Here is a 115,000-nt window from a genome sequence, read left to right as displayed (position 1 = left end):
AGGACTGGGATGTGGCTCAGTGGTAAAGCACCTCCGGGTTCAATCCCCACCATCAAATAATGATAATTTAAAATTACATGGTTTTACTTAACTTCTTTGATTCTTACAATTGGTCTCTTTTTTCATATTTTGGAAATCTTAATTCTTAAAATAGTTGGTCCTCTGTATCTGCAGCTTCCACATCCTCAGATTCAACCAACAAAGAATCATAAATATTTGGAGAAAAGATTATAGCATATTGAACAGGCACAGAATTTCCTCCAATCATTATAACAGTTATTCGTAGTATTTACATTGTGTTAGGCATTATGAATAATCTAGAGATGACTTAAAGTATATGGGGGAAAGTGTGTATGCAAATATTTTGGTATCTTTGGGGTGGGAGTGATGGTGTCCTGGAACCAGTTCCCCAGATAATGATGGACAGCTGCCATGGGCATGATTATGTATTTATTTTATGCTGAAATATATGTAAAATTCAGTTGTGAAATTAAAAATTACATTGTCACTAATAAAACTACTTAGTGATTTTTTTGAGAAAAAAAGGAATATAATTTCAGCACTGTATTTAATCCTTCTGAAGTATTGTGTCAGTGCAACTCAGATTAACAGCTGGGCATGGCGGGGGAACTATATTAAAATATCACATGCTGACCCTGATGTCAGACCTCCTCAAACAGAGTTCTAAAACCTCGTGTGGCTGTAACTCAGAACGATCACAAACATCTATTGCATTAGGTCTGACTTTCCCTATTTCAAAACAACGTAACTGGAGGAGAAGAGGGTGGTGTGATGATACCTTGGCTGGTGCAGCTGGAACTGGTCTGGGCATAGCACACTCAGTAGACCCTGCGGGTGTGGCCGGCAGACTGCCTCACCAAGATGCTCTTGACTCTGGTAAACGATGGCTGACCTTGTTTAATGGGTCCACTCTTCCGAACATGGACGTGGATGCTGGTGTTCGCATGTTGTTTAACTGGACTGTCTGCTCCCTAAGAAAATGTGTCTACTTTAACACAGAAAGAAAATGTACATGACGGTTACCTGCTGGGCATGACGTCACTTTTAGGAAGTCATCTGCCGCTTGTGTTACTAGAACCCCTGGATGGCTTCACAGCCATCTCATATACAATGCTCCGGTTCATGTTGAGCTGGGACTCCACAGCATCATGAAACCCGCCAACACGTGTCCCGGGCCGTTCCCATGTTGGACCTGTGGACCACGCTCTCATGTTGGGCCTGTGGACCACGCTCCCGTGTTGGACCTGTGGACCACGCTCCCGTGTTGGACCTGTCGACCATGCTCCCGTGTTGCTTTGCCTCGTCTCGCTGGTACTCACGTGGACGGAACGATGTGGCTAACTCCCCATCTGAATGTGTTATTTGTGGTCAAGGAGGAGCGTGTGGCTGGCTGAGGGGGCCGTGGAGCCCTGTCTGTCTGTCTGTCCCTCTGATCATGGGGCCGCACTCCGTCCAGTGCTTGACTGCTGTGCTCTGTGAAGCGACTGCTCAACAAGTCTGCTCAGGGACTGATGATGAGGGCGACCGAAACTTGCTCCTTTGGCTGGGTGCTCCAAACACCTCGGGGTCCTCCACTGGCAGGGAGACACCTCTTACCTTTCTCCTGACAGGCAGATGATGTTACTTTAACATGGGCCCTAAACCATGACCTTTACCCAGGGGTAAGTAGTGATCTGTACCCACAAATCCAGGGACGCTGGGCCTCTTCCAGCCCAGGAAGCCAGGGCTCCAGCTGGACTTTCAATCTCTAGTGATGTGATTTTTTATTAATTAAAAAACAAAACCAAAAATCACCAAAACTTCTCCAAAAAAGAAAGTCTTTTACTCAATCTTATTACTACAGTGGAGAGGAGTCTGGATTCTCTGATTGGACATTTTCTGTTTAGTGACAGGGAAAGCACACTGGGACGCTGGCATTAAAAGCCCCAGGTGTGGAATTTAAGTCCGTAAAAATAAGTCCATCAGAAATGAAAACGGCCCAGCAGGACCTGCAGCCTGGCCAGCCCTGGGGGCAGGACAGCCAGGGGTGAGGCAGGAAGGAGGAAGGACAGCCCCCGGCCAGCGGCTCAGGGAGTGCCTGGCCTGGGCTCTTCTGTGAGGAAAGGAGAAAAGGAAGGAGCCGAGGGCGGGTGGCTCTGAGGGGGAGCGCCGCAGGGTCTGAGGCCGTCTTCCATCTTCTGCTCAGGTCACCCCACGGCCACTCTGACAGCCTGACCTGAACCCCTTCAACACTTCATTATCATACGAAGAAAGGAAACTGCTTCCGGCCGTTGGAATCCTGGAAGGATCTGGTTGGTCAAAAACTAGACAACCACAAGGACCCTGCCCTGGCGACCCCTGGCAGCGGCCTAACCACAAAAACTGCCCCACCCTCACGCCTGGCGACCTGGGTTTCTGGCCAGTGGTGGCCGGGAGGTTCCTTGCCAACACACCAGCCGTCCCTTGTGGCTGCCTCTTCCTCAGCCCGCCAGGGAGCGTCTCCCAGGGCGGGTGCTGGCACGGGCTCCACCGGGCACGGCGTCCCGCTCGTTTGCTGCCCCCTGCTGGCTGGAGGCAAGGAGCCCGTCCCTCGGGTTCACAGCAGGGCCCCCAGGAGGGCGCACAAACCCGCTGTCCTCCACACACTCCAGGGCCTCTGCCTGGCACACGGGAGGCCTCCCCTCGCCCGTCAGACCCCTGCAGACTCTGCCGCTGCCCAGGCTCACAACCCAGCCGGGTCCTGCTGATAGGGAGGAGGCAGGACCTGGGACTGGACCCAAGGTGGTCTGTGCTAGTGACGCTCGGTGGGACCTGGTGCCTCCTGACTGCAGTGAGTGGGCTTCCTGAGGCACCCTGAATCGCCACGCTTGGCCACCGGGGCCAAAGCCACCTCTGGGTGGCAGCTGAGCCTCAGCAGGAGGGCAGCCTGGGTCAGCAAGGCTGTCCTGGCACACTGGTGCCTTCTCCCCAGGTGTGGCGGGCAGGTGCGCTCCCTGCCTGCGGGAGCCACTGTGACAGGTGGGGTGGGCAGATGGGGTGGGCCTGCTCCCTACCTCCACAGGGCTTCCTGCTGCAGAAGGAAATGGGGGAGGGGAAGGGCCCCCTGCTGTGGACAGGTGCCTCCTTGTTGACACTGGCCAGGCCTCAGGCACTGCTCCACCTCGCCATGGCCTGATGGATGCAAGGCCTGCCCTCCAGAGACGCCAGCTCCCGTCCTTTGAAGGGCTCCCCAGGGCCACTATGCTCCCCTTGGGACCCCCCTCACTTGGCTGGGTGGGGAGCCTTCTCCCCACTTCTGGAGTGAGTGTGAAATGCACAGCTGCCTGCCCTGTGCTGGGTGGGACCCCTGGATCTCACTTCCTCTTCTGCACCCTTGCCCCTACGGCTTGGGCACACTGACCACAGGACTTTGCCAGCCCATGTCAAGGCCCCGGGCGCTGGCCGCCCACCCCAGGACTGTCCTATGGGACAGATCACTGCTTCCCTCGTCCCACCTCTCCATGAAGGATGGGTCCTGGATGGAGCCAAGCCTGGGGGGAGGGAAATGGTGGATCTGTGTGTCACATGGCTGGGTCACGGTGCCCAGGCACAGGGTCACATTTCTCCCTGATGCAGGACACACATGTCCTCATTGGAGAGGGGTTGGAGGGGAGGGGAGGGCTGAGGGTCCTGGACCTGGTTGTAGGTCTGACAAGACGTCAGGATGGTGACAGCCAGACAGGGCCAGGGCCAGCTGGGCTGCCGCAGCACACAGTTCTCAGTGTCCAGCGCCTGCGCAGGCATGAGGTGGACCTGGCCCAATCCCCCAGGGCTTGGTTGGGGCACACAGATGTTGGGGAGAAAATGAGCCAGGGAGCCCTACTGGGCTTGGAGAGGGTGGTCCCAACCCTGGGGGGAGGGCGGGAAGGACTGGCTGGGCCCAACCTGCTACCAAAGGTGACAGTGGCCAGGCTGTTTCTAGAACAGAGGAGAAAATGTGGCAGTTCTCAGAAACCAGAGGCCTAAGGGCATCTTCCAGCCCTGAAGGGAAAGATCGTGAGTCCGGAATTTCAGTGCCAGGAAAACCCCCTGGCGTTGAAGGGGAGGAAGGAAAGAAGGACTGGCTGGCAGCAGGCGCACCCCGAGAACTCGGCTGCCAGGGCTCCTTCACGGTGCTGCAGCCCGCCAGCCCAGCTGAGGCCACCCAGGCCACCGAGCCACTGAGAGGGACCCGCCTCAAAGGAGATGAAAAGCAAAAACAAAACAATGTGCGTGCGCACACCCAAACACACACACACACTCACACACTCACACACTCAAACACACACACACACACACACTCACACACACACCCAAACACACATACCCACACACACATACATGCACCCATACACACACCCACACACACACACACATACACACACACACTCACACACTCAAACACACACACACACTCACACACTCAAACACACACACACACACCCAAACACACACACATACATGCACACACACACTCACACACACACACAAACTCACATACCCAAACACACACACATACATGCACCCATACACATACCCAAACACACACACACCCAAACACACACATTCACACACACTCAAACACACACACACAAACTCACACACACTCACTGACACTCAAACCCACACACACACCCAAACACACACACATACACACTCAAACACACACATACACACTCAAACACACACACACCCAAACACACACACTCACACACACTCAAACCCACACACACCCAAACACACACACACCCAAACACACACACACTTACACACACTCAAACCCACACACACCCACACACACTCACACACTCAAACCCACACACACCCAAACACACACACACAAACACACATTCACACACACTCAAACCCACACACACACACTCAAACACACACACAAACACACATACCCACACACACATACATGCACACATACACACACCCAAACACACACACACTCAAACCCACACACACCCAAACCCACATACACTCACACACACTCAAACCCACACACACCCAAACATACACACACTCACAGACACTCAAACCCACACACACACCCAAACACATACACATACACACAAACACACACACACATGCACACATACACACACCCAAACACACACACACTCAAACCCACACACACCCAAACCCACACACACTCACACACACTCAAACCCACACACACCCAAACATACACACACTCACAGACACTCAAACCCACACACACACCCAAACACATGCACATACATACAAACACACACACATACATGCACACATACACACACACCCAAATACACACACACACACACACAGGCGTGTGGCTTAGTGGTGATGTCTGGCTCAGCATTTGTAGACCCTGAGTTGTTTTTCTCACAAGTAGTGTTTAAAATCACCCATTTTAACATCTCAAAAAAAGTTGAATTTATTATTTTACAAAAAAATCACAGAAGTTAAAATAAAGAGAACGGTCCAGTTGTTTTGTGGCTGGAGGTGACTTATCGATTCCCTTCATCAGGCGGCCACGGCATCCACGGGGCGAGTCAGCGGGCGCTGAAGTCCAGGGGAAGACCGTCCCTCTGCCGAGTGTCCGCAGCACTGACAGAAACATCCTTCAGACAGCTGAGCTCGCTCTCGCGCCCGGGGCATCCACAGGAGGCAGCACGCCCGGGCCGCTCACGCTCACAGTCAGGGCGTGCGCCCTCGCCAAGGGGAAGCGCTGAAGGGGCTGCATTGCCTGTTCCCCCACTGCAGCTCAGCCCTCAGCTCCGGTCACTCACACGCATGCTCCTTTACCACTGTGCAAGGCCCCGGGTCCCTCCTTCCGCGTTCACAGAACTGGCGTGAGCGCCAGGCTGGGCACGCTGCTTGCCACAGAGGAGATGGCAAGGCGGCCGCTGGAACCTGCCGGCCGGGTTCTCAGAATGACCATCCGATGCTTGCAGGACTGGTGGATGTGGGACCCGACTCGCGTGGGTGGGAAGCGCTTTCCCTGCAGCTCCGCGCACATCTGGAGCAGCACATTGGCGCTGCAGGGTCATTTGTGTTTTAAATCAGAAAAACACTTAGTATAGAATCCACGATCCACCTTTCTGAGGCCCCTACCATTAGCTCTCAGCAAAGACCATTTACTGGGGGCAGCCCCGTCCCATCCTGGGCGTGGCGCTGTCAGGAGCTTTGCCCCGTTTAGCCCCTGGCTGTCCATCAGCGTGGGCTCGGGGCCTTGGAGGAGGTTTTCTGTCTCTGGGTTGTGATCCTCAGAGACCACGTGACTCCTACAGAAGTGGGGACATCTTTGCGGTGGCACTTCTCTGGGACTCTCCTCTTGATTCACAGGAGACACGTTCTCCTTCACGAATTTCCACACCAGCAGATGGTCTCTAAGTCCAGGACTGGGAGCCACGTGGTCCCCTTCCTGTCTCTGGCCTCGACTCCGTGTGCACATTCTGGCAAGTCACCTGATGCCTCAGCACCAGGATCGATTCTCCTTCCAGAGGAGTCTGAGTCGTGAGGAGGAGTAAACTCCTCCTTTTTCTTTCTAGGACCCTCCTTCAGATCTTCTCGGTGTGGTATGGCTCTTAATGTGGCCGTGGATTATGAAGAAGGTCCACCGAGAGTTAGAAAGAAAAGCGCCTCCGCTGTGCTGATGGACACTCAGAGGACGTGCTATCAGCTGGAGGTGACGCTGGGCCCAGAGGGCAAGGGCACCTCTCCTGATCCCTGGCCCAGTGACTGGGTGGTGCCTTCGTGGCCAAGCGTGGCCACCAGCAGGTCCCAGCCGGCTTTCAGCTCTTTCTCATCCAGCACCGGGAAGGAGGAAAACACGTCACCTCGGAAAAACATCCCCCCAAACCCAAAGCAAGACGCTGCCCTGGCCCGGCTGCCCAGGCCTAGCTGGGTGGTGGCCGAGTGGCAGAGGGGCTACACTAGCCCCCCCACTCAGCACCTGCTGCACCCTTCGGGGGCTCTGCTGAGAGGGCTGGGCCCCTGGGTTTTAAACCCCACTGTCATAAAACCAGAACAACGGAAAACAGCACGGAAATGCCCAGGAAGGAATCTTGCAAAATGAGGACGAAAACCAACAGAAACAGAAAAAAAAAAAAAAAAGTGAATAAGGGTGAACATTCAGACTGCTCTTCCTGCTGGTGTCCGAGTGTCAGTCGGCAGCCGTTATGGTTCAGGTGTGAGTGGCCCCGAGCTCATGTGGGGGTCAGTGCAAGAACAGCTGGTGGTGCATCTGTCCTCCCAGAGACTCGGAGGCTGAGGTAGGAGGATCGCAAGTCCAAGGCCAGCCTCAGAAACAGCGAGGCCCTGAGCAACTTAGCAAGACCCTTTTTATGAAAGATAAAAAGGACTGGGATGTGGCTTAGTGGTTAAGCGCCCCTGGCTTCAATCCCCAGATTCCCCCCCACCACCAAAATTATAAGGAAAAAAAAGAAGGTTAGAGGTAAAATGATTGGGTTATGAGGGTCTTAACCTAATTATCACATCGTCCCCCTGAAGGGATTAACTGGTAGTGACTGTGGGAGGGGTGTGGCCGGAGGAGGTGGGCCACTGCGGGGTGCCCCTGGGGTTTCTATTTGTCCCTGGGGAGGAGAGTTGCTTCTCTCTGCTTCTTGACTGTCAGGTCCTGGCTGCTTTCCTCCACTTGGCCCTTCTACCATGAAGCCCTGCCGACTTTGGGCCCAGAGCTACGGAGCTGGCCGGGCGTGGACCGAGACCTCTGAAACTGTGAGCCCCCAAGAACCTTTTTGTTGGCTAAAAGTGCTCTTGTCAAGTCTTTTGGTTACAGCATCAAAAAGCTGACTGAGTCAGCAGGTGAAGCAAAGCTGCCTGTGTCTCCCGACACGACTCTCTCTCTCGGCAGAGGAAACCTAGCGACCGTTATCATAAACGGGGACCAGATCAAGGTTTCTGACCCACTCAAACTGGTCGAATGTGGACCCGGACACAGGGGTGGGTCATGGAAGAGCAGGGTTTTGGAACCTGCTGAAAGGACCCAAGGACCCCAACAACTCTGGGCAAGGCTGGAAGGGTGGAGACCCGGGGCCCTTGGAGGTGGGCTGGACGCACCCTGTGTCCCTACGGACCCGAGACTTGGGACAGAATGTGATGTGTGGACAAGTGTCCCCAGAGGCCCAGTGTTGACGGTGCGGTTGGCAGCTCGTCGCTACTGCAGGTGGTGGAGCCTTTGAGGGGGCCTGGTGGGGGGTCGTCTGGTCCGGCTGCCGCTCAGACCCTGGGAAACAGATTTGGGGTCCCGGCCGTTGGGAGAAGACGTGAGGTGCCGGTGGGATAGCAGACATGCTGTGTTCAGAGGCGGTGCCGTCCCACCTCCAGCCCCCAGCCCAGGGGCGCTGCCATAGACCTGTTTTCTACGCAGGCCGGACGAAGAAGGCACAGCACCCACAGGTGCGTCAGTGGGCACCTGCTCACAGCAGATGTTCATGACCTGAGTACGTTCGCTGAATCAGGGTGTCTGTGACTTGGCTCCATACCGGGATCATAGCCCACCGGAACCCCGGGTGCAGGAACCTGACTGTGGCCATCTTGGGCCTGCCCTGCACCTGGTGTGCGCTGTGCCCTCAAGGGGATGGCGGGATCTGGAGCCTTCTTCCCGTTCTCTTCCCGGCCACGAGGTCCATGGTCTTGCTCTGACGCATGCCCTCACCACAGGGCACTCCATCCCCAAGTGCCCCAAAGCAAAGGGGCCGTCGATCATGACTGGAAGCTGCAAAACTGTGAGCCCAAATACACTTTTCTCCTAATCAGTTGCTCTGTCTCAGGAGTTTGACCCAGTGGTGAGGGCCACACGTACACCCAGGGAGAAGAACTGCAGGCCCGGGCCCTCTCCACCCGCAAAGAACAAGCCTGTCGTTCTAAGCCACCGAAACTGCGCTTCAGGCTACAGCGTCGGCAGAGAGCTGAGCCAGTGTCTCCGCGAGCTTAGCATCCCTGAAGAAATTGGTGTGGCCTTGTTTATGGAAAGCCTGGTGGGGGACAGAGAAAGAACGAAAACAGCCGGCCTCTTCTGGGGTGACCACACACTGGCACAAACAGCGAGACCCACCCTGTTTTGGGAATGCCAGGTGCTACCAAACCAGAAAAGGCCATAAAACGGCTTCCAAATGAATCACTGGCTTTTCACGGATGTCTCTGTCCACGGGGACTCTGCACACACAGGCTGCTGGGAGTGGGGGAGTGTCTGGGAAACGTCCACTCCCATAGGAACGTGCAAGATCTCTACAAAGCTTCTTACCCAGGAGGCACAGAGGACAGACAATAAATGGAGACGCGGGGTGTTCTGGACCATGAAGGCGATCCTGCAGAAACGCCACGTCCTCACAGTCAACCCACAGACCAGAGCCCTCACACGCCCTTGTCTTCTGGGTACACGTGACTGCGTGACTTGATAAACTCTTAAAATCCACGTGAATTGTGCTATTGGTTTGAAACGTATCTAAGTTAGAGCACACACTTACAGTTGGGTGACGCGGATGGGAACTGTTTCGAGAATGGCTGATTTCGTTGTGTGGAGCCCACAGAGTGTTCTTAACTGAACCTGGGGACGCAGCTGCTCCACACCTGGGCTGCAGCGCAGTCTTATGTTGTATATGTCATTGACCCAAATTGCATGATTTGTCACGTGACTGTCCACAAGGGACAGGGACTGGCTCCACCCGTGGCAGGATTTCTCACAATGCCCGTGCAAGGTGACTGTGACCTTGACCCCCGACAGGAGCGTATGGCTGCAGCACAGTCCAGTCTCCACCTGCACTCCGAGGAGGCGTGGCAGGCGGGGGATGTTCTTGCAGGAGTGGACACAGAGGCTCCCGACCTCACGCCACTCAGAAAGCCGAGTTGTACTGGATGGAGGCCAGCCTGCACATAGGTGGCCTCGGCCTCTCCTGGAAAGCTCAGCTCCCTCCCGCTCAGGTCTTTGAGTCCACCCATCACTGGAAGGATCAGCTGCCTGCGGCTCAGGCACCGACACTCAGACAGCTTCCTGGAGCTGCCATGGCCGTCCTCATGGCCACTGGCCAGCTGACCCTGCCCTCTGCCCCAAAGCCCAGGCCTGCGCTCTCCATGTTCTCCGTCTATTTGGCATTTCCTGCAAAGAAGGCTTCCTGGTGGTGCTTAGTGTGGATTCTAAGGCCCAAGGCCCTGCTGCTGGCTCAGGCCTGGGATCCATCAGGACGGCCCTCAGGGAAGCTGCTGGAATGAGCCTGACCACACTTCCCTTCCCGTTCTCACCCTTTCTGGAAACTTCCAAGGCTCCAGTGGTTTTCAGCCACCATCTAGCCCCTGCAGCCCACTCCCTCTCCCCGGTGCCTGCTTCCTTATCCTGCCCTGAGCCCCAGGCCAGTCTGCGAGGTTGGAGCTAAAGATCTGAGCCCCAGCCTCAGCTGCAGAGCACTGTGGCCACTGCAGGCAGGAGCCCTTGAGTCCCTTCAGATCTCCCCGGGGTTAGAGGCCCTCCCCTGGGAGCACTGTGACCTGGGGAAGGGCTGCCTGAGGATCAGGCTCCCTGGGCCCCCCTGCAGCGGGCGTCACCTGGGCCTGGGGGCGCTCCAGCATCTGAGCTCATACCTTACAGAGGTGGTGGAGCACCCGGGCCCTGCTCTTCCACAGAATTCAGAAGGAGGGCAGGGGAGCTGGGAGGGTGCTGAGGATCAGACGCAGCCGGCCCCCGTCACCTAAAGTGAGGAAATCAGAGGGTGTCTCCCAAGGGCAGGATTGACATTTTACCCCAGGAGTGCCACGAGAAGAACAAGCAGCAAACCAACATCCCGCTGTCTCCCGAGCCCAGGGGGAGAGGCTGCCCAGCTCAGCACACCTGAGGCAGGTGGGACGGACCCCTTCCCTGGGGCGTGCTGCTGGCAGACCTCAGACCCCCCAAGGCCCCACTGAGCCATGTGGCTGTTTGAGAAAATGATTTACAACCCCGTAAGTGGGCCTGTGACCTGTGGGACAGACACCCGAGGGGACAAGTGTGTGGCATACCGGTTAGCGGGAGCAGGCTGTCAGTCCTTGACTTGGGTGACTCCAGCGGCCCACAGGTCCCAGTTCTCCTGGTTACCACAGCACTGGGTGTCCCCAGAAACCCCTCAGGCCCTGCAACAGGACCTGTGTGCAGTCCCTCCCCAGGACAGGTCCAGACAGAGGCCCCAAAGACACAGGACACAAAGCTCCCGGCCTCAGTCCTTACTGCCTCCTCAATAAGGGACGTCAAGTCCAGCTTTTCCTCGAGGGCCGATGGGTCTAGACCGTGGTGGAACATGCCTGACAGATGACGGGTGTCTTGACGTTTTTGAGTGTGCAGCTCAGTGATTCTCGGTGTGGTCATGCCGTTGGGCAGCCTTCACCACTGTCCCTCCAGAACGCTTCCACCTTCCCACAGAGAAGCTCTGTCCCCGTGAAACCGGGACCCCGGCCTCCTGTCTCCGGATTTGACTCCTCGGGGACCTCAGGAGTGGAGCAGGTGTTTGCCCATGAGGGCGCCTTTCCCTGGCAGTGTCCTCGGGGCGTTCTGCGCTGCTGCAGGGGGGACCCTTCTCCTTGAAGCTGAAGGCTCTTCACGGCCACCTGCCTTGTGTGCGCCCATCCACCCACCCGTCCATGCCCACCTGGGTGGCTCCGGTCCCCAGGCTGCTGTGGACGAAGCTGCCCCCAGCACAGTGCACCTCTCCCTGAGACCTGCTCTTCCTCCTGGGGGATGAGCCCAGAGGCAGGATGGCCGGGGCAGGACTATGCACATCCCAGGGAACGGGAAGGGCCTAGTTGCTTTCTCCACACCCACCCCCTGCCACCTGCCCACCAGCGATGCGTGAGAGCTCCCGCTGCTCCATGTCCTTGGTGGCCATCCTAAAGGTCTTGAGTAGCAGCTTTTGTGGTTTGGGTTTGCACTTGCCTAGTGACACAATCTCAGCTGTCTTCTTACGCGCTTGTTGACGTTTATTTGTGTTATCTGTTATTTTTTGGTGGGGAAGTACCGGGGATTCAACTCAGGGGCACTCAGCCACTGAACCACATCCCCCTACTTCCTATTTTATTTAGAGACAGGGTCTCACTGAGTTGCTTAGCGCCTCCCCGTTTGAACTTACGATCCTCCTGCCTCAGCCCCCCAAGACTCTGGGATTACAGGCACCACTACGCCCGGCTCATTTGTGTTATCCTTGGGGACATGTCTATAAAAGTCCTCTGGCTTTGGTCTCGGGCAGCTGTTGAACAGTGGGGGTCCCTTCTGTGTTCAGGTGTGGGCCCTTCACTGGGTGTGACTTCAAGTGTCTTCTGGGGGCTGCCTGTCCCTGGTGTACCTTTTTTCTTCTGTAGCCTGCGCTTTTGGTGTCACAGTCAACGTCGTGAGGATTTCCCCTTACACTACTTTGTTATATGGACTTTGGGGGACAGGTCTCACTTCTAGGCCTTCGATCTCTTTTGTGACATGCAGCTTACCCAGTGCCATTGGTTGGAGTCTGACCCTTCCCTACCCAACGTTCTTGGCTCCAAGGTCTTCATGTTTTAGGAACTTCTAAACATTCCATTAGCACATGGGTGTGTGTGTGTGTGTGTGTGTGTGTGTGCGCGTGCACGCATGCGCATGTTGATTATTCAGCCACAGAGAAGAATGTCGCTCTGACACAGGCTGTGACCTGGACAACCCTCGAGAGCATGATGCTCAGGGAGGAGCTGGATGGGAAGGGCAGCGGGCGCACGATCCCGTTGGCACAGGTGTCCAGGACAGGTGCGGCCAGCGGGAGAGGAGGCTGGTCAGTGGCCAGCTGTGGCCGAGGGGGTGGGGAGTCACAGTTTCACGGGGTCAGACATTCTTTTTGGGGGTGATGTGAATGCTTTGGAACCTGGTGGTGTCAAGTGTCTGAAGCGGTCGGTTTTATATTGTGTGAGTTTCGCCTCAATGCAGATATCCCCATTTCAAAGAGTTCTCTTTCTTGGAGCTGCTGGGCAGCACACTGTGTCCACCGTGGTGCTGAAGTCCTGGGTGGCCTGGGTCCCCGTGGACACCTGGGGAGAGACCTCTGGTTCCTGGTCTCTGGGGCCCCCCTGCTGGAGGAGCCTGGTGCACCCCCCCCCCCCGGGTGTGGTGGTCAGTGGCCTTGGGCAGGGCCCTGTGGGTCTCACCGCGGTGTTAGCTTCCTCTTCTGGGAGTATGACAGCCTCATTGCAGTCACAGCTGTCATCTTCCCCAGAGGCCCTGACCACACATTTCCCTAAAAATTGCAGGCAGCCTCCCTGGCTCCCCCTGTATGCGGGTTCTCCACGCTCTCCAGCGGGGAGTGGGGCTTTTCATACACCCCAACTCCAGACCCACAGAGCAGGACCCTTGCGGAGCTCTCTGGGCACCCTTCAGGGAACCCCAACCGCAGGGTCTCTCTGCGTTCTTTTACCAAAACTGGCCTTGGCAGAGACGTCCTGGGTCCTTGAACTACAGCCCCTAGGGGAGACTTCCCGCCAGGCCTCAGCACCTCTGGACACTGGGGGACACCTGGGAAGCCTCCTGTACTGGCGGGAAACCAGGTTCCCAGCCGGGCTCCTGCACAGCCCTCCAGTGAAGGTGCCTCGCAGCGGTTAACGGCCCAGGACCTCACCCTTCCCTGGGTGTTCCCTGTGGGGTGCTGAGCAAGGGACATCAAGCAAGGGGAGGTGAGGGTCAGAGGCAGGAGGGTGGGGAGGGAGGTCCCACAGAGCCGCAGTCCGGCTGCAGCAAAATAACCGGGGGGTGACGAGCAACTTGTGTAGATAGATACAGCAGGAGTGGGAGCCGTTTACTGTAGGACAGGAGGGGTGTATATACATTCCACACAGCTTATCTAATTCACATAAACTGGATACAGCAGTCAGCCAATCAGGAATCTCCACACTTAATGGCTCACTGGCGTTACTTCACAAACCACTCCCCCTGGCAAAATGCCAGGCGCCATCCTGACTTGTTTACAGACCCTAACACCACAACAGGGAATGAGGGTCCATGACAGATGGACAAAGAATCATGGAGACGTGGACGAGGCAAGGCACGAAGGGGACAAGCCACATCTCAAGGAGGGAAAGGCCCATCCAGAAGCCACAGGCCAAGGTGGAGCTACTGCGGACAGCATGTGGCTGAGCACGGAAGCGGGGCGCTCCCATGGGCTGGCGGGGAGAAGAGCCTGCCCGCGATACGCTGTCCCTGGGCGCAGGAGCAGGCCGCACTGACTGGGCTGCAGTCACAAGTCCCATGGGTCCTCCTCAGGCTGTTGATGACCCTACTCAGGCCCAGGTACAAAGCCACCCAGGACCCACACCCAGGGCACTTGCTCACAGTGTCACCTACTGGTATTGGGCTGCAGAATTCCAAGGATCCCTGGTGCTGGTAGAAATGGCACGCCTGGTCCCTGGTTGAAGGGCACTCTGCCTCCACTTCCTGCTCTGCAGTCCAGGAAGAGGGGTCAGCTCCAGGGAAGCACCATCCTGAATCATGTATGTGGACCTGCATTGTCACTTGAAATGGGAACACAGCGTGGCCCCTGTGCAGAGCTCAGGCAGCCACAGCAGGCGCACCGACACCTCGTCCAGTGCCACAGATGGAATGACCCTGCGGTCAGGCATCAGACTAGGATGCGGGCTCAGGAGGTGGCACGCCAGCATCCTGGGGTCACAGTCCCAAACGGCCCCAAGGCCTCTACCAAAGGCCACCCTGACTATCCACCCATCACTGCCTGACAAGGGGTGCCCTCTCAGGCACCGCTGGCTTTACGGCCTGTGGACACTCCTAGCCCCTTCCGTCAGCTGGCGACAGTTAATCAACACGCTCACTTGCTCTGAAAGAGCTCCTAGTGAGTTTGGACTCAGCACGGAGCCCGGTTTCTCCTCCTAATTGAGACGAGGCTTTGCGGCTTACAAAGAGATGACAGTGGCTTCTTCCCTGGGCTGCTCAGCTTTACCCTCGCACATGGAGTTCAGTGCCTTACACACATGCAGCTGTTCAACCTCACACCTGGTGTTGCTCTGCCGGGAGGTGATGACTGACTTCTGTGACAGAAAAGTGCAGCCCCAGCTCTCTGCAGGGGATAATGGGAAGGACCTCTGCAGATGTCTTAGAACTCAAGTTTATTTTTTTTTCCTTTTAGTTAAAAATATTTTTAGTTGTAGGTGGGCACAATACCCTTATTTTACTTATTATTTTTATGTGGTGCTGAGGATCGAACCCAGGGCCTCCCGTGTGCTAGGCAAGGGCTCGGAGCCCCAGCCCAGCCCAGAACTTCCGCTTTTAAAGAGAAATGGGATCACAGGGAATTTGAATGTGGACTGGATGTTAGCGGGCGCTTTCCGGGATGCCCAGGAGGGGCATGCTGCAGGTTAGGGGGGCAGTGTGGTCTCCCCTTGGGCTGACGTGCTCCTACGGGCTCTTGAGGTGACGGACGGAGCCATCTTCCACCCTGAGCAGCAGAGACCCGCGCACCCACTGCTCTGTTCTCTGACTGTCCAACAAGTTTGTAAACTTTCCCATCAAAGAGTTCCTTGGCGGGGCCTCTGTTTTCTCCCACTTTTTCATGGCTGAACAGCATACGTCCCTGTAGCTTCCATAGTGTGGATCTGGACAGTCCCCCAGAAACTCCTGTGTTGAAGGCCTGGTCCCCAGTGCAGCAGGGCTCTGAGGCCATGACCCGGTCACCAGGGCTCCGACCTCCTCAGTGGATTAATCCATGTGATCCATTAATCCATCGACAGCCGGTGGACCCGGGGGGTGGTGGCCCAGCTGGAGGAAGCAGGTCACAAGATGCATGTCCCGGAGGCTGGATCTTCTCCTGGTCCCCTCCCTTCCCCACTTCTTGGCTCTGGGAGCTGACAACTGTCTTGCCACACCCTCTGCCATGATGTTCCTACTCACCCGAGTCCCAGAGCAATGGAGTCAGCTGACCATGAGCTGAGACTTCTAAAACCATGAGTCAAAATGAACTTTTCCTCTCCTCTGATGTTCCGTCGGGTATTCTGGTCATAGAGACCCAAAGCTGACTGACAGTGTGTGCCAGCTGCCCGAGCCTGGCCGGGTCCAAGGCTTTCCTCCCACAACCCAGAGAGAGGCCAGGAGGGCTGGACTCACAGGGCAGGGCCGTGCCTGACCTCGCTGCTCCTCACAGCCCCGTCCATGAGCTTGACTCTGGAGGGGTCTCCTGGCTCCCTCTTGGGGTGCGTGGAGGGCAACTGAGGCTGGCGGCCTCCCCATTCGGGGTCTCACTGTGACCAGTGTGGTGCCACAAACCTGGAGGCACTCTGGGACGCGGAACCTGTGGCTCCTCTATGGATGGGGATGTGGTGCGGTGGCTTAGATGGTTTCCTGGGGGAGGGGGAGGGGCCAACCACATCCAGACGTAGCAGGATCGAAAGGAGAGAGGTCAGTGGCCAGCGCCTGCGCCGGACACTGTGGACACTGCTGAAAGGCTCGCGCTCTGAGGACATGGAGCGCACCCTCTGTTCGTGACCCTCGGACCGGCCGCCGCTGCGAGGGCAGGACCCCCAGTGCTGACCTGCAGATCCCAGTGGCCCCAGTGGCTTCCTGGTAGGAGGGCAGGCTGAGTCTAGAGCGTGTGTGAAGTTGTGGGGTCGCTGGGGCCGCCTTGAAAAAGAGCAGAGCCGGGCTTCAGAACCTGCCCAAGGAACCCAGCCCCCTCAAAATGAATCAGAGTGGGGGGGACCGCTCACTAATTTTGTGTTTTTTTGAGAAAAAGAGGGAAATAAAGGGAAAGTAGAAGAAACACCAGTTACCACAGAGAGGAAAGGCTAGACGATGGCATCAGGGCTGCCTGGCACAGCACGGTGCTCAAGCAGCAGAGACATGGCTGGCCAGGGACCCTAGCTCCTGGCTCACAGTGGGCGGTGGCCCCAGCAGAGCCGTGGCCCTGGGGGCCCTGGGGTTAGGGTCCCCTTGTTGATTGAACCCCTGTGTCAAGTCCAGGGACAACACACAGCCCTGCAGCCAGACAGCCCCTGACCAGTAGGACATACTCAGCCTGTGGGTTCACCTACTCCAGGTGTCCCATCTCGGGCTGTAGGGGCCGGAGTTGGCTCCTGGGTCCCCCCGATATGCTAAGCTCTGCAAGGGTCCTTCTTTCCGCTGTCACCCTGTGGGTGCCTGGACGTGTTCCACCCTAGACCTCAAGTCAGCCACTTCTCCAGGGAGCCTTGTTCTTCCCGGTAGGAAACAGTATCGAGAGGCCATACTCCGGAGGCTGGATCTGGGCTTTTAGGTGTTTCCCACATTTTCTGTTGGTGGATCGTACTTGAACCTGTGATGGGGGTTGTCATGCTCGGGGGGCTCCTCCTCGCCTCGGGGGTGCGAGTGGGGCTGGGATCACTGCTCTGCAGGCTCACCTGCTGCCCTCGGGGTCACCTCCTGGGAATGGCCAAGGCCTTTCTCTGCACGCACATGGGGCTGGAGATGCAGGCCAGGGCTCTGGTGCTCTCGGAAGCCCTCACCCAGCCATGTCCTCCGCCCCTGGACGGCTGCCTCCAGGCCTTTCTTGTAGAAGGTTTTCCTGGGCATGGGTCTCACCTCTCAGCCTTCCTTGGGCCTCCTCGGTGTGTGGCTCCCTCTGCAGCTTGGGAGAGCTGAGGTGGCCCCGGGCATCTCCTTCCGCATCAGTAGGTCCAGGTTCACGTTGCTTGTTGGAGAAATGAACACGGGACACATGAGACTTGTGGACATCACTGCTGGGGACAAGGCTGAAGTGCTCTGGGGTAGCTGCTGCCCGCCTGGCTAGTCGCTGGGTTGGTTCCTCTGCCTCTGGCCGGCCTGCTCTGGGCCCTGCCCCTTAGCCACTTCCTGAGAGGTGACCCCTGGACCAGAGTACTTCTTTACCGGCCCTGGTGCCCACACATTTGGAGCAGTCCCTGCCCTCTGTTCTGGTGGCTGGGGAGGCCCCAGGCATCCCTGTGTGCAGCACTGGACAGATGCCACCTGGCTGGTCACACTGACCTAGCAGTTCACGGCTTCTCCCCATGCGTGGTCTGCCGGGGCCCTTCCTCGTCCAAGAGGATCAACTTGTTGCCCCCTTCCTAGGGAGTGGGAGGGGCACCCCGACCTTCACTCCTCTCCAGGTGCGCCCCAAGTTCAGCCCTGGAGAGGGCACTGCTCCCCCAGTCCTACCCAGCAGGTGCAAAGGAAGCATCCTCTGGCGTCTTCCTCATCCCCAGGCCAGCACAAAGTCACTAGCAGGTGCAGGGGACCTGCTTCAGCTCAGGGGGCCCATCAGCAACCCTGCCCTGTCCCTCCTCTCCCCATTCCTGCAGTATGCTCTGGGCTGCAGGCCGGGCAGCGTGCAGGGTGGGGGTGGAGGTGGAGGGAGGGGCGGGCGGGTGCTGATAGGGCCGTGGAGTTCAGGAACGGGTCCTCCTTCCTCGTGTTGACATGAAACACCCGAGAAATGCCGAGGCAAGCGTAGAAAGCAAGCTTTTATTTAAGAAAAGACACAGGGACAGCAGGACTTCTCCAGAGAGAAGGGGGCCCAGAGCAGGGTTCCCCGGGGTGGGGGGTGCGAGCAGGAACAGGCGGGAGTGAGGTCCTGGAGGTCAGCTGTTAGCCACCCCTTGTCTTCACTGACTGCCAGGCCTTCTGCCCCCTGCCTCAGTTTGTTGGAAGGTGACATCTCCTGTCCCCTCTGCAGGCAGGTTGGTGTGGGGGCCAGTCCAGTGGGCTCATTTGATAAGATTATTCTCTTAGTCTCGTGTTCCCACCTTCTGTCCCCTTACAGTGGGGGCCTGAGTCACACCCCAGGGTCCTGGGCCTCTGCCCGCTCAGGCTGGGGTGTCTGCGCAGCCCCTTCTAGCCCTAGCTGCCAAGGCAGGCGTGGGCAGAGAGGGCTGGTCACTCAGGAAGGGAGTGGAGCTCGGCCTGGACACCCGGGTCGTTTCCACTGGTGCAGGTTGGTCCCCGTGCAGCTGGAGGCACTCACAGCCACCTGGGAGCCCTTCCTGATGACCCCGGCCAGGTGCGGATTTTACTGTTGCGCTTTTCCCTGGAGAAACTGACTTCACATTGGTCTTTAAAACCACAGGACAGATGCCACCTGGCTGGTCACACTGCTTTCCGTGAAAACCCCCTGAGACCCCAATACTAAGACAGCAGCTCGACCCACATCTTGGAAACCCTGTGGGGGCCAGTTCCTGAGAGGTACCGTGCCAGCTCTGGGTCCAAAGTGAGATTGCGGCCACCTCTGCCCTCACGCACTTGGTCCTACGACACACAGGAACTGGCCTGTCACCCAGTGTTCTCTTGATGCACTGGCCTGTTCCGGGGCCTGTCAGCAGCGGAGTGGCTGCGTCTCTCTGTGGTCTCACCACCATCGTGGGCGGTAAACCCCAAATCTTCACCAATTCTTTGTGGTTGGACCCCACGGTGCCTGAATCCCGCTTTGATGTATGATTATAATGCGCTAATTAAAAAAATAATAAAAGGGAGGCCAGTGGAGGAGGAAGGGGTGAGGGAGGAGGAGGGAAGGAGACTGGTCACGCTGTGGCATGCACGTGCAACTCCTCACAGTGCGTCCACTGTTCTCTGTGAGGCACCAATGAGAGCCATGAGAGAATAAGGCCCAAGTAGAGACCCCTTGGGTGCAGGCCCCATGACTGTCAGTGGGTCCAGGGTGCAGGAGGCATGGCGAGGGGGTCAGGTCTTGTCTGCACAGGGAACAGGGGTCCAGGGCAGAACCCTCCCACCAGAGGCACCTGCCTGAGCTCCTGTCTGTGGCTATGCGTGGGGGTTCCAGAGCAGGGGCACCGTCCTCTGGGGGCTCCTGGGGAGGCAGCGGTGGCTGCTTCTCCCTTGCCCCGGCTCTCTCCTGGGACACCGGGACTAAGGTAGAGAGGCACCTTAGGTCCCCTCTCACGGTGCTGTGCTGGGAGCCATCAGCCAAGTAGGTATGACAATCTCCTTGCCAGCTTACTCCCATGCTGTCTAGTGGAAGGACTTCTGAAAGGTGACCTTGCTCAAGGACCAGGGCGGTTTAGCATAATAGGAGATTAGGGTGTTCCCCCTTTAGAATAGGGCGTATCCTGCTGCTGAGTTCCTCTTGAGTTCTTAGGGTCAGACAGTATATTTTGGGAGACAGAAGCCCAGGAGTAGTGGAATTTGGGCAGAGTGTGGATTAGAGGAGTATGGATTTGGGCAGAGAACGTGGATTCCCCCAGAGCGTGTTTGTAGAAGGCCGGTGTGAGATCGGGAATAAAGAATTGCTGTTTGAATCTACAAGCTGTGTGGAGACTCGTGATTTGTGCCCAGCCAGAGACTGCGGCAGTGCTGCCCACGACCTTCAGCCCTCCGGTCTCTTGGGACCTCTGTGCGCAGCCCTTCCCTGGAGGTGCCGTGGGGTCAGGGTCGGGGCCCATTCTCTTTCAGGGCCCTCCAGCACAGGGCGGCCCCGCATCTCTGCCTTGGTGGTTAAGGACAGGGACGGTTGAACCAGAGCAGGGCAGGGGTCAGCGGTCAGCAGCCTGGCCAGGGCTCCCCTTTGTGAGGCCCCAGGGCCCAAGCCCCACCAATGTCCCCTCCCTCATCTGCCCAGTCCTGGGCCTCCCTGAGTCCCCTCCTGTACCCTCAGTAGGCTCATTGGGTGGGTGCAGGACCCGGCCACCTCACCTGAATCCCTCCCTGTGATGTGAGCTCTGCACCCCACCCCAGAGAGCCCCACGCTGGTTCTGAATCTCTTCCCAGAGGACCCCCTCACTTCCTGAAGCCCCCCAAGAAGAGAACCCGCAACATGTGTTCCATTTATTTCAAGGCATGGAGCATAGACAGGTCCCCGACCTGGGGAGAGGGGAAGAGACAAGAACGTGGTACAAAACTTGGACATGAAGGGTCAGCTACAGCTGAGATGGCACCCACAGAGTAGTTTAAGGCTCCAGATGTAAATATGTGCAGATGCTCACATACGCACACACACACGCACACGCGCGCACGCACACAGAGCGCCATTGACACGGGAACTGGGGCCAGACGTCACAGGCTCACCGCTGCGCGGTCGCCTGACATATTGCAGTTACACATTATTAAAAACGTGTGAAGGAAGGAAGACTGTGTGGGCCCGGCAGCCTGGCGCAGAGCCTCCCTGGCCTCCGGCTCCCTCCTGCTCACCCGCACCGCCCGCGGGCAGCTGGCTCCAGTGGGCTCATCTGGCTGTCGGTGGGGAGGGTCCAGTACCTACCTGTCCTGGGCTTCCACCAAACAGCACAGTGGCAGAACAACTGCTCCAAGTGTCCTTGCCCGGGGAGCCCCAGCCTGTCCCAGAGCCTCCTGGGGTCCCTCGGGGCAACCCAGCAACAAGAGCAGAGTCTCTGGAAGTGCGTCGGGCCGATGCGCCAGGGACTCCTGGGTCTCCCCACTTTCTCCTTGAAACCTCACTCACTGCTGCCAGCGGGTAGCTGTCCACAGCCGGGGCAGGCCCTCCCGCCCCGAATCCACTGGTGCCCTGTGGCAAGTGGGGCCTGGACTGGGAATGACGAGGTGCGTGTCACACAATGGAAGCTGCATTTGGCTTTAGCGTTAAGGCCGCCCTGGGCGGAGGGCCCTGCACACCTGGGCCACAGCCCCTGCTCCCTCCCTCCTCCTGCCGTGGGCCTCTGCCACAGTGGCGAGCTGGCCAGGCCTTTCTGCCTCCGCGGGGCTGGCGTAAAGTGCTGGGTGCCTGGGAGGGAGGCTCAGGCTCGGGGGTCTGCAGGGAAGCCGGCTGCCCCAGGGGCCCTTATTTGAGGATGTAGTTGATGAAGAGCTGACAAGCCAGGAAGACGCAGAGCAGGAACCAGGTGCGGGGGCTCTGCAGGAGGCCGGGGGCCGGCTGCCCAGCCTGCACCACGGAGCTCAGCATGGCCGACAGGTGCCTGCAACACAGGGCGGGAGGTGGGCTGGGGCCAGCATGGCCGCCCTGCCTTACAGTTCCAGGGCCTCTAGCCTGCAAGACCTCACGGTCTCCCCGGACAGCACCCTGGCCCGGGTCTGTGTCGGGCCCTGTTGGTCCCATCTCTCTGACAACACAGGAGCTGACGCCCTGGCGGACAGGCCTTACTCACGGCCCTGGGACACTCGCTGTCCCATGTCCCACTCCTGGAACATTTCTGCCCTACTGTGTCCTGTCCCTGGTAGGCCTCAGGAGCCAGAGAGGAGCCACAAGGACAGCAGAGCCCAAACGCTCTGGGTGCCTGAGGGGCCCAGCCTCCTGCCTTACCCACTGCTCCAGGTGTTTTGCCATCAACTCCATTTTATAGAGGTGGGGGCTGAGGTGTGACAGCGCAGGGCCCCAGCCAGGGAGTCCCTCAACCCAGACCGGAGCCCGGCATGAGCTGGACACTGTTCTGCTCCACCTGTGGTGGCCCAGATGGTGCCCACCCACCAGGGTCACAGAGTGTGGCTCTTGGGCCCTCCTTGCCTGCTCACCTGCCCAGCTGCACCTGAGGGTGCCAAGGAGGGGTACTACCTATACTCCCTCCTCTGAGCTGCCATCTGCCTCCACAAACCTTGGGGTCCACCCTGGGGCTATTCAGATTTAGACCTGGGCCCTCAAAATCTCTGGCCTGGTTTCTGTTAAACTGTGAACTCATCCCGTTCAGACCCACTGTCTGCAGGGCCCTCTCACTGGCTCCCAAGCCCAGCTCCTGCATGGAGCCATGTGCCTCCGGCCTGCACAGCTGGCCTCCCCCCACTTGCTCTGGCTGGGGGCCGGCCGCCTGGCCTACCTGTGCAGCTCCTCCTGGGCCTCCCGGATGGACAGCACAGCCTCCCGCAGTGCCTGCAGCTGCTGCGACTCTCTCCTGCACCGAGGACATGGGCTGTCATCAGCTGCACACCCCAGGCACAGGCAGACAAGGAAGGAAGGGGAGAAGCAGGTGAGCTGGGATGCCACGCCAGCCGGCTCTGGCCCTGCCCACAGTTGGAAAACCAGCAGGAGCAGGCAGGCAGGGGCTGGAGGGTGTTGGAGAACTCCTCAGGCTCAGCTGGCCTCTAACAAGCCTGGGAGACAAGTGGCCCAGGGCACAGCGGCAGGGACAAAGTTGGGGACACATAGCTCACCCGGTGACAGCCAGTGACCAGAGCCTGACGGGGCAGGGCGGGGCAGGGCCAGAACACTGCCTGGCCTCCCCTTCATCGCCCTGGCCCCGGCCTGCTGCCCCTCCTTCCCTCAGTCCTGGCTACACTCCTCATCAGCCCCTGGGCTGCCCAGCCCTCGGACTCGGAGAGGGCAGAGTCTGCTGGGAGGGCTGCCAGGTAGGCACCGGCTTCCTGCTGGGGTTGGCCACACTCAGGGAAGGTTCTTCTCTGGCCTTTGCCATGGAGCAGGGGAACTGAGCTGGGGTCAGTCCTCCTCTCCTGCCCTCCCGGCCAGCTCAGACCCTGAGGGGCCGGGCCACGGCTGGCTCACCGGGAGCAGAGTCGCAGTCCTCATCCGAGATCTCTGGGTAGGACTCGGGCGTGGAGCCGCTGCTCTCCGTCACCTGGCTGTGGCCAGACGGCTGGTCACTGGCCTTGCGGAGTCTCCGGTCTGGGCCAGACCTCTGCAGGAAGATGGAGCCCATGCAGCTGGGAGCCACCTACCCCACTCACACTGATCCCTCGAGGAGCCGTGGCCCGTGTGTGCCAGGGCCGTGCTGGAGGAGGTGGCACACAGAGAGCCAATCCCATGGCTTTGGGAGTCGGACAGAGTGCTTCGGACCTTGCCACCATGACTGGGCAGCCACGGCCTCTCCCCTCTCAATGGTAACACAGAGCAGCTGACCCCTCCGCAGGGTCACTAGCCGGTCAGCTGGCTCTGCACATGCTGGGCACATGGTGCACGTGGACCAGGCGCCACGGCAGAGGCATCCAGGTGGACTCCAGGTGTCCCCAAGACATGTTTGTGCCAGGGCCCTGCTGCCTTCCCTCCCGTCCTTCCAGCCCCCAGATGTGCCCAGACGCCGGCTCCTCCTCCTGCCTGGGCAGTCCCTGGGCTGCCCTGAGCCTTTCCCTGGAACATGGAACGTGACAACATGCTTCCTAACGTGGTGTGGACTTGGGTTGGGATGGGGCGGGAGCGGTAGCCCTGCACAGTCCCTGCAGATCCAGTCACCTGGGGTCCCACACTGGGCGGGGCAGGAGTCTAGGGTCCAGGTCGGTGGGCCCACTGTGCAGCGGTCCGTGGGAAGGGGGTGGGAGGTGGCCGAGGGAGCAGGCCCCGGGGGGAGGTGTGGGCAGCTGCACAGGCACCTGAGGATGCGCCTGCACCGGGCCCTGGGGATGCCAACCTCACGCCCTGACTCCGGGCTGCCCAGGAAGGTGGTCTTGTGAGCTACGGTCTCCCGTTGCAGGGTGTGCAGAACCCCGTCCTGCTCAAACTGGGTGACGTCCTTCAGGGGATTCCAGGGGCTGTGGCTGGGGGGCCAGAGGACATCTGTTGGCAGAGGCCCTCTGGGAGAGGGTTCTGTCCTGGCCCAGCCCTCAGCCTCCCCAGGGTGGACAGAGCCCCCAGAGGGCCGGTGGGCCCTGTGTGGCCCTCCCCCCCGTCACTTGCCCCTCCAGGGGGAGGGCTGTCGGAGGGGGAGGAGCCAGGAGCCCCTGTGGCCTGGCACCAGGGTGAGGGTGGTCGGCTGGGTCAGCCCCGTGGCCAGGCCCCAGGCCCCGCGCCCCGCCTGCTGTGCTCACTTCTCGTATCGGTAGCGCCACTCGTGGGTGAGCGGGTCCAGGTGGAACAGCTGTGGTGTCCAGGGCGTGAGGCCCTGCTGGTGCTCGCGGGTGCGCTGCCGCTGGGCCTCCTCCAGCACACACTTCTCCTGGGTGGCCCTGTGCTGGTCTCCCTCGTGGATGGCCCTAGTGACGTGCTGCCAGAGCCTGTGGGGAGGGACCCGCCCTGAGCTGGGGGCCTGGGCAGCCCTGTCCCCTCAGCAGCGTGGGCGCAGGCCCTCTGTGCTGGGCGGAGCTCAGGGCGGCCTCTGACTGCTCTGATGACAGGGGCTGCTGCCCACAGGAGCCTGCACTGCATCTCTCTGTGAGAAGCTTCTCCCAAGCTTGGCTCCACCTCCCACCTGCAGGGGCCTCCCTGTGGAGCTGACGGTCACCTGACGGTCACCTGCCAGCCGTGATGGGGACCCCTCCCTCCAGCTGTCCCTGCCAGGACACATGGTCTGCCACAAGGGGTCTGCTCTGGGGTCTGCCTCCCTGCCAGGCCTCGGGGGACACGTGAGCCTGCCTGCCTGGCCACGCGAGGCTTTGGTCCGTGGGGTCCTGTGGGGCCAGGCGGGTCTCACCTCTCAGACTCCATCTCCATCTGCTCCTCAAACAGCACCGTGTGGCGCTTCAGGCTCTGCCTGCGGACCTCCCTGCTGGGGGTCCAGAAGAGCTCCGGGCTCCCGCTGCCCTCCTCCTGGATGAACACGTCTCGGTCCTGCCCCAGGTAGCCAGGCAGGGTCAGCGCTGCGGCCTGGGCCGTGACCACCCCGAGACCCGGCCAGGCTTGCCCTGAGGGGCGTCCCCTCACCCAGCGTCCAGTGAGATGTGCCAGGACATTCTCTCCCGACGTGATCTTCCCCGAGATTTGGTTGATGCTGGTGCTGCCCCCAAAGAAAGGCTGCAGAGGCACAAGGGTCAGGGGACACCTGGTGAGCAAGGGGCCAGGCCAGAGGCACATCCTCCTGGGGCACAGAGCAGTCACCTGTGATCATGGCTAAGCCAAGGCCCAGGGCTGGAGGCCACGCTGGCCTGTGTCTCAGCCTGAGCCCCAGGACGCAGGGTCTATCCTGGCTTACTGGCTCTGCTGTGTGGTCTGCAGCGGGTCCCTTCCCCTCTCTGGGTCCTGTCTGTCCTGTGGTGTATAAAGAGCCGCTCCCCCCCCCCCCCGTTCTCTTTTTGGAAAGCTGTCCCTGGGTGCAAGGAGGGGCTCCCCAAAGCCTTACTCCCTTCACGGCCCCAGCTCTGGGCCATGACTCCCAAAGGCTTTGCCCTCTACCTTGAGCTTGAAGTCCAGCTCGGCTTGGAGGTGGTTCTTCTCACACGCGATGGTCACTGACCCTCCCAGCTCCAGGGTCATGGTACCGTATAGGATGCCTGAAAGGTAGCGGGTGTCAGGGGGCCGACCAGCAGCACTGAGTCCCAGAAGGCCAGTGTTGGACCCCAGGAGGCCGAGAAGGGAGGATGGGTGGGCAGGGCCATCTGGGGGAGGCGCGCCTGTCTCTCAGGAACTGTCCTCAAGGAAGGCGACCCAAGACAGCTGTCTCGGACTCTGCACCAACGCGGGTCCCTGAGGACAGGCATTTCCTGGCTCACAGCTGTGTCCCTGGACAGCACCTGGTGTGTTAAAACAATCAGCACATCTTTTTTGGAAGAAGGAGTCTTCCATTTCTGGCCATATGGAGAACTTGCACCTAATTAAAGAAGTGCCACTACTGCCGCTAAAAAAAAAAAAAAAAAAAGGTTTTTTATCCCCCTCCCCCCAACAAAAACACTCAGAAATGTGTGATAAAATACGTTTTACAAATGAAAACCAAATTGAGACCAGACCATTCGCAGCCAGGCACAGTGGCCACCTGTCAACCCAGCCACTCGGGAGGCTGAGGCAGGTAGGTCTCAAGTTCAAGGTCATTATGAGCAACTTAATGAGAACCTGTCTCAGAACAAAAATAAGAAGGTCTCGGGGTGCAGCATTCAATCCTCTGGACCACAAAACAACGAGCAGAAATAGACCCCCATGTTGGCTTGTTGGAAAGCCCAGAGATGATGGCCTAGCCACTCACATGAAAAAGAGGTGGGCGTGGACGGTGACAGTGGGACAGCACCATGGAGCCAGTAATGCCACCGGTCGGGGCACCTAAAATGACTAAGGAAGTGTTTTACATTGTATGCATTTCGCTAAAATAAAAAAACTTAAAATCCAGACCTGACCTCCAGAGTGTGGTCTCTAGATGTCACTTCCTACTGGGAGGAACGGGCTCCTCGGAGAGTTGGCCCATGTGAGTTCTAGGGGGGACACGTCCAGGTACCCATGGGAGGAGGAAAGGGCCCTTGCAGGACTCTAGCGTAGTGGGGGACCCGGGAGCCCACTCGGCCCCCTGCGGCCCGGGATGGGGCCACGGAAGCACAAGAGGCGAAGCAGCGGGGTGTCCTGAAATGACCACCTCCGGGGGTGCTCCCCAAAGGGCACTTATTCTGAAAAGAGGAAAACCTGGCATTATCCCAAAGCACAACTGACCCTCTGGCTGACGCCCCGCAGCCCGGGGCCGTTTCTCTAGGGAGCCCTGCCGTGACCAAGTGAAGGGTGACAGGCATGGCCTCCCGCACAGCCTTGTGGAGGAGCGGATCCACCAGGCGAATGGCAGACAGAGCCACCAGACACTGTGCCCGCCACGTAGAGTCCCCGCTAGGGCCTTACTGGACAGGCTGCTGAGTGGGCGCATCTACAGCGCCCGGGTGCCCAGGTCCTAGGAAGTGCTCGGAGCAGGACAGCGAGACGCCCAGGCTGCCCGTTCTGCCCGAGAACCACCCGGCCCCTTCCACAGAGGCCTCGCCCACGGGGCGGGGGGGGGGGTAGGTGGGGAGACAGGAGGCAGGCCCCAGGGAGCACAGAGCTGAGCTGAAGTGCCCTGGCCTACAACACCTGGTGTGTGCACATGTGTGTTCACCAACACTCCTGCATGGCGATGTGTGTGCACACAGAACTCACGTATCTGACGGCGGGGAGCCTCGGCACCCATGTGGGTGAGGGAGGGACCTGGTTTGTGTTGTTTTGAGGTGATGATGGTTAGAGGGGACTCTCATCTTAGAGGCACCGATTACATGATGTGAGGATTGGGGTGCCCTCAGATCAGCCGGGGAGGGGGTGTGCAGATTTCAAGGACGTGAGGTTGGTGGCCTGCTGGGCTGTGGGGCCCCTGGACTTTCATATATGTTTGAGTTTCCATAAGGAAAAGTAGGGAAGGGGAGGGCAGGGCAGGAGGAGGAGGGGGGGAGGGGCGGAGAGGGAAGAGGAGGGGGAGGGGGAGAGGGAGGAGGAGGGGGAGAGGGAGGAGGAGGAGAAGGAAGGAGGGAGAGGAGGGAGGAGGAGAAAGAGGAGGAGGGGGAGGATGAGCGGAGGGGGATGGGGAGGAGGAGGAGAGGAAGAGGGGGAGGGGAGGGGGAGGAAGAAAAGGAGAGGAAGGAGGAGGAGGGGGAGGAGGGGGAGGAGAGGGTGGAGGAGGGGGAGGAGGGGAAGGAGAGGGTGGAGGAGGGGGAGGAGAAGGAGGAGGAGGAGGGGAAGGGGGGGGAAGAGGGGGAGGAGGAGGAAAGGAGGAGGGGGAGGGGAGGGGGAGGAGGAAAAGGAGAGAGAGGAGGAGGAGGAGGAGGGGGAGGAGGGGAAGGAGAGGGCGGAGGAGGGGGAGGAGAAGGAGGAGGAGGAGGGGAGGAGGGGGAGGGGGAGGGGAGGAGGGAGAGGAAGAGGAGGAGGAGGAAGAGGAGGAGGGGAGGGGGAGGGGGAGCAGCAGCAGCAGCACTGCCGGCCTGGACTTGGGTCCCAGCTTCTGTGTGGACAGTGGGCAGCGCCTGGCCAGAGCAGCAGGCAGAGTTGGCTCCCAGGCATTTCCACACAGCGGGCTCCCTCATAGGCGGCCCTCAGCAAAAGGGGCGCGTGGAAGCCCCCCCAGGCCCAGGAGGGTCAAGAATCTGCCTGGGCCTGGGCTCTAGGGGTTACAAGCAAACACAAAGCCCTGTGGGCTTGGAGGGTGAGCCTGGGCTTCTGAGCACGCTCCCTGTGGCCCGGACAACCTACCAGGGCCAGCCAGGGGGACTCCCACCTGGGCCAGCGGGAGCCAGCAGGAGCACGGGGTTCCCACCCTGGGCCTCGCTCCCCGAGGGCTGACCAGTCAGGGTTGACTGAGCACCCTCAGGGCACCACTGGGGCAAACCCCCAGAACGCCAGGGTTTCAGACAGACAGACAGACAGACAGCCGGTCCCAGCGCTGGAGGACCCACAAGAGGACAAGGCCCACGGGAGAGGAAGGAAGAACAGGCAGGTCAGAGGGAGCCAGGAGACGTCAGCAGACAGAAGCACGAGGAGATGCAGAGCCAGAGATGAAGGACGTCAGGAAGAGGGACCTCCAGGGGCACCCAGGCGGGACGCCGCAGAGACCCAGGGACACGGGGCACAGCCAGGGACGGCGTGACTCCAGAAGGAGAGGGGACAGCTCAGACGTGTGGCAGGCTAGAAGAGCAATGGCTGAATGTCCAGGCTTGCCCAACGCCCACACAGACCAAGCCCTCGGCTGCAGACACAGAGCCACAGGCCACGAGGCCCCGGGAGGAAAGGCCGGCACGCGGCCTGGAGGAGCAAGCTGGCCCAGAAGCCCGCGAGCTGAGGGGTGGCACCGCATGTCACTAGGGAAAGGGGAGGCGGGGCGTGAGGTCGGTGGCAGGTGCATCGCGTCCGGGGAGGTGGCTGTGGTGAGGGCTGCTGTCACCGTAGCACCATGTGGACCAAGACCCACGATGTGCTCTGCAGAGAGACCCTCGCGGACACCGTGGACGCTGGTGAAGACGATGTGTCCCTATTGGCTGGTCAACTGCCACGGACCTCCCACACGAAGGCCGGGGGTTAATGCGGGGACCCCTGTATCCGGGTGTGGGTCTGTCCCTGCCCTCTGCCTGGATTCCCCGTGAACCTGAACCACTGCTAAACACCATCCATTAAGTAAAAAAGGGAACAGACCTCGGCAGCAGGGCGACGGCGGAGACCAGAGAGCCAGAGAGTGAAGCAGATGGGAGGGGGACAGGCCCAGCACCCCGCAGGGCGACCAGAGGCCAAGGGGAGAGGCCAGCGCTCCCCAAGTCACGGCCCGTGCCTGCCAGCAATCACTGGGGTGGGGGACAGGAATGTCTTTAGCCAAATGGAAGGGCCCAGCACGGTGCTGTCCTGGGGGCCAGGCTGGGACATCGGAGACTGGCACAGCCTCTTACCTCTGCAGTGGGCATAGGGCATGGTGAGGGTGTAGTCCTCTGCTCGGTCCAGGAAGGTGAGCGTGGCCTTGCCGTCCAGCAGAGCCGACAGTGAGTTCCCTGCAGAGACAGGGCAGGGGGACCCGTGAGTGCAGACACTCCTGTGGCTCTGAGCTCCCTTTCAAAGGGTCCGAGAGTTCCCAGGCCCTCCAGCTGTGTGACTGTGGGTGAGTCGCTTAGCCTCTCTGATCCTCAGGTCCTGTAAAAGCCCTATTCAGGTCACACCCCCTGCCTGTCCTGAGAAGCCACTCAACTTGCTGCTTGTGAACAGTTTTCTTCAGCCATGGAACCAGCGGTTCTTGGGGAGGCTGTGGACCTGGGATTCTAGACACCCAGGAGAAAGGGCGCCCCCCGCTCTGGGCCGATAGCTGCGGCCACTGCTGAGCCAGGGGCCCAGGGTGGAAAAGGGAGAAGTGCAGTCTGCGGACAGGGGACCCTGGTGAATGGGGTGCCAGTGGGTCAGCACAGGGCAGTGCTGCCCATGCACTGTGCCACCAGGTCCAGAGCAGCAGAGCCACAGATTGGCAGGATCTGGGGACACTGGTCTCAGGTGGTGGCCCACTCATTTAAATGTATCTATTCACCCACGAGATCGACCTCTTCTATTTCCAATTTGTTCTGACTAGTGCGCGTGACAGTAGCGTGCACGGGACACACTGTACACTAACGGAGTGCCACTTCCCCGTCCTCTGGCTGTGCGTGGTGCCGTCACAGCAGTTGTGTGGTCACACAAGTATACGGGGTGACAATGTCTGTCTCCACTGTCTTCCCATCCCCCAGCCCCTGCCCTCCCACCCCCTGCACAATCCCCAGCGCCTTCGTCCTTCCCTGCCCACCCCACATGGCAGCATCTGGTCATCAGGGAGAACCTCCGGCCTTTGGTCTGGGGACTGGCCTACTCCACCTACATGACTGTCTATTCCATCTTACTTGTGCAGTGCTGGGAATGGCGCACGGCCTGGTGCGTGCCAGGCAAGTGCTACCCCGAGTCACACCTCCAGCCCCCGTTTTACTCAAGTTGCTTGGCCACGTGTGGCCAGTGGCTCCGGGGCTGGGCGCTCAGCCCTGGGCCTCGCCATCCATGCGGCTTCTCCCCTCGCCCTCGTGGCTTCCCTGCAAGAGTCGCCCCGTCTCAGCTGGGGGCGGGCTCCTGGCCAGGTCTCAGCCCTTTTGCCACATGTGGTCCCTGACCATGAGGGTGTGCACGGCCACCATGTGAGACCTGGTCCTGCCCCATGTCCCTCGGGCCCAGGAGCCCCCGGGGGCCCCACTCACCGTAGAACTTGGACCTGGCGACGATGCTGCCGCTGATGCAGAACCCGTCCTTCCTGTTGCTGACGTGGAAGGCCGTCACGGGCGGGTGGTGGGACACCTGCAGGCAGAGGCCGCTCTGGACCGGCCCTGGCGGGGGTCCAGGGCAGCCCGGGGCTTTCTCGGGGTCCCGGGGAGGGGGCGTGAGTCACAGGGCCTAGGAGCAGACTCAGATCCCTGAGTCACCCCGAGTGTCCCACGGGACCAGGACGCTCTGTCCCCGGCTCCCCAGGAGACACTTTGCTGTCACAGGCGCGGGGCTCTGTCTGCACCTTCTCCAACAAACCGTGGGCAGCATCCGGCTGCAGAGCCCTTGGGATGGGTAGGAGGGGGGACACCGGGAACCGCACACAGGTCCACCCTGCGCCCCCCAGCGCCCAGGCTCCCTGCCCGGAGGGGGCCTTGCCTGCTCCGCTATGTAGAAGGTGCAGCTGCGCGTCTGTGGGTGGACCCAGCGGCAGCGGAACATCTCGCCCAGCACGGGGTTGTAGGGCTTCCTGATTCCCTGCGGGACGAGGCCGTGTCGGGAGGAGGCGGGAGGGCTCCGCGCAGGGCTGGCCACGCGGACCGGGGGGGACGGTGTGGGGGCTGCCCACGACTCTCAAAGGGGCCTGGCCTGCCGCCAGCAATGGGGAACAGCACCCCCTGGTGCTGGGGGACACTCCTTCCTGTGCTGTGCATTCTGGGGGGACAGCCTTGGGGTGTCCTCAGGACCCCGAATGAGTCACTCCGCCTGGACCTGGGTCAGAGCCTGAGTAGCCCACTCAAAGCTGAGCGTGGGGGGCACGAGGGGCAGGGAGTCCAGCTCCAAGCCGGCCTGCCGTGGGGGTCCAAGTTGGTCCCTTCCCCTCTCGGGCCTCAGGGTCTCCATCTGTGCAATGAAAAGTGGAGCTAGAGTCTCAGTGTCCAGCATGTGACCTGTGGAGCCTGGGGTGGCAGAGCTGCGCCCTGCCCGGCCCTCCCTGCACCAGGCAGCTCGGCCGGTCCTGGCCGCAGTTCTGAGATGATCCCGTGGCTAGAACTTCTGGGCACACTGGGTCTGCTGGTACCAGTGCCTGGTGGCACCTCCAGCACCCGAGGCTAGCTCCCTGGGATGGGAGGGGTCCAGTGTGGGCCCTTCAGGGGATGGGCACCGGCTTGGGACTTGGTCTGAGCAGCACAGGGGGCTCTCTGTGGGGACTCAGGCCCCGTCCTCCAACTCGAACCTCAGCCACGGGGGGCAGCCAGGACGTCCAGGCTGGGGGACGCGGGACTCGGCGAGGCTCACCTTGGGCTTCTTGTAGAAGCCTGACAGGTACCAGCGCAGCACCAGCTTCATGCGGCTGTAGGCGTCGTCTTCCTGGGCAGCCCTGCCATGGGGAGGAGGGGCTCTGAGTCTGCCCAGGGTCCCTGGCCACCCTCTCCCCTGACCACACACTGGACCATCCCAACTCCGCCCACTGAGCTACCGCAGCCACCTGCAGGCCACCTGGACCCTGATGCGCTGGACCCGCCACCATGCCAGGCAGCCCTGACCCGGGGAATCCCCCCTGGAAGTGCTCAGAAGCTCCGGCTCCACCCCACGCTGGGCCTCAGAGAGAACTGCTGGCCCTGGCAGCGTCCAGGGTGCCCTGGGTGCTCCTGCCCTCCTGCGCCCTATGGGCCCCTCCCGCCCCCTGGGCCACTCCCCTGCCGCAGCGCACCTGGAGAGCAGGTCGGCGTGGCAGTAGTGGTCCGAGAGTTTGCTGAGGAAGGAGCGGGGCTCCAGCACGAAGGTGGGCAGCACCACGCGGGACAGGTCCATGCCCGGCCGCAACTGCCGCAGCAGCACCCATATGAGGCCCTTGTTCTCCTCTGACACCGTCTCCACCTGGGGCTCCTCATCCAGCTGCAGCAAAGGGCCTGGGGTCAGCTCTGTGCGCTCAGGGAGGGAGGGCGCGGGGTGGTGGGAGACACCGTCCCCGGCTGAGTAGGTGTGGGGGCTGCACCTGTCCACCACTGGTGTGGACGCCCGGCCTGGCCCTGCAGCCTCCAGAGCCCAGCCCTGCAGCCCTGACCCTTCCCCTTCCCGACATGGCCACCCGGCCTGGAGGGTACAGCTGCCCGTGAAGGCTGCTCTCGTCCCTCACTGCTGGGCTGCTGCTCCACCTGGCAGACCTGGGCCCTCCCCTGAGTCCAGGTGGGGCCTGGCCAGACGGGGCTGTTGGAACTTCAGTGACCGTCCCACACGAGGGAGGAGCTCACGGTCCAGCAGGGAGGCTCTGGCCCCTCGGCCCCTCGGCTGCCCTGTGAGGCAGCTGCTCCTCCACTTACAAAAAGTATCTTGAAGTCACTGTAAAGTTTGGCCCCTTACTGAGGACGGCTGGCCCCGCGCAGAGCTGCGGTGCTCAGCGGGCTCTCGCCACGGAGCCCGGACTCGCGAGGCAGCGCCTCCTGGGACCCAGTCGTCACAGGCCACACATCCGTCCACGCCCTATCCCGCCCACTGTTTCTCCCAGTGCCCGCCTCACAGTGGCACCCCGTCCAGCTGGGGCCTGCCCAGTCCACTCTGGGGGGGCGGAGCGGCTCCCTTCCCTGCCCCCATCCCGGCCAGCTCCCCAGGGCTCCTCCCTGCAGGCCCCCTCCCCACTTGGCCGTGGGTGCTTCCCCGACACCCTCCTGCTCCCGGGCACAGGCAGGTGCCCAGCCGCGCACCCCCATAGGAAGGCCATGGCGAACGCGATTCCACAGGACACTACGCCAGACAAGGCCGCTCTGTCCACAGTGGAGCAAGACCAGAAGGAGACTGCTCTGTCTGCATGTGGAGTGCCCCTGAGACCCGGGTCAAGCATGGGGTCCACCAAGGCAGCAGGTCCCTGGAAGGGGCGACACTGGCCTTGCACTTAGCGGTTCCTGAGAGGGTCTGGGGGGACAAGCAAGCCTGGCCCCTCCCTGCTCTCTCTCTTCCTGTCTCTGCATGTGACCTCTCCCTCTCACTCATGCTCCCCCATGAGGCCATCCACCAGGTGACACCATCACAGGGGCCCTCGGCAAAGGCCAAATCAGGGCTGCCCAATTCCAGATTGCCAGTCTCCAAACTGTGAACTAAATAAAGTTCTTTTCTCTCTAAAGCACCCAACCTCAGGTGTTTTGTTATAGCAACAGGAAATGGCCAATCAGAGACACTGTCCTAAACAGCAATGAGGACCCCGATCCCTTTGCCTGCTACGCCAGGGGCTGTGCTACCTACCACAGCCTCAGCCTTGCTACCTTCTTTCCACCTGGACGGGAATGGTTGTAGAGGTCCAGTCCTGACAGACCGATCCTCAGCAAAGCTGGGCTTCTTCAACCCACCCCATTGCCCATTCCAGGCCTGGATCCTGTGCGTCCTTCCTCTGGGCTCCCACTTACTGAGGCACACCACCTGCCCACGGCATCTCGCTGTGGCAATTCAAGCAGTCCACTCTGCCCTCCATAGGAGCACTCCTGTGGGTGCTGACAGTGCTCCTGCTTGGGCTCCTGCACTCATGGCCCCTGTGCCTGGGATGCCACTCTCCCTCTTGTTATTCAGGTCTTCAAAGAAACCCCATGACCACCCAACCTCCAAGGCACTCTCATACCCCATTATAAGCCTTGTTCCCATTTACTCTCCTTAGTCCTCTGTGGGTGTGTTAGTCAGTTTCCTGTTACTATGACAAATACCTAGGATAATCAGCTTATAAAGAAATCAGGTTTATTTGGGTTCACAGTTTGGGAGATTTTGCCCTTGTTGGCCTTGCTGCTTTTGGACCTGTGACGAGGGGGTACATCATGGCAGAAGTGCGTGGTTGATCCAGCTCTCACAGGAAGCAAAAGAGAAAGAGATGGATCCCACAATCCCCTTTGGGGACACGTCCCCGAGTGACCTGAAGTCCTCCCCTGGGCCCCACTTGATAGGGATTCTCCCACCTGCAAAAAGCACCAAGCCGGGGACCAAGCCTCCGGCACCTGGGCTTTGGGGACGCTGCAGTCCTAACCACAGCAGTGGGTCTGCGGCCTGTTTCCGGCTGCCATGAACCTGGGCTAGGGGGCAGCCCAGGGCCACCTGGCCCATGACCGTCTCCCCAGGGCAGGGAAGTGGCCGGAGTGGCAGCGTCCAGGCACACACAGAGCCCTCATCCTGCTCATCACCCAGCGAGCCCCTGCCCTCTCACACGGTGCCGCCCGGGGCTGCCTCTTGGGGGCAGGAAACTCTGCCGCGTGCTATGTCCACACACCAGCAGGGCCGGCCAGGAGGGAGGGCCTCTCAGGAGAGGGAGTGTCCCCAGGGAAGGAGCACGGTGGACCCTCCTGGACCCTGCGGTTCTCTCCACCCACCCACCTGGCACTGCCCCCTGCCGCAGGGAGGACAGCAGCTCTCACCTCCCCAGGATCCTCCGGGGCCTGCTCCACGTAGGTGGTCCCCCTGCGGGGCCCCCCGGGGCTCTCAGACTGGTCGCTGCCACTCCCGGGGGTCTTGCGGCTGTGGTCCTGGGTCTCTGCCCCCGAGTCCTCGGCGTTCTCTGACTTGTCCGAGAAGGCATCCTGCTCCAGGGGGCTCCCCAGGGACGAGCCACTCAGCCTGGATGGGGTGCAGGGTGGCACCTGGTCACAGGCGAGCCCCAGCCCGCACACCCCTCCGCGTGCGGCCCTCAAGCAGACTGCTGCGACGGCCTCCACCCCGCTCCCCGCCGGACCCCGGAGCCCCCATCCCACAGTGAAGGGGCTGAGCCTCCGGGGACCAGCAGGGACAGGGCCTCCTCCTCTGTGGACTCCATGTGCCATTGGAGGTCTGCTTCCTCCCCTGCCCCCACCTAGGGGACCCCGCCAACCCTTGCCCGCCCCACCCTGCTCACGGGAACAGGTCCTGGTCTGGGTGGACAGCGGCTGAGCCTGGCAGTCCGGACAGCGAGGATGGCGACGCGTCGGGCGAGGACCCCGGCTCGCTGCTGCGGCCCTGCTTGCAGGCGCTCAGCCGCAGCAGGCTGGAACAGCGCAGGGCCAGCTCCAGGGCGTCCAGCCAGCAGCGCCCTGGGGACACAGTGAGCCGCTGCCCTCACCAAGGGGTCCAGCCTGCTCCCCTCTTGGAACCTCCCGTGGCCCGCCCGACCCCCACCAGGAGACCACCTTCCTCCCATCCCTCTGTTCTGCCTCCCACAGGGACCTCGGTCTGGGGCCTGTGGTGGGGGACGGAGGGGACGGACACCAGGAGTCCGTGTGGCCCTGGGCCTTCTGAGCAGGCCTCAAGGACTCTCGGAGAGCCTCCACGGCTGTGCCCTTCCGTGCACTCGTGTCGCAGGCAGGGGCTAAGGCCAGGAAGTGAGGGGCCCAGGTGACGGCCCAGAGCTGGCCTTGTGCCCAGAGGGTCCATCTGCAGGTGGGCCCAGGTGTGGTGGGATGAGGGTTCCCGCCAGGAGCTGCAGGTCCGGGTGCCCTGGGGCTCCTGCTGGCTGGGAACATGGGCAGGAGGGTGGAGGTGGGCAGGGCCTTGCTGTGGAGGACACTGCCCCGGCCACAGGGACGAAGCTGTGGACAGCAGAGGGTGGGAGGGGGCTCCTGCTCCTTGTCTGCTGCCTTCCTGGCAGAGGGTGGCCTCAGATCCCCAAGTGTTAACAGCTATGGGACATGCGTCCACCCAGGTGGCACCCGGAGTCCTGGTGTGAACCTGAGAGCGGCCCTTCCGCTCACAAGAGCATCTTGGGGTGGCTGATAAATGACGGCTCAAAGCACCGTGACACTCGGGGGCCCGTGGGACCAGGCGGGGTGGGGAGTGGTCACTCTGGAGGGACCTGGCATTGCTCTTGGAGACTCGTTCCCTGACTGATGCTCATGGACCCTGCTCGGGCCGGGCATCCCTGGGGCCAGTCTGGGAAGCTCAGGGGAGGGACCCACCAGGATGGTGGCTCCTGGTTCTCTGGAGCTGCTCTTCTTGCCAGGGGACATCTGGGGTGCTTCTGGGGTTCACTGCAGGCTGGTTGGAACAGAGCCCCCCAGCCTGGTGAGCAATCATGGAGCAGGCCTGGGGTGGGGGGAGGGGGTGGCGCATTGGACAAGAGCGGGGGAGGTCCCGGCCGCCGACCTGGGGTGGGGCCTGAACACGCATTCAGGGCTGCCCCTGGGGACTCCATACCCCAGACGCGATGCCCACACAAGGCCTCCTCCGGCTCCTCCAGAAGGCCACCTTAACACCCACAGGGGCTGGGGACACTCCTCCTCCCCATCGTGGCCCCTCTGCCAATCAGGGACTTGGCACCGTCTTCCCTGGTCTCCTGGTCTCCTTGTCTCACTGCCCACCTCCCCCTCAGAGCTGCAGGGGCATGAGGCACAGGCTACTCTGTCCACCCCAGGGCCCAGGTGGGATCCCACAATGATCTAATACTGAAGGGACTGGGGACAGCTGGGGAGCGTAGATGTGGCACTGACCACCAGGGGGCGATGTGGCACTGGCGTGGGGGACACTGCCCACAGTCAAGACGGAGGGGCTGGACCCAGAGGGCTATGGCTTCTAGGCTGGGCCCTGCCTTCTGTGAGCGTGTGGCCGCAGGGGCCAGCCCTGAGGGCGAAGATGGGTGGCCACCCCCATCAGAGGTGGTCACTGCAGGAAATAATCACTAGTTCCAGGGACAGCTGTGGCTGCAGCGGTGAGGGCTGCCGTCGGGGCACCTGAAGGAGACGGTGTAGAGTAGGGAGCTCACACGCCTGTCTGGGTCAGGCGCTGTCTTGCCAGGGGCTGCCTATGCCGTTTCCTCATCTGTCGGACGTGCAAGATGACAGTAGGACCTACCGGTCTATGGTGCCCTCAGGGTGTGGAGCTCAGTGACTGCCATGTGCTCTAATGAGGTCCCTGGAGTCTCATAACATCGAGGTGACAAGTAGTAGTCACACTGTGCCCATGGGGGCACTGAGGCTCGGAGAGGTACCATGTGAGCCAGGCCTGTCTGTGCCAAGCCTGGGCCTGCCCCATGACTCCGCCTCTTACCGTGTTCACCTACATCTGGCTTACACCCGACAAGGGCCCCTCCTCGGGCAGGTACCCAGGAGACAGGCAGAGGGGACTCACCGTCCGACTCCGAGGCGGCCCTGAAGATCAGGTAGCTGCTGGGGAGGGGCTGTGTGATGGAGCCCACACTCTCACCTTTGGGGCCCTGGAGAGGCAGAGACCTGCAGGGTCAGGCACCTGGCCAGGAAGACCTGGCAGGCAGCGGGAGAGACGGATGGGCGGGGATTCTCGCCCTCGCTCTCCAGCTGTGAGCTTCCTGAGTTAGGGTCAGGATCCTGCAAGACCAGGATGCCCAGCTGAATCCGAATCCCAGAGAAATAATGAAGAGCTTTGAAGAGCTCTGTAGGGTAAGTCCAGCCCACGGAACACGTGGGATATACTTATGAAGACGGTTTCAATGTACGATACTTTGACTTTATGGTAGCGGGCAAGCACGCTCATATAGCCACTGTGTCCCACGCTCAGAACGGTAGTCAACCCACGGGACACTCAGCAGGCTGGGTGCTGGGGTGTCTCCCCCAACTGTAGGCTGCTGCGTGTTCTGAGCGCAGGCAGGTGAGCTGAGCCATGGTGACCGGGAGTCCGCTGTGTTAAGCACAGCGTGAACCTGCGGTATTTCCAACTTACGACGGGTCATCTGGGTGTGACCTGAAAACTGGTTCCTCCAAAATTCAAACGCTCCTGGGCGTTCTGGGTTTCCCCAGGCAGCCTGGCCCTGCTGGTCCTGGGTTGGGCAGCCCCGTTAGGAGGCTGAGGTCTGGGCTAGAGGGGCCTCTGGTCTTCACGCTGCTCTGTTACCACTCCCTGAGGCCACCAAGGGTTCTGCGGGGAGGGCCAGGGCCATATCTGGTCCCCGGCCCTGCAGAGACCTGCTGGAGGCCTCTGTAGCTGGCCCCAGGAGGAGCCTCCTGACCCTATGGGGCCACTCTCCCCTGCCCAGGGTGTCCCCTCCCGCCCAGCAGTACCTTCACGGCCCAGACTGACTGGTCCAGTGGGTGGAAGAGCTTGAAGCAGAAGCCGTCCTTCTTGGAGGGACGCTCGATGAGCTCACAGCAGTGCAGCAGCACGGTGCCCACCCACTGGCCCACCTTGGGCGTCTTGTAGATGAGCAGCACCCCAGGCTTCAGCACGCACCACAGCTTGGTCCAGCTCTTCAGGGTCCCACGGATCTGCAAGGAGGGGCACTATGGTCACTCCTGCCCACTAAGGCTGCCCCCCCTGGGCATCTCGATGGCTTTATGGGGGCTGTCTGCATGTTCTGAGCGCAGGGAGGGTCCCCACTCCTGGGGGTGCCCATCGCGTGCCCTGGCAGGGCTGGGGCAGCACGGCTGAAGCTGGGCACGAAGCTGCCGGAGCCCTGGGGTGGGGCAGGGTCCCCTCCGGTTTCTCAGAGGGGAACTTAAGTGATGGCAGACTCAAAAGAAATCTAGAGAAACCAGGGGCCGATTTGCTGGTGAGGTTCATGGAGGTCAAGTTCAAGGACAAGGAGGTCCCAGGGCCTTGGGGGAACTAGCAGAGTGGTGACTTGGAATTCTGAGCTGGGTAACCCAGTTGTCATCTCTTTTCTCTTTCTAACTCGGTCTTCGCACCACACCTCCTGGAGAGCGGTGATTTGGATCACGTCTGACTCTCGTGGCCACGTAGCCCTGGGAACTGCCTGTGCAGGGGTGCGGGTCACGATGGCTCAGTTGCTAGGGTGACGCCGGCCTAAGGACACTCTGTGCAAAGGCTCAGAGTGATCAGTCGAGGCCTTGAGTTTAGACACCAACCCCCAGGAACAGAGGATTCTGAGTCTAACAAGATGACCCTAATGTCCGCCTGTCCTGCGTCCTTCAGTCGGCCTGCTTGGCTGAAACCTTCCCACAACCTTCGATGAGCTGGCTTGGGGTCAGTCAGACTCGGTCAGAGCCTGGCCGCCACCTGGCCCCGCTGTCCCCTCTATGCGTGTCTGTCTTCTCTTCAGCCCGTCGCCCCTGATTTCTGAATCAACGGCTGGTCGGGGCAGTACCTAGCTTCCCTCCTGCCTGTGGGTGGGCGCGGCACGCCTGTCTCCCTTGCTCCCAGGGGCTGCATGGGGTCTCTGACCCTCATTGTGTGCAGAGGGAAGTGCAGGCTCAGGGCTGAGTGCCCTGGGAGGTCTGAGCCCAACCTCCTGACCCTGAGCCCGGGCACTCTCCTGGGGGCCAGGGTGATGGTCGCTCCCCAGGACTCTGAGGCCTCGGCAGCAGACCAGGGCCCCCCTCTGCCGGGTGCCATTGAGAGCGTGCGGATGGAGCAGGCTGGAGTAGGGGCCTGGCCCAGGGACTGGTGTCCTCCCAGGCAGACACAGAGGGTTGGCCTGTGGACACGGAGGCAGGGAGTAGGCTGATGTGGTCACAAATCGAGGACACTTGGAGCTAGAAGGAGCAGGAAGGACCCTCCCCCAGGACCTAGAGGGCCTGGCGGGCACCTTGACTTTGGACTTTTTCTTTCAGAACTATGAGGAAATAGATTTCTATTGCTTTAAGCCACATATGGCAGCCCCAGGACACCACCCATGCTGACGGTCTCCCGAGTGGCCACAGCCTTCCCACCACCCCCGGGAGCTCCCGCTGGGCCGCCCACCTTGAGGCTGTCGGCCATGATGACCACGCTGGGGTCTGTGAGGGCACTGAACAGCTGCTTCGTCGCCCGCTTCTTCTCCTTTCGGTAGGTCTCCTTCTGCGCCTGAGCCGGGAGCACCAGTGGGCGGTCACGGGGGATGGTCCCCTGCTGCCCAGTTCCTCCCACTGTCCAGTCTGGGGCCAGGAGAAGGCCACGCAGGAAAAGGAGAGCAGGTGGGGGCATGGGTGGCAGACGGGGAGCCTCTCCCAGCCTCGGGGGCCTCCCTTTGAAGTGCCAGCTGAGAGGCCTCGCCCCTCCCAGGGCCCGGGCCCACCTTGAGGGTCTCTTTCCTGGAGGCCCTGGATGTCGGGGACACACACTCCTTGTCAGATCCATTGCACAGTCTGTTCTCTGCCTGCAAGAGAGACACTTGGGAGTGGGGGGCTTTGGGGTGCAGTTGTGGAGGGCTGGGGTGGGCAGGGGCAGGACACAGAGGGTTAGGGAAAAGTGCTTCCTGCCCCCACGGCCCAGCACCCTCCATCTGGCCTGCCAGCACTTCTGGGGGTCCGTGGGAGGTAGAACAAGCTGACCCTGGTGAGCCCTTCCCGGGCACCTGCGCTGAATTCACGGCAAGGAGGAGATGGGATCCACCACCTGAGCACACGCAGGGACATGGGGCCAGTCAGAGGCTGAAGAAAACACCAGGGCCATCAGGGGTCAGGCTTGGGCTTTGATGGGTCTGACCTACCCCTGAGGGGCAGGTTTTGGGGAAGGGGCAGCCAGGAGACCCCTGAGCCAGGTGGCCAGGCGCCAAGGGTGGGGTTTGCAGAGGGGAGTGTGGCGGCAGCTGTGAGCTGGGGGACAAGCTCTTGGGCTCATCCATCCACAGGAAGAGCAGCCCCCTTTCCTGTCCTCGGCCATTGCCGTGGCCCTTCCTCTGGTCAGGGCTGACATGTGCAGGGCGGCCATGCACTGGGGATGCCCCATTCTCTGGAAGCTGCTGTGTGGAGGGTCAACGCCCAGGTCTTGCCCATGGCCACAGGCGGGGCCCAGCCCAGGCCGCAGCTGGCTTGCTGGCCGAGAGCCGCCATCCCGGATCTTGGGGCTGGAAGGGGCCATAGTCCCTCTGCAGATAGGGAAGCTGAGGTCTGGTAGGGAAGGTGGACGCAGGGTTGGGAAAGGCTGACTCCTACCTGTCACCTGCCACTGTGCACCTGCAAGCCAAGAACAGGTTCCACAATTGCAAGTGGTTAAGAAAAAAACCAAATGAATATTATTTTGAGAGACATGAAAGTTCCCTGAAATTCAAACATGTCCGCAGTTTTCCTGGCACACAGCCAGGTCACGCATCTGCACGCCCGCGGCAGCCTCCTGGGACAGCAGCGTGGAGTGCTGCAGTAGGACCCCAAGCAGGGAAGCCCGAGAGCCCCGCTGTCCATCTTTCTAGGAGAACCTGCTGCCCTGCTCTGCTCTCTCTGCTGGGTGCCTGGGGGTGCTAGGGAGCACCCTCTGGAGCTTCTAGGGCAAGGGAATCGTCCACTGTGGAGAGGGTCTCCATTCAGGCAGGAAGGGTGGGACCTTGCCCTGGCCTGCTCAGAACAGCAGGGAGATGGAGCAGGTCACAGGGTACAGAGTGGAGGCTTTGTCCACTCAGACATGCCCGGCCCCATTCCGATGCTCTGTCTGTGCTATTGTCTCCCTTGTCTGTGATGGGTATGTCCAAATGTCCCCAGCAGATGCTGAAACTGGATAGTAACAAAGACTGCATGTGCTGTGTTTCCCTCTACGTCTGTACCCATGATAATGTTTAACTTAGGAGTTAGGCACAGTAAGAGATTAACAATCACTAAAAATAAGTCAGAACCCTTATAATAACATACTGGAATGAAAGTTATGTGAATGTGGCCTCTCTGTGTCAGATAACAGCTACTAAGTGACTAACGGGCAGGTAGTGTATACAGCATGGATACACTGGCCGAAGAATGATTTACATGCCAGGCAGGATGGAGCAGGATGGTGGGAGATTTTGTCACTGTACTCAGAAGACTGTGAAGTTAAAACAAATGAATTGTTTATTTCTAGAACTTTCCATTTAGTATTTTTAGATTATAGTTGATCATGGGTAACTGAAAACATGGAAAACAAACTAATCTCCAAACCTAATCTCCATCGACCCACGAGGCAGGACCCATTTTATCCCACTTGGTGGACAGAAGCCAAGAAGGGAGAGGTGAGGCAGCAACCAAGCCTGGAGGGCCAGTAAGGGACGGAGTAGACTTGAATCGTCCAGTGGACACCTGGACAGCACTGTGCCAGGCTTGCCTTAGGCACTGGGTTTAGGAACCATACGATTGTTTGGCTCTTTGAGAGAGGGGCAGCCACCCACAAGTGGACGAGGCGGCCAGGGCAAGCGGTGGAGAGGGGTGGAGTGCCCGGCTTTGTGACCATGAGTGTTAAATACAGCAGCTCTGTGTTCTGCAGAGGAGGAGACTGGCACAGAGAGATTCAGAAACCTGCCCACGGTCACAGTTGAGAAGGGCCCAGCAGAGATGGAACCCCAGCAGTCTTACTCCAGGGCTGCACCCACTTAGCCAAAAGAACCTTCCAGATCATGGGAGAAATGGAGGCAGGAGGGGTTCCTGGGGGCTCTGCCCTGGACGCAGCGTTTGAGTTAAGGATGTATGCAGACCTTGGCCCGGTGACAGACCTCTGGAGGGCCCAGGTTGATGGCCGAGAGCCTGTTTCTGCTCTGAGGAGTCTTCTGAGCCAGGTCTGGGCGCGGCGCCCTCGGCTGACTTAGCACATGTTGTTCCCCACCTGGGGATGCCCTTCCCTGTTGCTGGGCAGCCCCTGCCCTGAGTCACCTGCACACAGGACCTCAGCTCTGAGTGACCTGCTGGCATCAGCTCCTGGTGACACATAGTGCCCCAAACCTGCCCAAGGTGTTGGCAGCTTCATCACATGGCCATTTCTGTGGTCAGTTGTCTTTGTCCAGAGTGCCCACCTTGGGGACAGCTGCATCTCTCAGTGGCTCAGCACTGGCAGCTGGGGGCTCAGCAAGTTCCCCACATAAAGGAATGAACTAATTGGTTTAAATTAGAACCGATGATCTACGACCTGCTGGCACTCCCCTGCCACCCAGCTTTCTACCCCTGGACTGAAGGCAGCTGCGCTCGGTTTAGGCAATGGGAAGGGGGCGGGCAGGGGTGGCTCTTCCCCACCTCCCTGCTGGGCAAAGGGACTCAGGCTGTGCTGCAGCTCCTGCTGAGCTCTGCAGAGAGGGCTGTCCACTCCTCCTTATTATGGGCTGTGCTGGGCACCCTGACCTCAGGCCCGGGCCCTTTGGTCACTCTGTGTGCCACTGAGAGTCAGGCCTGGTGCAATAACAGGGCACCCTGAGAAACGAGAAATGCTGCTCAGAACCAGGAAGCTCATAGTCCGGATGGAACCTTGCAACCTACAAAAGCGACTTACATTACAATTCAGAACAACGTACGGCGTGGGGCCTCAGGTCAGAATGCATCGAAAGCTCTGCCCTACAGCCAAGAGACGAACAACCCGGTCAAAAGACAGGCAGAGGACTTGCAGCGACCTTTCTCCAAAGAGCAGACGCAAGCTGGTCAATGAGCTCAGAGACACCGGGCATCGGGACGCCCCAGGGAACGCAACCCGGACACAACGAGACACCACTGGGCAGAATAGAAAATCTGAAGTGTTGGCTGGTGAGGGTGTGAGGGTGGCCCTGCACACTGCTGGAGGGGGCAGTGCACCTGTCCCTCGAAAGTTAAGGCTGGGGTTCTTAGAATTCATACTGCTACAGAGTTCCTCGTGACCCAGCAATTCCACTCTTAGGTTCGCACTCCAAAGCCTTGAGACTGGTACTCCCAGAATACCTGGCCACGTACGTGGCTAGCAGCTCCGCGCATTACGGCTAACAAGAGGAAGCAACCCAGTGCCCATCGCCTGAGGGCAGACAGACGGAGCGCCCATCCTACAGGGCACTTGAAAAGGAAGGGCATCCGGACAGCTGCACCACCTGGGCAGCCTGCAGCATGAGGGAAGCTCCAGCCACAGAGGCCGCACCGCAGGGCCCACTTCCACGAGGCCCAAGGACCGTCCCATCCACCTCAGGGAGAGGGCAGGGGCTGCGGGTGGGACTCAGAATCGAGTGGGCAGAGTCCCAGTTTGGGGAGATGAGCAAGTTCTAGAGGTGGAGTGGTGACGACTGCGCGGCAGGAGAGTGTGCCTGCGCCCCTGGACTGTGCACCGAGACTGGGTTGTGAGGGGAAAGCTTACGCCATGTCTCCTTTGCCACTGATCAAAGTTTTGGATAGCCAAGAAACGCCAGTGAGCGCACGGCCACATGTCAGGGGCGGCAGGCGTGGGCTCAGGGAGAGTGCAGGTCGGCCTGCTGTCCCCAGGCCGACCCAGGGGCCCACCGGGACATCATGAACTGCAGTGTGACAGGCGAGAAGGGGCTCCCAGAGGGGCCAGGCCCTCACTGAAGGCCACACCCCTCCCCGAGGCCAGCACAGGGGAAGGACGGTCTCTGGCTCCATGGCCCAACCCATCGTCAGGACCAAGAACCGCCAGAGCTCCCTTGAGCCCTTTGGGAGAAGGAGGGGTGTGCTGGCGCCCAGTCCCCTCTGCCCCTGGACAGAGGTCCTGCCAGCTAGAGCAGGCAGGGAGCATGCGTGGACGCCTCTGGCACTCATGCCCGCAGAGAGGAGGGCCAGGCTGGGGCCCCGCATGCACCTCACACGCGGCACAGGGGGCTCGGCCACCTCTCATGGGCATTTCTGGAGCCCCGGCAGCTCACATCCCTTCTCAGGCAGCCTGTGTTATGCCAGGAAGGTGGCGTGACCAAGAAGGTGGCGTGACCAAGAAGGTGGCGTGACCAAGAAGGTGGCGTGACCAAGAAGGTGGCGTGACCAAGAAGGAGGCGTGACCAAGAAGGAGGCGTGAACAAGAGCTGTGCAGCCTGGGATTTGCGTCCCATTCCCTGGCCTGGACAGGGGTTGGCAGGCTCAGCCAGCGCCTACTGTCTCCTGAGCAGGTGCCCTGCCCCGGGTCCTCCCACTGCTGGGCTCTTACCGGTGGCGCCTTGGCGGTAGAGCCCAAGGTGGAGGGCTCTTCATCTCTTGGCAGTGGCAGGCCATTGGGCTCCATGTCCTTCCCTGCAAAAGAGCAGAGGGTGAGGGGGAACGGGGGCCAGGTTCCCAGGGGTGCAGCGGGGCCCCGGCTGGGAGGGGCAGGGAGCCAGCTGGGGTAGCGTGGCTACAGGACTCTGCTCCAGGGGTGCAGGGAATCCAGCAGGCGTCCACCCCGGGAGGACCAGGGGTTCTGATCTGGCCTCTGTGACCACAGGGAGGAAGCGGGGAGGGGCTGGCGGAACCCGGGGGCCCTGGGCCTAGTGTGGTGGTGACTTCGGGTCTACGTGGCCCTCAGTCCTCAGAGGAACAGCATGGTATCCAGGCTCACAGGCAGGCTGGGTCCAGGGTGCTGGCCATGTGTCCCTCTGACGGATGCCATTGGCCCCAGTGCTGGAACTGAGGGAGGTGGTGGGACAGCGTCCTGGGTCCCAGCGCAGCTGGGCTGAGGGGGAGGAGGGAGGCCCTTGGGCCTGGGTTGGCCCTGGGGAGGTGGCCCACCCCTGGCTCCCCTGCTCTGACGCTCTTTCTGAGACCACGTTTATGGGCAGGAGGAAGGCGGATGGCTGCAGAGGAGGCCCGAAGCCGGAAGGCCCTGCCCACTCCCGTGGCTGTGAGCCTTGGGGCTGGGTTGCGGCTCCTCCTGCCAAAGGCAGCGAGGAGGGAGTGGGGGGGAGAGGCAGACACCGCAGAACCAGGGAAGCCCAGGGCTCTGCAGACCCCTTCGCTGGGGTCCTGGGAAGGGCAGGGTGGGACTGGGAGCCGTTCTCCAGAAAACAATGACCCGAGGAAGTCACCAACGTCCTGGTGCAGTGCCCACTCAAGGTCGTACAATGTCCCTGTCCCTGAGGACGCCACCCCTGGAGCTTCCGCCCACACAGCACCCATGCCCCGACTGAAGCGGGGTCAGCAGGGGTGCTCTCCACTTTCAGGGTCCCCTCAGCAGATGCTCCGGACTGCTGCCTTGGGCCACCTGCAGTGTGTGCTGTGTCCTGGGCTGGGAGGACGCAGGGGCTCTTGGAGCACCCAAGAGGGGAGTGCCCCCGGCAGGCCAAGGCCGGCCCTGGCTCCTCCTCCCGGCCTGTCCACGTCACTGCCCTGCCCTGCCCCTGGGACCTGTTGTCCCTCTGTTCCTGGGTCCTGCCCTGCCTGGGCCAGTGACTCTGAGGACCAAGTCCAGAGACTGACGGCCAGCCGGGGCCTCCCTCCCCATGCAGGCCAGTGGACATGGCTGCGGTCAGTGCTGGCATCCACCTCCTGGCCTCCCCTGGGGCTTCCTCAAGGCCCCCCTGCTCTGGGCCTTGGCCTCCCCGTCCCCATCTGTCAGCTGAGGGGGACGAGGCAGTCCCCAGCCCCAAGGCTCCACACCTCCTCCCTGCCCAGCCACAGAAGGTGGAGGTGGGGTCCATCTGGAGAGTCCTTCCAGGGCAGGCACAGTCAGCTTCTGGCCCCCGGGGCCCCAGAGGGACGGGCTGGGCTCTCTGGGCTCAGCAGTCACAATGGGGCAGCAGGACTCAGCTGAGACCCCGCTGGGTGGGGCCGAGTGGGGGAGCAGGTGGGGCTGGGCCGTGGGGCTGGCAGCAGCAGAGTGCAGCTCCCTGGTGCGCAGGGCTTCACCCACAAGCCGCACGGCAGCACAGCAGAACTGAATTGTCCCCTGGCCCGCGCACAGGGCCCTGGTCGCTGGGCATGGGCACCAATGTTGTCCCCATTGTACAGATGAACAAACTGAGCTCGAGAGACCCAGTAGCTGGCCTGGGGTCAGCCACCCAGGACAGCAGGGAGGACCCAGGCTGCCTGTCCCTGAAGCCGATGTTTGGGACAAGTGCACCTCCCTGGCTCCAGAAGGCCTCTGGGGACCCTCTCTGTCTTCAGGCCCAAAGGGCTTTGCCTGCCCCCAGAGGTCACACCAGGGAGCCACCTGGCCGGCCAGCTTAATGCGCTACAAACCCTTTGTCTCTGGGGGGGTGTGAGCAGAGCGGGCTGCTGCCCTCGACAGCTGCGAGGACGTGGGGCCTCTGCCACATGCACCCACAGCTGGCACCTACCTGGGCTGACTGGGCTGAGCTCATTCTCACAGCCCAGGAGCAGGGTCCGCGTGAGCTTCCGGGGGTCGGTCTTGTGCGGGGTGGAGGCCGGCGGACACAGTGAGAAGCGGCGCCGGAGAAAGGCCTCCTCCTTCATGGCGTGGGTGCTGGGGGGCTTCTGGAAGGAAGGGGGGGGACACACAGCTGTGACTCGTGCTGATACCAGGGGCAGCGCCAGGGCCGGACGGCCTGGTGCCAGACGCCGTCTCCTCCTGCCGGGGTGGAGCCAAGTGAGGGGGTGACCTTTCACACTCGGGGACCCCAGGGGGCCGCCCTGAGGGGGATGAGGAGGGCTGGAAGGTGGGCAGGGGTGGGCAGCAGGGAAGGCCACGCTCGGGCAGAGGCTCTGTCCAAGGCTGTCTCTTCCAGGGCCACTGCTCGTCCCAGCATGGACAGACATCTTTGAGAACTCCCAAGCCCCTGGTCTGCAGGACCCTGACCACAGCCAAGTGAACCCAGGGGGGCCATGGACACAGGCTGGGCCACCAGACTGGCCCTTTGGTGATGGTACTCTATGGCAGAGAGATGGCAAAACCAGTCACACAGGCCAAGAGCTGGTCTCTCCACAGAGAGGACGAGGAAGGCCAGGCCAGGGCACTGCCGCCGCCTGCAAAGCACCTGAACAGGGAGACGAAGCCCGGGTGTGCTCAGAGGTGGCCTCATGGACTCACAGCAGCCCCGGGGCCACATTCCTGCCTACAGCATGGCCAGAAACAATCCCTGGGTCCCTACAGCAGGAGCATTCGTGGGGTCAGGACACCAGGGGCCTCTGCCTGGGCCTCCCCTGCCCTCCAGCGAGTCGGCACTGGGTCGGTTCAGGAGGGGCTCCGGTCTCGCCTCCTCTGGACCAAGGCCAGCTGTGGGCAAGAGGCAGCGTCCTCCCTGTGCCCTCACAGCCCTGTACCTGAGTAGAGAGAACAACTGGCCAAGGTCATCCCTTCCCAGGCACGTACCGTTGATGGCACCAAACCCACAAGTCTCAGCGCAGTTTACAGATGAGGAAACCTCAGCTCTGCAAGTGGAGTGTCGTCCTGCAGTTCCGCCAGGGGCGGCGTTGGCAGGGCGGACACTCGGGCTCTACTCCTGCGTCTGTTCACTCCCCAGGAACCCCAGCTGACCCTTTCCCTCCCTGCCCAACTGCATGGGAACATGGCCTGCGTTCTCTCTGGCTGGCCACAGGCTCTGCTTTCTCCCACGGGCCTGACCCCAGATGCACAAAGCCCTTCCTATTAGATTTGGGGATCAGGTGGGGCTTCAGGGGTAGGCAGGGTGGCCCAGCATGTCACTGGTGCCAGGGTTTCTGTCACAGCCTGCTGGACTCACAGCAGCCCAGGTGGCCAGAACCTTGTATGGCCCCTACCCAGGGGTCAGAGTGAGGGGCTCTGAGGCAGCACCTTCCTAACCCCATCATGTCACCTGGCACTTGGCATAGCCCCTCACCTTTGCCATTTCAGACAGGGAAACTGACTGCAGCGAGAGTAGGGTTTTGGCCCAGGATCACACAGCTAATAACATCCATTCACCCTCCCATCCATCCATCCATCCATCCACCCATCCATCCACCCTCCCATCCATCCACCCACCCATCTATCCATCCATCTACCCACCCATCCATCTATCCATCCACCTATCCATCCATTCACCCTCCTATCCATCCATCCTCCCTCCCATCTATCCACCCCCCATCCATCCATCCACCCACCCATCTATCCATCCATCCACCCACCCATCCATCTATCCATCCTCTCTCCCATTCACCCACCCATCTATCCACCCTCCCATCCATCCATCCATCCACTCTCCCATCCATTCATCCATCCATCCACTCTCCCATCCATCCATCCATTCTCCCATCCATTCATCCATCCATCCACCCTTACATCCATCCATCCATCCACCTTCCCTCCCATCCCCCCACCCATCCATCCACCTCTCATCCATCCATCCACCCTATCCAACCACTCTCCCATCCACCCATCAATCCATCCACTGTCCCATCCATCCATACATCCACCCACCCATCCATCCATCCACCCACCCACCCATCCACCCTCCCATCCATTCATCCATCCACTCATCCACCCTCCCATCTATCCATCCTTCCAACCATCCATCCATCCATCCATCCATCCATCCATCCATCAATCCACTCACCCTCCCTCCCATCCATCCATCCATCCATCCATGCATGCATCCATCCATCCATCCACCCATCCACCCATCCATCCATCCATCCATCCACCCATCCATCCATCCATGCATCCTTCCCCCTCCCTCCCTGAATCTTCCCATCCAGCCATCTGGCAGCATAGTTCCCCTTCCTTCCCACTTACCCCACAATAGACACAGCAGGTGGAGTTTGAGCGACTGACCTCTGGTATGACCCCCTCCAAAACACTGCAGCTCAGTCGTGCCCCAGGGACTAGCCGCTCTACTGCTGACCCCTGCAGGCAGTGCCAGGGCTCCCAGATCCCCTCTGCCTGCCCAGTCGGGAGGTGGCACTGGGTCATATTCTGGGTCTGTACGACCCTCCAGAAGACCCAGCTCCCAGCCTTCCTCACTCTGCCCTCACAGTGCTGGTGGCCTAAGGCCACTGTCACACACTACTTGGGGGAGGGGTGTTTGTCTCAAGGGCAAGCCCGGGTTACGCAGAACACATGCCGACCCGTGCCCTGACCCAGCTCCCGCGTCTCACCCACTCTGCTCCAGCCACACTGGGGCCCTTGACATGCTAGGAAACACCAAGCCCTTTGCTGCTGAGGCCTCCGCCCTGGCCTCCTGCCCACAGTGCCCCTCGCCCACCTCTCCAGGGCCGGGACTTGCTGATTCTACAGCCGGCGGAGCTCGGCCAGGCCCCGGGCGGCTGCACAGCACATTCTCTGCATGGCCCCGGGGGCTCTGGCCACTCCCTGTCCCTTCTTTACCCATTGTTAAGGCTCGGGTGCCTGTGTGCCCCACCATCTGATGCCAGCCCCTGGGGCAGGAACACAGGCAGCGCCTCCTGAGCCAGGAGCTGGCGGGGGGATGTGGGTGGTGGTCTGCGAGGGCTCCCTGTGAAGGTGCCTTCCACACTCAGTCCTCCCAATCGCCGGCTCAGGAGTGGGTCCTCGAGAGGTGACCAGGGGTGGTCCTGGGGCTGACGTCCACCGTAACCTGGGGAGCTCCCTGCTCGCAGCTGGTGGAAAGAATTAGTGTCTGCAGAGCCCCTGCGGTGGCCCAGAATGAGGTCTTGCCCTCTCAGTGCTGTGTGGAGGCCAGGGTTGACCAGAGGACCTGCAGACCCCGGGGCTGCCAGCCAGGGACTGAGGGGCCAGGCTGAGCCGACCACTGCCCTTCCCACAGAAGTCCCACGGGAGCCCATCCATGTGGGGAGGGAGGAGAAAAGGGTGACAGAAGGGCAGGCGAGGAGGAGGAAGGACGAAGAGCCAATGCCAGGCGTGGCCACAGCAGCCTGGGAGCCCCAAGGCTGGGCAACCACAGAGCTGCGCTGCCCACCCCTATCCAGTACTGCCCACTGAGAAGCCCCCAGGGAGCCCCAGCCCAGGCTCTGGCTGCCAAGGGCTCCAGGAGGTCTCTCTCTGGGCCTGGCTTCTGCCTGTCCAAGACCACCAAGGGCTGATGTGTGAGCGGCCTCCACTGTCCTCTGTGACCACGGCCGGCCTGTGCCCAGGGCCAACAATGCACCACCCAGTGTCCCAGTCACTCCACGCCCTCATGATCCTAAAGTGCAGGTGCAGGAGGGACTCGGCAGGGCCTGAGGGGAAAAGCCCCAGTGCAAGACTCCATGGCTGGACAGCGAGTGGACGTGCCTCACATGCGCAGGCCAGAGGCGGAGGCTGAGGGTGGTGCTGGAATGAAAGACATGTTTCTGCCGGGTGGGGCCTTGCCTAGGCCCCTGAGGAGGGCTTACACGAAGTCTGGGCCAGGAGGCAGCAACCAGGCTGTGGCTAGGGAAGGGGCAGTGGATGGATGGGCCACACTGCCCAGCTCTGGCCCAGGTCCGGGGTGAGGGGGTCTGCAGGCAACTGGGCAGGCCAAGGGCTAGCCTGAAGCCACCTGAGCCCTTCCTTGCTCAGGTCCAAACCAGCCACCTCCAGAGTGTGAGGCCATGACCTCCCCCTGCCAGGCCAGGGCATGGTCAGCTGCTGCCCCTGGAGGCACACACATCCGACCACGGAGACCCCTCCTGTCCCCTCCCTGGGTCCAGGGCTCACTGCCACAGCCATCAGCAAGCAGCACGGGATGCTGGGAACCACCATCCAGCTCCTGCCTCGGAGCACCTGGCTTTATCAGCCTTGGGGAGACCTGGGGGTGGGCGGGTGGCTTCCTGTCCAGTGTGCGCCAGGCCACTTCCTTGGCCTGCAAGACCCCAGGAGCAGGGCTGCCACCTACCCTCATCCCCTGCTGGTCCACAAGGCCTGCCAGCCTGGCCACCCTCTCTGTCTTTATTTGTCCCTAGTTGGACCTGGCTGGAGGGAGGGGCAGGCAGCCTGGAAGAGGTGGCTCTGGGCACAGGCTGAGCCCACGGGCGCTGGGTTTTGACCACTGTGTGGGTCTCTTCCAGAGGTTTACTGGGAAACGGGGTTGCGTGGGGTGCTCCCAAGACCCAGAGGGCAGGGGCCGAGCGTCAGGCAGGGCCGCCTGGGGGCTGGGAGGCCGGGGACATGCTGGGGACCCTGGGACTCAGAGGTGGAGGGTGGGCATGTGGGATTGGAGCCCTGCTAGGAGGGGGAGTGGGAGGAGGGAGGGCCCCAGCAGCCCTTCCTCCAAGGACCCTGCCCCAGGGTACCTCTCCGCCAGGTCCCTGAGCTGTACCCCGGCTCTGCTGGGGCCACCCCTTCCCCAGGCTCCACCCTGGGGGCAGCCTCCTGGTCACCTTTCTTGCCCTGCAGGATCCAGGTGGGCTGGTCTTCCATGGGGGGTGCACTCCCTGCTGATTTGGGCCACTGAAGCCCCTGTGTCCCCAGCAGGCTGGGCCCAGGTGGGGACAGCAGGGCATTCCCAGAGTGGAGCAGCCCACGGCTGGGAGTGGGCCTGGGAGAGGCCGGAGCTGGGCCGGCAGCAGGAGGGCAGAGGTCGGCCCCTCCCTGATCCTCCCCCGCCAGGCAGGGCAGGGACGCCCGCACCTCGGAGCCCCCGCATCCTGCTCCCCGTGGCCCCCAGCCCCTACCAGCTGTCTAGGTGTCCAGGTGGTGTCTGTGTGGGTCTCTTCCAGAGGTTCACTGGGAAACGGGGGTGGCCCTGCCCGGCAGCAGGGGCCTGGATACCCAGACCTGCAGTCCACCCACGCCTGGAGCCACTGCCTGCTGCCCACTGAGGCTCCAGGGCCAGCTGGGGAGCTGTGGGGGGAAGGCGGAGAGCACAGCCGGGTCCTCTGTCTCTGGTCCCCCACCCCCGGGTGGGCAGCAGTGGGCTGCTCAGACTCTCCCACCTGGCAGAGGCCTCTCCACCTCAGGAGGCCATGTGGCCAGCCCAGGGCAGCCAGGGCCAGGTGATGGGGGACAGGACGGTTCTGCCCCGCTCTGGTCAGACCTGTGTCCCTGAGGACAGTGGCCCCTCCGGGAGCTGGGACAGGCTCTGTGCTCCCACGCTGAGCCCAGCTGGTGGGCAGCAAGGTTGGGAAACTGGAACGGAGCCCCCTTCCAGCTGACCACCCCCACTGCCCTCCACGCTTCCAGAGACCCTCCCTGCCCTTCCCAGGCAGACGGCCACCTTCAGGCAGAACCAAGGGACACCGTGACTGGAGGCCAGGCTGGCCAAGCCTCTGTGAGGGCCGACCAGCCCCTGCTCTCTGGGAACCGCAGAGCCCCGGCTCACCTCCATCCCACGGGCACATGCTCAAGGGCAGGGGACCGCTGGAGGCAGACCCCTCCCTGTGGTCCTGCAGAGGCCGGGGACCACCGGCGGGGGCAAGGGCTCAGCCTCATGGCGGTGTGACCTGGGCACACTGTCTCTCGGTCCCCAGGGCCGCTCTCGGCAGGAGATCCATGCCCAGAGCAGCCGGGTGGGGGCTGCCCCAGCACCCACAGCCTGAGGAGTGGCCTGCGCCCCGCTGGCTCGGGGAGGAAAGCAAGGCTCCTGGGGAGGGACGAAGCCCTGGCCCCTGGGACTCTCTACCCACTCGTGGGGCCAGAAAAGCACGCGTTTGCAGGAGGCCTCCATCATGGAGCCTGCCCCAACACTTTTGCCTGAACTCCATGGCAGCAGGAAGGCTGGGGGGGCGGACGGGACACTCTGAGTCACACAGGGTCAGAGTCAGGGATGAAGCAACATGAGCCTACATATTGGCTCTCTCACACCTGATGAAGGTTCCTGGCGAAGGACAGACGCCCTCAGTTAAAGGACAGTAGTCATCAGTTAAAGGAAAGCAGCCACCAGCCAACGGTTAACGGAGAGTAGTCACAACATTCTCACCACACCCAAACCCTGCTGAGGTCCCAAGGCCACGTGGACCCACTGAGGGGATCCCGGTACCTGAACCACCCCAGGGACACCACCACACTCCTTGGCCCAGCAACAGTTGCCCCTCCTGGGAGCAGACACCAACAGGAGGTACACAGGTGCCAGGCCAAGTCCAGGCTGGACTGCCTGCCTGGGGCTCAAACTGGGCCAAGCCAGCCGCCCCGGGGAGCCGCAGCCCCCTCAGAGCACCTTGGTATGCACCCAGATGTGGGGCTGGGCCCCAGGGGGCACCGGCACGGCTCTTCCAGCCCAGATGCTGGGCTGAGAGGCCTGGCACGGCCAGCTGGTCTGGGCAAGGTGGGGGCTCACCGGCACATTTCCCAGAGGCAGGAGCAGAGACCCCCCGAGGGCACCACGGGTCTGCACCCCACGCTCAAGCCCTGCCCGGGCCCTGGAGGGAGTGCACCTTGGAGACAGCCCAGGGCGCTGAGAGGAAGAAGGAGGGTCAAGGGGCCGGAAGTGGCCAGATATGGCCAAGGGGGGCCTGAGTCCTGGGAGGGCAGGAAGTGGCCGGCCTGCTCAGGGAACAGCGTGGGCCACGCCCGGGAGTCCTCCCGCCCGACTCAGGAGAGTCACGTGCCTGGGGGCCTGGCCCTGGCACATGTCCACCCGCCCTCCTGACCAGACCAGCGCACCCTCTTGCAGCTCCTCCGCCCGCCGGGCACACCCAACCCGCTCGCCACTTCCTTGGCAGAAGGAGTCCCAGACAGGAGGCCGGGTGGAGGTGGTCCCCGAGGCAGGCCTGACCTCACCATGTGGCACAGGCCCTGACCACTCCTCCCGGTGGAGACAGAATTCAGATGCCAGCTGCAGCCTGGGGTGGCCCTCCAGGTGTGGAGCTGGCTGGAGGCGACGGGGTGGGCGAGCGAGGTCACCCAGTGCCGCCAGCAGAGGGGCCCCAGGGCCCTGCCACCGCAGCAGATCAACACCTCAGCTGAAGGGGTGCAGACTGGGTGCAGCTGGCCACCGCTTCCAGAGGACAGCCTCCCCACAGCTCGGGCCAGCTCTGCCCCCGAGGCCCCGGGTGTGCCCATGGGCGGGGCCAGGCCCCCGACAAGTCCTGCCCCCGGGAGGCCTGGCTGTTTGGGGGGAAGTCACCACAGAGCCCTCCTGGGCAGTGTCCGGTCCCCTCTCCCCCTACCCGGAAGGTGCTGTCTGGGTGGGCCCCCTGCTGGCCTGTGGCGGTGCTTCTGTGCTGGGTGACAGCCCAGGACACTGTTAAAGGCTCTTCCCCACAGCTCCTGGCAGGCTGCGGGGTGGCCCCTGCTATGGGAGGATCTCACAGGACACTCGTCTCAGTCCTGCCCACGCTGCCCAGCCGGGCAGTGAGCCACCCAGGGCTCCCTCGGCAGGGAGGACTGAGGGCCCCAGAGTGGCCACTGCCTCCCGCAGCCTGGCCGAGGAGGGAGGGTGGTTCTAGGGGAGCCCTCCCCCAGCCTGCTGGGCCAGCTCTGCATCTCGGGAAGGGGCAGGCCGCAGGAGCTGGGGTGGGCCACCTGGGCGCAGGGCCACCCAGGAGGGGACAGTCACTGGGGAGCTTGACCGCAGTGGGCTCAGGTAGGGCGGGGCTTGCAAAGCAGGAGCCAGCGCCCAGCCAGGGAGGCCATCCAGGAAGCGCGGCCCAGGCTCAGTGGCCAGTCCTTTCAGAGGCCCTCAGAGGCCCCGGGCACAGGGAGTCTGAGCTCAGAGGCCCTGGGTATGTGGGGCCTCCAGGGCAGGGCCTGGCCGTGGGCCTCCCTAGTGATGCAGGGGGCACTGAGGGCCAGAGAGGCCAGGACCCTGAGGCGGGGGTAGGGGCTCCCCCGTCCCCTTGAGCCCCCATCAGTCAGGCCGGAGCCCAGAGAGGATACCTACTGCCCACACCTCCCTGGGACCTGGGGCAGCTGGGCAGGCCGGCATGTCCAGGGTCTGGCCACCCTCGGGCTGTGGCCAGGGCAGGCCTGGGGCCGGGTGTCTGTTGGAGACAGACACCCAGAGCCACCTCTTCCCAGCCCCACCCACAGGGTCGGGGTCACACACTGCAGAGCGGAAGACCCGGGGCCTGGCACATGGGGCCCTGGGAGCACTGGGGAGGACTCCTCCCAGGGCCTATAGAGAGGCCCCACGCCGAAAAGTGACAGTGACCACAGAGACCTCAGAGGGTCACTACAGCTTCACACCAGCCCCTCCCAAGCACTGTCCTGTCTAATGGCAGAGGGCACTGAGGCACAGAGAGGGTAAGCAACCCATCCAAGGTAACACAGCTGCCGGGCGGGGGAGGTGGGACTTGTTCATGGTGTCATGTGGTATTATGGTTAATTTTGGGTCAACTTGGCTGGGGCCTGGGATGCCCAGAGAGTTGGTTAAACATTATTTTGGGTGTTTCTGTGAAGGGGTTTTGGAACATATTTAATGTTTAAATCAGTAAATTGAGAAAAGAGGACTGCTCTCCCTGAGGTGGTGGGCCTCGCCCTAATTAGTCGCAGGTCTGCATAGAACAGGCAGGCCAGCCCTGCGAGGGGCAGGGCCTTCCTGTCTGGTGGCCTGGGGCCAGGACACCATCCCTCTTCCTGTCATTGGGTCAGCTCTCAGGCTCCAGCTTGCTCACGGCAGACTGGGGACTCTGAGCCAGTTCCCTACTGTACTCTCTGCCCACCCTGCTGTCCTGTTCTCTGGGGACCTAATACCCTGGCCACTGGGCTGGCCTCCCTGCACGGTGAGTAGGGATGCACATGGGCATAAGCTGAGCTGAACACGTGAGCTCCGACCAAGAGCCAGAGTCCGTAGGAGGAACTTGCAGGCACAGGCCACGCGGCCTGCATCATGGCGCCTGAGCTGGCTGGGGTCAGGGTGGAGTGTCCTCTCTACCCAGCCACCCAATTCCCCTCGCCAGGGAAGAAGGTTCTAGATCTGGGGAGCAGAGGCCCCACCCCACCCTCGATGGCAAAGCGCAGTGGCCCAGGGCTGCCCTGTGCCAAGGCTGGGGGGCAGAGCCGCAGCTGCTGCTGTCTCTCCTGGCCCGGGGGCCGTCTGCTCCCCGAGGCCCACCTGGGTGGCTTGGGGCCAAGCTGCCCTCATGCAAATCCACGTGGAGGAGGATGGGCCCCAGACCCCTTCCTGCCCTGCACGGCCCCCTTGGTGGCACTCAGAATGGGACATCCACAAGGGCCCGGATCATTGTTGGGCAGCACTGGGTGGACACGGGCTGGGGGTGCGGGCTCTGCTGGCCTCGGGCCGAAGCTCTCTCCTTCCTGGCTGTGCCACATCCAGACTCACAAGTCGACAGCTCTCTGCCCGGCACCCAGGCTGTCCCCTGCACGGGTGTCCCCTTGCTGAGGGAGCTGGCAGGTGTGGACAGGCTGAGTGCCCCCTCCTCTTCCTCCCCGCTGTCCAGGGGCTGGGAGGACCCTGAGTCTTGAGAGAAATAAAGACCCCAAGAGCCCAAGTGCCCCACCTTCCTGCGGTCTGTCCACCACAATGCAGTGACCGAGACACCAGGGCTGAGTCACCCGGTCACATGGCGGGTCAGGGAGGGAGGTGGCACTTGGCCCTGGCACCACCCCTCCGTGGAGAGCTGCACGCTGCCACAGGGGCACCAGGCCCGGCACCGCCCAGAGACGCTAGCTGGGCTGTGGGTCCGTCCAGCTGGGAGGCCCCACCTGCTGCCACAGGCCCCCCCACACTGCCTCCACCCCACTCACCACTCAGCGTCCAGCTGAGAGACGGGGAGACTGAGGCACCGGGGGAGAACCACCCCACAGCCCAGGGCCGCAGTGATCACCAGGAGCCGCCGCGTCCCTCGCCCTGGGCTGGCCTGTCTTCCCAGTCACCCACTGTCCTCTTCCTCCAGCAGGTCACATTGTGTGCCCTACCTGAGGCCAGCCAGGACGGCAGCCAAGGTGATTCTGACAGGGCCTGTCCTCCCAGCACAGGCAGGGAGTCCCCACCCCCAGGCGGGGCGGCTCCACCCACACTGAGCACCGTGGAGAGGAGGGGCGCCCCTCACCCGCACCCTGGGCCCCGCGCACAGTGGGTGGACAACCCTTGTCTGTACCTGGGTGCTGCACACAGTGGGTAGATGCCCCTCACCTGCATCCTGGGTCCCATGCACAGTGGGTGGACACCCTTCACCTGCACCCCGAGTCCTGCGCACAGGGAATGGATGCCCCTTGCCTGCACCCTGAGTCCTGTGCACAGTAGGTAGACGTCCCTCACCTGCACCCTGGGTCCCATGCACAGTGGGTGGACGCCCCTCACCTGCACCCTGGGTCCCATGCACAGTGGGTGGACACCCTTCACCTGCACCCCGAGTCCTGCGCACAGGGAATGGATGCCCCTTGCCTGCACCCTGAGTCCTGTGCACAGTAGGTAGACGTCCCTCACCTGCACCCTGGGTCCCATGCACAGTGGGTGGACACCCCTCACCTGCACCCTGGCCCCTGTGCACAGAGGCTCAGCCCTGGGCTTGGCCCGGTGTGAGCAGCACCATGAGTGCCCACTGAGGGCTGTGTGCAGAACTGCCCCCTGGCCAGGTGCTGCCTGGTCCCCATCTCAGCTGCAGAGGAAGGGTCACCTGAACTCTCTCTGAGGGGGCTGACGGGGTCTCAGGGCCCAGGCCCCTCCCGCAGCCTCTGGCACCTGGCCATGCTCACCACTGACCATCCAGGCAGGGACAGCTACTGGGGTTGAGCAGGAGAGAGGGGGAGGTGTGTGCTAGAGCCAAACTCTGGGCCTATCTGGGACGGCCAGCTGTGACAGTCCTGGTGGCCCGCCAGCCTGTGGGAGGCTCAGGGCTGTGGCCTCGGGGGCCCCTCCCCGTGGTGTAGGGAACTGGCTTCGCCAGAAGTCACTGTGCGCCTGGAGTGAAAGCCGCCCTGCCAGGCGGGCCAGGCCAGACCCTGCTGTGCTCTTCTTGCCACCTGCCAGTGGAGCCTGGAGGTGACAGCTCAGGGGGCAGTGACGACACCCAGCCCCCGGCTCACTGCGAGGAGAACCCAGGGGGACGCTGTCTTCATACGAGGTGTCCGAGACTGGCCCTGGGCTGCCTGCAGGGCCCCACACCCAAGCTGGCAGGTTCCCACGGAGCTGGGGTCCCCAGGCTGAGGGCCCGCTGTCCAGAGCCCTGAGGACGCCCCCTTGGAGGGTTTTCTCCTGGCCTCTCCCTGCTGGGCTGAGGCCCTCAGCCTGACCCCAGCCTGACCCAGCTTCCCGGGAGGGGTGCTGGGCTCAGACCTGGAGGTCCCCGAAGGCCTGGGTAGTGGTGGCACTGGTGGGAGGTGGTGCAGCTTGCAGGACGCGGGGCGCCCAGGAGGCCTTCCTGGGGGAGGCTGCTCAGAGCACCAGCTGGAAAGTAGGCTCCAGTGAGGCTGTGGCAGGGCCACCCTCGTGTCACCACGCCTTGGCTCCTCCTGAGGGCACCTGGCACCTCCGCCTTGGTCCCTGGGGTCAGGGTGGCACGGAGGGCACCTGTGTCTCCTGGTGGCTCAGCCTGGGCTCTCCTGCAGCACAGGCCACCTCCTGCCATCTGAGGAGCTGCAGTGACCGCCTTCCTCTTGTCCACAGACCTGCTCCAGCCACCCCGGGCCGTCCTGCCCGGCTGCCTCCTCCTCCTCCCCAGAGGCCCACGGTGCAGGGCCACAGGTTCCCTCCCGGAGAAGCCGCAGGGCTCCAGGGGGCATCCAGAGCCAGGGGCCTCACCCGGGGCAGGCTGTGCTGGCTAGCGGGCACTGCTGAGCAAGCACCAAGTCCCATTGCCCCCTCACGCCCCCCAGGACACACCCCGGGGCCCTTCAGGCCTCCACCATGTGTCCCCAGGGACAGGCCAGGGCCCCCTCCATCGGCTCTCAGGCAGATGCCCTGGAGGGGCTGCAAGGCCTGTGGGATGAGAGCCCCGAGGGACGCGTGGCCCTGGCCAGAGGCTGAGTCATGGACGGAGGTCCAGAGACCCCTCGCCACCCCTGGCCCCTTGGTCCTCCCAGGCCATCAGAGCTGAGAAAGGTCCCTGGGGACAGGTGAGAAGCGGAGCTTGTCCTCCAAGCCTAAAGCGGGTGTGTCGCTGACACGCTGGTCACACTCTGAGATGGTGAGTCAGGCAAGCACGGCCCCACCTCGGGAGCAGCACTGAGATACACAGAGCACCTGGCGGCTGTGGCTGGGGACAGCAAGGGCCCTGGCAGCACCGCGTCCTCTGATCCAGACTGGCCGAAGGACTTGCCATGAGGTCGGTCACGTCGGGCGGTTACCTCTCCTGGCCCCTGACTCTGGGGACACCACCTTGTGCCCCACCCAGGCCCCCAGCCGGCCTCACATGCCTCGCCCACAGGGCAGCAGCTGGAGCGAGACCAGCAGGACGGGGCGTCGTGGGCCGAGCCTGGGGCAGAACCAGGCCTGCTGACCTTCCGAGCAGTCCAGCAAAGGGCGCCTGGGGTTCCATCTGACCCCTGGGCTGTCACAGGGGAAGGACGTGCCACCCCTGGGTGTTCCCCAGGAGGCTGGTGGGCTGAGAGTAAGGGGCGGTGTACATTCACCCTGGGCCGGCGCCAATGCCCTGCAGCCCAGTCGGCAGGGCCGCTCCACCAGCAAGGACAGCGTTCCCTTCAAGGGAACCGCCCACCTGCCCAGCTCAGGCCAAGACCAAGCTAGCGGCCTCGGCCCCCGCAGCCCGGAGAACCCGGCCATTGTGCCTATCCCATGTGCCCACCTCACCAGACACTGGGAGTGAGACCGAGACCCCGTCCCACAGCCCGCAGGGAGCCCCCAGACTGGTGTGGGTGCAGCAGGTCCGGCACCCTGCATGTCACTGCCATCTGCGGTGGTCAGCCCTGTGGGAGAACTTCCTAGTACCTTGGAGGGACAGGGTTTGCTTGGGGAAGGTGGGGGAGAAAGGGGAAAAGAGGGTCTTGCTAGTGGTGTCCTCCGCTGGACATGGGGGACCTCAGAGAGAGCACGCAGGTGGGACTCCTGCCTAAGAGGAAGTGGGGCCTAGGCACAGTGGCCCCTCTGTCCATGGTACAGCTGCTGGACCCAGGATAGTATATTTGGGGACCCGGCTGTCCTTGTCCCTCTTGGCCCTGAGTTCCCACTGCACTTTTAACAGGGCTGGAAGCCGCTCCTGAGGGGCTGGGGAGAGGGCAGCGCTGGGCCGGGGCCTGGGGCGCGAGTGAACCTTGGTAAGGCCTGTTCCAGAAAGTCAGAGAGGCAGAGACCGCAGGCGCCTCGGCGGCCAGGAGCCCCTGCGCAGCGGAGCCTGCACCTCCACCCCACGCCCTCCTGCCACACCCGGCCGATGCATGGGGGACACAGACAGGCGCCTGCTGCGGAGCCACAGCCCCACCCCCAGCCCCCCAGGACTTAGTACAGAGTATCATAAGCCCTAGGCGGCCCCGACTGTGCCCAGGGCCTGCTCACTCACCCCACAGCCCAGCTTCAGTTTTCCCAAAGGCAAACCCAGGGCCTGCATGTGATGAGTTCCATTCTTTGACGTGGCTCCAGAGTGAGCAGATAGGATAGGAGCCCAGGACAGTGGCTTTCACAGGGACCACATGCATGTGTCACCAGCTGTGTGACTCACTCAGTCCTGAGGGGCCAGGCTGGGCAGGGGCCTGGCTGGCCAAGCCTCAGTAGCCTCTGTATGGCTGAGGCTCACTGCGCTGCTGGGGCCTGCGTGGCCTTGTGTGCGACATGCTGAGCTGGACAGGGGTCTCCAGGGCACAGGGAGACCCTGGCAGAAGCCCCAGGGAGAGGTGTCCTTGGATAAGTTCCCCAGAGGGCCTGGCGTGGGGCGGGGCATGGCTCCTGCCCTGCTGGGCAGCCCGACTCAATCCACACAAGTCAGACAGGTGCAGGGCTGGCCGCAGTGATGGGGCAGCTGTGTGCATGGGCAGCCTGGGTGTCATGCTGCATGCACACGGCCCTGAGCTGGCCCAGCCAGGAAGGTGGGTGGCACAGGCCTCGCACGGCCACTGAAGGGTAAGGGGTCTGGGGGCAGGTGGGTGGGCGCCAGTGCGGACCTCGCGGCGCGATATTGATGATACTCGTTCTGCAGGTCATGGCCTCTGTCTCGCCTGGGTCACCTCCACAGGTGTACGTCACTGCTACTGTTGGATGTACCCAGCAGAGCCATTGGCAGGCCCACGTGGGTAAGAGGTGAGGGGACCAGAACTGTGGGGGTGAGAGGAGCCGCGGCCCCTGGGTGCAGCGGGGAGGCAAGGTCCCCCTGCAGGGCCCCTCTGCAGGAGCCAGCCTCCCTTACCCACCCAGGGACTGCAGCCTGTACGCCCACCGTCCCTGCACCTCACCCAGCTGCCCTCAGTTCCCAGGACTGGCCAGTCTCAGGCCAGGGCCACTTCCCAGTGCAGGCCAGGAATGTGGCAGAGCCAGGGTCCCTCAGTGGGGCAGGAGGTGCCCCAGGCCACCCCTCCCTGTCTCAGTCCCCAGCACTCTGCTTAACCCTCCCTGGGCCACAGCACTGCGGCAGCCCTCCCCACACTCCACCCTGAGCAAGGAGCCAGCGGCCCTGCAGGCCCTGGGGACAGGTCACCAGGGAGCAGCTGTCAGCTCCCCTGCCAGGTACTCGCAGTCCCCCAGGCTGTACATGCCCATCTTACAAACCCAGGATGGAGCCCTGTGCTGCCCGGACTGACCACAGGTCCCCAGAGCCCTGGCCCGCTCCAGCAGGGCCCCCATCTGCCCCTCGATGGTCAAAATGACCCCAGGAGCCAGGCAGCCTGGGGCACAAGGGCCAGCTGTGGTGACGGCGATGTGCTTGGTGCACAGAGGCCTGACAGGTGCAGTCCAAGGGCCCTGGGTCCCCTCCTCCCCGACTGCCCACCCTCCCGCACACACACACACCATGCACGTGGACAGAGGACACGCCAGCACACATGTGCCCACACAGAGCCCACACACACACGTGTGCAGGGACACACAGGCTGCAAGTATGCAAACAGATGTACAGACGCAGAACCACCTAAAAACACACGTGCACACACAGACACACGGACACACGGACACAGGTGTACACACGCTCGGCAAGTCACGGGCGCCGCAGGCCTGTCCCTCAGCCCATCTCCCCTTCATGGGCATCTGCCTCTTGAGAGGGCTCTCCCTGGGCCTTGGGACTGCAGGCGGCTCCCGGCAGCACTGAGGTGAGGAGTCTCTGGGGGGTGGTGACCCAGGCGCCCAGGTGGGCACATCTAGGTCAGCCATTTCACAGGAGGCCAGGGTGGAAGTCTCGCCCACACCCAGGGGCTGGCCAGGAGCACTTGCTGGACAGACTCTCCTCCAGGGAGAAGTGGGCGCCTCCCCTCCCGGGCAGCTCCCCAGCCAGGCGCTGCCTCCTTTCCAGCTCCCCACCTGGTAGGTGAGGAGCTGCCTGAGGCTCCTCGCTTTTCTGGGGCAGCAAGGCCTTACCTGTGAATCCAGGTGGCCCCTCCCTGCCCACCCCGTGCCCAGGGCTGGGAGGACTGAGTGCCCCCTGCAGTGGTGTCCCCCCAAGTCCAAGTCCACAGAGCCCCCTTCTCTCCACCAGGCCCGGCTCTCAGCCCACCTCCCTGGAGGCACAAAGTGCTGAACCACTGTCCTAGCGGCCCCCTCGTGGGGTGGACGGGTCAGGTGCACCCCGCAAAGCTAGGTCCTGGCCCCAGGACCCGTGGCCATGCCTGTCTTTGGATCTTTATTTTCATTTCTGATGGAGCTAAGGATGGAACCCAGGCCCAAGCTCCACCAGGGCAGCGGTCCCTGGAAAGGGTCTCTGCAGATGCACTGACCTAAGGCAAGGTGACGTGGCCTAAGGTGGCCCGGGATCCAAAGTGGGGTTCTTACAAGAGAGAAAGAGAGGCAGACGCAGAGGAGAGGGACGTGAACCTGTGGCAGAGACTCGAGAGCTGTGGCCACAGGCCCAGGATCACCTGGGGCCCGGAGCTGGAGGAGGCCACAGGCCAGGATCCTCTGGAGCCTGGAGCTGGAGGACCCTCCAGCAGGGCCCTCCCTGGAGCCTCTGGAGTGAGCCTTCCCCACAGCACCTTGACTTCAGACCTCCCAGCCCCGGGGCGAGGAACGGATCCGCTGCTCTAGCGCACACACGTGGTCACTTGCTGTAGCTGCCCAGGACACAGAGGCACCGCGTTGGGGCAGAGAGGGAGAAGGGCCTGACAGAGGAGAGGGGACAGCCCTCTCCAGCCCTCAGGACGTGGCAGAAGGACCTGCTGCCACGGGCACTGATGAGGCTGTGGGTGCCATCCTCCACGCAGCCCCACCAAGCCGACCTGGCCACTCCACTCAGCCCAGCCACACTCTGTGCCCTGCCTGGGCATGGACACCACCCATGTCCTGTCCCACTCAGAAAAGCCAGGGGCTGAAGGTGGCGCGTCCCCTTTAAATCTCGCTCTCACCCCGCCATGCCCCTGCTGCAGAGGCCACCACTGTACAGCTGTAGGGAAAACACGAGACCCTCAGAGGAAGCTCAGTGACGTGGCAGATGCCAGCCTGTCCCCTGGGAGGGTCTCCAGGTGACTTGGCAATGCTGGGCTGGGCACCTGGGTGGCCCCAAGTGGAGGTCACCTTCTCCCAGGCCCTGTGTGCAGGGTCTCTGTCCCAGACAGCTGCCCTCCCCAGGCTGCCTCAGCCAGACTGGACGTGTTGTGCATATCACCTGTGCCTCCCGGCTATGCGGCTGCTCAGGGCAGCCCCACCAGACAGTTCCAGGGAGACCAGGGCCCTGAGATGTCTCTCCACCTCTTGCCCGGGTGGAGGGACAACACTTGTCCCTACTGTGCCTGGACCTGCTCCCCTCCCCAGCAGAAGTGGGGTGGCCTCGGCAAAGCTCACGGCAGAGGAGCTGCTCTGGGCAGGGCTGCCCCGCAGAGCCTCAGCCAGACCTGCACGCCCTGATCTCGTCACCGGCGGCCAGCTGTAGTCAGGTGCAGTGCTGGCTGGGCAGCGTCCATCAGCACCCGCTACTTACCACAAGTGATGCTGACCTGCAGCTTCAGTAATGACTTAAACCTCCTTAAGGTAAAAATGCACATTGATGAAAGCAAGTGACCCACAGTCACACAGGTCCTAGGAGCTGCTCGGGAGTGGCCCATGGCCTCACCAGGTCAAGCCACCGAGCCTGGGGCAAGCAGGTCTCAGCTGCAGCCCTGCTGGCCTTCCAGCACAGGCCGTCCGGGCGGTGCGGCCCCTCCGTTCCCATTTCCTGATGGTCTCACAGCCGTGCCTTCCAAGGGCCCGTCTGAGTCTGGCCGGATGAAACCTCCCTCTTGAATTTCCCACCAGCTCCCTCTTCTTCCCCTTGTGGCCCTGCTGTCGCGGCAGGGTACCAGGTCTCCAAGCCCTGGTTCCATGCCTGGAAACGGCAGGTGCTGGCCTCCCTGAGTGCCCACAGCCGATGCCTGGAGCCCCCAGGGAGGGCCGGGTGCCGAACACACGCGTCCACAGCCACAGGAATCCACACGGGGTTTTCATCAAGAACGCAGAACTCACGAAGCAGCCAAGGGAAACGTAGCACACCTCCCTCTGCGGCCTCGCTGCCTCCAACCCCCGGCCTCCGTGCCCACTCACGCCTGGTTTGCACACGCTTCCGTCAGCCTTAGGGTTGCAGAGAGCTGTCGCATCATAGGCTTGGAGTGACTTCCTGGCATGGAAGTCACTGATTCCTAGCAGGACTGGCCGCCTTGTCTGTAAAAAGGCCCGTGGCCCAGAGAAGTGGCTCCCGAGGGACTCCTGGGGGCAGTCCAGCTCTGGCAGGCTGGTCAGGGCCTGGGCCACTCAGGCCCATGACGCCAGCACCCTCACACACAGGGCTGAGTCCCTGGGAATGACGGATGGCCACTGATAGGACAGGTGCCTGCCCGAGACAAATAGCACTGGAGATCACAAAGAAACCGAAAAGCAGACGCAGTTTTAAAATGACGAATGGTGAGTGTGTGTGTGTGGGGTCGGGCCAGTCACTAAACTGCAATCTACACCACATGCAGGCACAGGCTGCTGGGGTCACAACCCCAAGCCCCGAAAGCGCCAAGTGACCCGGGTGGACAGGCCTCCAGTGTGGACCAACGCCCACCAGAGCCCTTTGGAAGATGCCTCCATTTTCCTTCTCTGTGAGGGATGCTCAGCAGGACCGGCAGAGGCTCCATGGTGAAGTCAGATGAAGTGGGTCCTAGCTGGGAGCTCACGGCTCCTCTCCAACTCCAGGGCTCTCTGCAGTGCTCCTGTGTCCCCAGGGGTGGCAGGGGCTCCTGGGCCACACCTCCTGGGCCAAGAGCACTGAGGAGCACCCCGGGGGTCTGCAGACAGCGCCTGGTGAGGGAGGGGCAGGGAGGTCCACCCCCACTCCATAGCACAGGTGGGAGTTGTGGCCTAGGGGCAGGGAAGGCACCTGGGAAGGCCACGCCACCGAAGCCCAAGGCGGCTGGGCGTGCTCCACCCCCCTGCGAGGAAAGCTTTCCAGAAAGCCCTCCAGCAGGTGCTGGCTGGACACCAGAGGGCCAAGGTGGAGGACACTCACTACCCCTGCCCTGCCCCAGGCTGCAGATCCGGGAGGCTAGGGTGCAGAGAGGGCCATCCTGAGGTGGGAACGGCCCCAGGAGGGGTGCGATGGCCCTGCGTGCAGGGTGACCTTCCTGAGGGACTTCTGCCTGGGAAGGCCGGAGGCACCTCTGTTGGTGCCCTGCTCATCAAGGTCCAGAGGACAGAGTGCCTCCAGACTCAACCCCGGGCTGGCTGAGCCAGGGCTCCCGGGCAGGCACCAGACAGTGAGGACAGGAACCGGTGAGGTCAGCATGCTTCCAGGCACTCCCGGGCAGGACAGTCTCCGACCAGGACGCAGAGGCCACGCAAACCATTCCGGCCACCTAGAGCCGCTGTGCCGTGGCCCTGCAGGCCCCTTGGCCAGACCCACCCTCCTCGACTCCTGGGTCTTAGGGTCAGGCCAACTTCTGGGTTTTTGATTAACAGAACGTGTTGGTCACTGAGAGGGACCTTTTGAGGACACTGGCAAATATCTTTGGGGGCAGCTTAGCCTCCTGCAGGCCTGTTCTGAAGGCCGAGGGGAAGGGAGAAAAGCCCTCCCTCTGATGGGGTGAGAGAGCCGGGGTCTCCCCCTGGGACCCTGAAGGCCAGGAGAGTCAGGGATGGACCCAGGAGGGACCTGGCCACACTCTGATGGGCACCTGCTGGGCCCATTTTCTGGGCCCACGCCCCTCCATAGGTGCCCCAGGAGCCTGGCCACAGGACCAGCTCCAGAGACAGGCGGAAACAAATTGAAGGACTTCCCCAGGATGGGGTCGGACTGACGGGTGTGAGGGAGCACGGAAACGAGCCGGAACGGCCTCCTGCCTGCCCTGGCAGAAGCTAGAGGAGGCTGTGGGCTACTGTCTTGCTGCCTCCCTGGTGCTGCAGATGACTGGCCGAGGAGGGTCGTGACCGAGCGACACTGAAATGCAGCCAGAGGCTGGGACCGGCTATGATCCAGCCGCGTAGGGTAAGGCGTGAGCACACACCACGGAGCCTGCACGTGCAAACCGGGAGCGCCTCCCTGGAGGACAGGGCACAGGGCTGTGGCCTAGGGACGGTGCCAGCTTTCCCTCCACGCCGTCGCTCTTAGAACAGACCTGGGTGTGAACGCCTGGCCCACGGCCCTCGATGCAGCCCACTGGTCAGATCAGTGAGGCGGGCCTGGCTGTCGTGGGCCATTCCTGCGTCTAAGTCTCACAATATTTAACTACTAATCAAAATTCCCATTCAGGAGAGCACAGGGCGCCCCGGGGCTGGGAGCCCCAGCCCTCTCTACACCCGGATAGGCCTGGCTCTTGCTGAGTCCCCCCAGCACCCCTAGGAGACTGGCACAGCAGAGGCCCATTTCACAGAGGAGGAAACCGAGGTCCAGAACTTAAAGGTCTTGCCCAGGGCCACACAGGTGGGGACGACGCCTGGCTCTCTGACTGTCCATGTCCTACCCCATGACAAGGCTCCCAAGGTCAGACGCTCGCTCTGCTCACCCCGCGGAGCCTGCAGGGAGGAGCCTCCACCTGGCACAGGCGGGAGGCGTGGAGCACCTGCTTGGGGCGTTTGCAGCCCAGCGTGTCCGGACCTGTGGCTGGCGACCCAGCCACCCACTGCCTCTGCAAAACAAGGTGACCAAGGCCAGCAAGGAGAAGCTGCGGCTCGCGGACCAGCGCGGGAAGAAAAGAGGGCCACGGCCTTTGTTAGGCGGGAGCAGCTTCACCAGGGCCCAGGCGGAAGGAGTCAGGCCAGCGGCGAAGACCCTGGCCCACGAGAGGAGGGGAAGGGGCTGCAAAGGGTGAGGTCGCAATCAAGCAGGCTCATGCTGAACAGCGGTGACAGCCCAGGAGCCCCCCAGGAAGACAGGCCGTGGCCTGGGACCAAGTTCCCTGGAGATCTTGTGTTCTCTGCACACCTGCCTGTGCCAAGCCCCCTGGTGACAGTCAGGGCCAGGGAGGGCATCTGCAGACCTCAGTGTGGGTGGTGGACAGCCCTGGCTGCTGGCCCTGTGCTCCAGGTGGGCTCAACAGTGAGCCCAGGCTGCCGGAGTCCCACCAGAGTGAGCAGCCTGCAGCCCTGCAGAGCAGGAACAAGAGGGTGGCCCTGCCTCTGCCTGCTGGGGGGACTGGCACACCACCCCCTCTGGCCAGGTAGCATTGGCTGAGGGCAGACAGCCACTATGGGGGGGATCCAGGTGGTTGAGAGCCAGTTGGGGTGCTGGGAGGCAAGGGCAGTGAGGGCGGGGACCCCAACAGCTGCCATCACACATACCTGGACCACGGGGGCCATGAGCCCCTCAGATGTGTTCAAGAGGGACACTTAGGAGCCTCCACAAGCACTTGCCCACCGTCCAGGAAGTGACAGGGGCCACTTGAACAGGATCTGCTACCAGGCCCTGTCCCCAAGTGGCCGGGCCCTCAGGTTGCACACGGGCTGACGCCTTTCCTTCCTAGCTCAAGGCCTCGTCTGCACACCTCAAATGCTCCCAGCCTGTGTGGCCAGGCACCCCGTGTCCTCCCAGCAACTCTGCCCTTCGGGGACCTGCCATCCCACACGCTGCTATTCAGAGGCAGAATCTAGGCCTCGCTTCGGTGGGGGCCACACGCCCCCGCAGGAGCCAGGCCCAAAGTGGAAACGCTGCTGCGTGGTGCTGCGGCAGGAAAGCCGCTGCTTCTTCCTCTGCCCCAAGGAGATCAGAGGACCCCAGGGCTGGCCGCCCGCGGCGGGGCCTGCTTCTGGGTCTGTCCCTGTCCTTTTCTTTCTGGCCCCAGGACTACAGGGGAGCGGGGCTGGTCATGTGGGAGAGTGGGGCAGTGGTTCCAGCAGCAGGTCACCTGTTGCCCCAGGATCTGCACCCAGAGGTCACGAGGGCACCGCAAAGTGCTCTGGGACACCCAGGAAACCGGCTTCCAGAGCGGAGGGCGGGGTGGGGGGCAAGACCCCCAACCACAGTCTCGCAGCTTTCAAACTTCTTGAAACAAGTGGAAACTTTTCCTTGCATAAAAGTAGACGCAGATCTTCAAGACACAAAAATGGTCTGGGGAGCAGGGGCGGGTGGGGAGCCCTCTGCACCACCCGGCTTCAGGCAATGTGTGCACTGGAGGCCGCGCTGTCCCCAAGCTCCCGCCTGGTGATGCTGGTGTGCAGGAGCCCCAGGACCTGCTGCTAGGGACCCTCAAAGACCGGGAGCTGAGGCTGGCGAGGGGCAGCACAATGACCCTGTGTTCTCAGAGCCACTCTCTCTCCCCTCAAGCAGGAGCCGGCACGCTGTGAGCTAGGGCTGCCCGGCCCCCAGAGCGCCAGGCTGGGTTGGTGCTAGGGCTGGCCCTGATGCTCTTGGAGCCAAGATGGCCACACGTGCAGTGGGAGCCCCAGAGGCCCTGCCCTCACAGCACCAGCCCAAGGTGGGGTTGCCGGAAGGAGTGCAGGGGGGAAGGGTCAGGGGCGCCAGGGGCAGGGGCACTAGGGTCAGGGGCGCCAGGGGCAGGAGGTTGAACCCTAGGGACCCAGGCTCTGTGGGTCAGGTTTCCCCCAGGACACAGGCAAAGGTCAGCGAGGCCGGCGGTGTTCTGGGCCTCTGGGGGCTCTGACCACACATGGGGCCCATCTTGGAGTTCCAATGCCAGCCCCAGCACACCTGCCCCCAGCCCCTGGCCTGGGGCTAATGACGAACCAGGCTCCTGACCAGCAAGGGGCTGGCTGCTGGGGAGGGAAGCAGCCCCACTCTCTGGATCCGCTCCACACCCGGGGACACATGCTATGATCCTGACTCTGTAGGTGACGACACACAGGCTTGAGACCAGGCACAGATAACCACTTCCCACAGAATGGCTGCCCTTTGTGGCTCAGGGTCCACCCACAGAGGAGGCAGCTCAGGGCAGCCTGGACACATGCTAAGTTCAGGAGAAGAGAAGGCCTGGGAGGTGGAAGGAGGGTCTCCCAGAAGCAGCAGGATCCACCTGGGGTTCTTCCCCCAGGGAGGGCCAGGGGATGGCAGGTGTGGTGACCCAGGACCCTGGCCAGGGAGGTGATGCTGGAGCTTGGAAACCCTTGCCGGGGTCTCTTAGGGCAGTGCCAGCCGCACGTGGAATGGCCAAGCTTACCCAGTGCTTGGGACCCCACAGGCTGGCTTGAGCCTGACGCTGAGATAGGAGGGCGGCTTGGATGTAAGGAACCTTGGCTGGCCAGCGCCTGGGTGAAGCAGCCCTGCACTGTCCCCCAGGGCTTCCAGTCCAGTCGCCCCGGACGCATCAGTGGCTATGGCCCTAGCCAGCCTCTCCTGGACCCCACGGCCCTAGGGTCTGGACAGGGAACTGGATGGGCTGCCTCTATGGCTGGGTTGGTGGCTGGAGGAGTGGCAAGAGAAGCCAGTGACCACCTCGCTGCCCTGGCTCAGCAGCAGAGACCTGGGGGTCCCCTCCAGGAAGAGGGCCACATGCCCCGACCCTGGCCTGCCCCCACTGGCCTGAAACCTACTGGAGTTGGGGGGCTTCCTGACACGACCAGGGGTGAGGCTCACCCTGTAAACTGGAGACCAAGTCTTCTCACCCCGGTTCTGCAGCCACTGGTCAGCCCCAAGGCTCCCCACTTTCTGGCCTCCTGGGGAAGCTGGCCACCCACCTATAATGGGAAGGAGGAGCGCTGTGGCAGGAGGCCCCTGCAGCAGGCCGCCCAGCTTTAAGTAGCCCCCAACTCCTGGCACTGCATTCACCCCAACAGAAACCCTACGCCATTGGACCCCCAATAGTTGGGCATGGAAAGTCCTGCTAGAGCCACCAGGCTCCCCTAGCAACCCCCTTCCCTTCCCCCAACCTTTCCCCAGCCCCCATGTGCCATATTCACCCCAAGAGACAGCACATCAATCCCACCACTGCAGGCTGCAGGCTAGAGAACCAGGTGGGCAGGAAGAGACAGCCCATCAGCGCTGGGAGGACAGGGGGGCCAGGCCTGGGGGCAAGAGGCCGAAGCATTTGCTCTCAGCCTGAGAGATGCATCAAGGGCCTCTGGGTGTTCTAGATCATTCTGTGTTGGCTTACAAGGCTCATGTCCTGAGCAGTAGGGACCTTGTCTTACTATCTCAATGACCTGAATGACCTTGGTAAGGCTGTGATGGCCAGGCCCACCCCAGCCTCTCTCAGTGGTCATTGGGCCCCACCCCCGACCCCCACAGCCTGTGACCCAGTGGCAGGGATTCTTTCTTCTGGTCCCCCGGGGCAGCTCCAGTCTGACCCTCATCTTGGTCCTGCAACATTCTTTACCTTGGAGGGCAGGTTCTCCAGCTAGCACAGTGGACAAAGAAGTCCAAGATGGAGTCACTGTTTGGTCCTGTAGGACCTCTCATCCCAAGCCTGGCCCTGGAGATCGGGCCAGCCTCTCAGCTGGGACGCGCACACGGGGCAACTCCACACTCAGGCACAGGGCCTGGGGCCCAGGCTCCACACTGTGATGCTTGTGCTCCCCCCAGCCACCCCAGGCCCTTTCCTATCTGCTCATGCATCTCTCCAAATGAGCAGCAGGGCCACCCTGCGGCGGCCCACACCACCTGCCAACCCTGCACGCTCCTAAGCAGCCCAATGGCCTCACACTCAGGGTCTCAGGTCCTTTCCCTTGAGCTGCCGGTTGAATATATCCCGCGGCTGCCACCCAGAGCAATGCTCTTCCTATGTGGCAGACTTGGACTGCATGGGGACATCCCCGGGCAGGCAGCATGCCTGTTGGCCGCCGGGGGCAGTGACACTGTCCTACACCATGACACATGACGTGCTCACCTGGGCCTGCCAACCCTGAGCCCACAGCAGGTCTGCACTGGACAGTACCCTTACCGCCGGAATCACCGGATCCTGTCTGCAGCACACACCCTGGGCACAGCCCCTCTGCAGCACCCTGTCCCCTGTCCCTCCTCAGCACTGTAATCTCCAGGCTTCCCTGGGAGAACCACTAGGTATCTCGGCTGTGGGGTGGGGCACTGCCACCACCTGCAGTGGGCCTCCACCTATGCCATGTGTGAGTGTGGCACTTGCATGCGCCCGAGCCAAAGAATGTGGGGAGGGCGACTCCCCACACACAGCTGCCAGAGACACACCACAGCCTTCAAACCACCGGCTGGGCACACAGCCCTTCCGCCGTCTCCAGGCTCAGCCCTTGGGGTCATCCCTGGAGCTCAGAGGGCTTCCGAGAAGCCTGCGTTTGAGGAGAGAAACTGCATGGAGTTCTCTGCATGGTGAATCAGTCGGTGGGGGTGGGGCGTGGCATTCAGTATCTGTAAAAATGCCAAAAGCAGGGCTTTGAAGGACTCGGTGGGCCCCTGGCCCACTCTGGGCTAGCCAGACCACAGGGCCCAGGAGGAGCCCACGTTTGCTATCCAGGATCACTGCTGCATTCAACCTGTGGTAGAGCAGCCTCCCTGAGACAAGGCCCAGGACCGCAGGCGGGAGCACCTGCTCCAAGCTTTGTCACCTTCCAAAACAGCCTGGTGACACCAACCAGACAGACACGCAGCAGTAGCCTCCCTGGCTCCCGCCAGCCTGCCCCACGCACGTGCAGGCAGACAATGGATCTGCAGGTCCAGAGCCTGAAGCCTGGAGGGGACCAGCCCGATGACACTCCCTGGTCCCCAGGTCTCCCCTGTCCTGCAAAGCCCCACCCTATTCTTCCTGTTCTTCTCCAATCCTGTCAAGTTCAAGGGTGAACAAGGGCCTGCATCAACAAGGAAGTGGGGATGCAGATGTAGCAAAGACAGACACTCTGCTCCTCATCCTCAGAGAGGCAGGTGTTTGCTCAGTCTACGACCTGAATCCACTGAGGTGCAGACAGACCCAAGATAGTAATGTCCATCCCAAAGGCCATGACCCCTTCTCCAGGACCTGATGCCCCTACCCCTGCTCCTGGCCTGCAAAAGGTGTTCTGAAGGGTAGTGGGCAAAAAGGCAGACACATAAATTGTATCTTAGGTAGACAGAGAGTAACTAGTTGTAAGACCCCGACAGCAAAGAAAGAGAAATGTAACTAGTGACCCCAGCAAGGCAGGCCAGCTCTGCCCTATTGGGTGAGAGGAGGAGAAGTCCATCTCTCCCTGGGGAGGCGCCTGTCCTCGACCCCAGGAGCACTGAAAATTCTAACTCCAGCCAGCTTCTGACAGAAAACAGCTGTCTGGGCTGGGGGCGGGGTCACCTGGGAAGCCGGCTGGGACCTGCAGTTGGGAGGAGCCCTGGCCCAGCCCCCCTGGCAGCTCCACCCTCCTCCCACCCCAGAATCCTCAAGTGCCCAAGAGGCCGGGAGCCTCAGCCCCCGCAGGGTGTCTGCAGAGCGTCTGCCCTCGGCTCCCTCCCTGCCTTTAGAGGCCTGGAGAGAAGGCAGTGGTGGGCAGCGGCCTAAGGCAGGGTCCTGGCTGCAGCTCACAGTCCAGGCTGCCTCTCGTTCTGTGGACCCAAACACAGTCCCCCTGGGAACAAGCCTGGAGCTGGGATGCCACACACCTGATCCCAGACCAGGATCCGGACACCTCCTGGTTGGGGTTTGGCTGCGCTGGAGACACAGCCCCTCCACCCCCAAGGTCTGCAGCCGTCCAGTCATTCCCTGCCACCCTCCCGCCCTGTCTTGGCCCCTTTAAGCCCCGCCAAGTGGGGAGCCAGGCGGGGCGCGCCGCTCCCACACGGGCCGCGCCCGCCACCAGACGCTCCCGCACCCCGGCTCCCCGCGCCACGCCGGCGAGGCTCCCCGCGCGGGCGCCTGTCAGAGTCCGCGCGGCTGCGCCCGCCCGGGGATCCCGGGTCTGCGGCGCTGGGCTCCCCGACCACCCGCGGGGCCCGCTGGGCGCTGGGGCCTGCTCGGCGTCGCTCGGCCTTCCCGGCCCCGCCCGGCCCCGCCCGGCGCCGCGCTCCTACCGTGCGGGCTGCGCTCGGTGCTCCGGGCCGGCCCGGCCGGGCGCGGGGCTCAGCTGGCGGCGCGGCCCGGCGGCAGGAAATGCCAGAGGACTGATCCAACCGCGCGAGGCGGAGCGAGGGAGCGGCGGAGGGAGGAGGCGGGAGGGAGGGCGCGGCGGCCGCAAAACCCGGGCGGATCCGCGCTGGAGCGGCGCCCTGGGGACCCCGGCGCCCGCCCGCCCGCCCGCGCCGCCACCAGCGCTCGGCCTTTCCGCGCCCTTCGGGCGGCGGGCTCTGGGCCCCAGCTCACCTGCGGCCCGGGTGGCGACGCCGCGCCCAGGGCTTGGCGGGGTGGGTGAGCCGGGTCAGTCTTGCGGGGTTCTCACGTTTAGGGGCTTAGGAGAAGCCCAAGGTCACAAATGGAGGCGCACTCCACCCCACGCTCGCCAGAGCTGTGGATTCCTTCGCTCCATTCCTGAGCCCAAGTCACTGTCACCCCTGCCAATCGCTAGAAGCCACCAGAACACAGGAGGACCCACTGTCCTGCATTCCTGTTCAAAGGGACCCTTCTGTCATACTCCAGGTTTCCAACTGATTAACTGGTCGCTTCAGACACTGACACCCGTGTACTACGTCCTGCTTCTCCCTCACTTCTCTCTGCCCCCTTAGATCTTCCTAGACCCCTCCAATTGTCTTACGTGTAAGACTCACTCCAATTGCTCTAAATGACTTTCAGATCTGGGTGCAGGTGACCTCCCAGTCCCTCCCCTGAAGGCCTAAAGTGGAAGTGAGCTCCTGGTTGGTGCCAAGGTGTCCCCAGTGTGGCCCCCTGCCAGGTCCTTTCCCTACTATCAGTCCCAAAGGGCCCAGCCACACTGGGAGCTGAGCACATCTCCTCTGCACCCCCAGATGCAGGTGGGACAGGGGAGGGCATGGAGCCTGTCCCAGACGGAACCTCAGAAGGGACTGACCCTGGGAAGTCTCAGCCTCCTCCCAGTCTGTGCACTGTCATGGACACGTTTTCACCTCTGTTTGCAGATACATCCAGGGAGCCCCTAAGACTGGTGATCGTGGGGTGCTGAAGGACCCCTGGCCAGGCTCTAGAGGGAGAGCCTGGGGTGCACAGCTCCTTCCAGGCCCTGGAGTTGGAGTGAGCCCTCATGGGGAGGGGCATGCAGGGGCTCGGCCCCCAATGGCAGTCCCTTCCCCCCTAGCCTGGCCACGCCCACCCTGTTGGACCTGGGGGGAGGGGGAGGGCAGAAGCACCAGCCTCTCCCTCACCCTCTGCTGATGGGTGGGTAAAGAGGCAGAGCTCTGCTGCAGCAGCTGGCTCACCCCAGAATGAGCCCTGCCTGACCCATAGTCACCTTTCGAGGCCTTCGGACGCAGAACTGTTTGGATAAGATGCTCAGAGCCTTGGTGGGACCTGCTCCGTGTGGCCAGTAGCCTCTGCCCTTCAGGCAGGGGTGAGGAGGGTGGACGGAGACCAGTGGGTCTGCTTTGAAGTCTCGGCACAAAGCTGGGTGTGGCCACCAGAGCCTGGTGAGTTGCTGGTTGCCTGGGCGGGTCCTTGGGGACTCCAGGGAGAAAACAAGCTCTGTCCCCGGGGCAGAGGTCTCAGGGGCCTCCACAGGGAAAGTCGGGAATCCATGCGGGCTATAAGGGCCACATTTTGTGAAAGGACACTCCTGAGGGCAGAGGTCAAAGGGCACTTGTGGAGCCTGGGAAGGGCCCTGAGGATGACGGCAGGGTGGGGGCTGGGGAATGGAGTCAGGACCAGGTTTGAACCCTTCACTGAGTCGAGTCTGACAGCAACCAGACAGGCGCTCGGGAAATGAGGAGCATGTCACCTGCCAGGCTCCGTGACAGGTGTCAGGTGTCCTTCAGGGTCCACAGCTGCTGCTGGGCTCTCCCCGGAAGCCCCATTCCTGCTTGCCTGGTTTTGGAGAGGCAGCGAGGTGGCTAGAGGAAGGTCTGAATCCTGCTGCCGCCGGCGGAACACAGCTCCATCACTGGGCAGTGAGTTGCTCCTTCTGGGCCTCAGCGTCCTCACCTGTCAAATGGACACAGCGTGTGGATGATGGAGGCCCGTGCAGGAAAGGAGAGCAAAAGCCCTCAGAGGTGGGCAGAGCAGGGGGCTGACGGTGCCGGCCTTGGGCATGCTGGCACTGCCTCAGAGCTGTTGGGCCTCAGGCAGATTTGTGCAACTCTCTGTGCCTCACTTTCTGCCTCTGTAAATGCTGAGGAGAGGAAGCCCCACCGGCCAGGTGCTCTGAGTGCCCAGCAGTGCCAGGAGACTTCTAAGGCGCTTGCCCTGGGTAAGCACCCTAGGAAGGGATGGTCGGACCGACCTGCCCATGGTGCTGAACTGACTCTAGTTCATGCAGTTGCGTTTGTGATCAGCAAGATTTTATAATGCTTTTGCAAACATGGAGGCTTTTACTCCGAGCGAGCAGAGAACAATTTAAAATCAGTACTGTTTCAAGCCAAGTCTCTGAACAGTGGCCCTCAGCCGGGGCGGCTTTGCCTCCTGACTCGAGGTGGCATTCGGCCATGTCTGCAGGCAGTGTTGGCTGGGTGCTGCAGGCATCGAGGGGGCAGGGGCCAGGGACTCTGCTCAATCCCCATAATGCACAAGAGCTCCAGGGCAGAGCCATCGACTCCAGGTGCTGGTGGTGCTGAGTGGAGCACTGTCCAGGAAGCCCTTGCACTTGGCCCGGCTTCTTCATTTGCTGGGGTTACAGGAGCCCCCGAGACCTCCTCTGAGAGGGCCCCATCCTGCCTGGGTTCTGCGTATCTCACCAGCTCTCGGGTGCCTCCCAGGGGTAAAGAGGAGCCACGTGGGCACTTCCCAGCAGACACTCCGGACACCGGAGAGGTGGTTCATCCACAGTCAGCTCCATTCTGCAGACGGGAAGCCAGGGCCCAGCAAGGGAGGCCATCCAGCCCTGGCAGGGAGTAAGGAGTGTCTGCTCTGAACCAGCCTCTGTGGTGCTGCCCAGTTCGTGAAGAAGACCCACAGGATCATAGGACCTGGTGGAGCCCCTGCCCCTTCCTTTGCACTGGCTCCGTCCCCAAGAGGGGCTTGGGGGCCAGGCCAAGTTGGAAAGTGCCTGGCGCATTTCAGGGACGGTGCCTGTAGAGAGCCTTCCTTGGGGTTCTGTCCCCTGCAGGGGCCAGCAGGGCCTGGGTGTGGCCCACTTGGGGGGAGTTCCCTCCTTGGCTTGCTAGTGCTTTCCGGGTCATCGGAGGCAGCAATGACATCTCCCCAGCAATGACATCTCTAGATGAGGAAACGGAGGCCTAAATCCTGGGGGTGCCGCTGGACTGAGGCAGGTCCTGGATTCCTGTTGGGACACTGGTCTTGTCACTCTGGGCACTAGTGGGATGTCCAGAGGTGAGGCTAAGCTCAGCAGTCCTCCCTGAGGGCACATTTGTCCTCCAGTTCGGGCTTCAGAGTGTCCCTGCTCTGGGACTCTTCCCTCGGAGTCTCATTTCCTTACCTGGGCAGAGGGGCAATGTCCCCACGGGGCGGGGGGGGAGGCTAGGGAAATTTGGAGCCCACAGCGTCTCTGGAGCTCATAGTGACATGGGAACAATGAGCGTGTGACGGACCTCCAGGTGCCTGGCACCGCGTCCTCCCGCTTACACGAGTGACCCGCTTCCTCCTCCCCTTGAGCTCTGGGCCGTAAGCTCTGGGCCCAGGAGCCAGGCTGTGGCTGAGGCAGGCCCGGAGGGCGGCCTGGTGCCCAGGTGGCTCCTCTCCGCCCTCTGCTGTGGCGTGGCTGCAGCCTCTCCAGGTCACCAGAGCCGCCTTGGGCCACAGGCGGGAGGGGGGGGGGCAGCCCCTCCCTCCCCTGGACCCCACAGTGGAGGGGAGGGACGTGCTGGGAGGAGCAGGGAGGCCTGTGTTCTCAGATGTGATCCACGTCCTCTCCCAAGGGAGACCCTCTGGTGGCGTCCTCCTGGCTGAGGGGAGCGGTGGCCCCTGGCAGTTCCCTGGGAAACCTGTGGGATTGGCACAGACTCTCCCCCTCCCTGCCGGATGCTGCCCAGGGCCAGGGCTCCAGACAGGCCTGCAGCCTGGGTGGTTCCCTCTGCTCTCCACCGCACACCCCCGTCTTCCAGGAAGACCCACTAGAGCCCTGGTTTAGGCAGCGTCTGATGTGTGCCGTTTCCCAAGGCCCTGGGCCTCAGCTCCGGACCCCACCTGAGAAGGCGAGAAGGGTCTATTTATGGGGACTCACTGGGAGGCTGGGAGGCCCTGCGGGATCCCTCTTGCTGCCGAGGTGCATTGGCTATGCTGGAAATGCCCGCACAATTACAGGCCCTGTCCTTGGAGGTGATGACCACGGACAGGGGCCTCTGCCTGCGGCCCTGCTTTGAAAACATGCCTAGAGGTCCCGTTCCCAAGTGCCGGCCAGTAGCCACCCTGGGCAGGACTGGCTCCTCTGGGGAGCTGTTGGTAGCAGGCTCTGGTTCTGGCAGGTGCTGGGCCCCCAGGAGTTGTGCTGGCCTGTCCACTGCCCTTTAGTGGTCTCTTCTGGGGCAGGGGTGGCATTCCGCTTGAAAGCTGAGTTCCAGAAGTCGAGTGGCCCACCGTCAGGGCTGAGTCTGTCGCAGTCGCAGGGAGTGTGCTGGAGGAGCGCCCGGTGGGACGGGGTGGGATAGGGGCTGGAGGCTGGTGCCTCAGGATCGGGGAGCTTCGGCAACCCTCTGAGAAGCGAGATGGCATCCTCCCTCTGGAGGAGTGGACACAGCTGTGGCACCCATGGGCTTGGTGACAGCCAGGCAGGGCCGCAGGCCTGGGGAGGAGGAGGAAGCAGACCAGGGACACCCAGCGAGGGAGGTGGCGTCCTGTCCGAGGCTGTCCACTTGGGATGCTCCTGGCCTCTTCTCCCTTCTCCTCCTCCGACTTGCAGTTGAGTTTCCTCATGGCTGTCATGTGTGATATCTCAGTAGATTTTAACACAGAAGCGGGTGCGAGACCCCAGCTGGCTCTATTAAGCCAGTCGTGACAGGGACCCAAGAGTGTCAGCCAGTGTCACTCTTTTTGTGGAATACTTTTGTTTTGGAAAACACATTTTGTTTTTGTAAGTAATGTATCATTTATATTAACAACACAGTGGGTTTATCCTTTTTAAGTAAATATTTTTAAACTTGAAGTGAATATTGATAGATGTAACCTATAGAAACAAATGTTCTTTGTGGACCTCAGTGATTTTTTTTTTAAGAGTATAAAGGAGATGAGTTTGGGGGGCACATCTGCAACCCCAGCTACTCGGGAGGCTGAGGCAGGGTGATTGCAAATCAGAGGCCAGCCTGGGCAACTTAGTGAGGTGCTACCTCAAGATGAAATTTAAAAAGGGCTGGGGAGGTAGTTTTGTGGTACAAAGCTTGCACAAAGCCCTGGGTCCAATCTCTAGCACCACACACACAGAGAAATAAGTAAGTCAATAATTAAACAAATGAAAGAACATGAGACCAATGGGTTGAAAACCTCATGTGTAAAGAATGCTGAAGGCAGAGTAAAAAGACTCCATTATGTTGTGCTTGGGCTTTGGGTTCAGAACATGTGTGAATGAGGTGTTGTCATCCTCAACTCTTCCTCTATGACCATCACCACCATCATGATCACCATCACCACCATCATCATCACCACCATCACTATCACCACCATTGCCATCATCATCACCATCACCACCACTATCACCACCATCACCATCACCATCATCACCACCATCACCATCACCACCTCACCATTTCCATCACCATCACCACCACCATCATTATTGCCATCATTACCACCATCATCACTGTCACCAAAATCATTATATCACCACCACCATCACCACCATCACCATCACCATTATCACCACCACCATCATCATCACCACCACCATTATAGCCATTATCACCACCATCACCACTATCACCAAAACCATCATATCACCATCACCACCACCACCACCATCACCACCATCACCATCATCACCACCATCACCATCACCATCACCACCACCATCACCATCACCATCACCACAACCATTACCACCACCATCACTATCACCACCACCATCACCACCACCACCATCACCATCATCACCACCATCACCACCATCACCACCACCATTACCATCATTACCACCATCATCATCACTATCACCAAAACCAACACCATCACCATCACTGTTACCACCACCATCATCTCCATATTTACCATCACCATTATCATCACCATCCAAATCATCATCACTGTCACCATCGCCACCACCACCATCATCATTTCTACCACAACTACCGCTGTCACTACAATACCACCACCATTTAATCATCCCTGTGACCACTACCAATATCCGTTCACTCTCCCACCTGCCTTTGGTTGAGCCTTTGGTGTGTGCCTGATCCTGCACCAGGGCTTTAAGTCCTTGCCACAGAGTGCTACCTGGGAGGCAGTATTGCCCCTAGTCTTTGGGAGGCTGCAGGCTTCTCGCAGTTCAGTGAAGGCCTGGGCAAGCTCTGCACACCACCTATTAGGCCCACACTCTGTTCTCTCTGGTGTGGAAGTCACTCCAGCCTGCTTCACCCCCATCTGTCTGTTGCTAGTTGGGGTGTGACTAGTGAGAACAGACCTACTACTGAGCACCCACTGAGTCCCAGGCATGGGCTGGCTGCATGCTGATGCTTCCCTGGTCCTCCTGCCCTGGAAGCAGGCACTTAGCATTGCTCCCACCTTGGGGCAGGTGAGCCCTGTGGGAAGCACTGCCCCAGTGCCAGGTACGAAGTGGCACTGGTGAGCGCTGGCCCATCACCTCAGTCACCAGAGCGTGGCCCAAGGTGCTGGGATTGCGGCTTGCTTGGGGCAGGCAGGCCTGCGGGAGGTGGTGACCTGGCAGGGCAGTGTGGGCAGCTCGAGGGGGGCGTGGTCTCCCTGCTGCGCACTCCCTCCCTCCCTGGGCCAGCTCCCTGGCCCACCAAGCTTCCTCCCCACCATCGGCTATTTAGAGGCTGCTGTGAGGCACCAGGTGGCGTTCCAGGCGTGGGCGCAGGGCTGTCAATGTGACCACAGGCTAAGCCTGCAGGTCACTCAGGGTCTCTGCGGGAGACACAGGAAAGAGTGGGAACGCAGCCCCTGTGCTGTGAGGGAGCCCGTCTGGAGCGGGTGAGGAGGGGCAGGGAGGCTGGGGGGCTCTCTGGGAGGTGGCTAGGGAGGACTCCTGAGGGTCTGACACTGAGTGGGACCTGAGGTCCCTGTGACCCCGGCTGAGGGAGCAGAGCTACCCAGGAGGGGGGGGCTCAAGGAACAGCCAGAGGCCATTATCATTATCACCACAGGAGGCAGGAGGCAGGAGGTGAGGTCAGGAGGTGAGGCCAGGAGGCAGGAGGCAGGAGGTGAGGCCAGGAGGTGAGGCCAGGAGGCGCAGGGGCTGTTACAGAGAGATTCCTGTGTCACATGTGGATTTGGATTTGATTTTACTGTGATGGAAGTCACCTGGGGGTTTCTGAGAAGGAATTATGGCCTCCTAGAGGAGCAAGAATGGAGGCAGGGAGTCCTGAGGAAGGATTCGGTGCTGCCCAGCCTCATTCTAGGAGACTTGAAGGGGGCGGGGCAGGAGAAGGGTCTGTTTGGGTATGTTTTGGGGTGGACAAAGCTGACCTCCGCCCACACCTGAGTCCGCGAGGAGGGAGGGAGGTTTCCAGTCAAATCTGTGAAGGACGCAGGGCCCAGGGCAGGAGGCAGGCGCTACCTGGATCTGGCCTGAACGGCAGTCTTTTGTCTGTGGGGCCTCCGTTGCCCCCGCCTCCAATGGTAAGGCCATCCCAACTCTGGGGCGTGCTGAGGCCCCCTGGGAAGGGTGGGACGCGCTTTCTGTTTCAAAGTACGGCATCACCTGCAATGTGGTCACGTGATAGGTGGCCCTGGGAGTTGCTGCATCCACCCCTCCCCCCAGCAGGTATCACCCATGCCTTCAGCAAGGCAGGTGCTTCAGAAGGAAGGCAAACCGCCCACCTCGATCCCTCAGGCACATAGATGCAAAAGTCCGCAGCAAACCCTCGGCGAATCAAAGCCAGCAATGTGGACCAAGGGGGACTGGCCGGAGCAGGTGGGATCTGCAGCAGGAAAGCAAGGCCGGCTCGACATTGGGCGCTTGACGTCATTTACCCAAGAACAGACTGGAAACCACCGCTCATCGTGATGGATGCACAAAAACACTGACAAAATCCAACATCGAGGCGGGATCACAACCCTCTGGAAACCAGTACCGTAAAGGAGACTTCCCAAACAGGAAGGGCGTCCACGGAACACCCCACAGCTGCAGACAAGAGCAAAGACGCCAAGCTTTCTCCCTCCCTCACTGTCACCCCTGCTGCCCCACTGCACTCTGGGTCCTCGGTGGTGTCTCAGTGGGACCAGCAGAGGGTGAAAGAGGCCAGGGAGGGGAAGAAAGGAATAACCTCCCTGACTGCAGAGACCCAGCACCCGGCAGGCGTCCTGGGCAAGGTAAAAGCTGCAGAAGCTGCATGAGCTGAGCTCCTGTCTCTCCTGTGACCGGGCAATGCACAAGATCACTTGTATTTAGGCACTGGCAACAGACGCTGGAAATTAAAATTAAAAACCCAGGAATAATATGTTAAAGTAGCATCAAAGTAGAGGAGATACTTGAGTTTAATCTGACAAAATAGCCAAAGCGTCCATTTGCTTAAAATGCAAATGTGGAGGTCAAATGAGCCCTTGATAAATGGAGGGCTAGATGGATTCACGCATGGGAGCGCTCCGTATTGTTAAGAGGTCGCTTTCCCCCCCACGGATCCATGTGTTCAATGCAGTCCCCAGCCAACACCCAGCGGGCTTCGGGATGGAAAGGACAAGCTAATTCTGAGTCCACACAGAAAGGCTAAGTGACCAGAGCGGCAAGCGAGTGGGATTTTGAAAAAGAATGGGGCTGGACAGCCCCGGCACTTGACTCCGGTCCCTCCAGGAGCTGCAGGGGCAAGGCGGCGCAGAACTGGCGTTGGCAGAGAGCAGGCCCGCAGGTGAGGACCGAACAGAGTCCAGGAACCTGACAAAGAGGCGAAGATCCAGACGGCAATGCGGTTGGGGAGAGGACAGCCCGTTCAGCAGTGGAGCCGCAGTCCAGCCCCACCCAACCAGCCAACCGTGGACAGCACTGACCCACAGGGGCTGGGGAGGGCTGGGGCGGCCGCCCGCTGAGTCCTGGGCAGGCCTTGGGTGTGGGCACATCCTACGGCTTGATGTCATGGCCCCTGGCCTGTGAAACGCACGTGACACACGGAAAGGGTGAACTCAGGACAGAACATGCAGAGGACTGCATGTCAATGGGACCAGGAAAGGACTGTGAGTGACAGCAGCCACCTGAAGACGCCCACGTGGGCTGTGTGTCCATGCAGAGGACGTGCGTGCCCAAGACTCTCTGGCTGGAAACACTCTGGAGAAGGCCCGGTGTGTGCTGGTCAGCCTGGCCCTCTCCAGAGCTGCCTGCAGTCCTGTAGTCATGGGGCCTGGTCATCAGGGTGGCCTGGGGCCCCAGGCCCTTGGAAGCTGTGGCTCTGGGACAGGCGAAGGGCCCACAGACACTGGTCATCAGGTGAGGGTGGTGGGAGCCCGGCCGGGCCAACTCAGAGGCAGGAGGCTGCCGTATAGAAAGCCACCGTGCTGCAGGCCTCTGCTGGCCGCTGTGGGGCCCACAGGATGGCAGAGGCTGACCGGCATGGCCAGTGGGCACCCTGACCGTCCAGCAGGGTGATGACCGCAGTGCTGTCCTGGGTCGAGTGAAAGGCCCACACTGCAGGAGGAGCTTGGACCAGGTGTAGACTTGGATCAATCTGGCGCTCAGGTGACCGTAGTGGTGTTTTAGAACGGATCTTTCTGGTTCTATGAAAACTGCATCTGGGTCCTGGTGGGGATCGTGGTGACTCTGAGGTTTGGAATCCCCTTTCAGGACTGTAAATGTAAACATTTAGGACTTTCACACTGTGTTTCTGGCCTCTTACAACCTGAGACTAGAATAGCATCACCCAACAGAACTTTCTGGAATGGTGACAGTGTCCTGTGAGCTACATGCAATAGACCCCAGCCATAAACTGCTACTGAGGACGTGGGATGTGGCTGGTGTGATGAGGAGTGAGCTTTAGTGCTCATTTAAATGGCCCCCTGTGGCCTGTGGCTGCAGTATGGACGGCACAGAGCTGGACTCTTGGAAGTGGACATCTGCTTTGCTGTAGAGACCTCTTGCTCTAGACAGGTGCCTGGTTGGTGGCAGGAGGAGCGAGTTGCCCGTTCAGACGTCAGTAGGAGCCGGGGCGATGGCAGAGTCAACACTATCCCTGCCAGGACCCTGATGCAGTTTTCATAGAACTAGAAAGATCTGATCTAAAACTCACCGCGAAGCTCCAGGACCCACTTAGCAAAGCGACCCTAGAAAGGGGACCAGAGCCGGAGGCCTCACACGTCCTGATTCCAACCTCCCCAAACTGCCTCGGTCACCTGAGCGCCAGGTGCTGGCACCCAGACAGATGCACAGACTGGGGACAGAGTGGCGAGCCCAGAATAAGCCCTGGAGCTTGCGGTCAGTTGACTTTCAACAACAGCACCCAGGCTATTCAGTGGGAAGGACGGTCCCTTCCACAAACGGTCCTGGGAGAACTGGATGTCCATGTGCCAAAGAAGGGAGCCGTACCCTCCCTGACACCTGGTGCAGGAACCAACCCCAGGTGGGTCTAAGATCTAGCTGTCTGAGTGGAACCTGCTGGAACCTGAGGGAAAAAGGAAAGCTGCCCTTATGGACCTGGTGCTGATCCCTTAGCTAATGACCTAAAGGCACAGGGGATAAGAGGAAAGAGACGAGGCGGATTGTCATGAGATTCCAGACGTGAGCAGAGGAGGTGGGTCAGGTGACCCCTTGGTGCATATTCAGGCCCATGCCTTGGGGCACCATGTCCAGATGTGCCAACGGGCAAAAGTTCTCCCTGGGAGACATACGAGTGGACCCCAGGGGAAGGAGAAGACGCTTTGCATCACTGCCCATGAGGGAGATGCAGATTCAGAGGACCAGAGATGGCCTCTGCTGCCCACCAGCATGGCCTGGGTCCCCACAGGTGCCTGAGGAGTGCTCAGCGCATCGGCCACTGGCTGCTTCTCCACGGGCTCGAGTGCCCTTGGCTTGGTGGCTCGTCATGGGCTCACTGTGCCGTGCAGGTGGGAGTGAGCTGCTGGGTCCCCAGGTGCTCTAGGCTGGGGCGGCTGGGGAGGAAAGTCACTCTGAGGCTCCCAGCTAGAGAGGGTGCACCTGAGCCCGGGGAGCCGCAAGGGGACGGCCGCTCACACCGTGGAAGGCTGAAGAGGGCTCCTCATAGGAGCCTCTGAGCTCAGGTCTTGGCCTGGGTGCAGGTGGCGCTTGTCCAAGTCATGGAGGACACCCGGGGGAGCCCAGGGCCTGAGGGTTGTCCTGTGAGTTGGTGAATTCTTGCTCCCTCTGCCCATGGCTCGTCCATGGCCTTATCACAGTGTCCGAGACTTGCTGTCACTGCCCGGTGCTGCTGGCCACCAGGCCATTGGTCTTGGTGATATGCGGATTTGGAAATTGAAATGTCACAAGCTCTGGCCCAGGTGACAGGCCCAGGCACAGGACTGCACTTTTATTTCCAGTTAACTCGCACCCACAGGCCACTCCTGCTGCTGGCCTGGCCCTGAGACCCCCAAGCCCCTGAAAGATAACCAGTGGTAAGTCCATGCTCCTTGGAGGCAGGAAGGACAGGCCACCATGGAGAGCACCACTGTGCGCCCACCCCCTGGAGCTGTGACCTGTCGGCACCATTGCCACCTGGTGGAGGAGGACATGAGGCTCAGAGAGGTCCAGTGACTTGTCGTGGGTCCCACAGCCCCAACAGCAACTGAGGGGCTCAATTCCAGACTTGTTTTTTGGGGAGCCATCTCGGCCTGGGGGCTGCTGACCCTGTGTGTACACAGGTGAAGGTGAACATCACCTGGGCAGGTGAGAAGCCTCAGGAACCTGGGTGATGGCGGCTGTGAGCTCCTGAGTTCTCCAGCACTGGCCCTTAGCCAGGGACCCCTGAAAGGCCCTTCGTATATGCCTTTAGGGGACCCCCATTGCGTTGTTATTAGGACACGTGGTACAGACACGTGTGTGGTGTATGCATGTGTCTATGTGCATGTACACCTGTGTACAAATAAAATTTCACTTTTAGATCACATCAGAGAGATAGAAGGTACCTGTCACGGGAAGGGACAAACCTGGTCACGCTGCACCTGAGCTCTTGGGACAGAGCGGGGCTGGGAGGGGTCGCGGCTCCAGGTCTCGTGGACATGAAGGAAACGAGGTGCTGGTGTTTAGAGGACCCCCAGGCAGACCCGAGGAGTCAGAGGCTATCACCCGCTCCATGGGAGGGAAGTCCAGGGTGGGCTCCCCAGGTCTGTGCGGAGAGGTCCCTGCTGGCCATGTCACTCAGGTGACAGTGCCACTGGGTGGGGAGATGGCTCCCAGCACTGAGTGTCCAAGGAGGACGGCTAAGGGTACTGCTGTGACAATTGCTCAAACACACGGTGGAGATTTGCTTCTCATGGTCTGGAGGCTGGAGTTCAAGGTCAAGGGCTGGAGGTCGGGTGACTGGGGAAGGCTGCTCTCTGCTTCCCAGATGGAGCCTTGTTGCTGGGCCTTCTGGAAGGGTGGGCACTGTGTCCTCTGTGGAGGGGGAATGGAAGGACTCACAGGGGCCCAGCTGCTTCCAGCAGGCCCTTCCACAGTGGCCTGTCCACCCCTGCAGCAGAGCCTTGCACAGTAAGCACTTCCCAGAGGACCCACCTCCCAGTACCGCTGCCCTGGAATGACGCTTCCAGCACATGACCCTGGGGGACACACCCTGACCAGGGCAGGGTGTTTCTCCAGTGAAGATTTCACTAATGAAGACAAACTTGAGCCCGATCCGGGGGTACCTACCTGTGACCCCAGCTGCTTGGGGGGCTGGGGCACGAGGGGCCCAGGAGCTGGGCCCAGGGCAGGTTCCCTTCTATTTTCATGGGCTCTAAGGACAGTGCATTCTGGGTGAGGAGGCCCCAGCCATGGTCACCGTATCTGCACGTGGGAGTGTGTGGGCCTTTGCACGTCCACTGAGACTCCAGGCCCCCAGAACGGAGGGGCTGGTTTCCTGTCTCCAGCTGGGTTTCCATGAGGCACTGGTCACCCGCAGTCTCTGTGACAAGGCCCTGAGAGCCCACAGATCAGCGTCCCTGATTGCAGGCTCCAGGGCGGGTCTGGAGGGGCCAGGGAACCAGCATTTCCCACAGGGCTTCCAGGAGATTCTTGTACTTATTCAATGGAAGAATCACAGCTCCAGGAAGCAGCTGAACCAGACAGGGAAGTTTCCGGAAGTTCCCTGTGGAGGAGTGGATCCCAGGAGGCTGGGAGCAGCCTGGAGCCCGGGGTGAGCTCTTGGTGAGCTGCAGCTTACCAGGATGCAGGGTGCACACAGGAGCTCGTTGGTCATGAGCCAAGGGTGTTTGGGAGGAAGACTCAAGGGTGGAAAGCCATGTCCTCCCTCCCTGCGTGCCTGGCGCCCTCCTCTGTGAGCCGCGGTAGGCCAGCCTGGACCCCCTGCACTCCTGCCCTCCCAGCTCTGGGCCCACGCCTCCTCCTGGAAGCCCCTCTGGATCTGCTCTCAATTTTGCACCGCACCCAGAATTGTGTGTGATTGTGGCAATAACGGGGGACACAGGCCCCAGGCAGGCTTGTCCTCCAGGCCCTGGGGAGTGTGGGCACTTACTGGGCCTCCAGGTCCTGCAGAGGCCAAAGGGTTCTAGAGAGGATGGGTGCGGGCAGAGAGGCTCCGATACCCATGACCCTTGGGCACTTTTTCTCTGTCCGCCTGGTCTTGAGGTTTATCTGGGTGTCGTGTGTGGACGCGTGCCATGGTGGGTCTGTGGTGCTCACGGTGTTGGTGGCCCTGGGTGGTGCAGACCTGCACGCCGGCTGCGAGCACCTTGCCTTGGGACACTTCCTGCCCAGGCACCTGCCTCCTGGGCCCCACCTCCCCCGGGGCTCAGGACTGCCCCTGGGTAGCCAGACCCCAAAGGCCTCAAGCAGGTGGGCCAGAGATGGTCAGTCCTGCAGAGGTGGGGCAGGCAGCCCCTGCCCTGGTCACTGCCATCACCCTCCTCAAGTTGCATCACTCAGGTGCTGTGCTTCGCGAGCCCCTCCTTTCCCTGTAGCCCCCACCATAAGCAGCCCAGTCTCATGCCAGGCTGGCCCCAGACTCCTACACAGCTGGTGGCGGGCAGGTGCGGCCTTCATAGGAGAGGACATGCACAGCCAGGCTGGGAACCTGGATGGCCTCAGCTCCCCCCAAGCTGGGCAGGGGAGCCACAGGGACCCAGCTCAATTCAGCTCGTTCCATGAGACGGGACCTGGGACCCCAACCTGCCACGCAGTGCTGTGGATAGGAGCTGGAGGGAGAGACGGCTCCGCCCTCCTGGCCATCCAGAAGGTCATGGTCGGCTGGAGTTGGCTGCTGTCCCTTGAGAAGCAGGAAGTGGGTGGGGGTGGGTTCCTGGCCCCCAGGGCCCGTGCGCCCATGCTGGGCTCCTATAACAAGTCACTGGGCCAAGAGTCGTGCGGGCGAGACCCCGCTCCACGCTGCCGGGACTCCAGCTCCAGGCCCGGGGCGGGGGACGGGGTGCACCAGGCACAGTAAGGGAAGTCCTGCCAGGGACTCTGGGGAAGCCCCTCTTCCTCTGGGGACCCAGATGGGGATTCGCGTTGGGGAGTAAGATGGGGGCCTGGACATTGGAGAAAAGGACCAGCCTCCGAAGGACTGGCCCTGCCCCGCCTTCCCAGGTGCCTGCACTGAACACCACGGGGGCGAAGGGGGGACCTAAAGGGACTCCGGCCCACCCAGCCCCCTCTTCCCACTGGACCCCTTTCCCACTGGACCTGGGTACTCTCCAGCAATTTCTGGCCAGGGAGACCCTTAATCTCCATGCTCCCGTGGATCCTTCCTGGCCAACAGGAAAGAGGGACTGGGCAGGTGGCCACTCTCCTGGCTGCAGGGGTTTATCTTGAGTCTCCTCAGAGTCTTGTGCCTACTTACCCCACACTGACCCCTACCGGGAGCAAGGGACATTGCTCTGGGGAGGACAGGGAAGCCCACACCTGCTGGGACGAGGACCACCAGGCTCCTCAGGGGCTGGAGTCCGAGGCCTCTCAGAGGGTCCCAGCCTTAAGTCTCCCTGTTGGTGTGTGAGCAGCGGCTAGCAGGGGAGGTCACCTCCTGCACACCTGCTGCCCTGCTCACCTGTGGGCGGCAGCTGGCGTGGGCCCTCTGCCTCCCACCCTGGACAGGCCTGGGCTCCTCGAGTGGAAATCTCAGTGTCCTCAAGCCCGAGCTGTGGGGTGAGTCGGCTCAGGAGATGAGGGCACAGACCGGAGGTGCCCGAGGCTGGGTCAAGAGCCTGGGGCCTGGGAGGGGTGATGGGCGGAGAGCGGGGCGGGCGCTGCTGCTGGAGAGCAGCCACCAGGCTCCCTGGCCCCTTCCTGTCGCTGCCCCCCCCCCACTAGCCAAGCCCTCTCACAGGGGGAGGCCCAGTGGTTGGGTGGGGCAAGCTGTCACTGAGCCAGCGGCTGGACAGCGGTCAGTGCCAGGAAGCCCACTCCACTCTGCACCCAGACAAGGGCACTGGACGTGGCCAGCCGCAGGCACCAGTGCTGGGGCCAGGCTGGCGGAGGAAGCTGCTGACCCTCGGCTTGGGGGCCCACAGTTGGCCAGGCCCAGTGTTACCTCAAGGCTGCCGGGAGCCAGGCCATGGAGCCTGGGGAGCTCTGCCCATGGTGACCATGGCAGAAAGGGACCCTCCTCCGGGCTGCCACTCGGTGGGCAGACGGCAAAAATGAGGGTGGGGCCTGGAGACCCCGGGCAGCAGCCCCTCCTGGCTCTCTGTCCCTTGAGGTGCAACAGCTTTGCCCCTCCTTGTATGACTGGGACAGCCCTCAGGTCCTGGCCTGGAGGCAGAGCTAAGAGGAGACTGGGAGGCCCTGGCAGATGGGAGCTGGGGCCATGGCCTCCCGCGGGCAGGGGTCTGGAGAGACGGTGTTCAGGTGACAGGGACGAGCTGCAGCCAGCCAAGGACAGCCCTCCCCAGTGCTGGCACTGACGCAGCCAGCCTGCCAGGATGTGGAGTTCACCCGCAGAAGCAGGGCCCAGAAGGTGACCCAGGATGTGTCCTGAGTCTCAGGGTCACCCTGGCACCCTGCAGCCTCCTCTGGCTGGCAGAGCTGCCGTGTCCTTGTCCCTGCCCCAGCCCCACCCTGGGGCATGCAAGGAGGAGGAGGCAGGTGTGGGGGCTCAGCCTTGTCCGCCCATGTGCAGGGGTCCATGACGCAGCTGGGGCATCCCACTGCGCGGTGCAGGCTCCGGGGCACGAGGTGGTCCCTTGATGAAGGGAGGCAGTGCCTGGGTGCTGGGCTTGGGGCTGCCCAGCCTCCCCATTTCCCCTCCCGCATGAGCCCGCTCTCCCAGCGGACGCCAGCCCAGCGGCACCTGTACTCCTGCTCCTGCCAGCTCCCGGAGCTCCTGCCCGGCCATCACCACAGACTGCTGGGCAGCCACACTCAGGATTTCAGATTCTGCTTGGCCTAGTTGCTACTCCCTGCTCACCTCCTCTCTGTGTGGCCAAGGCCAGGAGCCGGTCAGAGGCAAAGGAGATGTCGAGGAACTAGAGGACTGTGAGCCAGGTCCCTGCGGGACAGCACAGCAGGTCCTCCCTGAGGCCAGCAGAAACAGGGACAAGAGTGGGGGATAAGCAGAACGGATGTCCCCTTCTTCTGTGGACCGCAAAGTGCCTTTGGGGATGCTTGGGTGTCACCTCTGCTGGCATCTGGGTATCCCACCAACTCAGACCCAGAGCTGGTCACTACAAGACTTGGTAGATCCCACCCCTTGGGGATAGCAGCTCCCCGGGCACAGCCCAGCGGGTGGGTCCCCTGGAGAGCCCCGTGAGCAGCTGTGTTTTTGTGGGACGTCTCTGTCGTAAGGGGGGTAGGCGGGGTGGGCCTGGCTTTACCTGAGCCTCTGTCCAGGAGTCCAGGGACATTTTCCTGCCAGGTCCCCTGGGCACGTGTCTTGGGTCCACACGTGTTTTGAGAACCACCCGAGACTCCATCTGTGGGCTCCCAGGTGACGAGTAGAAAACGCAGAACTGAGACTAACACAGTGACACCTGGCCACGGTGACGGACACGGGTACCCCGACCACGGCAGCGTGATTCTCACACAAAGAGGTGACCCCTGTTACTGTCATCCCACAGACAGGAAAACGAGGCCGAGAAGGACCACAGGTGCCCGCCCAGGGACGTGTAGTGGGAAACTCCAGGGTGCCCAGGTCCCAGAGCACGACCCTCATCCCACTGGGCCTCCCCACGAGGCTGGGTCTGACCGGCTCCTCAGCCCCTACAGACACGTCTGTCACTCGTGACCGTGTGCAGGGCTGACGGCGGGCTGTGCCAGCACGGGCTGCTGGCTCTCACTGGCCCCACCTGTTGGGACACACGGGACGCTGCAAGCCTGCTGGGAACTGGCACAGCCAGGCCCCGGGGCCAGAAGGGGTCTTCAAGGAGCCTGGAGAGGACCCCGGGCCAGGGTACACACGGGGTCACAGGCCACGGTGCAGGTCCACGGTGCTTGGACCCTGCCCACCTGCCACCCCAGGGCACTGCCCGCCTGCTACCAGGGGCCTCCTCGGGCTCCTGGGAGGACTGAAGGGGCAGGAGGGAGGGGCAGGCGGCTGTCCCGTGGGCTCCAGCTCCCCTCAGGCTGGCCCTGCTGGTTCTCTGCCCTCCCTCGCTGCTCGTGGGACCAGGAGACAGTGGGGAGCAGGGCCAGTGGAATGGGGCTCCTTGCTCTCTTGGTGGGATGCACTGAGGACCCGGGGGTGCAGTCCCAGGAGCAGGCTTCTCTGCCGTGGGGACAGAGAGTGGGAACGGCAGCCTCACTGTGAGCTGGCTGGGGCTGCCCGCAGCGGGCAGGCAGAGAGAAAGTGGGAAGTGGGCAGAGACCCCGCAGGGCCCCGGCATGACCCCAGGCTGCCCAGCATCTCCCACACAGACCCTACCAGGGGCCTTGGGGCAGAGGACAACAGGGACCCAGGGGACCCCATGTTCTCAGCTTGAGACTCAGCCACACCTTAGGAACTGGGGGTCCCCAGTGGTGACACGTGACCTGCTAGTTCTTCCATCTTCCCAGAGTGGGTGGTGGCCTGATCCTGGACTGGTGCCCAGTCCAAGGCAATTGGGTTTCATGTAGCCAACCACAGGGCTCAGGCTTTGGGGGGGCCTCCTGTCCTCAAGCCTCAAGAGAGCAAGGAGCCCCATTCCACTGGCCGCTGCTCCCCACTGTCTCCTGCTCACACAAGCAGCGAGGGAGGGCAGAGAACGAGCAGGGCCAGCCAGAGGGGCAGCTGGGGCCTGGAGTCCAGTGCAGGTCCTTCTCCCACTTTGCAGATAAGGAGACTGAGGCTCAGGGAGTCTCCATGCTCCTCTGCGGCCACACAGCCAGGACCACGCCAGCTCCTCAGGCTCCCCCCTTGGTGCTTGGCCAGTGCTGGGTGCCTTGTCCCTGTGCTGCCCTGCCTCAGCTCTGCAGGGGGACTGCCTGGAGGAGGCATCGGGTCTCTCCGCCAGGACCCCCCGGAAATGCCCCTCCAGGGAGCTGCACCTGCTGGCCAAGCTCCTGCCCATTTGCTGGGCCCGCCCCTGGCACCAGGACCAACAGCGGGAGGGGAAACACCGTGACCCCGACAAGCCAGGAGAGTCTGCGCAGCCTGCGCGACACCCGAACCCCCAGGCAGGGCGTCTGTGAGGACAAGTCGGCGGGGCGTGTTACATAAATGCCAGTGGAGAGCCAGCAGTGGCTGCTACCCTGGCCTGTGGTCACCTGGGGTGACCGCCTCAGCCTCTGCCAGCACCCATGGTGCTTTTCAGTGGGCACCACTACGCAGGTCCCACGGACACGGGAAGAAGCAGAATCCAGGAAAAGCCAGGCACTCTGCAGGAGGCAGCGGGGGACCCACCTGGCCTGCCCTTTCCCCGCCCACCTCACTGGCCCTCATGTGCCCCCCACGTGCCCCTTGGGGAAAGCTTGGAGCCAGGCTGGGCCTTTCCCAGGAGCCTGAGTCAGAAGTGCCACTGTCCTGCCCACACAGCCCAAGGCCCTGGGCAGCAGGGTCAGGAGCCCTCCCTCAGGGTGTCTGAGCCGGTCAGTTCTGCTTAGAGGCCCTGGCCAGCCTCAGGGTCTGAGAAGCTGGCCCTGCTGACCCTGGTGTGCATCCAGGGCCGCTGTCTACACTAAGAGTCTGGCCAGGTTCTCAGCCAGCTCAGGGCTGTGGAGATGCCTCGTGACCACCTGACCACCCTCTAATTCCTCCTCATCTGCCAGCAGTATCAGGTCAGGGATTTAGAAACAGCCCCTTTGAAGCCTCCAAAGAGTCGCTGAGAGCAAGTCGGGAAGTCAGACGCAGATGGTGCAGAGACGCTTCAGCAGGGACCCCGGCAGCGAGCTCTACACCCTGGGTCCCTAGCCAACCCTGGAGGGCTGCAGGGCCCCCTCACCACCTGGCAGGGTGCTGGCCGAGGTGGCAGGAGCCGCCTGGAGGAGGGAGCGGGGCGGGGCTGTGGGTGCAATGCAGCATCTGGCCCCGGGACCTGCTACACGCTCCCAGCCGCCTGCCAGCATCTGCCAGGGAGGGCAGCACCCTGGCTCTGAGGGCCAGGCGTAGCCCCCAGGGAATTCTGAAGTCAGCAGGGAACGGCAAAGGTGGCGGGAGGGGCTGCCACCCCAGGGCAAGCCCCGCCCCTTCCCCACGTGGTTCCAGACCTCAGGTCCAGTGTCCACAGTGGCCCGAGAGAGCTACACCCGCAGTGTGGCCCCCAAGGGGACCCCTTCCCAGGCAGGTGGGAGCTCCAACACGGGCGGGGCCGGGCTGCCCGGCGGTACTCACCGTGCAGCAGGGCATGAGGGCGGCGGGCTCCCTCCTCCAGACTGGTCCTCCAGAGCTTGCTCAGCTCTGCCGGCCCCAGTGGGCTGTGCCTGCCGAGTGGGCTGTGCCCGCCCAGCGGACCCTCAGCCAATGGCAGGGACCCGGCTGCCCCGCCCACTGGCGGACGCTTTGTAGTGGGACCCTGCTGGGCTGGTTCTGATGGAGTAACAGACGTCCTGGCCACCGCAGGTGTGGCAGGAACCCCACAGCTAGGGGTGGCGACCAGCCAGGGCTGAGGGGTCTCCCTGCATGAGACGGTAGCTCTCAGAGGGTCTCAGAGACTTGCATCCCTATACGTGCCATGTCTGGGGCCAGCTTTCCCTTCCAGACAGCCTCCAGGGCACCAGGCAGACTGGTTGCAGGCAGGGCTGCAGTGGGGAGCTGGGGTGGGGAGCTGTGCAGTCTGGCGCGTTACCTAACACCAGGAGCAGCTGCTTTCTCTGCCGCGGGTGTATCTGGGGCCTGCAGCGGGAGGCACATCGTCCACCATTAACATGAGAAGACCCTCCTGCCAGGCTTCCCATGGCCTTTGGTAGCCTTTCTCTTTAGGGACAGGTGGGCAAAGCCTGAGGCACACATAGGGTCAGCATGCCTAATGTCACACAGCAAGGTAGGGGCACATGGAATTCTGGCCCTTTCTAGTGTTATTCCCAAAGCCTGAGTACCCAGCTCCCTCCCAGCACGATGCCCAGCTCAGTGCAGCCCAGTGCAGCCCAGTGCAGCCCAGCCCAGCCCAGCTGTGCCCTGCCCAGCCCAATTCAGCTCAGCCCAGCCCAGCTGTGCCCTGCTCAGCCCAGCCCAGCCCAGCCCAGCCCAGCCCAGCCCAGCCCAGCCCAGTTGTGCCCTGCCCAGCCCAGCCCAGCTGTGCCCTGCTCAGCCCAGCCCAGCCCAGCCCAGCCCAGCCCAGCCCAGTTGTGCCCTGCTCAGCCCAGCCCAGCCCTGCCCAGCCCAGCCCAGCTGTGCCCTGCTCAGCCCAGCCCAGCCCAACCCAGCCCAGTTGTGCCCTGCCCAGCCCAGCCCAGCTGTGCCCTGCTCAGCCCAGCCCAGCCCAGCCCAACCCAGCCCAGTTGTGCCCTGCTCAGCCCAGCCCAGCTGTGCCCAGCCCAGCCCAGCCCAGCCCTGCCCAGCCCAGCCCTATAGGGAGAGGGAAGGCTGCAGAGCTGGGTCAAGGGGCTCTAGATCCTCCGCACGTAGGTGGCCCCAAAGGCTTCTTATGGGCAGTTTCCAGGAAAGCAGCTGGACAATGACTTCAGTGCCTTTCCAGCATGTGTCAGCAGAGCTGTCCCTGGCCCCGATGTGGGCATCTCTGCCTCCCAGGTGCTAGTGTGGAGCCGGGCCACGGCAATTCCTGGGTGGCAAACCTCGCAGCACCCAGGAGATTGGCCATGGTCAAAAGACCCCAGGCTGCAGAGAGGCGCTCAGAGCAACCACCGGGGTGGCCGGCCCTGCCCTGGCCCCTCTGCCCAGCACGTTCTTATAAACATGAGGCTGGGGCCACTCCTTTGCCCAAACTTGTCCCATTGAAAAGGAAACAGAAGACCATGGAGGACTTAGCCTGGGCGTGGACAACCACTGGCACCTCTGGACAGAGCACTGCCTGTGGGGGACTCTGTGCCTCAGTTTTTCCTCCTGAGGGGGTCAGGGGGTGATTTCCACAAGGAAGTGGACTGGAGTTCATGGCATGCAGTAAGTGCTCAATCGATGCACAGTGCCATGCTCTTCCCCTCATTTGGCCCACTCAGGGACCCTTCCAGAAGGTGGCCTCTTCCATCTACAGAGGTGGAGGCAGAGTGTCCATGAGGCTCCCTGGCTTGCCCTGGATCACTGACAAAGCATGCTCAGGCTGGCTAGCCTGGTACCCCACGTGGGCCTCGAGGGGCAGCTCTGCGGAAGGAGGCTGCTCCGTGGTGGGCAAGACATGAGGAGTGGGTATAAGATGTCCTCGGGTCCATCTTGGGGGCTCTTGGCAATCTAGGCATCCTAGGGGCCAAGAGTGCCCCGTAGATCCTGGCCATCTTCCATCTCATCTGACCCAACAGAGGGTGCCAACAGGACAGCAGCCCTGAGCACCATGGAGAGGGGCCAGATGGAACCTTCCAGATGTCCAGAATGCTACAGAATGGGGGGCACTTGGCCATCCACCCACAGACGAGGAAGCAAGATGGCTGGCTGGGGGGCACCCACCATGTCCTGGTGGACAAGCGCAGCTCAGCTGCCCAACAAAGCACCTGTGGGGACTTGCTCCCTAGACCGTGGAGGCAGGCCCTGGGACACTACTCCACAGAGTGGCTTCCCAGGACGCATTGCAGCCCAGGCATTGGGAGTTTGGGAGCTCCCCAGAGTGGAGTTGGGCCCTCTGCTATCCCCATATTGGTCAGGTGGACAGCAGGAGGCCTTCCATTTGTAGAGGAACAGAGGACTGCCAGTCTCTGCTCAGGGAAGACTCGCGGAGGCTCACTGTCATCTCGGCTTCCTTTTATTAAGAAGGGCAGCCATTTTATTCTGTCTGGCAGAGAGCATAAAGCCTACTTTGCAGCACCACAGGGTTTGGCAGGAGCCCCCAGTCTAGCTGGGCATGACTTGGGAAGTTCTCATTTGCCAGGGAACTTGTGAGTCTGAGCCAAGAGTGAAGCCCATCTATCTTCAGGCACCCCGCCTCCCTGCCTCTCTTAGCCTCTCCACCTCCTCTCCAGGCTCTCCTCCTCCTCCTCCTCCTGCTCTCCCCTCAGCCTTCCCCCTCCTTCTCTCCCTGCCTCCCTGCCTTCCTCCCTCCCCACTCCCTTCCCTCTTCCATTCCTCACCTCCCTCTTCCTATTGCCCTCCAGCCCCTCCTTTTTATCCTTGGTCCTCTCCCACCGTGTCTGTCTGATATTGATGGTGCCAGGTTGGAAACGTGGCTCCTGCAAACCCTGAGCATAGCTGCTGAGGAGGCTGATGTCAGCATGTGATTCAGAGATGGCTGTAGCTGAATCGGAGAACCTGGAGCCCTGCCCAGTGGAGGAGGCTCTTGCTCCTCTGTGGCTGAGGGGACACTGAGGTCAAGGGAGGTCACTGGGTTTAGAGGAGGCTGTGAAATGAGGGGAGGAGCTGGAGCACGTATGGCCCCTTCCTCCTACGTTCCTTCTTCCTGGGCAGACAGTATGTGGATGACGGTGGTGATGGTGATGATGGAGACGGTGATGATGGTGGCGATGATATGGGTGATGGTGATGGTGATGATAGTGACAGTCATTATGGTAATGGTGGTGATAGTGGCGTAATAATGGTAATGGTGGGGCTGGGGTTGTGGCTCATTGGTGGCACATGTGCCTGGCGTGTATGAGGCACTCGGTTTGATTCTCAGCACTGCATATAAATAAATAAAATAAAGTTCTATCAACAAATAAAAAATATTTTTAAAAATGGTAATGGTGATGTTGATGGTGGTGATGATGATGATGGGGATAGTGATGGTGGTGATGGTGAGGGTGATGGAGAAGATGATGATGGTGGCTGTGATAATGGTAATGATGGTGGTGGTGGTGGTGGTCATGGTGATGGTGATAGTGATGGTGGTGATGGTGATAGTGATGGTGGTGGTGGTGGTGGTCATGGTGGTGATAATGATGATGGTGGTGGTGGTTGGTGATAGTGATGGTGGTGGTGGTGGTGGTCATGGTGGTGATAATGATGATGGTGGTGGTGGTGGTGATAATGGTGATAGTGATGGTGAGGGGGGTGGTGGTGGGGATGATGGGGATAGTGATGGTGACAGTGGTGATGGTGGTGGTGATGGAGAAGATGATGATGGTGGCTGGTGATAGTGATGATTGTGGTGGTGGTGGTGGTGGTGGTGGTGGTGGTCATGGTGATGGTGATGATGGTGATAGTGATGATGATGATGGTGGTGGTCATGGTGATGGTGATGATGGGGATAGTGATGGTGAGGGTGGTGGTGATAATGCTGATGGTGGTGGTGGTCGTGGTGGTGATGATGGGGATAGTGATGGTGACAGTGGTGATGGTGGTGGTGATGGAGAAGATGATGATGGTGGCTGGTGATAGTGATGATGGTGGTGGTGGTGATAATGATGATGGTGGTGGTGGTGGTGATAATGGTGATAGTGATGGTGAGGGGGGTGGTGGTGGGGATGATGGGGATAGTGATGGTGACAGTGGTGATGGTGGTGGTGATGGAGAAGATGATGATGGTGGCTGGTGATAGTGATGATGATGATGGTGGTGGTGGTGGTGGTCATGGTGATGGTGATGATGGTGATAGTGATGATGATGATGGTGGTGGTCATGGTGATGGTGATGATGGGGATAGTGATGGTGAGGGTGGTGGTGATAATGCTGATGGTGGTGGTGGTCGTGGTGGTGATGATGGGGATGCTGATGGTGCTGATGATGGAGATGCTGGTGGCGGTGGTGATGGCGATCACAGTGGTGGTGATATTGATGTGATAAATGGGTGCCGTGCAGGGCCCTTGCCTGTGGCTGAATCACTGTGTTCTCCGGGGTCCTCTGGTCCCACCCCCACTGCACAGCAGCTGGGGTGAAAGCGCTTCTCTTCCTGCCTTTGCTTTCTGGCCGGCCGCTGGCCCAGCAGATCTCCACTCTGCATGTCCCTCTCTGGTTCTGCAGGTGTGATGCTGATGGTGGCATTTCAGAGCCTATGAGAGGCAGTGGAGGCAACATTGGGGGTGAGGAGCAGCCCCCCCAGTTCTGCTCCAGAAAGGCTTCTTTGAGGGGGATCGGCCCCTCCCTGTGCCCTTGAGCAGCCTCATAGTGAGGTGCTAAGGAGGAGGCAGCCTTGCCAGACCCTCGCTGGCTCCAGAGGGTAGGCTCCACCTGTCTGCCGGGCTCCTAGCTGGGCCTGGCTCGCCTCGGGAGGTTGCCCAATGGCCTTGCTCAGTGTCCTGCAATGGTCTCCTGGCCATTAGTCCTGCCCGGGCCCCCTGCAGCCCCCCACCGGAAGGCCCAGGTGTTTGTCTGGGGGGCAGGGCTAGGGGCCCATCTCCAACAGGCCTGAGCCTCTGGGCTCCTGGGCGCTGCAGGTCCCTGTCGGAAAAGGCCCCGGGACGCGGCCCTGGCTCCACGCGGCGGAGCTTCACTCTGCTCTGTCCATCCTCCAGTCCAGCTGTGTGACCTCTGCAGGACCTGCCTGGGCCCCACCCTGGTGGGGATGTGGGTGCAGGCGCATTTGCTTGCATCTCAAACACGAAGGACGTCATCATATCCACAAAGAAGTGGACGGCCGCTCTTCCTGAGACACAGGCTCCTGCTCTTGTTTCCCCTGTTCACAAAAAGCTGGAGCAAAACCTCACTTTTCTCTTCCACCTAGAAGATGACGGTGCCATGCAGTGACAGACCTGGACCCTGGCCAGCAGTGGAGAGGGTGTGGAGGGGCAAGGGGATGTGCACGCCTGAAGCCCCGGCCCCTCCAGCCCCTCCCATGTGGCCAGGTGATGACGTGGGACAGGTCGGCAGCTTCTGACATTTGGGGGAGGCCCGGCCCCTGGATTTTATGTGAAATCCCCTTTGTTCAGGGCTACCAACTGTTCAGAAATATCTCGATTGCGGCCAGATGCCAGCAAAGATGCATGTCTGCAGACCCTGTGGGTTTGGTCCTGGCCCAGGAGGTCACCCCAGAGGACCTGCCCTTCCTCTGATGTCTGCTGAGCTCTCCTGTCAAGAGCGGCCTCTCTGATGCTGCTGGAGATGCCCAGTTCCCTTGAGGGCGAAGACCCTCGGCAGCTCCAACAGTGGGCTGGAGGAGTGGGTCTCTTCCCCAAGCCCCGTGCCCCGTGCTGAGGCGGCAGCGTGGTAGTCACTGGTGGACAGATGGGGAGTTCTGGCAGGTAGGACGCCAGGTTGGGGCACAGGGAGGACAGCGCAGCCGCAGGGCACCCCTGGGCCTGGGGCAGGTGTCTTCCAGGCCTGGCCTTTCTCCCTCCTGCCCAGGGGTGTGCTCGTGGACTGGCACCCACAGGAGGAAAACGTCACCTGTGCCGGTGAGGCAGAGGCTTCGTGGGGAGGAGGCTCTGACTGACAGGTGAGGGGAGGGGAGACGAGGGCATTTGGAAGCAGCCTGCCCAAGGCACCCAAACTCACTTTGCATGAGTTCTGTGGACCCACTGTGCGTCTTGGGCCTCGCTCACGGCCTTTCTGATTCTCTGGACACACCAGCATCCCTGTTGGCCCGGCTCACGCAGACCTTACGTGGCACTCTCAGTGGGTGACCTCACTTGATCCACACACACCTGCAAGGCAGGCCCAGGCCGCATGGGCCCTTGGGATCCAGGCGCTGTGAAGTTCAGAATTGTTACTGTCCCTCTCTGAGTCTGGTAATGGCAGAGCAGCTGATATCAGATGGACCCTCCTGCTGTTAGATAGCTGCAAACCCTGGAAGGAATAAAACACGGGTGTGTGAAGTCACAGGGGAGCATCTAAAAACAGGCAGAAGCCGGGACACCATCTGTATGAGTTCCCGTAGTTGCTGTAACAAAGGACCACAAACTGAGGGGCTCCAGGCAGCCCAGGCTTACCATTGAGCACTTCCAGGGCCACAAGTCTGGACTCAGTCTCTCTGGGCCACAGCCAGGGTGTTGGCAGCCACACCCCTCTGGAGGCCTGGGGAGCACTGTCTTTGGCTGTTTCCGGCTCCAGGGGCTGCTTCCCCTCCTGGTCTGTGGGCCCTTCTCCCATCACCGCTGAACCTCTTCATCGCCACACGTCCTGTCACCCACTCTGATCTCCTTCCACCTCTGGCAAGGACCCTCGAGATGGCATGGGGCAGCCCGTTGCTCCAGGCCCCGGGCCCAGCTCAGGATCCTCGTGGGCATAACCTCCCTGGCTATCCTTCGTGTCTGTCATCTTACCACTTGGCACATTCAGCTCGTTTGTGTCTTTGACTCTAAAGAGCGTGGTCTTGGCGTCCTGTGTCTGTAGGACTTTTAAGAAGCGACTCCGGCCGTCTGTGTTCCCGTGGAGCATGCGCATGTCACAGAGACCCCTGGGCGTCTTTGGAAGGCCTTGCTCAGTCCCCCTTAAAAGAGTCAAGGGAAGTTATGTAGGCTACTCACGTTAGAAGAGCAAATTAAAGCTTCCTAGGTAGGAGGAAAGGTGTGATGAGGATGAGCAGAAATCAGAGAAAACGGAAGGTCAGCCCAGAAAGATCAACAAATAAAAGCTGGCTCTCTGAAAGACTGTGAGCCCCGACCAAGCCTCCGCAAGCCCCGCCGCCTACACGCCCAGGAAAACAGCCGTCAGATTCGACAGGCACAGGAGCCTCGCGGGGACTCCAGTCACCACTTCATGCCAGCAGACTCAAGCTCTGAGGACACGGACAGACTCTTTGGGGGCAAAGACTTGCTGCAAGTGACCCAGGAGAAAAGGAACCTGAGCAGTCCTGTGAGTGTTGAGAAATAGGAACTGAGTCGGGCGCGGGGGCCACCCCTGTGATCCCAGCAGCTCGGGAGGCTGAGGCAGGAGGATGGCCAGTTCAAAGCCAGCCTCAGCAACTTAGTGAGGCCCTCAGCAACTCAGGGAGATCCTGTCTCTAAATAAAATACAAAAAAGGGCTGGGATGGGGCTCAGTAGTTAAGCACCCCTGGGTTCAATCCCTGGTACCAAAAAGAAAAAAAATGAGAGAGAGAGAAAAAAAGTAGAAGTAGAACCTTAAACTCTTACACTAACCCTCCAGGCCCAGACCCCTGGTGAAGAGCACTGGCTTAACAAGAGCTGATCAGCAAATTTCGCCAGTCGGAAGGATGGCTGTTACATCAACACAAAAACAGTAAGCCACCCACAGGTCACAGGGCGTTAGGAAATGGAACGGAAAATCCCTTTACACTGTCCTGAGACACCCAAAATTCCTGAGGAGTAAATTCTACAAGAAATGTACAAGACACCTGCACCGAAAACCGTTGAGGACAGACGGTGGACAGCAGGCAGGCCCAGAGGAAGCGGAGGGACGCGGCCCCTCGAAAGTCGGAGACCTTGATATCCTAAGCTCTCAGTTCTCCACAGGTGTGTCCCTGAGCCACGGGTCCCTCTGCTTCCCGAGGGGCTGCGTCAGCCTCTGCTCAGGCACCTGCGGAAGGGCCCCCACTCCCGTCCAGGCTGCTGGGAGACCAACCTGCTGCGCCGGGGACGGCCTTCCCAAGCCTCTTCCTCCAGGAAGCCTCCCCTGCTTCCTCAGTGGGACATGGGACCCTCCTTTGGACTCCCCTAATGTTAGGGTGACCACATGATTTAACATCCAAACCAGAACTCTTGCCAGTAAAATGGGGGCCAGGGCCACAGTCACAAACTGGGATTATCAAGGGCATGTGGGGACTAATGCCGCCTGACAGAGCTTCACACCGTCCTTGTTAGTGTGCCTGACCCTTCTCCAGACATCTCCTTGGGGATGGGAACCGTGGCAGGGACACACCCCAGCTCCAATCTAGGGTCCTGCGCGGAGCAACTTGGGTGGCCGGGCTGCGCTGTCTGACCTTGGCCAGGTGTGGGCTGATCTGGAAGCTTCCAGACTTCAGGACCAGCCTGTCCACTTCCCCTGCTGCACTGCAGTTGGTGGGACCAGTGATTCACTCTGCCCCGTCCTTCACCCATCTCCCATCCACCCAGCTGTCCACCTGTCCGTCCATGGGCTGTGTACCTCTGTAGCCCCTCTTCCCAGGCCCAGGAGAGAGGGGTGACTTGGCGGCAGCTCGGTGCCCTCGGGGAGCTGGTCCTCTAGGGAGGACTACGCAAGACTAAGTGTTGTGTCCGAGTTTGGCGGTGCCTTTGGGCGGGAGCTGCTGGGACATGGTGGTGACCTTGGTGCTCAGACAGGGCAGGCATAGGAGGGGCGGAGGACGGGGTGCCCACTGCCAGGAGCCCCAGACACAAAGCAGGACAGAGAGGCCAAGGGCAGGGGCACCAGCCGGCAGCACCTGGGCGGGCCAGGGTCAGGCAGGGGAGGCACCTGCTGCGCGGCCAGGAGGGAGCGGCGATGCCCTTGACCTGGTGAGGCCTGGCCGCCCTGTGAGGCCTCCCCACTTCATCCGGGCAAGGTAGCTTTTCTGTTTTCCTTCTCAGTCTGGATCTGAGCGGTCAGGTGACTCACTGGAGGTCACCTGGCCAGAGAGACGCCAGCAGGCAGGAGCTGGGCACTGCAGCCAGAGCCAGGATGCTCTCACTTCCTAGACAGACCACCCAGGGACAGCCGCAGCCCCACAGCTGCTGGTGAATTTTTTAGGACCAGGGACGTGGCTGCTTCTCTCTGGGCCCAGGCTGGTGTCCCTGCACCCCAGCAGCAGGCTCTGGGAGCCAAAGCCCCTGTGTGTCCCCTCTGTCTAGACAGGGCTATTTAACATGAGCCCCAGACACAGCCAGCCGCTGGGCTGCCCACCTGTCCTCTGGGCACACAAATGGACAACCCCAGAGGGCCCTGCAGCTAATTCCTGGACTGGAAGCATGGGACTGACCACGGGGCACCCCACCTTGGAAGCTGCCCCCTACTCTTATCCCATCCCCAGGACGTCTGGGGAGGAGCCATGCTCCCTCTTGGGGTCTATGGTGAAGTGTTGGAAGGAGGGAGGCTGTTCACACCCTTCCCGGCCTCCCCACGCTGGGGGCCTCCCCCCGCCCCAGCCCACCAGACCAACAGAGCTGGGTGACCCCAGGCTCCGGGCAGCCCCAGTCCTGAGGTGTGTCCGGGTGTGTCCAGGTGGGGTGGGGGCTGCAGCTGAGTTTCCTTCTTTCCATGTTTGAACCTCTCCCAGGTCCCCACAGGGAGTAACGCAGTGCTTCTCTAAGGAGGAAGACACAACTTTACCCAGCAATTCAAAGGCAGCGCAGGTGCTCTGCGACAACAGATTGGCATAGCAAGAAGAGAACAAGAAATAAATTCAATTTTTTTTTTTTTTCTTCTGAGGGTATGTCTTGAAAAACCCGTGAGTGGAGCCATCTTTCACCAAAAATGTAGGGCAGGCCTGTGGGTGCTACATCTTGGTGCTCCCTGCAGGACTGGAATGTTCCAACAATGGCCACAGGGGTCTGTCTTTTTGTTTGCGGGGGGGGGGGGGGGGGGGGGGGGGGGGGGGGGCTCCTGAGCCTCAGCCCAGCCTGTGTGTGCTATTAGGAAACCCGCAGAATGATCTGCACTCTGGGAGCTTCCGACTCCCCCTCCCGCCCCCGCCGTCTCCCCCCTCCCCTTTCCTGTGTTCTTTCTTGAACTCTGTGGGTCGAGCTGGCTAGGCACAACTGTGGTGGGGGGACCCCAGGATGGCTACAGTGAGCAGAGTTGGGGCAGGGGCCGGGCGGGCCCTCACAGCACGCCCTGCAGGCCTGGAGGGTCCTCAGGCTCCTGAGAGGCTGGTGGGGAGGCCCAGCCTGCAGCGCGGGGTCAGCAGGGTGGTGAGGCAGCGCCATCTGGTGGCCTGTGCTGGTGACACCAGGAGGGAGAGTTGGGAAGGCGGCCTGTATGGTCACTAGAGCCGACTGTAGGTGGGAGTCTGGACCTGGGGTTTGGGGGGGCGCCCACGAGAGTGAGGGAGGGGAACCAGCAACTCAGCTGAAGAATAGGCTTTAGTGAAGAATCAGCTGCATGGCCCCGGGGCAGGATGTGAACATGGCCCCCTAAGGGGGCACCTGCCTAGGAGCCGGAGGCCTGGGCTCCAGGCCATCAGCCCCCACCTTGGTTAGGGTGCTGGCTCTGCCCCATGCCGCAGTCCCCCTGTGTTGGATGCAGGAGGCTGGGTGGGGAGGAGAGGAGCAGACCTGGGGCCTGCTGCAGGTGTGTGTCCCCTGTGCCCCGGTCCTCTCCACAGAGACCTGATTCTCACCCTGCCGGCTCCGCCTGTCCTTGGGTCCCAAGGCAGGAGCCAGGTGGTGGGTGGGCTTCTTACAGTCCTGGAAGGGTCTGAGCAAGGGCAGGGTCTCCTGACAGCTCTGGAGATGGGGGAGGGCTGGCCACCCCCTAGACGGGGCCCATGGGCAGGGACAGCCCCCTAGCACCTGGCTGGGACCCCTCCCCCAGGGCCCTCTGCAGGACCGTCCTCAGTGGCGCCCGATGCCCCGGCTGCCGGCCCATCACGAAGTACATGAGGGGCTTGGCACTGCTGTCGATGCAGGCCAGGAGGGTGGCCAGCGGGAGGAAGATGGGCAGCAGGAAGTTCAGGATCGGCCGCAGGCTCCAGTAGAGGATGAAGGGCAGGCGGCAAAAAAGGAGCAGGACCCCCGAGCCCTGGACGATGCCACAGAACTTGGGGCGCGGGCGCTGGGAGCAGCAGTTCACCCAGATGAAGAGTACCAAGCAGGCCCCCAAGGCCACGCACGCCAGTGACAGCAGCCAGGTGACGCTGACCGCGTGGTAGCGGATGCAGGCCAGCAGGCGCGTGCCCTCACGCAGCAGGCCGCAGGCGTTGGCGGGCAGCAGCACGGCGGGCAGCGTCAGAGCCCAGACCAGGACGCAGAGGCCGGTGGAGGCGTGCGGGGGCCGGTAGCGCTGGTAGCAGGAGGGAAAGATGTCGGAGAGGCAGCGCTCAGCACCGAGGACCGCCAGCAGCCAGAGCCCTGCCGAGAACCACAGGAAGGTGACCACGAAGTAGAGCGTGTCCTGGGAGGAGCCCAGCGCGGCCTGGACGACGGAGAAGGCCACCTGGCAGGACAGGAACAGGAAGTCCGCGGCGGCCAGTTGCAGCAGGTAGGTGTTGAAGGGGCCCTTCTTGATGTGGAAGCCCAGGTTCCAGAGCACCAGCCCATTGCCCAGCAGCCCCCCAACAGCGATGACCAGAGTCAGGTAGAAGAGGACGCTGTTGACCGTTCTCCAGAGGCTCAGTATGCCCAACATCTCGGCTGGCTGGCAGGCGCGTGGGCAGGAGCCTGTGAAGGGGGACGGGTGCTGACCACCGGCGTCGGTGTGCCTGTGTGGCAGTCAGTAAGCACAGGACCCATCCTGCCAGGGCCATCCTGGTGCAGCTCTGGGCCCCCTCCCAGCTGCTGTGTGACCTCTGCCAGGGCTCAGCCCCCCGTCATGGTCAGGAGTGCCCAGCCCTTCACCACACTGCAGGTGCACGGTCCCTGGCCCCTCCTGGATGGGCAGAGGTGTGTGCTGATTCCCATGTCCTCCCTGACCAGCTGCAAGAGGGCCAGCCCTGCAGAGGCCCAGCACATGCTGCAAAGGGTCTCCTTGAGACAGGGGACATGCAGGGACCATGAACGGAGGGTCTCCCCTCTGTCTTCTGTTAGGAGCCCCACAGTGGCCTCCCATCCTAAGGCTGAGGCCATGCTCCAGCTGAGATCCCCACCCCAGAGGGTCTCTGGACGGCCCATGGAAGTGCCCCAAGGACACTCCATCCCGGGCTGGGGGAGGTCAGGGAGGAGGAGGAGGGCAGACCAGTGGTGGGGCTGAGAAGGTGGAGGGAGACCCTCCTCCAGGCCTGAGCCAGTGGCTACTCCCTGAGGTTTGCAGAAGGAGAGCTGCCCAGGAGGCCACTCCAAAGCCTCAGGTCAAAGGCAGGGACGTCAGAGCAGGTCGCGGGGCCCTGGGTCCTCTCAGGGAGCCGCTCAGGACCAGGGGCTGTATCTGTAGCCAGTGAGGGTCACTAAGGGGTGTGCCTTCTCGGGAATCTCAGAGCAGGAGGGAGGGTGTCAGGGTGGCCCCCCACTGTTCCCCCCATGGGGGCCACAGCAGCACCTGTTCCAGTCCAGGGAGACGGGGCTGGGGCAGCAGGACCAGGCTCTGGGGTGAGGGGTGCTGGGGTGGGAGAGCAAAGGGAGAGCCAGAGGGAGACAGAGAGATACGGGAGGGGGGATGGAGGGGGGAGGGGGAGAGAGGGAGAGGGGGGGGAGAGAGAGGGAGAGAGAGAGAGAGAGAGAGAGGGAGAGAGAGAGGGAGAGAGGGAGGGAGAGGGAGGGAGAGGTACGGGAAGGGGGATGGAGGGGGGAGGGGGAGAGAGGGAGAGAGAGATGGAGAGAGAGAGAGGGAGAGAGACAGAGAGAGAGGGAGAGGGAGAGAGAGAGGGAGAGGGAGGGAGAGAGGGGGGAGAGAGAGGGAGAGAGAGAGAGAGGGAGAGAGACAGGGAGAGGGGGGGAGAGAGAGAGAGAGAGACAGACAGACAGACGGGGAGAGAGAGAGATGGAGAGAGAGCAAGAGAAAGAGAGGGAGAGAGAGAGGGGGGGAGAGAGAGAGAGAGAGAGAGAAAGAGAGAGAGAGACAGACGGGGAGAAGAGAGAGATGGAGAGGAAGACAGCTACAGGGAGAGAGAGATAAAGAATGAAGAGACAGGGAGAAACAGAGAGACAGGGTCAGAGAGACCGAGGGGGACAGGAAAATGAGAACGAGAGGCAGAGACAGGATGAGAGAGACGGAGAGGGGGAGACAGTGAGGCGGAGGTGAGCAGAGGGCGGCGGGAGTGGAGGACCCTGGCCAGCAGAGGCGTCCCCTGGACTGGGCCCCCCCCTGGACCGCGCTCCTCTGCAGGCCTGACCCTCTGCAGCTTCTGGGTCTACTCCACCTCGCACCCCGGGGCTCCTGGTCTGGCCCCTCACAAGACAGTGGCTGGATCTGCGGGCCTGGACAGCAGGGTCAGAGCCCGAGACCTCAGCTGGACTCTGGTGTCATGTGGTGACACACAGACAAGACTCTGCCCTGCCAGGCCTCGGTTTCCCCAAAGGCCCATGGAGTCCACTGGTGGCCCTGTGGATCCCGACGGAGGGGTGGGCTGTGGGGGCTGTGGTGGGGTGGCGACGGGTGCAGAGGAGAGGGTGCAGGTCCAGGTTCTGATGTCATTGGCCCAGGAACAGAGAACCGGCGCTGGCTTTCAAAGTGCCCCAGGCTGCCTCCTCACCCGTCTTGGTCCTTCCCAGCGGAGATCCTCAGCGCCTCCAGTGCCCCCTGAGAGCCAGACAGGGGCAGGGGGCCATGCTGCTCTTACCTGGGCGCAGGTGGAGGGGTGGGGCGAGCCTTCACTCCTGCCAGCCACCTGTCGACCGTGACCGTCCCCAGCTCTCCTAGGCCAGATGGCTCTCCTCTGCTCAGTCCCACGCCGACTGCCTGGGGGCTCCTGGAAGGCCCTATATCCCCTTGTGTCCTCTGGGGCCTGGCTGGCTGGACTCAGGGTGTCCCTGGCCAGTTCCCTAGAAGTGGGCGGGTGTGATGCCTTGTTCGCAGGAACCGCGGGAGTGAGCTCAGATGGAGATGTCAGTGTGGGCGGCCTTCCCTTTCTCCCTGGCCCATCTGGGTGGGGAAGCTGAAGGGCCCAGCACGCGAGTTGTTCTGGAACAGCCCCGTCACCCCGGATGAGGACAGGCCCCAGGTGCTGTGGGTCCAGCCCCAGGTGCTGTGTAGTCCCCTTGCTGGCAGAAGGTGGTCCTGGGTGGCAGAAAGACCATTGGTCCCAGCAATTTGGTCAGTAAGAGGGGCATATTTATGGGTTAGGACAGAAGTGACTTCGTCCCGGCTGGATGTCGAAGCCCCAGTTTGTCCCCGGAGCAGGGCCTGGGTGTGAAGCTCCACACCCCGGTGGCTTTGTGTGCCGCAATTTGCTGGGGAACGGTGTAGGAAAAACTGACAATGGTTTTCCCGGGGTGAGTAGAGGGGCTGGGCTTCAAGACGGCTGTGGTCATGTCAGCGTGGGCCCACAGGTTCTGCCCACCCCCAACGTTGAGAAGCCCACGCACCCTCTCTTCTGCAGGGCGGTATATTGCACGGGAGGCATGTGGACAGGCCACTGGTCCAGCGTGCAGGCAGAGTGGACGTGACAGTAGAGTTCCGAGCACAAGTAGACAGACAGGCGAGCAGACAAGAATGGCGGTCAGTTCTCCCTCAGGAGCCACCAGCCCCTTAGCGTCTGCTCTAGAAGGAGGGATGGGACCAGGTGACCCTCGGGCTTTCAGGGTGCCATGAGAGTGGGGACCATGGCACCAGCATCTGGGACATGGACAATGTCACCGTCCTCCCACTGGGGCAGCTCTCGGCCCAGCGTACACACCTCCAGGGGGGGCCCCTAAGCCCGCCGGGTGAGTGTAGTCAGGGCTTCAGAAGTGACTTCACCCCGCTAGGCCACTTGCGGAGAGGAACACAGAGGTGACAGTACCTGCTATAGAGGGCACCCATCTTGCTCAGGGCAGGGTGCCAGGGGACGGGCAGTGAAGTGGCTAGGACCTTCTCTTGTGCCCATGTAAACTCCCAGGTGCCCAAGGTTCCCGACCTGATTGGGGTGACCAAGGGCCCCACCCATCCTGCTCTCTGTACCGCGCTGCTGCGCTCACAGCTAGGCAGCCGGCCTGCGGGTCTGGTGAACCAGAGGGCAGAGTCCTCGGTGTGATTGGCTTGTCCTGCACCGCCTGCCCGCTGACTCAGCGCCCGTACCAGGTCATCCACTTGCGTTGGTCCCAAATCTCTGGAGCTCTCCTGTTGCCGGAGTGTCCTGTCCTTGCCCAGGCCTGGGTGGCGCACAGGGCCTGCTGTGAAGCGTCCTAGGTGAGGGGACAGCCCGGGGCAGGGTGTGCGAGGGCCTGCTGAGACCTCCGGGAAGTGCTGGCATTGGCCACATCCGTGCCTGGCCTGTTGGCCTGTTGAGCTTAAAGGCACGTTTGTCGAGAGTCTTCCAATCTCGGCCTTGGCGAGCGGGGGGGGGCCACCAGGGCAGTGCAGACCAGAGGGAGCCTCCAATGCCCGTGAGTACAGAGGCACCGCTGCAGGCTAGCGTTTCCACAGGCGCTGTCCACAGAGGAGACCAGAGAACCACAAAGTCCCAGAGCTCTGTGTCTGGAGGGAACTTGTAAGGCCACCTGCTCCCCCAGCAAGACCACCTGTCAGTCAGTGTGGAGGTGGTACAGGGTCTTCATGGATGGTCCAGGTCCCTGGCTCCTGGGGGTGGACAGCCATCCCCCTGTGCAGGGATGACAGCCGTCTCGACCAGTTACACCGTGTTATCGAGAGAGCGGGCAGTAGTACCAGCAGGGGACCGGAATGGGTGGGGCCCGTGCTCCGTCCTCTGGTCCCTCCAGGGGAGGAGAGGGGGTCTTGCAAGTCCAGCTGTAAAGGGGCACCAGGAAAGGCATTGGCCAACTCCAGCGGAGGCTGTGCAGAGCCGAGGGGGCCCTGTCCTCCCGTGGCTGTGTGGGGGTGCAGGGTGTGGGCAGAGGTGTCACTGCGCGGAGGTGTCACCCACCCGACTCCCTGCAGTGGCCTCTCATGCTCAAGGCTGTCTTAGGGCCAGCGGGGGCTGTCGAAGGCGCTGTAGCAGGTGGAAAGGTCCGTGGGCCTCCCAGGTGCGCTGCCAGCCTCGGGGCAGAAAGCCTAGCGGGGTCCCGCCGTGCTTCTCCCACACTGCTTTACCTGGACTTTGGGGACCCCCATGGGGTTCTGCCATGTCTTTCCTAGCAGGATGTCCACCCCCAGAATGTCCTTAGGGACCAAGGAGGTGAGCACCAAATGAGGAACTGGGGCGCCCTCCGCGTTCCTAGGTGCACCAGTGGACACTGAGGGCCTGGGCCCACATCTGTCAGTGACCGGCCAGGGCCCTGGGGAACATTGCGGGCTGCCAAGGACCCGTACCCTCAATGCTGTTCTGGTCTCCCCTCTTAGATGACCTGCAAACAGTGGTTCCACCTGAGTCCTCTGGTCACTCTTGGGGGCCCTCGCTCTGGGTGGGGCCTCGGCCCCACCCTAGCCACGGGAGTGAGGAGCCATCCTGAGTAGCTGGCAGTGCAGAGCCTGGACGCCCCTGCCCTCCCTCATGGAAGGCGGGAGCTGGGCTGCTGTTGGGTCAAGTTCCTTCCCCTGGTGACGAGACTGTCCCAGGGCATAGGTGCCTGTTCCCTGTGGGCAGCTCAGGCCACGGCCTTCTCACCTGCACCTCGTCCCGTTTCTTTTCCTTTCCCCTCTGCCTGCCTTTCTTTTCTGAGAGGCTTAAGAACAAGTGGCGCCCTGTCCCCACCAGAGCAGCAGTGGCCCCCCATCAGGGACATCCCATCCACCATCGGCCAAGGAGGGAGGGAAGCGCACTCAGGGGCACGTGTGACCATTTGCTTTTCTTCCCAGGTTTAAGATGGCCGAGTCGGGACCCGGGAGGAAAGGGCTGGCCTCGTGAGCCCTCCTGCCGCGCACCTGGGGCTTCCTCCAGGCTTCTCCACGGGCACCCGTCCCGGCGATCCCCCCGCGTGGCCCTGCCTCTGTCCATGTCCACTGGGATCCAGGCTACAGGGGGAGCTTCCCTGGGCCTCACGTACAAGTGCTGCACGAGAGGTGACAATTGCTTATTTTTCCTGCTTTATTTCTGACCACAGAAATGCCCGTAGGCCCTTCATCCAGGCAGCCACATTCACAGGCCAGTTGCCACGTGCTCCTGTAGGATCTGGCAACTCCACAGCATCACCACCCTGAACCTCCGACCCCTCCTGCCCTCCCACAGTTAGTGCTGGAACAAAAAGGCTCACAGGTGGGGCCCCGTCCTCGTCCCTCTGATGCGGGTGTCCTCACTACCCTTCCCCAGGACCCCATCTCTGCATCGCAGTCTGACTATGAGGGGACAGCTCTACGGGCCTCCTTCCCAGCCCTTGCCTCCCAGCCTCAGGGCTGCAAGCTGAGGTTCTGGCTGCAGAGGTGGACAGAGAGGTAGTAGAGAGACACGAGTCTCTTTCAAGTTGTGACTCTTCCAATTCCCTTACCCGATGGACATCAGTGGAGCTGCCCACAGGGAGCGCTGCAGCTTGAGACGCCCTTCCTCCCGCAGCGCGGTGGATGGCATTCGGTGATCGGCGGTTTCAGGGAGTCCCAGGCTCAGTTAGGTGGCCACCCCGGGGCTTCCCCGCAGGTCCCCTGGCCACTTCCTCTGCGTCCTGGCTGGCTCAGCTGTATTCTGGAACTGCCCAGTCCTTGTGAGTGAGGACAGGCCCCAAGACGCCAAGAGATGGAAGACAGGAGCCAATCAGAGACTCTGCAGAGGGTGACCTCCTGGGGACTGGCTGACGGAAGGTAGCCCTGGGGGCAGAAGGACCAGCTGGATCCCCACAATTTGGTCAGAAAGAGGGGACACACTTATGGGCAAGGACAGAAGTGACCATCGTGGCTGAAATGCACCTGGCTTACCTTGAGGGGATATGGAAGTGTTGGGTGCATCCCCGGAGCAGGGTCTTGCTTTGAGGTGCCACAGTCAACTCTGGTGCCTTTGTTTACACAGGTTTCCTGGGAGACTCTTCAGGAAAAATGGACCTGGACAACCCTGGCAGTTAGAGTCAACAGGGCTGCGGTCACTTCCTCACAAGTGGCCCAGGCCCCTCGCTGCGTCTGGGGTGTGTCGGAGAGGGAGAAGCCTGGGGACACTCTGTGTCCAGCAAGGGCTGGCCACACCCTCCTAGCTGCAATGCTTGGTGGACGGCTCCTGTCATCCTCCAGGTTGCTGCAATGGCCCACGTGACCCAGGCGGCTGTGGGCTGAGGCCTGGACGTGGCTCCTGGTCTCACCTTTCTGGCTCTGTGGCTTTGAGGGAATGACCTAACCTCCCTGGGCTCAGTCCTCCACCTCCCATGGGACTGACAGTTCACAGCTCAATTCCTGGGTAGAGCAGGTGCTGGCCCAGGACTTCCTTCCACACCCCTTCCTAAGGAGCCCTCCACTGTCTGTCCACCTGCCCTGGCCATCCAGACCTACTAGACACCAACTGATGCTTGTCCAAATTCTGCCTGCAGAACCACGTAGCGGGAAATGTTCCCGTCAGACATTCTCGTGGACTGTGCTCTATGATTGCTGACTGGGACACACAGCTCGGTGCTCAACACGAGGAATCAGTTTGAAAGGGGCTATCGGCCCTGATATTTCTCACATGGATTTGTCCCTTGTGTGCAGGACAGCTGCTTTCAGACTGGCTCCTGCCCTGAGTGATTCCATGGTGTGTAGGACAGCAGTTATCAGGCTGTGCCTGCCCTGGTGACTCCATGGTGTGTAGGACAGCAGTCCTCAGGCTGTGCCTGCCCTAGTGACTCCATGGTGTGCAGAACAGCAGTCCTCAGGCTGTGCCTGCACTGGTGACTCCATGGTGTGTAGAACAGCAGTCCTCAGGCTGCGCCTGCACTGGTGACTCCATGGTGTGCAGAACAGCAGTCCTCAGGCTGTGCCTGCCCTAGTGACTCCATGGTGTGTAGGACAGCAGTCCTCAGGCTGTGCCTGCCCTGGAGACTCCATGGTGTGTAGAACAGCAGTCCTCAGGCTGTGCCTGCCCTAGTGACTCCATGGTGTGTAGAACAGCAGTCCTCAGGCTTCACCTGCCTAGTGACTCCATGGTGTGTGGAACAGCAGTCCTCAGGCTGTGCCTGCCCTAGTGACTCCATGGTGTGCAGAACAGCAGTCCTCAGGCTGTGCCTACCCTAGTGACTCCATGGTGTGTAGAACAGCAGTCCTCAGGCTGCACCTGCCCTGGTGACTCCATGGTGTGTGGAACAGCAATCCTCAGGCTGTGCCTGCCCTGGTGACTCCATGGTGTGTAGGACAGCAGTCCTCAGGCTGTGCCTGCCCTAGTGACTCCATGGTGTGCAGAACAGCAGTCCTCAGGCTGTGCCTGCCCTAGTGTCTCCATGGTGTGTGGAACAGCAGTCCTCAGGCTTCACCTGCCCTAGTGACTCCATGGTGTGTAGAACAGCAGTCCTCAGGCTGTTCCTGCCCTAGTGACTCCATGGTGTGTAGAAAAGTAGTCCTCAGGCTGCGCCTGCCCTGGTGACTCCATGGGTGTGTGGAACAGCAGTCCTCAGGCTGTGCCTACCCTAGTGACTCCATGGTGTGTAGGACAGCAGTCCTCAGCTGTGCCTGCCCTAGTGACTCCATGGTGTGTAGAATAGCAGTCCTCAGCTGTGCTGCCCTGAGTGACTCCATGGTGTGTAGGACAGCAGTCCTCAGGCTGTGGCCTGCCCTGGTGACTCCATGGGTGTGTAGAACAGCAGTCCTCAGGCTGCGCCTGCTCTGAGTGACTCCATGGTGGCAGGACAGCAGTCCTCAGGCTGCGCCTGTCCTGAGTGACTCCATGGTGTGCAGGACAGCAGTCCTCAGGCTGTGCCTGCCCTGGTGACTCC

The 115,000-nt window shown here is 61.6% G+C and overlaps 2 protein-coding genes across 2 annotated transcripts; both read right to left on the bottom strand.

Annotated features, from left to right (window-relative positions):
- Nucleotides 1-20,829: 20,829 nt before the first annotated feature.
- Osbpl5 (oxysterol binding protein like 5) lies at nt 20,830-74,995 on the bottom strand. The gene is made up of 22 exons (XM_077108727.1): nt 74,921-74,995; nt 48,055-48,211; nt 45,951-46,033; nt 41,191-41,271; nt 40,878-40,979; nt 39,239-39,442; nt 38,334-38,418; nt 36,130-36,304; nt 35,657-35,855; nt 32,980-33,164; nt 32,565-32,646; nt 31,704-31,802; nt 31,262-31,358; nt 29,948-30,046; nt 25,974-26,071; nt 25,506-25,595; nt 25,276-25,412; nt 24,674-24,859; nt 24,277-24,403; nt 23,418-23,550; nt 22,735-22,837; nt 20,830-21,882 (listed from the first exon to the last, which is right to left on the bottom strand). Exons 2-22 carry the CDS (start codon nt 48,188-48,190, stop codon nt 21,747-21,749), a joined length of 2,637 nt encoding a protein of 878 aa, XP_076964842.1. The 5' UTR covers nt 48,191-48,211; nt 74,921-74,995; the 3' UTR covers nt 20,830-21,746.
- A 30,913-nt stretch (nt 74,996-105,908) lies between these two features.
- Nucleotides 105,909-106,781, bottom strand: Mrgprg (MAS related GPR family member G). Its single transcript, XM_076842957.2, has one exon. It carries the CDS (start codon nt 106,779-106,781, stop codon nt 105,909-105,911), a length of 873 nt encoding a protein of 290 aa, XP_076699072.2.
- Between the last annotated feature and the right edge of the window lie 8,219 nt (nt 106,782-115,000).

This window comes from Callospermophilus lateralis, chromosome 2, assembly GCF_048772815.1.
Source record: "Callospermophilus lateralis isolate mCalLat2 chromosome 2, mCalLat2.hap1, whole genome shotgun sequence".
In the NCBI taxonomy this organism is placed as follows: Eukaryota; Metazoa; Chordata; class Mammalia; order Rodentia; family Sciuridae; genus Callospermophilus; species Callospermophilus lateralis.
Note: the sequence above shows the minus strand (reverse complement) of the source record. Positions and strands in the feature narration are given on the sequence as shown.

Excerpts from the sequence above, each read along its gene's own strand:
- Osbpl5 (XM_077108727.1), bottom strand. The coding sequence starts at position 48,190 with ATGAAGGAGGAGGCCTTTCTCCGGCGCCGCTTCTCACTGTGTCCGCCG. Across the intron at positions 25,596-25,973 it reads AGCTGGACTTCAAGCTCAAG|CCTTTCTTTGGGGGCAGCAC; the intron begins GTAGAGGGCAAA and ends GTGCCTCTGCAG. Across the intron at positions 22,838-23,417 it reads GGACTGCGACTCTGCTCCCG|CTGATGACAGCCCATGTCCT; the intron begins GTGAGCCAGCCG and ends TGGGGTGTGCAG.
- Mrgprg (XM_076842957.2), bottom strand. The coding sequence starts at position 106,781 with ATGTTGGGCATACTGAGCCTCTGGAGAACGGTCAACAGCGTCCTCTTC.